The sequence below is a fragment of the Jaculus jaculus genome, chromosome 9, assembly GCF_020740685.1.
Source record: "Jaculus jaculus isolate mJacJac1 chromosome 9, mJacJac1.mat.Y.cur, whole genome shotgun sequence".
NCBI lineage: Eukaryota > Metazoa > Chordata > Mammalia > Rodentia > Dipodidae > Jaculus > Jaculus jaculus.
The window spans coordinates 1,765,178-1,908,306 of NC_059110.1; the positions used below are offsets into that span (position 1 = coordinate 1,765,178).

A 143,129-nucleotide genomic window follows, 5' to 3' on the forward strand; every position below is an offset into this window, starting at 1 on the left:
TCCTGGGGACATGGGCGATAGCTGATTTCGCCCAGGAACCATGCAAGGGCTTGGGTTTTAGTGATAACTGGATGAGCTCCTTGGGTTGCACTGAGTTTTTTTCCTGGACACTATCTTAAGAAAGGCACGTAGACAAGGAATTCTCCAGGCCATGCATCCTAGTCCTCAAAAACCTGGGGAGTTTGCCATACTGTTTGTTCTGGAGGGCAGATTCTTGTCTAGGCCACATGACCAGCTCTACAGAGCCCCGCTTGACAGGCCTAGCAGACAGTGCACAGTCAGGACACAGAGGACGCTGGAGAGGAAGGTGAAGTTTGTCTCATCAGAAAAGTGCTGTTCCCATCAGCACATATTAGGATCAAGGAAGCTTTTTTTGTAGGTAGTCAGCTAGGGACTGGCCCTTAAGACAGCTGTAAGTGGTGGCAGCTTCCTTATTCTTCCTCAAATTTTCTCACCCCATAGGTCAGCACACCTCCTGAGCCCACCAACCAACCAGGTCCTGATACACCTCAACCTAGTAATGAGGCTCATTCTAATTGGATACATAACTTATGCAAATGGACCTGAGATACTGTGTAAGCACATTTTTGCGCAGTCTTTCCCTCCATCGTGGCTGGGAAGGAGGAATTTCTCTTATTATTATTACTACTATTAACAATGTATTTTGTATGGATATAGCATGTGTTGGTATCCTCATTTCCCTCATCCCTGTCCCCATTCTACTGGGGACTCTGGAGGAATTCCTCTTGCCTTGGGAACATGCATGCTTTTCTTTTCCCCAGTGTCCACCCTCCTTTAATAGAGTCTACATGACATACTCTTTTTATATATTTTTATTAATTTATTGCAATCAGAGAGAAATAGAAAGAACTGGCATGCTCCACTTTGCACATCTGACTTTACATAGCACTAGGGACTTAAACCCAGGCTGTCCGTGTTAGGAAAAGTGGGAAATGAAAGGCGAGAGAAGAGCGTTCTGGTTCTAACTGTCAGGCTTTGTAAGCAAGCACCTTTAACCACTGAGCCACCTCCCCAGCCCCATAACTCACTCTTTCATTGTCCATGTTTTTCAATTCCTTGCTAAACTTGGATAGGAGCCAGAGGCTTCAGCATCACAAGTCTGGAGAGTTCAAATCCCTCCTGGAGCTCTGGTCCCTCAGTACCATGCACTGGAGGCACAGTGGTATTCATTTCTCCCTGTCCGTCTGAACACTTGGGGTCTGCGTTAGAAGGTTAAGAACACCTTCAGCTTGCCTTCACCATTCTCTCCTGTTTTGAGTATGTGAGAAGTTGCTGAAACCATCCACATGTCAGGTGCACACTGAATCTTAAACATGTTAGATAAGATTTAAAGTTCATCCTGTAAATTTAGTGGCTTACAAGACTCCTGACATACACGTGACAGAAACATAGAGACTGTCACAGATAACTGGGCAAGTGTTAGCTTTCAAATGGAAAGATATGTTTTTCTTCAACCACCATTCATTTCCAGCAGTGTTTCATGAGTATATTTTTATTGCTGAGGTCTTGAAGTTTAATTCAACCTAAGAACCCTATGAAAACAGTATTGCTTATATAACTCAGGCCCTTGAAAAGGCAAATGCGAACTCCTTGAGATTCCATAGTTCCATTGGGTGTCAAGCTGGGGGACTGGATAATGTTGCTGGTACTGAGCAAGCCAGTTGTTTACATTAACTGCAGGACATGAGGTTTTGATTTGTTTCAGTAAGTACAGCCAGCATTTCAAAGAGTCTCTATGATGAGTTTTAGTCAAATTAGCATGCCTGTCAAATGGATTGTTCTCACTGGAATGGCCAAACAGGCCTGACCCTGAGGTCAGGAGAAAACTAAGACAGAAGCTGAGATCTAACTGTTTGCTCCCAATGCAGATAATCGGTTACAGAAACTCACAGATTCTCTTGAATATTCTGAAACTTAGAAACAATACACGTTGAGGGAAATTAGAAAAAAATGTATAGATTCCATTTGTAAAATATCCAATTTCTAGAATCTTCCATAACTTCCTCCTTACCTATTACCTCAAAAGATAATGGCAAGCGCATAAGATCCTGGCATGGGAACATTGTCAGAACTCTCAGTGGGGCTCAGCAACTTCTCCTGAGAGTACAGTTGGAGCCAATTGTCCCCAGACACCCACACTGTGCATCCCACCAGGGCGCACCCTGCCCCCTACCCTCAGGTCTGGCACACTGGAGAATTCACTTCTAGGTCTAGAAAGACACCTGTCACTGGAGTACAGAGGGAAGGGAAGTGATTCCTCAGCTAAGCAGGTGTGGCTGTTTTCTTTCCTCTGTGTGAGACATCAAGGGTTGTTTTGTGAGGCCCAGAGGCTTGGTAGGTGTGAGACAGCAGCCTCCTGTTCAAACATCTTGAAAAGCAGTTGAATTAGCTAACAGCATCCCATGTTTCATAAAGAGCCATTGAAAATGTGGACTTCCACAGATGTGTGGTAGTCCAGTTGTATTCATTTCAGGCACGTGGCCATGAGGAAATTCCACGGGATAGTATTCATATGGGATGCCAGTGGTGACCTGTGAAGGTCAATCCAAGGTGCCCTCTGTCCAGCCTTTCAGGATGGGGAGGAGGGAGGTCAGCATCTGATGCTCTCAGCAGGCGAGTGAATGGCTGCTTTCTTGTCCAGCCCTCTGCTCCACCCCAGAGGAGTCCTTTAAAACAAAACGACAAAGGAGCTTGGCTGGCTCAGTTGGCGGGGCACAGGACTCTAGCAAACACCTGAGTGTAGCCGAGGCAGAGAGGAGACTGAGATGTGCATTCCCTGAGTGGTAGAAGTCAGCTGGACATGTCGGCCATGTGCCGAGACAGCCATGAAGGTAACCGAGAAGGTGGCCTCGGACAGCACTGAGAAGAGTCATTCAGAGACAGAGCTGATGGCCCTGCTGGGTCAGGCTGCTGCAAAGCAGTGCCCCCCACTGAGCTCCACTGGGCTGTGGTATCTGACAGTCCTGAGCTCAGGGTAAAACTCTGCTCAACAGTGACATCTACTCCCCCCAGCAATGGTGTGTCAGAAAGCCAGACAAGCTGGGTGGGGGGTGTTGATGTAAAATGTCCCACATAGCCTTATGCATTTGAGTGCTTGATTCCAAGCCAGTGACACTGCTTCAGAAGATTATGGAGACTTTGGGAGGGTGAGCCTTTCTGGAAGACTCGGTCACTTAGGCCGGGCCTTGGGGCATGCAAGCCCAGCCTCACTCGCCCCACTCAGCCCACGCTCTCCACTTCCTTCCTGCTGAGGTGCAGATGAGACACCTGCCTGTCCCTGCCATGCTTCCTCCTCTGTAATAACACTTTCCATCAAAGCCATGGGCCAGAAATGAGCCCTTTCCTTCCACAAGCTGCCTCTGCTTGGGCATTTTGTCCCAGCATTACAAGGTGACTGCTGCCCAAGCTGAGTCCTTTTGTTAACAGGAATGACTCATGTGGGCCCCCTGGAACAGTGCCCTCACAATGCCCTGGAAGCCCCCGCAGTTCAGAAATGCAGAGTGAATGCAGACTAACATGAGAACTCTTCTCTCAGCCTTACTGGATCCAAGTGACTAGGCCTTGAATTTGGGTTGCATAGGAAAGGACATGGGCAGGGAAAGTCCAGCTAGATCCAGAGTCCTAGAGGACACAGGCTATTCTTAACGCTGCTGTGGAAGTTGCTGGCTGATGCCCGGGGCTGCCAAGGACAGCACCAATCAGTGACCAAAGCTGTGAGGCAGCCTCCGCTATTGGCTCTGTCCTTGCTGCCACCCAGCTCTCACCTAGTGTTTTGTGTCAGTTTTAGCCTTTCTTGTCTTCTGTGACCCCTACAAAACAAACATCAAGATAGCATTCAAAGCTGGAAACCGCTCTAGGAGTCTAGGGTGCTTTCTTGGCATAAGCCACCAAGGAAAAGACTCAGACACTTGCTGGTCCTCCACGTCTTCTCTGCAGACTGCAGGGCCCCAAGACTTCTTCAGAGAGCCCACAGGGCAAAACTGCAGAAAAACCCTCAGCCTGAGTCTGTCTATTATGCAGACCATGCACTACAGGTATGAAACAGTGGTAGGAAAACCTCTGGCTCTCCACCCAAAGTATAAAGGAAACCACAGATGCAGAATCCTCTAAGGCTCACTTGCAGGAAAAATAAAAGCTAGTTCACTGAAGGACACCCAGAATGGGGTATGATGGCGTGTTAGTAATCACTCAACACCAGCACTTATGCACACATCTTTTTCATATTCCATGTGATGACTCAACATTGGTAGGGTTGGATCCTGGGCCCTGGCAGCGCTAACAAGCTAGGCTCAGCCACTCATCCGTAGTGTGCTCATAAACAAAACAAGTTCCACATTGGTCACACAAAGGGGTCCAGTGATCCCTGAGTCCATGGGTGCACTGACATGAGGTTTAGGTTTAAACTGGAGTCACAAGGAATGCACAGCTAAGCAGTTGTGGTCAGGGTGCCCACACTAGCCCATCCTTGTCTCAGCTCCAGATGCTCCTGCAAGGTGGTCTGAGGTGTCGTCAGCACTGTGTGAAATCTCTTCCTGGGAGACAAGCATCTCCTTTGAATGGCACCAAACTTCATCCTTTTCCTTCCCTCAGCATGAGATTCCTGAGGAAACTTTTATTCCTTGGGGGCTATTGTTTGAATAGTCGATGGGCCAAGGGAGAGGCGTCAGTGTGTGCCTTTGGAATGTGTTGGTTCCTGCCAGGACAGTTACACTCTTGGGAGTGACTTGATCCCCATTTTTCCATTTAGCAACTAGGTCTGAGAACACTAGGTAGATGCTGTGGAGCCAGGAAAACTGTCACGATGACACTTCTTCATTTATCCTGCCCCAGGCCACATCTGACCACCCTTGACTCCTGACCCGGACACACAGCTGACACGGTATGGGGCATTAATATCTCCTCTCTCCATCCTCAGATGTTTCAAACTGAGGCTTTCTCTACTGCTTTTCTGGCGTGCACTTGAAATTTTCCGGTGATTAAAGTAATAAGACTGTACATGTGGAAATAGGAAATAGGTGCCAAAAAAAAAAAAAAAAAGGAAAATGTGCATTGATGTTCTTATGGTTACAGAGAAGACTGGTGAATTCAGCATGACAACGATTTCTTAGAAATAACATGTTTGAGGGCTGGAGAGATGGCTTAGCAGTTAAGGTACTTGTCTGTGAAGCCTAAAGACCCATTTTTGACTCACCAGGCCCCATGTAAGCCAAATGCACAAGATCACACATGCACACAAGGTGGCACACACATCTGGAGTTCAATTATAGTGGCTGGAGGCCCTGGTGCACCAAGTCTCTCTCTGTCTCTATTTTGCTCTCTTATTTTAAAAAGGCCAGTATGTTGGGCTTGCCTCAAAAAAGAAAGGAAGAAAGAAAGAAAGAAAGAAAGAAAGAAAGAAAGAAAGAAAGAAAGAAAAAAAGAAAAAAAGAAAGAAAGAAAGAGAGAGAGAAAAAGAGAAGGAATAACATGTTGGCAATCGTCTGTCTTCCAGTAGGAAAGACATCCCAGGACTCCTGCAGAGCCCTTTCCCCGTGCAGACATTTTTATGGAGTCCCGTCACTTTCTCTTAGATGGAGACACAAGGGGCTTGAGCCATGAGGAGCACTGCACACGGAGGGTAGAGCGTGACTCTCAGGGGCTCGGGTGGGCTCTGCCCTCTGCTGTGCTCATCACAGGACTTCTGTATGCAGCCGTGGCCTCAGCTTCATGACATGATTTCTATCATATTAGCTATACAAAAAAAAAAAAATCACTAAATGAAAAAGCAACTTCTCACCAAAATGTCCAGCTCGCAGTCTTTGACTGATGCAGTATTTTAAAGAAATCACTGTGTTTCCTCATCATCTCCACTATCAGGAAGCACGTGGTCCCTGAGCCAAGCTCCAGTAGGCACGGCCAGTCCCAGGACAGCTTGTGTCCTTCTCAACGAGGTCAGGCTTAGGGTCATTACTACGGCTATGGTCACCACAATTAAAGTGCTCCTGCCACTCAGGGCACCCATGGTGCTTTGCGTGTGATGCCTTTGAGGTCACATCTGTATCCTATTGTATGCCTATCCTCTGACAATGGGATGAGGAACACATTATTTCTGGAACCAGGGCACATCTGACTTTGTCTGTGGCCAGGTGAAAGCTGGCCATTACCTTGTCTATTACATGCAGCCCTGATGATGCTGAGATTCAACTGTACCCAAGGGAAATCAAATAAAGTCAGAAGTTTACTTCCTCCATCTCACCGGTGCTGCATAGTCACAGGTGGACTGTGGGATCGAACCGTATGCTACCATGAAATCCCTGCTGGACATCACTGCTAGGGAGACACTCAGATTTGAATTTGATGAAGGGTTGCAATCATGTGACAATATAAACACCCTCAGGAAGGTGGAGTGCCAGGCCAGCCAGTCTTCTTCATAAGTGCAAGATAATGTGTATAAACATAATAATAAAAATAATAATAGTGAAAAGTACACTGTGACCAGTCGCCACACTATTATTGATCATTCTTTTTAATATGTGCACATTTGACTTGAACCTTTTCCTTTACAAACACCTTCTTTTTAGACTGAGATCAAATGCATATCCCTGTCCTTGTCCACATCACCATTCTGGATAACGTCTGTGCTCAGACATGGCTCTGGAAACCAAGACCTACACCTGTGTGCTCCAATAGGGCAGTGGTAAGCCCCAGGAGTTCCCCATGGACGTCGGGTTCTACAGAGCTGAGTGCAGATTGCTCTGCTGCCTACAGTGGGGCCCATCTCCAAGGCCTCATTCATGAATGGTAACAGCCAGCATTTAAGTGTCACACCTTAGACAAAGTGGCTAGTGCTTGGGCGCTCCCCAGCTAACATTGCTAGGCCCAGATGAACAACAACCCGAGTCTCTTTGGCTTGGAGAAGGATACAATGTTTGGCTACAGAAAGAAAAGTCTCTTTCCAAATGACATGGGCTTTGATGGGATCCTATGGCTTGTGCTCTGTGTTCTTTCATTTCTTTAGTTGAGGGCCAGGTTACCAGTTGAGTCAACATCTGTACCCAAGATCTCATCCTCAGCAAAGCTGCTGAATTAGTTGTCTGGGCCCAGAAGAAAGGATGCCACACAGAACCCACACTTGTAGGCACACGAACAAAAACACTAATGTGTGAAACCAGACAGGCGCATTTTGTGATGATGGTGGCAGCTGAGCTCCTGGAGACAGGAAGCCAGGGCTCCCAGAGACTTGCAAATTCCCTGCACTCCACACTGGGAAAGTAGCATCCAAACTGTTAAACTGACAGTAACGTAAGCCTCCCTGAGCCTTCTTCCCGCCCTCCTCAGTACAAGTTATGATAAAGCTAGCTTCTTTGGTTATTTGTTTGTTTTTTGTTTGTTTGTTTGTTTGTTTTTTGAGATGAATCTCACTCTGACCCGGGCTGACCTGGAATTCACTATGTACTGTCAGGATAGCCTCAAACTCACAGCGATCCTCCTACCTCTGCCTCCTGAGCACTGGGATTAAAGGCGTGCACCACCACGCCTGGCTGAAGCCTAGCTTCTTTTACTCACTTAGAGAGACAGAAACCCAAAGAAAGAACTGATGCCACCCTGCCTTAGCAGAATGGAATTCTGTGTGATCAAGACTTATCCACAATAGCTAACCACTGCTGCCCACAGCCTGGCATGCTCCCTAGATGGGCAGCCTTCACTACCCAGGTGGGCTAAAACTGGAGCCTACCCTTCAAATCAAAAATCATTCAGTTTTCCCCTTTCATAGCTGAATCTGGCAAAAGAATCCATTTTTGATCAATAATAGAGGACTGTCCACACTGGTTCCCCCTCTCTCTGCCTCTCCTAGATCTCATAAAGGGAACACATAAGTCTGACCTATCCCATCACCCAGCTGGGTGGGGAGTGGCAGAATACTGTTTCTTGGCCTGGGTAATTTTTCTGCTTGCCTCTGTTTTATGCTTTGGGGTAACTTCTCACTTTAACTACATGTATGATTTTCCTCTGGTTTCTGAATTTACCACGTGTGTATTGCCTTACACTCTAGATCTACCACATGGGTGTTTCCTCTAAAACTCTGAACCTACTACCCATGTGATTTCTCTAAACTAAGGGTAAACATGGGCATAATGTTCTTTACTATTCATTTCTCATCTGAACTTCTTAGCCTCTACGTTGATATTTTCTCTTTGCTATTGTTCCTTAAGTCAGCGCATTTGTTCTCTCAACTGTGCTCCACAGGGAGCCTAAGGGTGGAGGCAGTGTGTGTTTCCTGTAACGCTCCTGACATGTGCTGTGTTTCCCTCACAGGTGTGCATTTTTATCTTCCATGGGCTTGTGGCTCCACTCGTCTTTCCCTAGAAACCTCAGTTTCTCCTGAACGAATCTCACAGACTACACTGCACCTTCCACATGAGCACAAGTTTCTTCTAAATCTCTCTTCGCAGGTCTTGTCTCCCGCATGCTGTGGCTCTGCTCCAGCCTCTTTCCTGACAGGCCTCCATTTCTCTAGACAAGCTTCATGACTACGCTGTGCCCTCCACATGATTGGGTGTTTCCTACTTTGCATGGACTTATGACTCCCTCCAGCCTTCTTCCTAGATCCCAGTTTCCCTTAAATAACCTCCACAATGTATGATCTCTCCCTAAATAAACTCAATAATTCATAATTTATCCTTTTTGAGTCTTTTGTAAAACCAAGTCTTTGTTGAAAATAAGACAGGACCCAAAATTGAGGTTCATAAACTTGGGGTACCTCAATCCCAAAATCCTGCATCACAAGTACAAGGTCATATTTGACCTTCCTCTGGACAAGGTCACACTGGGACTCAGCAAAACAACCAGCAAGTGACATGTGCTGCCATCACACCACAGCTGGCCCTTCACTAGGGTCAGGCAAAATGACTGCAGGGCAGGAGAGCTCCCTCTGCCCTCACCTTGCCCCAGGCTGTCTGAGCTGCCCCATCACACACAGCAGCCCTGATTTCCTGGGAACCCAGTGCTTAGGAAAGGGTCCCAGGTTCCTCCACTGGAAATAGTTTGCTGTGCCCGGGACATGGAGGAAGAAGCGAGACCTTGGAGCCATCCTGCTCTGAAATCCAAGCCAAAGCCTGTCAGCCAGTGCTTGGAAGGCTATGGTAGGAGGGAGATTGTGAGCTGGGCTACAGAGTGAGTTCCAGGTCAGCCTGGGCTAGTGGGAGACTCTGCCTACCAAGAAGAGCGGGTTGGGAAGATAGACGGCACAATGGTAAAAGGCATTTGCTTGCAATGCCTGGTAGTCTAAGCATGATTCCCCACTACCCGCCTAAAGCCAGAGGCGCAGAGACACATAGGTCTGGGGTTTGTTTACAATGAAAAGAGGCTTTCTTGTGCCCATTCTTTCTCTCTCTCCTAATAATTTTTTTTCAAGGTAGGGTCTCATTCTAGCCCAAGCTGATCTGAAACTCACTCTGTAGTCCCAGGCTGGCCTCAAACTCACAGTGATCCTCCTACATCTGCCTTCCCAGTGTTGAGATTAAAGGAGTATGTCACCATTTCCAACAAATAAAAATATTTTTTAAAAAGAAAGAGAAGGAAGGAAGGAAGGGGACTGAATCCCACCAAAAGAAGTCAGCAGTGGAAATCACTTGGCACATTGCCAGGTTCCTTGGCCAAGTGAGTGGGAGCTCAGGTGATCTGAAGCCTGTGCTATGCACATGCACACGTGTGCGTGTGTGTATGCGTGTGCAACGCCTGGTATGACATGTTTAAAACTAATAGAACAGTGCATTATCATGCTTTCACATGTATAGAGTTGAAAACTTCAGAATTTATAATTAAACTATATACTAAATTATGATAGAATGCCTACACAGAAACTGGTTTTGGTGAGAAGAGGGAGGTGGAAGTGGAAGTAGGACGAGAAGGAGATGGACCTGGGCTGCCAGGCAGAGTTGATGGCCTCCTGCATGTGGACGCCCTGGAGGGAGGGCGGCGTGGCGTCCGTGCTGTGCTATTTGTTTGTCCAGCACTGTTCACAGAACAGACACCAGTGGCAGTCAGGAGCAGAACAACGTGTGCGGGGAAGGTGGTGATGGGATGGGTGGCCATTTCCTGAGCTCAGGTGAGGAGTGGGGACTGGCCTGCATGCTCGTCTACTGATGCAGAGGCAGGCTCTTGCTGGGGGCACATTCACTAGACATTGCCAGTCGGCACAGTAGTAAGGGGCACAAAGTTCATTTTTAAAGGGGGGGTCCACAGACTTCTCTGCATTCTGGGAAGAGCATTGCATTCAGTGGTGACCACACCCTCAGTTGAGCGACCCAAGTCACTGAGATGCTCCTGAGCTCGTAGGAAAGTATGTCTTCATTTGGACAAATATTGCAAACAGGGCATGCTGAGTGACTAAATGACTAAGGCATAGTGATATTGGGGTGACACCCTCGTGAGTTTACAGCAGCTTGTTTCCTGCCCAGGATCGATCTGTCAGTATTTCACCACGAATAAGGGAAGGGCCCACAAGACCTCACACCTTCCAGCATAGCTAATAGCAGCTAATCGTTTCTGGGAGAGGGGGAGTCATGTTCATCCTTGATATGGCCACTGGCAATTTGTCCATGCCATGGCAAATAAGCTCCCATCCTTGGTAATGCAAGCAACCCTAAATTTACTCAAGGGGTTAAAAAAAAAAGGCAAGTAAGATGAGGATTAATGGGGAAGAAGGATTAATAGGTGGAAAAGGGAGTAAGAGAGGACAATAAGATCAAAATATATTGTATACATGTAAGAAAGTGTTAAAAATTTTTTTAAAAGCAAACAAAAATTCAATAATAAAGACTTGACCTAAGGAATGATTTGCTAAAATAAAATCTTGGGGCTGGAAAAATTGTTCAGCAGTTAAAACCATTGCTTGTAAAACCTGATGGTTTGGCTTTAATTCCACAGCACCCACATAAAACCAGATGTCTTCGCATGCCCATTCATTATCTATCTATCTATCTATCTATCTATCTATCTATCTATCTATCTATCTATCTATCATCTAGATTTTCTTTCTCTGCTCAAAAATAAATAACTTTTTTAAAATAAAATCTTGTACACATGTCATTTTTTTGTTTTGTTTTGGTTTTCGAGGTAGGGTCTCACTCTAGCCCAGGCTGGCCTGGAATTCACTATGTTGTCTCAGGATGACCTCAAACTCACGACAATCCTTCTACCTCTGCCTCCTGAGTGCTGGGATTAAAGGCGTGCGCCACCACGCCCGGCACATGTCATTTTTATTTGGAAAAGTGCATAGAGCATGAATATGTATGGGTTATAATACTGCTGCAGGCCCTGAAATTCTGTGATCCTGAGCCCCAGTGCACTCACGCAGCTGTATACACACAAATGTACACACAGGCAGACATGCTGCTCAGATATGCAGACATATGTTCACCGCGCACACATACGCAGGCCATACTTCGCGGCTGTACAATAGCAAGGGCTCAACCAAAGGAGCTTTCACGCCTCCCACTACAGCCACTCAGAAACCCAGGGCCACAGCCTGCTTTAACGTGGCAATGGCCTTCCCCAGGTGGAGGCCCCTGGCTGGGTCACCGTGGTCAGCTCTTGGCTTCGGCCACATTGGGCCACAGCCTGCTCCTTCTTGCCATGGATTCCTAAGGGGAATTCTGGGAAGATCGCTGGCATGTGCTGAAGCAAGAACCATTTCAAAGGCTGGCCTGAGGCACAAGGTAAGAGCTGCTAGGGGAAGTGTCAAGTTGGAACACTGTTGGGGCCAGGGGCTGCCAGCCTCCTGAGCCAGGCTCAGGCACAAGACTAAACTTGGTAGGGGAAGGGAGAAGGGAATGGTTACAGAAGCCCAGTTACAGGTCTGTCTGTAGAATGACTAAGAAACAATGTTGACATTATGTTGAGTGACCTAAGTGTCTGCTGGGTCACCCTGGGCTTTTCACTCCAAATAATTTCAGGGAAACCGTGGTGTGACTCACTTTTAGAAACAGACCCTGTGTCCCTCCCGGGACCTCTGAGGAATTCTTGGGGTTCAGAGGGCTGCACATCCTCTTGTCTCTCAGTTCGTCCCCAAACTCTTACTCGACTATGATCACACCTCTTTAAATGCCCTCATCATCTTCCTACCACTCAGAGTCCACATGGGGCACGTCTGTCTTCCTGAGTCTTTACACAAAGCCGCTCCAGTCCACATAACCCTGGGAGCGCTGCCACTCCCTCAGCGACCAGACTGGCCACTCAGACCTCCTGTGCCCTGTGTGCACGTCCTAAGCTATGTCATCACTGGCTGGGACAGACACAGACATGAGGACAAACTGAGTGCTGAGGTTTCTGAGATCATGAATCACACATGTGGCATGTGACCTAGGAGCTATGGGTGGGACTTAACCTTCTTTCCCTGAGAGTGAAGCCAATTCAGACAGAAAACTAAGAGATAGAAGCAAACCGCAGCCCATCCACGGATCATCTCTTAGTGGAATTCTCAGTTACATAAGAAATGAGTTGTTTTTTTTTTTTGTTTTCTTAAGGTAATCTAAATTTGTTTCTGTCATGGGCTCAGGAAGAGGCCTGGCCATTTCCTTAATGCTCTCAGATACCACTTGCAGAAGGAACCAGCCAGCAGAGCATTCTGCCCCAGGTTCAAGGGCATCAACACAGCCTTCAGGAACACAGAGGTAGAAGCTTAGGAAAAGCAGCCTGCCAACTTCTGGCTGCTTCTGCTCTTCTGACCACTCCCCCCCACACACACCCTCGTCAGCCCCTCTCATCCTCCACAATGGCTACAGTGAGACAATGCCATTTTTAGTAATACTTCCTGTTTACCAGGGCTGGAAAGCTGACAACCACGTTTGCCCTCTGTCTCTATAGTACAGGGTTAGGGGAGGGCCGTGGCCCCTCCTCAGCACACGGCGCTATCTGCACGTGTCTAATGTCACCAGAGGCTACAACACAGGACTTGCATTTCTGGAAGCAGACAGAGGCTGCCTCAAGGAGCCTGTGCGGGGTGGCTGCAGGAGGCCGAGGTGGACACAGTGAGCTGTTTTGTTACCTTAGTGCAGACGGACAGGATGGGACCAGATTAAACTCTGACACCAGCAGCCCCACTGAAGGAGCCCAGGTATAAGTGTGGCTACGGGCCCTGGTATAAGCTTTGTTTCTTTAGTTTTTCTGGTGTACCTGCGGCCCAAGTGTCTTGTAATCAATTCCCCTTTCCTCAGAAGGGTGATTTCTGAGTCTCGATCCCAAACCTCTGGCTCCAGTAACTAAGTCTTGCCTTTCCCTTTTCCAGTACCCCTTGATCCTCCACTACCCCTCTCCTAACCTCTGCTTATTTCTTGCAAAGTGTGAATTGAATCTCTTATCGCACACCCATGAAGCCCTCCAGGTTGACCTTGACGCAGCCAAAGCAAGTGGCTTGTCCCATGCCTGTCTCTACCTATCTATCTATCTATCTCTCATCCCCCCTTTCTCTCTGTCTATCTTCCTCTCTCCTTCAACCCCTCTCTGGCACAAGTCACATCAGATAAAGTCTAACAGCTCAACTCCACTGCACATAGCAAACACATTTGAGAGGGAAGGCTCTTCCCTTCCCACCCAGTGAGTCAGTCTCATCTCGGGGTGTGGGTGGGACCTGCTCTCCCAAGCAGACTCTCAGCTCATATGGAGAGAGAAACATCTAGAAAGAGATGGATCTATGGGATATTCCATAACTCAGTTAATGTGGGCGAGTTACCTGAGTCAACATACTGAACAATGAGGGAGGCAAAGTTCTTACAGATGTGCCATAAATGCTGAGATCAAACTCAATATATCACAAAATGAGGATAAGACATCCCAGAGGAGGTGTGTGCTGCCTAGGCGTAGGGTGTCTGTGGTGGTCAGAGCTGGGGGAAAGCCCTGACATATTCATTAGGTCTTCCAAATTAAAAAGCAATCACACAGACGTCATGTCATCACAAGGGGGCCCCGAATATAACAGAATCTCCCTAAACCAGATCATTAAAATCAGTTTGAACATAACTTTCCCATTCTTCCTAAAGAAGCTTCTCTTCTGAGGAGAGCCAATCAGAGGACGTGCAGACGGGAACTGTGGAGGCAGCATCTTAGAGGTGTGCTGCAGTTAAAAATGAAACGGCTCTTTTATCTGGATGTTGTAACGTCAGGCCTTACACATTTATTATCATTTCTTTCCTTATGCTAAATATCTATTTTAATACTTGAATTTGCATTTGTGATTCTATACTCTTTTCTTAAAGAGGGTCTCTAACACCATACAAGCTTTCCGCCCTACAAACCCTTACCACCCCATCTGGGGGCAGTGCAGCTGGCTGTGCGAGGCTGGCTGAGCAGCACAGGAAGTGAAGGGAGCTCCAGGCTCCCACTCAGGTGAAGTAATAAATCTGGTGCTGAAACTCAGACTGCTGACATGGTGGCCTTTGAAGACAGGGCCTTTGGGAAGTGCTGGGGCACGCTGAGGTCATGGGGACAGTCCCTCGCTGGATGAGTGCCCTTCTAAGGAGGGGCCCTCGTGTGTTCTCTGTCTGACATGAGAGACTGTAGTGAGCAGGTGGTCATCCGTAGCTCAGCACAGGCCTTACAGTCCCCGCTACACCACTGGACCATCAGCTCCAACATCCACAGCTGGAGGAACACGATGCCCTTGTCTGAGAGTGATGACATTGTGTTGTGGCAGCACTGGGTGACAGTGTTCAGGGTGGGCCAATGTCTGAGCAGGAAACCTCATCCCCAACCCTTCAACCTCACAGCCAGATCAGGACCAGGGCGTCAGGAGGTGAGCAACCTTCTACTTGTTAGTGCAAGGTCACCCAGCCCACCCAGGCAAAGGTTGTTCTGTAGAAAACACGGTGTGGCATGACATGCCTCTGGTCCCTTGCTGGTACCCCATTCTGACCAGCTTGTCTAAGAGGTATCAAAGGCTCAAACATTCCCCTGGAATAGAGGTCAGAGGAGGTGGGGACAGTCTGAGAACAGGCTGCTACTGTGCCAAATGACACTTATCCAGGAAGTCTCAGACAAACGGAAAGAAATTTCTAGAATGTAGAGTTCCTGTTTCCTAAGGAACATAACTTTTAGGCTAGTCAACCATTAATATTTTTATTATAAAATGGCCCTTTAGAACTGCTTTCTTGGGTGTGGCATGGAGGTTTGCTGGCTCTCAGGGCCCTGGATATAAATGACCGGCATCACTCAGGGAGGAATAGCTATGCTGACCCTGATATCCCCAATCACAGGGCCCTCTGTGGCTGAGTAAGGGTCAGGCGCTTGAGTTGTCCTTGCATTCACACAATGACATGCCCAGCCAAGAGAAGCAGAGAGGATGTTAGTTAGCTGGCTTCCAAAGGCCCCACCAGGTCTGTGGCATAACGGCTGTTCCAGCATCAGTCCCCGTCCACAGGGGTGGGCCCACAGCTCACCCTGTGTTGACCACCACCCTGGCTACTCTTCCAAGGTGAATACATCCTCCCTCTTCACAAGTGAGTGGGGCAAGGCAGCAGGCAGGGCCACCAGGTCCCAGAAGGTGGCTTCGGTCTGCCCCCTGGATGTGTGTGCATGAGTGGCTTTTAGAGTCTTTGCACATTGAGATCCTTTTCAGCAGGCACCTTGTTCAAATCCACGTCCTCTGGGTTGGGACTTACCCTTCTGTCACGAGCATATTTCAACCAGATGAGATGAGGTACCCCTCTAAGGTCATCAGCCATGACCCAACAACACCTCAAAATAAAAGTGAGGATGTTGCATCTTCACAGGAGGGAGAAGGTGTGGGGTCGGTCCTGGGGGTGCAGGGAATGCAGAGGGCTCCTTTTCTCTCCCACATTGGGCAGCTCCTTTCAGAACATCCCTGTCCCCTCTAGGCAAGAAGCCTCAAGTCTTTGGGCCCTGGCTGATAAACTCCTAGAATGCCATGGAAACTGTTAAACAGCTCTGAGGCTTACTAAGTTTCTAAGCATTAGGTCATGAGACTGATTACAAGATAAATGTGCTGAAATTGCTTCCAGAAACTTTGTTTCTTTCTGCTCACAACACTTCATTCCCAGAGAGTGAAGCTCAAGTTGGAGCCAGCTCAAGAGGGAAGCGGCTGAGGCTGGTTTGGGGCTTTTGGTTCTCAGCCCTGACTGACAGCAAAGGTTCTGAGAGGTCGCTGCCGCCCAGACACTACACAAGCCACTCGGTGCCCTTCCCAGGAGCATGGCCCCCAGTGGACATGGTTCACCTCTATGGACAACAAAGGAAAGCTTCCCCAGCCAGAACCTGTGAGCAGCTCTGTGAGACCCACACAGATGACGTGACTCTGCACTCTGCCCTGTGACGCCTGCAAGCGAAGTGTTGGAATCGGGCTGGGACGATGCGTTGCCGTGCTACACTTGTGGTCCCCGGAGAACACCCTATCCTGTGCGCACTGGAATTTCCAGTTTCTGTAACAATATCATCTTGCATAGACTGCCAGGCCCATGCTTGTCTGCCAGAGAGACAAAGAAAGACAAAGCTTGCTTTCTTTTCCTTTGCACCAGTGACAACAGTGCAGAGATTCAACATAGGTGCTAAATACAATGGAGATCCGCAGCGTGCTAGCTCAGACCAGTTCCTGGAAAGAGTGTTCAGTAGGGACCCTAAGCTATTGTTACTCCTGCTACTATTTTGAGTACACATATTTTGTCAGCCTTTTGTCACTGTGGGGGGAAAAGAGCTGACACAAGCAATTTACAAAGAGGAAGTGGTTTTTTTTTTTTTTTGGCTCATGGTTTTGGAGGTTTCAATTCATGGTGTACTGCCTGGTTGCTTCTGGGTCTGAGAAAGGCAAAAACATCATGATGGGGAGAGCTACTCACCTGAAGGAGAGAAAGTAGGATAGGAGGAGAGGAGGGGAAGGAAAGAAGAGGAGAGGAGAGAGAGGAAAGAAGAGAGGAGAGGAAAGAAGAGAGGAGAGAAGGGAAGAGGAGAGGAGAGAGTAGAAAGAGGAGAGGAGAGGAAAGAAGAGAGGAGAAGAGGAAAGAGGAAAGAGGAGAGGAGAGGACAGGACAGGAGAGGAGAGGAAAGAGGAGAGATAAAGACACCAGGTACAAGATGTATCTTTTGACATCCCGTGATCAACTTCTAGAGAGGCTCCACCTTCTACATTTCTACCACCTCCCAATAGTCCATTCAGCCATAAACCTACCAAAGGATAAATCCATCAGTTAGGTCAGTCTCCATATGACACTTTATGAACATTGCATTGGGACCAAACTTTCCACATTTGATCCTTCAACAAACAAACCATAACAGTGCAATGGAAGAAAGATACAAGTCTTTCTTCATCCTCTCTCAAATGAGCCATTCCTATATTTCAGGTTCGCCCTTACCTGGAAGTTGCTGATGGTGTCCAAGCCCCAAAGAAGATGCCCACAATGCCCATGGACTAATCACAGTATGAAATTCTACTGCACAGTGTGGAGCTCCACTGTCACGGAGGATTTACAATCATGAAGGCCAGTCAGAACATTCATCTTATGGCTGGGCTTCCAACCTGTCTACAGTGCATTTTTTAAGTATTTAGAGAGAGAATGAAAGGAGCAGATAGAGAGAGAAAGAAAGAATGGGTATACCAGGGTCTCCAGCCACTGTAAACAAACTCCAGATGCATGTGCCACTTTGTGCATCTGGCTTTATGTGGGTACTGGGGAATCATACCTGGGTCTTTTGGCTTTGATGGCAAACACCTTAACCATTAAACAATCTCTTTAGCCTCTACAGTGCTTTATAACATCATAAAAAATTACTGCTGATCACTCACAATGGCAAAGATAGCTTAACATGAACCACAAATAAAAACCATAATAAGAGTGGGGTGTGGGGGCACAGGCCTTTAATCCCAGCACTTGGGAGGCTGAGGTAGGAGGATTGCTGTGAGTTTGAGGCCACCCTGAGACTACATAGTGAATTCCAGGTCAGTCTGGACTAGAGAGAGAACCTACCTTGAAAAAAATGAAAAAAATAACATAAAATATAGTATCAAGAATACTTTGAGGAGCTGAAGAGATGGCTTAGAGGTTAAGGCCCTTGCCTGCAAAGCCTAAAGACCAGGTTCAATTCCCCAGGACCCACGTAAGCCAGATGCACAAGGTGGCGCATGAGTCTGGAATTTGTTTGCAGTGGCAAAAGGCCCTGGTATGCCCATTCTCTCTCTCTCTCTCAAGCTTTCTCTCTCATAGATAAATATTTTTTTTTTTTTTGTTTGTTTTGTTTTTTGAGGTAGGATCTCACTCTGGTCCAGGCTGACCTGGAATTCACTCTGTAGTCTCAGGGTAGCCTTGAACTCACAGTGATCCTCCTACCTCTGCCTCCCCAGTGCTGGGATTAAAGGCATGTGCCACCACACTGTGCTAAATAAAATATATTTTAAAGATAATCCTAAACGAAGAGAATAGTTTGAAAATAAATGTGTACGTTATAAAACCCAGCATAGATACTGTTGCTAAAGGAAGTGTTTAAGATAGAAATAAGATTATTGGTTTCCACTAAGAGTGCTTATAAATACTTTTGAATTAGGTGGAATATTCATGGAGTAAAGTGATCCTCCTCCCCTCCAAATCATGGTGGACCAGATCTCCCTTTTAGGGCCTTTCCTTTTATGGTCGGGTGGGGAGAGCTGTCAACACCACCGTGTAAGTGCTGTGATAATGACATCAGGTCTTTTGAGGATGCACATGTGTGGGTAAGTGCCCTGACCCTTAGTTTCTGATATAGTGGGGACGAGTTAATTGCAGCTTCAAGGGTGCTTGAACACAGAGGGCATTCTGAGGACAGGGAGAGAGCCATCAAATGCAGTTGTGGTTTCCTTGTCAACTTCATACACAACTCTATCTCCAGGCCCATCAAGGAAAAGCTTTGTGACAGGGATGTTCAGATCAGGAAGGGACGATGTCAGGACACTCGCCTATCACTAAAGAGCCAAGGTTATGTCTGATATGTCTGTCTGTCTGTCTATCATCTATCATCTATTTATGTCCCAGAATCAGTAACTATGTGATAAGCTTGCCCCTTGCAAAAGAAGCATTTTAACACAACACTGAACACTTCAACTGAATTGCATCAAACTGTAAAGTGAGTCTAATGGTGCCCAGGCTCGCATAGAAATGACAGCTCTGGAGCATGTCCACCATGGACCTTCTTTTGACAGTGCTCAAGCGAAATAATAACTATTTTTTAATGAGCACACCAAGGGAATTTAATTGGAAAATTTATGGACTTTAACTGTGACCACTGCCCTGGGTGTTCTTAAGAGTTCATGTTGGCTGGAGAAATGGCTAACCAGTTAGGGCACTTGCCTGCAAAACCTAAGGACCCAGGTTCAATTCTCCAGTACCTAGTAAAAAAGAGTTCATGTCTTTTAGTTATAGACACTGATATAGTTTCGGTGAAAAGATGTGCGTTCTGGAGCAGGCTTGGCTGTCCAAGTCAATGGAGGTAGAGTCAATGACAGGGAGAGAGCACAGGGTCTAGGAGAATCTCATCGCAATGGAGAGGCTGAGGCAGGGCGAGGAGCACACAGGGCTCACAACTATCGGGTCTACCATGCTCAGTTTAGAAAAACTTAGCCATTATTTGCATATCAAAAATCCACCATTTATGAATATACAACCTCGTACTTTTATTACAGTCATTGTAGGAAAATTGTTGCTTCTTTTCTCCAGACATCTCCATCACCCAAGACCCACAACTGTTAGCAGTCATTCCACCTGACTCCTGACAACCACTCGTCTACTTTCTGTCCCATGGATTTACATCTTCCCAATAGTCTTTCTTTTCTATTTTAATTTATTTGTGTGTATATGAGAGAGAAAGAGGCAGAAAGGGAGAGAAAGAGAGAGCGAGAGACAACAAGAATGGGTCCGCTAGGGCCTTCAGCCACTGTGAACGAACTCCAGGTATGTGCACCCCTTGTGCGCATGCGCAACACCGTGTGCTTTGCATCACTGTGCATCCAGCTACATGGGACCTGGAGATGCGAACATGAGTTCTTAAGCTTTGCAGGCTAGCACTTTAATGGTTAAGCCATCCCTCTAGCCCCCCTCTTTCTTTTTAAAATATTTTTCTTTATTTATTTATGACAGAGAGAGACTGTGGTAGTTTGCATGTATGTCCCCCAAAAGACTCAGGCATTAACTTGGATTTCCAAATACCTGGCTGGAGGAAGTTTCACTGGAGTTTGATCCTGGAGTCCAGCCCTAAGTCGTCACTGAGGACATATCTGATTTCTAGTCCACAGGCTCACAGAGCAGTCTGAGCTCTGCCTAGGCCCCACTGTTTGCTGCCCATTGGTGCTTACTTTGGGTGTGTGCTGGCTGGTGGTGGTTTCCCTCCCCTTGGATCAGTCTCTTCTGCCCTTATGGAACTTCCCTTGGATCTGTAAGCCTGAAATAAATCCCATTCCTCCCATAAACTATTTCTGTTTGGAAGGTCATCTCAGCAATGTGGAGCTGTGCACAACAGAGACAGAGAGGAAAGGGCAGACAGAGAAAGAATGAGTATGGGTGTGTCCGGGCCTCCTGCCACTGCAAATGAACTCCAGACACATGCACCACTTTGTGCATCTGGCTTTATGTGGATACTGGGGAATCAAACTCAGGCCATAAATCTTTGCAAGCAAGTGCCTTAAACGGCTGAGCCATCTCTCCAGCCTGCAACAGCCTCTTTTATACAACATGTTTTCAATAGTCAATTATGCCACATTAGGTCTTAGAACACTCTGCCTTTTAGAGCTGAATTGTATTCTACTGTGAACACCTGTCATATATTGCTTGCCCATTCATCCATTGATAACCCATCTCCTGGGTTAGTCTCCTTTTGGCTGCCCTGAATAATGGCACAAGTTTTTATGTGAACTTGTTTTCAGTTTTCTGGAGCACGTATGTGCCAAGGACCAGCATAGTTGGGTCACAGGTTAATATCATACATTATTTGCCCAAGAAAGGTATTGTGTTTACTTATCTATACTCTTGACATATTGAGAAAATCGTGACTCAGTGACAAGAAGTCATTTATTTGGTTACTTTCTTAGCTTGGCAAAGAAATTAAATGGGAGCTTGGAAGACAGCTCAGTGGTTAAAGATGCTTGCTTGTAAAGCCTTCCAGCCAAGGTTTAATTTACTAGCAGCCACATAAAACCAGATGCAAAGTGGCAGATGCCTCCATAACCCCAACCCCAATGTGCCTATGACAGTGAGCTAGAGAAGGAGCTGGGAGAGCCCAGAGCTCCATGGGACCAGCTACCCTACATTCCTGTGCACACATGCCCCACACAATAAATAAATATATTTTTAAAAATCAAATAAAGTAAATGAAGGGAGACTTGAAGAACCCTAAACAAAACCAGGCAGTGTGTCCTGCCCTAACACTGCTTGATTTGCAAATGCCCATGAGATCTCAGATGTTTCTTGCAAACATTTGAAGGTCAAGCTTGGGAAGCTGGGCTGGAGAGATGGCTAAGCAGTTAAGGTACTTTCCTGCAAAGCCTGATGACCTGGGTTCAATTCCCCAGTGCCCACATAAAGCATAAAGCCAGATGCCCAAAGTAGAACGTGCATCTGAAATTTGTTTGCAGTGGCTAGAAGCCCTGGGTGCATATTCTCTCTCTCTCTCTCTCCCCTTGCAAATTAATTAAAATAAAAAGATGTGGAGGCTGCCTTAGTTTGTCCTGTGTTGAGGGCCATACATGGGAATCTCATGGTGAGAGGACCAATCAAGGTAAGCAGCCATACCTTGAGTAGGTTCCTATAGTCCCCTTCCAGAGCACTTCCACAGAGGCCTGAGGACCCCCCATTAAGACCCCCTCCTTAAAGACCCCAAACATCTCCTAATGGCACCACTCTGGGGACCAGGAGGTCAACACATAGACCTATGGAGAAGCATTCAGCATCCAAGCCTCAGCATCACAGCTCTGTGGCTGTGTTGTGGGGATGTAGAAGGACTGAGAACATGCCAACTGAGCCACAGTGAGGTGCCACTGCACCCCCTTGGGCTGAAATTCAAAGAACTGCATCAAGTGCCCTGACCATGCAGAGTGGCTGAGCTCTGTGTGCTGAGCAGCTCTGAAGTCCACAGGGATCCATGTGCCAGAACTGGACACTCACCCACCCTATCAGCCCGCTGCTGGGCAGATCCCTCACAGACAATGTACCAGTGTTCAATGTAGCTTGTGGCTCTGCTATTAAGAACAGCTTCAGGCTGGAAACAGCCCAGTGCTCGGCCATAGAGCCCTGTGCAAGTAAACTATGATGTGGTCACATCACCAGCCCCAGGGCAACCACAGAGACAAAGTACAACAGCGCAAGGTCACAGAGGCAAATGTGCTTTAAACATACAAACGTGGGCCTGAGAAGATGGCTCAGAGATCAAGAGTTCTTGCTGAAAAGCGTGAGAGCTCAAGGGCAGCTGAACCCACCCAGGTTTGATCCCCCAGCACCCATGTTACCAGCTGGGCATGGCCATGAAGTAATATCGGTGGCTTCAGGGCAGTGGTGGGCAGAGACTGGAGAGGCACTGGGGCCCTGATGGAAAACAAAGCGGAGCAGGAAAAGCAAGCGGCGTGGTCTCAAGGAGACAGGTAGACAGGCAAAGAGAGGAGGGTGCCTGACATTTTCCCCCAGCCTCCGCATGGGGGTGCACAGGGTGCACCCCTCTACACACACGTGTGCACTATGCACACACCACATCACACAGTACATGACAGCCAAAACAGATACACAAATTTTAATGTGCAAACAAAACCTGAATGTCCTCTTGTGAACAATGCCTTTCATATGGCTATGCAGAACACTTTGTGAACACTTACATTGTGTCCAAAATTAAGAGCAATGAGGTGGAAGGAAAGAGTATGGAAGTTTATAGACTGGCATAGGATTTAAATTTAATGATTGCCAGTGAAGCCAGAGATTGTGAAAGTCTGGCCAGAAGCCAGTGTCGTTTAAACCAAAGCTCCTCCACCTGGACAGGTGCAGACCTGCTGCCCTGCGGACCTCAGGCAGGAAGGAGAAGGGCGTGTGAGCGGGAAGGCGTGCCTAAACACTGCTCTTGTACTATGTCATTTTGTATCTTCTTGTTCTCGATTCTCTAATTTCTGTGCTTTAAACTCTGAAGGAAACGTGGAGAAGTGCGCTCCAGCTGCAGCATTACAGAGTGAGACACAGCGATGCACTTGGGACTCCTCCAAGGGGCAATCCCAATCAGATGGCCTGCTCCTTTGATGTGCACGTGTGTGTGTGTGTGTGTGTCTGTGTGTGTGTATGTGTGAGGAAATCCAGACACTATGGTGCTTGTGAGATGGTGTTCTAGCATGACAGGAGCAAGTCTCCCTGATGGCTTTGTCTCATCTTCACCAAGGCAGGCAACACCCCTACTTGCCCATCCACCCACCGACACAAGGAGCTGTTGTCCAAGGACCTCCCATCTCCCTGTTGTCTGAGAATCTGCAAGGCACAGATTGCCAGGAAATACCACTACCAGTCACTGAGACAGCCAAGCCCACCTGCTAGAGCTGGCATTGTGGGAAAGACAGCTGGTTTACCGTGTGGAGTGTTCCTGTGAAATAACAAAGGACTCACAGGCGCTCCGGTCAGATCCACGGTGGTGCCGGACAGCCGCCTGTGCTCTGTCCCTGTTCAAACACCTTCAGAGGCTGTCACGTCTCTAAATCACATACCGGAAGCTGTGGAACGTCTCTGGATTTTGTGCCCCTGGCAGCTCTGTCCAGTCCATTCCTGCAGGAAGCTGTTGGCCCGGGAGCCCAGCAGTTCTGGTAGCATCCCACCTCTGCACATCCCGACACTGAGAGCTAACACCCCGTGCCAGGCACCGTGCCATGGATGCTTTCATGGTCTTGACCACGTTGGGAGAAGGAAGCGCCATTGTTTCCCCCACTTTATAGATTAGCAAACCAAGGTGTGAGGGACGGCAGCTGTCCATGCTACATATTTTCACGTGGCGGATCCTCTGTTCAGACAGGGAAGACAATTCCCGTCCACAGTGACCTGGACCTATTATAGAGGGACACCGAGCCCAGCACTGGGAAAAGGAACGCACACTCCTTTTGTGCACGTTGACCCTTGGTTACTCCCAGCAGTTCCATGAGGAAGGGCTCCTTCCTCCCTGTGTGGACACTAAGGAATGGGATGCTCTGAGGTCATACACTGTTCCTGAGTTACATAGCAGCTACATTCAAACCCACCTCACCAGACCCCAGACCCCATTCCTGGATCACACACAGGCTGTATGTGTATGCATACAGAGTTTAGGATGTGTGTGCACATGGATGCATATGTTGTCCTGTGTGTGCCTGTGTATATAAATTTAGATACTAAGTGAGCTTTCCATCTCTCTAACAAATACCTAAAGGGTAGCTACTTAAAAGGAAGCTGGGGAGATGGCCTAACAGTTAAGGCACTTGGTTACAAATCCAAAGGACCCAGGTTTGATTCTCCAGGACCCATATAAGTCAGATGCACAAAGTGAGGCATGTGTCTGGAGTTTGTTTGTAGTGGCTAGAGACCCTGACATGGTCATTCTCTCACACTCTCTCTCTCATGAATAAGAAAAAAGAAACTCAACGGGGCTCAGGCATGGTTGGTTGGCTACTTTTTGTGGGGTCTCGGGGTAATAAGAGGATCCTGTGGGAGCATGTTGTGGAGGAGGTAACTCACCTCACAGTGACCCCCCATCATAAAGAGATAGAGAGAGATAAAGGAAAATTTAGTCCCCAAAGGTGTGTCTCCAAGGATGCACTCTGTTGTACTTAATTTCCTGTTGCTGGGACAAAGCACCTGAGCAAAACAGGTGATGGGGGCTTTTTTTTATTTTTATTTTTATTTTGGCTTACAGTCTTGAGGGGAAGCTTCACAATGGCTGGGAACAATTCAGAGCACTAAGCATATGCATGTTGTCATAAGTGACATATCTACTCAGAGCTTTATCTCCCCAACTCTGCCCCACTGGACACCCATTCCCCACCCTCTCCCCATGTCAGTCCCTATCACTCCTGGGTATGGTATCACACAGCCCTCTTTCTTGGGAATTTCCCTTCTTTTTAAAGATATGCATCACATTTATGCTTTTTGAGGCAAGCCCAACAGACAGGTCACTTTTTTAAATGAGAGGGGCGGTGAGAGAAGGAGGGAGAGACATAGTTGGTGCACCAGGGCCTCCAGCCACTGCAATCAAACTACAGACGTGTGCGCCACCTTGTGCACATATGTGACCTTGCATATGCAATACCTGTGTGTCTGGCTTATGTGAGACCTGGGGAGTGGAACATGGGTGCTTAGGCTTCACAGGCAAGTGCCTTAACTACTAAGCCATCTCTCCAGCCCCTCATTCATTCATTCATTCATTCATTCATTCATTCATCCATCCATAGGTTCTCAGTCTGATTACATCTATTGGCTGGTGGAAAGATGCTGCTATGGACTTGAGTAGATCAGATAATTCCAGAATATTCCTTCACTAACTTTGGAGCTATACCCAGAAATAGCTTGCTGGGCAGTAGCAAGTTTACTTGGTTTGGGGGGACTGTGATAACTGTTTCCTCAGCTTAACCTCTACACGGCTTCCCCTGTGCTCAGAGCAGATAGGAGCATGCAATTCTCCACTTCAGGGATGTTTGTTCTTTAAAGATAAGATCTCAAGCAGTAGCTCAGGATAGAACTCACTATGTCGTACCAGGCTGGCCTCTAGATAACGACAATCCTCCTGCCTCAGCCTTCTCCTGGCCTTAGGTTTTTTTTTTAAATTATTTATTTATTTATTTGAGAGCGACAGACACAGAGAGAAAGACAGATAGAGGGAGAGAGAGAGAATGGGCGTGCCAGGGCTTCCAGCCTCTGCAAACGAACTCCAGATGCGTGCGCCCCCTTGTGCATCTGGCTAATGTGGGACCTGGGGAACCAAGCCTCGAACTGGGGTCCTTAGGCTTCACAGGCAAGCGCTTAACTGCTAAGCCATCTCTCCAGCCCCCGGCCTTAGGTTTTAACTTGTTGCAGCTGAGCAAGGATGGAGTGAACTCTATCTGTGCTCTGGCTGTACAGTAAGAGCCTCTGGGATGCAGCCTCTGAAGCAAGTATCTGTAGCTCTGAGAGGCCATGACCCCTGCCCCCTCGTGTGGAAGCCAGGGGGCTGCCATCCTGGTAGCTGCAGGCCCAGCCAGAATGCTGCCAGCATCGCAGGCCAGTACCAGAGCCCTGTGAGTGTCCACACCCACCTCTGAGAGTTACCAGGCTAAGCAAACACCCACCTGCCCCTCACACAGAGCCTAAGAAACCCCTGTGCTGAGCTGCTCCCTCCTCCAGTAGGGTCACGTCAGTCCTCTCTGTCCATGTGGGAGACAGCCCTCAAGTGTCTGGCATGGGTAGCAAGACAGCACTGGCCATGTTTGTTGGTGGACAGCAGAGAAAAGGGACATGAAGACACCAGGAGGGCATGCCGGGTGCAGCTCTAGAGGAAAGGAAGGAGGCAGGCCGCATGTCTGTCTCCTCCCCCAGGACCCTCTGAAGAGTACCTTCTGAAGGCCATGATAGTCCCTGGCAGGTGAGACTGAGGCAGGGACATGTAGGCAGAAGTGAGGGAGGCCACTGGACTGAGCAGCCCATGTCCAGCAGCTGCCATGAACCCAGGGTCTCTTGCCTTGCCATCAGCACTGAGCGTCCCAGTGGGAGATGGCTAGAGAGGTTAGGGGAGGGGCAGCTTGGTGGCAGGGGGGCACAGTGGGCACACTGCTCATGGAGTGGGCTTCTGATTCCGTGAGCAGCCCAGTCCTCCTGAGCTTCCAGCCAGGCATGGAAAGTGACAAGTGTCCTTGGTCTAATCACTCAACTCAGCTCAGTGGGGTCATGTCGCCTGCTCAGTAAACACAGGGGAAATCAGGCCACCATGCAGGCTTGCTGGGTCCCACACTCCATGCACTGGCCCCACTGGATCAGACACATGGAGGAGCAGCGTGGGCAAGTGGGGGTCTCTTCCTCCCCAATACCCTCCTACACACTCACCTGGCCAGGTGAACAGGATAGGTCACACAGCTCATCCTCCCTCCCAGCCTTTCCCTGGGCACCTGCTCTACTCTGTCCCTCCCCCCATTCCCACCTTTCCCATGCTGTGACCTTTCTCCTGACAATAACTGTTTGCCAGCAGAGCACCCCACATTGCGTCATCACAGCCAGAGGCACCCACATCCATGGAGAAGCTCCAAGCCCACGTATCCCCCATGTTCTAGTCTCGCTCTAACTCAACCAACAGAGCCCACGGGCTTGAAAGCCTGCGTTTTCCCAACCCGGCACTCCCCAGTGACAGTGCAGTCCAGGGCAGTGCAGACAGGCCATGTGGCTAACCTGAGGCAGGACAGCTTTCTTTTCAGTCCGGGAGTTTCCTGAGGAAAGTTGGTGTGGGTACTCTTCTATGAATGAGGACACAATAGAGAGAAGTTTTCAACCACCTGAAGCCTCACCTTGTGGTGCTGTAAAAGGCTCTCCCATCCAACGCCTGGCAGGCTCCTCAGGAAGTGGCGGTCAGCCTCTGGTTCTTCCTGCTGGGGTATTTATGTTGGCACCTGCAGAGTCCGCACCTGTCATACCTCCAGGTGTGTAAAACCCCCGTCTCTGCCCCAGGGTCTTCTGGGCAGAATGAACCATTGACTATAATCTCCCTGATAACACATCTTGCCCAAGTACAAAGACAATCTCTGCGATGCAAAGTTCATAAGCCATTGTGTAAATTTGAGATCTTTACCTATCCTATAAGTCAAAGGAAGGTTGAGTAACATCAAATCCATTTAAAAATCAGGCTTGAAGCATTTCAACAAATGAATTGCTTTTTAACTAGAGTCAGCAACCACGTGCTTCTAAGAATGTTTGGCCAGTACCCCTCTTTCATTTCTACCAGTGATCCCACACCTGCGGTTGATGGGAACACCATCACCATGGAAACAGTAGACATGCTGCTCGGTAGTGCCTCTGACCCAGGTCAGCTCGGCCTCCAGGCTTCTGTTAAATGGGGTGACGAGGCCCCGCCTCCGGGCGGCTGTGAAGTCTCAGGAGGCAGAAGCCTGCTGTGGACCCCATCGCAGTCCTACGTTGGCCTTCGTATATGCTCGCTGGTGCCTGCTTGCTTTGTCTGCCTCCGTACCTGCCCTTCTTCCACCAGAGTTAACCTGTCCCATGGGGAAAGCCACATGAGCCCCATGGGCTTAAATCATCTGATCTGTTTTATGTAGGAGCATGCTTATTGACTTGAAACTTAAATAGGTAAGTAGTGTGTGGTGGTTTGAATTGGGTGTCTCCTATAAACTCATTTGTTCTGAATACTAGGTCCCCAGCTGGTGGCAATTTGGGAATTGGAGCCTTGCTGGACAAGGTGTGTTGTTGGGACAGGCTTATGGGTGTTGGAGTCACCATCTTCTTACCAGGACTTGGCTCATTCTCCTGCTGCTGTTGTTCACCTGATGTTGGCAAGGAGGCCAGGCCCAGCCTCTGTTCTCCCGTTTTCCCCTGCCATCATAGCGCTTCCCTCAAGACTGGAAGCCAGAATAAACAGCCTTTCTCCCAGCAGCTGCTTTGGGTCGGGTGTTTCGTCCCAGCAACGTGAAGGTAACTGCAAGATAGTGTGAGAGTGAAATTTCTTCTTATTGTTGTTTCCCAAGGTAGGGTCTTGCTATAGCCCAGGCTAACCTGGAAGGCACTCTGTTGTCCAAAGCCAGCCTCAGCTCCCAACAGTCCTCCTACCTCTGCCTCCTGAGTGCTGGGGTTAAAGGCGTGAGCCACCACACCTGTCTTGAAACTTTTAAAATTAACACCAGACTGTTAAATAAATCATCTCTGGTCTGATTCTGCTGAGACCAAGGCGGGGGGGGGAGGGGGAAGGGCGGGGCCTTCCTACATGTCCAGAATAGCAAAGATGGCAGCCAGCCCACAGCTGCACATCTGGGAAGGGCTCACCTCATACCAGCCCCAAGCACCAATTGCAGACAATGGCTCCTCGCAGAATTTCTTTAATATTTTTATTTATTTCTGGAGAGAAAGAAGCAAAGAAAGAGAGACAGATAGAGAATGGGTGTGCCAGGGCTTCCAGCCACTGCAAACAAACTCCAGATGCATGCACCACCTTGTGCATCTGGTTTATGTGGGTCCTGGGGAATCAAACCGAGATCCTCTGGCTTTGAAGGCAGGCACTTTAACAGTGAAGCCATCTCCCTAGCCCTTCCTGCAGCCGCTTTAAGTGTTGATCTGCCACTGTGGCTCAGCATGAGGTAATTAAGCATCTTGTTAAGGGTTGAAATAGCCATTGAGTGTGGGTGTGTTCCGTGCTGTCTGTAATTAAAGATGTTTTAGGATCAGGTAGCACTCTCGGACCCAGGAAAGCCCTGTTTACAGGCATTAAGCACTTAAAATCAAATTTCCGGTGGGGCGATCTTCTGAGCACAGCTAACAAAGGTCTCATTCTTCAGGAACTCAAGGGACAAAAAACTATCAAGAGTGCACAGCTCCTGAGGCTGAGGCCGAGGCTGAGGGAGACCCAACTTTCTCAGCCCTTACCGTGGGCGCAATGAAGCCAGGCCAGGACTGCTGCCAACCATTTCCAAGAGAATCAGAGGAAAGCAGAAACCAAGTCACCAGGTGTATTCACGTGTGAGCATTCCAGTACTCGTGTCCCTGCATGCATGAGCCACAGCGCGCAGGCAGAAGTCAGAGACGACCCTCAAGTGTTGGGCCCTGTACCTTGTCTTAGGCGGGGTCTCTCAGTCACCACCACGTGCTCCGCAATAGTTGGCCCAGCGAACTTCTGGGTGATCACTTGTGTCCATCTTTCCTCTGGCCGTAGGTGATGCCTTCCATGGCTCAAGCAAGCCCTTCACCCACTCAGCTGTCTCTCCAGAATCAAGTGGAATTCTTAGTCTCCATGTGGGTGGCTCACAGTACACATTGAGGCTGGAATGGGAAGCAGGTGAGGTTTGCATTTTGCTTCAAATGGAAAAGCTAGAATGTGTTGATGGGACAATGCCCTGCTGAAGCCAATAGCAGGCACTTCCTGGGGCTTCTAGGGCACATTCTTGCCATGCCAATGACAGCATATGGGGCACCACCATGGAGCACTCAGAGCTGACGGCCGTCTTGAGGAGGTCCAGCTCACAGAGTGCGTATGGAGCGGAGCACATAAGGGTGGCTGGCCTTCCTTTGTGGTGCCTAATGCTTCATGGTCACTTGGAATGTTTTAAAACTTCCATCCTCCCTCCCTCCCTCTCCCTCCTCCTCCTCCTCCTCCTCCTCCTCCTTCTCTCTCTCTCTCTCTCTCTCTCTCTCTCTCTAGATCAAGGAAAACAACCTAACACATGGTTTTGCTTTCTTGCCATGACAATTCCTGGCTACACTCCAGCAGGTGATGGGGTTGAACCGCGTGCTTTTCAGCATCTTACAGATAGAGCTGAAGACCTGCTTCACCGCCTCAGCAGGCCACTCTGGGAGCCGTAGTCTTTTCATCTGCCACACAGGTGAAGTGAGGGAGCCCAGCTCACAGCCACAGGAGCGCCCTGCTAGCATCCCATCAGAAACATATTAGACAGTGTCGGGCAAATTCCAAGGATGCGATAAATACCAAAAGCATTGTTCGCAGTCCACTGCTGAACATGAATGTCTGCTGCCCGATAACTAACTTCCAGGTGCCTCACAGGGCACCTCAGTTCTCCCTCCTCAGTGACAGGCTCAGAGATGGTCAGGAGTCTCCACAGCCCCCCAGGCATTCCTCATGTGGAATTATTGCTGACCTTTGTGTCCCCTTCAGGTCCCCAACTGCTAAGAAGCCCACAGGCTGCGTGCTGTGTGCAAAGAGCCCAGAGAAGTCCAGCCCTGCCCCTAAGGGCTTTGGGAAAAATGGGCATGTGAGCACAGGAAATGGGACAGCAGGAAGGTCAAGGTGCCACTTGGGAGTGCAAGGTTCAGAGAGGGGACAATGTGGGAAAAAGGGAGCTGAACACTGGCTAGTTGGCAGGTGCCCGGGGAGACGTGCTGGGGAGTCCTCAGTGCCCTGAACCTTAAGGTCAGTCTGAGCTTCAGGCAGCTGTGAGCCAGCCCCCAACCCTCCCAGGAACAGATGGGCTTAGGGTGGGCTTCTGCCTGGCTTCCCGGGAAGGCCCTTGCCAACATCTCCACACTGCTGGGCCTTCGCCGTGAGAGACAGTCCCAAATCAGGCTTTGGGACAAGAGCAGCTTTCTGGCAGCGTGCAGAGCTCTCCTTCTCCAGAACTAGGATTAGAGGGCACAGACACAGCACCCCAGAGAAGCGAGCACTTGGAGTGGACAGGAGGGATGCACAGATAACCTTCAAGACTATTGAACTAATGCTGATAGGAAAAGTTTTGTTTAACACGTCTGAGTGAGAATTAAACCTTCAAGAATATTGAACTAATGCTGATAGGAAAAGTTTTGTTTAACACGTCTGAGCAAAAGAACTCTCTCCCTCTCACTGAAGGTCTTCTGGAATATTCTTACCTATAGCATGTCTGAACCAGAGAGGTCTGTTTCTCTGAAGGTCTTCTGGAATATTCCACCAGTAACCTGTCTGAGCCTAAGAACAGTCTTTTATTGAAGGACTTTCTGGAATGTTCTGTCTGATATACCACTTGGGATTTCTCAGTGTTGCTACCACTACACCATTGCTCCTCCACTGCCTTATCTTCCCACTGGGGAAACTTTCTGATATTTTTCCTGAGCAAATTAAATCTCTCACTGGTGATTTATCACCTGTGGCTGAAACACAGCAGCTTGGGGAGACCATGTTATGCTTCAGACTTTGCAGTTGGTTCTGAGCCTGTAAAGACTCCAGTGCCAGATAGGAACAGCTCCGATATTTTCTAGTACTTTCTAGGACTTAACACCACTAATGTCAACTACACTCTCCCAGGTGGCTTTGCTGACCCATCCCCTCCCCTAGGCTCTAGTGGGAACGGGAGGTCCATGTCTCAGGGACTCTTCCATTCAACACAGCATGACATGCAGCAGGCGGTCATAGGAGTCACGGGTTAGATTTTCTGACTTTGTGAATATAACTTTCCATAAGGCGTGAAAGTCAATAGTGTAAAGCCTTCATCTTCTCACCCAGCTAACAGTAACTACTGAGGACATTTCAGGTTGCTGAGAGCCACGGCCCTCATGTATGTGTGTGTGTGTGTATGTGTGCGCGCGCACATACACACACACACACACACACACACACACACACGACTTTTAGATAGTCATTACCCTCCTATACATAAGACCCAGTGATACATAGATTTTTTTTTACAGGAAATGAAAACAGATTTATTTCAAAGATTTCAAGTGAGTGAAGAAAAACAAGGGCTGAAATGATAAAATAGCAAAAAAAAAAAAAAAAGCCAAAAAATAAAGATATTATGTGAAGGAACTTAATCCAATTCATTGTTTTCACAGAACAAAATGAAAATATCATTCCCCTTTTACAATTTCATATGGAAACTGTTTTGTGCTGATAGAAACACGAGGTGACATCATACACACTGCACAGGTGACATCAGACACTCAGCACAGGAGACAGCCTAGCAGCAGGTCCTGTCCCAGCTGCCCCATGGGAACCCTGACTGACTAATTCACTGTGAACTGGCCGCATGGAGCCAGATGCTATGCCACCAGCTAATTAGGGAAATGTTCAGTTTAATTACACATTAATATTAATAAAAGATGCAAAAACAATGCTCCCCAGAGGACTGAATTCCTCCCTGGCAGGGGAGAGGGAGTGGAAGCAGCTGTTATCCCTGTGGTGAGGGCAGCTCCCTGGAGCTGGCTGACTGGAGCGTTGCATCTCGTCCACGTGGAGGCTCACAGGAGAGCAGAGGCCACATCTCCAGCTTCAGGGAAGGGAGTGGGACAGAACACACCACCTGTTGCCATAGAGACTGGATGGAACTGTCACAGGATGCAGCCAGTCATCTGGGTACCCTGATAGGTGAGCTTCCTTGGTCATCCAGGTGTTTCTCCCAGATCGATCACTGGGAGAGCAAGGTGTGGGTTTGCCTGTGCTCAGGAGATACTGACCTTCTCACCTACCCCTCAACCAGTGAGGACGGAATTCCACGTGCTCCTCTACAAACAAGGAATAACCAGCCAGTCACTCTTCAGTGAAGGGGCTGTGGGAGCCACGGGACGAGAGCAATCAGACAGCTCTGTGACTGGCATAGTTATATACAGAAAACACTCTCAAACCAGAAGGACAGTGGGCAGAGAGCTCTGTAAGGATGGGCTTGAATCATGTCCAGTTTCCTGATGGCCCTCTGTTTGCCATTCCTCTGCTGGATGGAGGGAAGAATGATAGGCAGGCGGGCCCTTGGCCAGGGCTGGCCGCTGCTCAAAGGTCTCTCTGTCCCATGTGCCCTGTTCCAGAGATGACCTTAACACTGCCTCATTTTATTTTTATTCCTCTGCAGCCACCATCTGCCACATAATGTCACATCTCCCTACCCAGAAATAAAATTCCACAGGGACAAAAACTGTTTCCTTCAGGACTGTGTCTCAGCACACAGGGCTGCTCCAAGCAGCGAACCACCATGTGCAGTTATTTCCAGACCTGCGGCACAGTTTGGAGCTCAGGAATTCTTCCCAGATATGCCCACGTACTGTTACGTCTGCTCTCTGGACCTGAGCAGATGCGTCTGTTCTCTACCTACCTGCCAGCAGCTAATTCAGCCTTGCCCCAGGTTCCAAAAGTTCCAGGCCGGTAAGTGAAAACTTGAGCAGGCAGCTGACTTCTGACTTATCCCTCCAGCAGCCCCAACAGCCCTCTTAGCTGCCCACGTGGACGCTGCAGAACATCATGATCACTAGGAGAACAGCAGTGGTCGGTGCCTACGCACATAGTAGCCCTGGGTGTGGTGGACAGACCCTCTCTTCCCCCACAGGACAGGCTGGGAGGGAAAACTGCAGCCAGCTACCAGGTCTGACTTCCAGTGGACAGCAAGGTCAAGGGTCACTCCAAACAGTGGGCTCAGGCTTCTTGTCAGAAGGGAGTGCATAGTGCTGACTGCAAGGCGCCTCTCAACCACCACCCTGCTCTGGCCCCAGGCATCAGAGAAATGCCCCTCAGCCTCCACCAGAACTTTCTGAGGGAGACTCAAGAATTCATTCCCAATGGCCCAAGACCACTGGCATCCAGAACTCTCCAGGGGCTCCATCGTGAGCCCCTTCCTCTCCCCTCACCAGGGTGCTTCCCAGTTCCCAGAGCCACCTTGTAGTCTGCTGGGAGTCAAGTAGAGAATTTCTGGACACAGTACTAACACAAACTGCTGTGAAGGGCAGAGATAACTAGGGGACAACCTAGTCAACCCCATAGCGGAGGACCCCTGAGTCACATTCTCAGTGTGTCACAAATTCTATGACTCTGGGTGAGGGGACCCTGCCACTGTGCACTGGCTAGGCCATGGCTGGAGGACTCTGGCCTCTGACCTTTGAGAGGCCTCGCTCTCATTTTGAGTATTTCCGGAGCCCACAGCTTTGAACACATCCCCTCCTGCACCACAGATAGCAGGTGCTGGGGGTAGCATGTCTGTTTCTGCTGCGCGTGGCTTTATCCTCACCCCCACTGCCACTGTAGGCAACCACATCACGATAGCATGTGATGAGTTATTCCATGATATTTGTGCATAAACAAGGAAGAACGGGAAGAAATAAGACTAAAAGAAGAGATGCAGCTATGAGCACTGCTAGTCCCCTGCACTGCGCACAATACTCCCATATGTGGGTGCTGGCAAACCTTTCCTGTGATGCCTCTCCTGCCTGCCCAGTGCCCTAACTGGTACTGTCATGGTAGAATTACTCCTCTCACCCAAAGATGCTCCAATAGACCCAAATAAATATCCCCATTTTCGGTGCCCAGGGGCAGGTACCTTATGCTGGAATATTATAGAAGAGTCTAGACTATGCCTTTTATTTGTATGTGATAACCCAAACCCAAGTTCTGTGGACAGCTATGTGGTTCCAGGAGGTGAGAGAACAGAAAAGTGAAATCACTCACTTGCAAGACAAGTCACAAATGAAGCAAATGGCTGTGGAACAATTTAGCATTCTTAAGAAGTGCTGAGGGCTGGAGAGATGGCTCTGTGGTTAATAGCACTTTCTACACAAGCGTGAGGGCCTGAGGAGGCCTGAGGCACTGATGGCCCATTGGACACTCAGGACCCTCATTAAACCAGTGGGCGTGGACGTGTATTATTTGTAATCCCATGTCCTGTGAGGAGCAGAGCAACAATCACAAGGACTTGTGCAAAAGCAGCAAGCTCTGGGATCAGTAACACACTCTGGCTCAAGTGGCAACACCTGATATGTGTGCCCCACAGTCAGTGCAACCCTCTGCAGGTGAGCATGCCTCATGGGCATGCACACACACACACACACATGCAAAAGAAGTTCTGAGACACTGAGCTAGGCAGTGGGAAGGGTGAGCAGACGCCCACGTCCCAGATGCTCCTCCACCTTCACAGGTCTGCACCCCCTCTCCCCTCTTCCCCTCCCCACTCCCAATGAGGCTGATTCATTGTGTGCAGCACAGTGCTTATTCACACCCATGCTGCTGAGGAAAAGTGAGCATAGGCAATAGTGATCATTTACCAAGGGCCAGGCGGAGGTCTCTGTGGTGGGGCGTGGTGGTTACAGAATGATCAGGGTATGGCCAACCCTTCAGGTCATCATATTCTCTCTCTATCTCATCTAAAAACATGAGGAACTTTCCATGGCTTTGGCACCAGAACCTCTATGCAAGTCACTGGAATAGAATCCAGTGCTTTCCATTCTCAGCATGAATATCAGTGGACATCCTACACACTTTCCATGATGTGGGTGATAGGGAAAGAGCTCTCTCTAGTGTATTATGCCTGGAGATGTGAGCCTGGTGTCTGACCTGCTAGATTTCCATACACAGGGGCACAAAGGGAGTCAGTTGTGAAGCCTGGTCTGCCCTGACCTGCTGTGACACTGTCCCAGGCCCTACATCCTTGCTGGAAGAAGTCTGAGGCCACCCTTCATGTGGCATTCCCTGCTACAGTTGGAAAGTTGGCCTACTATGCACTGGAGACATGGCTCAGCCGGTAAGAGCACTTGCTTGCAAAGCCTGATGGCCTGGGTTCGATTCTTCACCCACGTAAAGCCAGATGCACAAAGTGGTCCATGCATCTAGAGTTGGTTTGCAGTAGCAGGAGGTCCTGGAATGCCCATTCTTCTCTCTCTCTCTCTCTCTCTCTCTCTCTCTCTCTCTCTGTCTCTCCCTCTTTCTCTCTCTCCCAAATAAATAAATAAAACTATTTTTCAAAAGCAAGTTGGCCTTCTAGCCCTGCCTGGCTACAGGCTCGTGGTGGGCAACACCATGGAGGAAGACTCACTTCTTTCTACCCCCACAAAGGAGCCCTCCGTTCTCCCGAGTACCGAGGACAGGAGGAAATCTAGGCGGTCTGGGGTGGAAAAGCCTGCATGATACAATTTCTCCCCCTCACTAACCCCTTCTGGAGGAGACAGGCCCAGAAAGATAAGGACAGATAAGTGAGACCCCAATACCAGCCTCCTCTCCCATATGCTGCCCCTGCCTGAGGTGGAAGCCCAGGAAATGCATGCACCCAGCAAGCAGCAGGATGCATGAGAGAAACACAATTCACTTGGGTTCTGTTACCTAACTGCTCACTGTGGCTGAAGGCACCACAGGACCTCCGAAGCCTGCTCCAGGGACAGAAAAGAAGATGGACCTCCCAGCAGAGCATGCCCTGAGAGCTGACTCCAGCTTCTCCTTCCAAGCTCTGCGTGGTGGTGGAAGAATGCCCCCCACCCTGCCCAGGGAGGGCCAAGGACACATGAGGTCAAATTTGGGCCCAGCCCTTCTCCCAAGGGTGGCAAGAGACATTGAATTCTATGCTGCTAGAGACAAAATGCAAGGGTCATAATGGTGGCTAGAGGACGTTACAGTCTTTCTAACCACACTTCAGACATCTGGTTCTGATCCACACTGCATCAGGGAGCCGTGGGCCACAGCCCTCCTCGATCCCAGCCCACCTCTCCGTGAAGTGCTGTGGAGCTGACAACTGCCTCGCTGCTCAGTGGGAGGAAACTCGGCTCAGACTCAGCCTTGGAGCTTGAGATCAGTTGATCACTTTTCTCCTACCTTGGGATTAACCAAGAGCATCTGGAGAATCTCCACAAACCGACAGTAGCTGCTGCCTGTCAACCTGCAGGTCATGGACAGAGGGGAGCTTGTAAATTCCCTCCTCCTCACCCAAGCCCCATTTCTCACGCCAGCCCTGCCCTGAGTTTGTTGTTTGCTCTTTGAGAACTTGTCTACGCACCCCACGTACAGGCCTTTCCTGGGGCTCTCCAGCTGTCAGAGGCCCTGCCCAGCATGGGATCAGCAGCCTCCACAGCACTAGTCTTAGGGTCTGGTGCTGTGAGCCAGAAAATCCCCTGTCCTGTAGCTCACCCTCTCCGTTCCATACACACCTGCGGAAACTCTTCTTGCTCCAAGTTCCCACAGCAGTGACCCCCTCTCCTGAGGCCCTGAGAGTCTGCTCTGTGGGGAGGGTCCTCTCTGCCACTAGTTCCCAGCACAATTCATCCACTCACCCTTTCCTGTGCTAAGTGCAAGACCTCGAGTCCATTAATACGGGCTGACTAAAGAAGTCCCTTAAAAGCCCTGTTCACTCCTCTGCCTTCAGGCATCCCCTTGGCATTCCCCAGACTCAGTTCTCCTGGTAGCAGATGACTTCATGAGCAGCCAGACCTGCAGCTGAGCGACCAAGGAGGAAGACCTACTGTCTCCCTGCATGATGGGGAGAAGCCAAAGCACACACTGTCCTCTCCCATCAGACAACACAGTGAGCAGCACCCATCAAACCTAGGCCGTGTCCAGCCTGCATCAGTCTAGAAAGTGTCCTAGGAAGGTGTTTTGCTTGTGTTTGTTTTAGGCAGATGCAGCAGGCAAGTCTTGTCCATAAAGCAGTGGGCAGTGTTCCAGTGAAGGGTGAGTACTTCAGGACAACATGTCATGGTCGCATTCTCCATGACTGAATGCCCTTGCATTGGGACGCTGCAGGGGAAGCTGGGAAGGTGCTCATTCCTCGTGCTTTGGGGCAGCGCCCTGGACCCATCCAGAGTTCATGCTTAGGGAGAAGGGGCAAAGTAGTTAGGGTTTCCGTTTCCAGAGCCCTGGTGTACACTGCGACAAGGTGAGGAGATGAATAGTTTCCAGTGTGGCCTGGGGCACTTCTGAGAGTGTCTCCCTCTCTATGTATGAGGCTTGGGGTTCTCCGTGGAGACACCATGTGACTGAGACCCTAGTTCAGTCTACAGGCCATCACCCACACTGTAGAATGTTCAACAACAATGGTGACCATCAAGTAATTCCCACAGTCACCAAACAAAGCAATGACCAAACAACCCTGTGCACCCCCAAACAACCTCTCTATCCCCGGGGGGACAGGGTGCCACCTTGACCAAGAGGACTGAGGATGTAATGGTGGATGAACTCAGAGCCGTGATGTGGACAGTGGAGAGTGGCGCAGACAGTCGGACCCAGCTCCACCCCAGAACCTCATCCACTCCACCCTCAGGGACTCACTCCCCATACCTCATGTGCAGAGCCTCACCCCACACCGCTCCTAGGACCCCACCCCAGCACCTCATCCCACCACACCTCCAGGATCTAGTGCTCAGGACATCACACTCTATACCCGGGATCCACTCCCAGGACACCATGACCAGGCTCTCATCCCACTCCACCCTCAGGACTTAATCGTACTCTGTTTCTAAGACATCGCTCCCAGTGCCTCACGCCTGTGGCCCCACCCCTCACAGCTGGAAGCAGTTCTTTCCAAGCCACACGGAGTCCCTGGGCTGCTGAGCCCATACGCTGATGATCCAAACCAAAGCTGAGCCAGTGCTCGGCCAGCACCACCAAAGGGAGGCGACAGACGCACTGAAGGATCTGTTGTGGCCTAAAGATGACTTCACCCCCACCTGGAGGGTGTGGGTCCCTGGCTCACAAGCAGAGGCTCGGAATTGTAAGCTCACCTGATTTCAGAAGAGATGAGTGGCAGGGTTTGTCCATCACTTCCGGGCCAAGCTCGTCAGGCACCTGGGCTGCTCACAGAGTCCTAACACACAGCACTTAGGCAAAGAGCTGAAAGACTCTGTGTGTGTGGTCACTGGTAATTTCTTAAAGTACTTATTATAAAGATAAAACTTCTCTTTAATTGCTAAAAGGCATTTCAGACTTTGATCTTTTGCCTATTTGTATGTGTGTGTGCTCCAGTGCATGTATTGTGTGTGTGCATGTGCGTGTATGTGCACATGCGTGTGAAATCCATCAGACAATCTCAGGCACCTTCCCTCGGGAGCTGTCCGCCTATTATGAGGTAGAGTCTTCCCTAGCTTGTAAATTGTCAAGTAGACCAGAGTAGCTGGCAGTGAGCCCCAGGGACCCTCCCGTCTCTACCTGCACAGCTCTAAGGCTACAGGCATGTGCCGCCACATCTGACTCTGCTTGAATGTGGGTCGCCTGTGTACGTTTTCCCCAGGGAGAAAGCGTCAATATGAAGAGGCCAGGTGGAAAGGGCAGGCAGCTCCAATTCTCCTTCCACCTAGTGGTGGGAGCCACACTTCCTGTTGCTGCAGGATGCTCCAATCCTTGCTGAGGTTCTGTCTCAGCTTGGGCTTCTCAGCTGGGACCAGACCTTCTCCCTCCCTGACCAAGGTTGATGGCTAAGTAGATGGACTGAATTAGGCTCGGCTGCTTGCACAGAAAACTCAACTCAGACAATAGTGTGGCATGAGTCTGCAAGCTTCTTTGCTTCGCCTGGAAGTCAGAGGGGCCAACCTAGAGGAAGGGTGTTATAGGATAACCTGGGAAATTGTCATTCAACAGGGTGTCGCTGCGGTCAGGTTCGCCTTGCTGGCAGAAATCACTCAACTAAAAGCATCTTGTGGAGGGGTTTTGAAAAGGGTTTATTTTGGTTTACAGACTCGAGGGGCAGCTCCATGATGGCACGTGAAAACAATGGCATGAGAAGAGGGTGAACATCACCTCCTGGTCAACATCAGGTGGCCAACAGCAATGGGAAAGTGTACCCAACACTGGCAAAGGGACACTGGCTATAACACCCATAAGTTTGCCCTCAACAATGCACTGCCTTCAGGAGGCGTTAATTCTCAAATCTTTATCAGCTGGGGACCTAGCATTCAGAACACCTGAGTTTATGGGAGACACCTGGATCAAAACCCCACAGGTGTCCTGGTGGAGCTGCCTCCTAATCTAGAAGGAGAACTTGTCTCGGGGTCTCAGGGCTCCTGGGAGGGTGAGTGACGAGGTCTGCAGACGGTGTTCCCTGCTTCCTTCAGTGCATCTGCATTGGAGCCCCTTACTCTAGCGTGGTGTGCGACACAACCAGGAGCGTGCGTAACTTGCTCCCATCACAGGGCGAGCCAGCACGCCTAAAGTGTAACAGAAGCAGAGGAGGTGGGGCTGCCCGGGAGGAGTTTGCCAGGTGGCAGAGAGCGGGCACGGAAGGGCAGGTGGGAACACCCCTGTGGCCAGGATCCCTCCCAGGCACAGCAGCGCTGCGGGGCAGTCAGAGCACCTCATCCAGCAGCATGAGCGTCTCCAGAGAAGTGGACCCCGGCAAGCGCCCGGCTCAGGTGGACAGCACGGGTGGGCAGCGCGAAGCAGAAGCCCCCGCCAGTCTGGCTCGTAGACACTAAAGCAGGACTGGCAGTGAGGGTCAGCACGCAGTCCTGTCGGGCCAGCCTCCAGACAGGCTGCCGTTGGGTTTCCTCTGCAGTGTCCAGAAAGAGCTGCAACAGACATGAGGAGGCACTGTGGTCCACCCATGCCCCGCAGACTTGCTGTCCTCTGCCTGGAACACCCTTCCTGCTACTCTGTATTTGAGAAGGCCCCAGCACCACCCAGCCTGAGCACCTCACCCCCATGCAGCCCCGTGCTTTCCCTCCTGGCTGCCCGCTGATCACATACTGTGTCCTTCGAGACATGCTCCCGCATCTTCCTCCTCCCATGACCCCAACTCCACACCAGGTCTCTTAAATAACATGGTCTGTGTTTGTAGCATTCCATTCACTGGCAGAGCCACCATGATTACCAAGCTGTGGAACTTGTCAGCTGATGTCCTGTCACTTAACTTTTATAAAAAGAATCAGAAAGTGTTTGTTCGTCTGGCAAAGGCAGGCATCCTGGTGTGCAGCACGTGCCAACAATGGTGGATCAGAGCCTTGTCAAGAGCCCTCAGTCTGCCACTGTCCTGGGAAAGCCATGCTGGAAAGACAGAACCCACACACCTCCTTCCACCCTCCATGCCCCTCGAGGGAGCCCAGAACTGTGGAGCCCTGCATGATGGAGGGGTGATCTTACCTGAGGGATCCTATAGGAACAGACCACGTAGAACCCATGGGGAATCCATTAGCCAGGCTAGTTCCTCACCAAGCTGCCCACCATGCTCAGGACCTCATCCTCCTACGATCTGGGATTGAATTCTGATGACTGACGTTGCTTCACAATCTCATGTTTGTTTCTGAAAATGACATCTAAAAAAAAAAAAAATACAATCAGGGCTGGAGAGATTGCTTAGTGGTTAAGGCATTTACCTGCAAAGCCAAAGGACCCAGGTTCAATTCCTCAGGACCCATGTAAGCCAGATTCACAAGGTGGCAGATGCATCTGAAGTTCGTTTGCAATGGCTAGAGGCCGTGGTGCACTATTCTCCCCCACCCTCTCTCTCATAAAGAAATAAAAATAAAATTTTAAAGTAAAAATGAAGTACAACCAAAGGAGATCATTCAAAAGAGGAAATCCTTCCTGTTGAATGTCACCAGATAAGCACAGTTGGCCCATCTTTTTAAAAATATTATGGATATTTTTATTAAAAAGTCACACAGGGGGCTGGAGAGATTGCATAGTGGTCAAGGTGCTTGTCTGCGAAACCTAAGGACCGAGGTCCGATTCTCCAGGTCCCACGTAAGCCAGATGCACAAGGTGGTGCATATGTCTGGAGTTCATTTGCAGTGGCTAGAGGCCCTGGTGTGCCCATTCCCTCCCTCTCTCTCTCTCTCTCCCCCCCCCCCTCTCTCTCTGTCTCTCTCTCTGATAAATAAAAATAAAATCTTTTTTTAAAGTCACACACATAGACCCTAATTCTGCTGAGGCTGGGCGGGGCTATGGGTATTCACTGTGGGAGTCCAAGAGGCCTCAGTCAGTCTCTGCAGAGGTGGGAAACATGGTGTCTCAGACTTTTCCCACCACCCCGAGGCTCTCACAGTCTTTCCACTCCCTCTTCCACCATGCTCCCTGAGCTTTGGTGGGCAAGAAAGGGATCTGATTTAGTGTTGCTTTCTCTATAGACTCTGGATCTCTGTTTTGGTGAGTTTTGAGTGACCACAGTTGCTGTCACCATTTCCCCGAAACTGGTTCTCAGGCTAGCCATGAGAGCAGTATTCGTGTCACCGCTTCCCCTGTAACGACTTCTGAGGGCCTGGGCAGATGAAGTGGAGGTGACCCATCTCCTAGCAGACAGTCAGCTCTCTCTCTCTCTCTTTGTTAAAATTTTTTTTTTATTTGAGAGAAAAAGAGGCAGCTAGAGAGAGAGAATGGGCACATCAGGGCCTCTAGCTACTGTAAATGAACTCCAGATACATGTACCACGTTGTGCACCTGGCTTATGTGGGTCCTGGGGAATTGAGGCTGGGTTCCTGGTCTTCGCAGGCAAGTGCCCTAACTGCTAAGCCGTCCCTCCAGCCCAGTCGGCACTCCCTCTTGGTGTACAGATATATCCTTCTTCTCCCCGTATTCTCCTCCATCTGTAAAATAGATTCTCCAACCAAACGTGAGAACACTGAGTCAAAGGGGAGAAGTCTAGTCATTAGAAAGATATACGGATATGGATGTGTGTTCTTGGCTAGAGAACAATGTTCTCTCTGGAGCCTATTGGCATCTTTTTTTTTTAAAGGAAACAATTATAGGGCCCACTCAGCAGCAAGCATTTCTTTTTAATTTTTGTACCTATTTATTTGAGAGATAGCATCAGAGAGAGAAATAGAGATAATGGGAATGTCAGGGCCTCCAACCACTGTAACTGAAGTCAAGATACATGTACCACCTTGTGCATCTGGCTTACGTGGGTCCAGGGGAATTGAACCTGGGTCCTTTGGCTTTGCAGGCAAGCACCCTAACAGCTAAGCCATCCCTCCAGCCCCCTATTGGTATCTTTTAAGAGACGGGGAAGCACTAGGGAATTGATAATCATGCCTTGTTGCAGAACTCTTGAAGAGCGAATGTGATGTGAAATACCTTGTATGGACACCAAGGCTGCCTGGGCTCCAGGTGAAACATAGTGTTTAGTTAACTGCAAGTGAAGACAGTTATTCACAATGTGTGACAAGACATATTTAAAGTTCCCATCAATATGGCATCACAGAGCAGTGGATGGGCAGCTTCTAATGATGCCCTGGGGCGGGGTGAGGGCAAGGATGGGTCATAATAGGGCAGGGCGGTAGAGAGCAGGGAGGGGCTGGACGTGTGTGTCTGGAGCCCCGGACCCATACTCCCTGCCTGCCATCTGCTTCCAGCGAGGTCAGCCTCTATGCCCCACCCACGCCCCCTCCACAGAGGAAAGGTACAGCCAGCCCAGGGCTCACTGAGGTCCCGGTGCCCATGCTCATCCTCGGGGCCTGGGAAAGAAAGCTGTCATAAGGAAGGGGCTCACTCAGAACCTGATTCTCAGGGTACAGATGTTAAAGGGAAAGCCAGGAGCTAGCCTGTGAGAAAGAGAATGCCACACACAGGTCCTTTCCCCACTTCCCACAGAGGTCTTCTCACGTGTCCACAGTGCCCATCAGTGGAAGCTAACATGCTACTCTGATACCTAGTTCCTGGGTTGAATCACTACAAGATCCGTATCAAATATCCTTTAAGTTGTAGCACACAGAAAGTCTTCTAATAGTGGTACTCTGATTTTCACAATGTATTTTTGATAAATTATTAACTGAAGAAGTTCACAGCATGACAGATAGAAATGCCTACTTTGGGCTGGAGAGATGGCTTAGCGGTTGAGCGCTTGCCTGTGAAGCCTAAGGACCCCGGTTCGAGGCTCGGTTCCCCAGGTCCCACGTTAGCCAGATGCACAAGGGGGCGCACGCGTCTGGAGTTCGTTTGCAGAGGCTGGAAGCCCTGGCGCGCCCATTCTCTCTCTCCCTCTATCTGTCTTTCTCTCTGTGTCTGTTGCCCTCAAATAAATAAATAAAAAATTTAAAAAAAAAAAAAAGAAATGCCTACTTTTGGAATAACATTTCCATTCTAAGCAGCTGGCCTAACACCTGACAGCCAGCCCAATTCTCACGTGTGAGGCAGAGGGACGCAGCTAGCGTATTTATGGGCTTTGACTGCCCTCTGCTGGACATGCACAAAACCAAATGAACAGAACCAAGCCACGTTCTGATGAGGAAAATGTGTTGACAGAAGTAATTAACACCTTTGGGCTTTGGTTTGTTTTTCTCTAAATTCTTTACTGTGATAAGAACACAATATGAGTCCCCAGTTTACATCATCCAAAAGGGTGCAGGAAGGTGTCATTACCTGTGCAGACACAACACTGTGCCTAGGTCTCTGGAACCCCTCTCATAACTGAGACTTCCCCATCCCCTTCTGATCCCTGACTTTCTATGAGGGCCTCCTGTCTCTCTCTCTCTCTCTCTCTCTCTCTCTCTCTCTCTCTCTCTCTCTCTCTCTCACACACACACACACACACACACACACACACACACACACACACGTCCTCAAGGTACCAGCTTCTGTAACTTAGTGTAGCATCTTCTAGATGTGCCTATGATGCAGCACTTGTCAGAACATCATGCCTTTTCAAGTGTTCAATAATACTCCATTCTGTGTGTTCACATTGTCTCTATTCTGTCATCACACCTAGGCTAACCTAGGAATATTGCTGCAATAAACATGGAGTGTGCATGTATCTTTAATTTCAATTATTTTGGACAAACTGGAACTCTTGTGCTCTCTGGATACAAACGTAAAGTGGTAATGCTGCTGTGGAAGCAATATGGCGGCTTCTAGAATGTTGAAGACCAGCCTGCATCCAGAAGCTCAGCCACTGACTTCTGAGTATGTGCTGCTGCACAGCATGAGGCAGGTCTTAGAAGTCTTGGGTGGGGTTATGTGAGCCAGTATAAAAGAACTCAGTGGTCTCTTACAGATCTACATTTTTTTGTTGTTTTTATTTATTTATTTGCAAGCAGAGAGAGGAAGTAGAGAGAGACATGACAGGGCCTCCTACTACTGCAAAGAAACTCCAGATGGATTGGCCACTTTGTGCATCTGGTTTACATAGGTAATGGATGAACCTGGGCCATCGGGCTTTGCAAGTGAGAGCCATCTCTTCAGCTTCTATCCCAACTTTTTAACACTTCACACCATATCAGAGGCCCAGAAACCAACTTTAGAACAAAGACGCTGAGGAAATCCCATCACATCAGGGAGGATCAGCACGCATCACTCCCGCTGTGGCTGTGCAGTGTCCTGGTAGAGCCCACGGGCGCTCGTGCTCCCCAAAGCTCCCCAGACTGAGTCCTCGCGTCAGCCTCAGGTAAGACGCAGCATATGCTGTTTTCTGACATGGGTACTAGGAAGCAGCTCTCAAGAGAAGACTTGAGGCCCTGGTTTGGCACCTCTCTCTAAAGTCCAGCTCCTGTCTTTATAAACTCAACCCCTAGATCATCTCCATAAGCTTTGTGACCTAATTGCCCCATCTTCCTTGCACTGAGTAACTGCATCACACTTTGGGGTCTTTCCCAGAGGGTAGGTGAGCTTAAATGGGTTGAAGTTTGTACAGCCCATGCACACAGTGCCCGCAGCCGCAGCACAGTAGCCAGCTCAGGAGGTGCCCATGACCCGCTATTGCCCTGCTACTCTGAGCTCCCACAGCCTTGCTGATGAGACACACATGTCCCTGAACACTGAGCGCCATCCCTGCCCAGACTCTCAGCTTCTCCAACACACAGACACTTGGCACGTGGCAGATGCTCACCTGAGAGGAAGGAGGGGAAGAGGAAGAAAGTGGGACAGCATCCCTTGATGGAAGGTTGGCTGTCATCCCAACCCTGCAAGGAAGGGTCTCCTACTCCTCCAGAGGCTGTCCTGTTCCTGGCTTGAGTGTAACTTGAAGCCAGAGCTGGTTTTGTCCAGACAAAGGTTCATCTCAGGGAGCTGGACAACCCCCAGGGCAGGGGTGGCCCTATCTCCCTTGTAGGAGGTGAAGGCACTTTGAAGCTGCTGTCCCCAGGAGCTCTGAGACCAGCCAGGAGCTGTCACCTTCCAGTCTATCAGTCTGGGGCCCCTGGGCATCTCCTACCTAAAATGGAAAAGTAGATGAGCCCCCACCAAAGCAGCAACAAACAAATGGAAAAGCTGGGGAGATAACTGAGTTGGTAAAGCCTTTGCCTGGCAGGCAGGAGGTCCTGAGTTCCATCCTCAGAACCCATGTAAAAATAGCTGGACATGTTGGCACAGCTTGTAATCCAAGATCCAGAAAGGCAAGGACAGGTGAAGTCCTGAGGGTTGCTGACCAGTCAGTCTAATCAAATTAGTGAGATCCAGGGCAATGAGAGACCCTGTCTCAAAAAAAAAAAAAAGATGGGTGCTATTCCTGAGGAACCAAACCTCAGTTTGTACAAATGCAGCAGGCCAAAGGAGACGGCTCGGTGGTGAAAAGCACTTGCTGCGCAAGCCTGATGACCGAAGTGTCGATCCCCAGAGTCCAGGTAAGGATGCCTGTAGTACACACGTCTGTGCTCCCAATGCAGCTACAGCAGGGGAGGCAGACCCAGGAGAACCCTGAGCCTCAAGGGCCAGCTAGATGTGCACTCACAGGAGCACACACAAGAGAGCTCCTGTCTCAGACAAGGCGGAAGGCAAGGACCCCGAGGTTGTCCTTTGACCTCCACACACTCACCACAACACGTGCACACGAACATATCCACCACAGCACCTGTGTGGACAGAGGGATGTTAACACTGAAACCAGAGAACATGTGCCTGCTGGGCTGATGGTTTCTCTTTCAGGCTCTGAAGGAGAGCCAAAGCACGAGGGGGTGGGGAGGTGGGGAGAAGTCTAAGAGCATAGACATGTGGAGGGACGTGGGCCTCTCCAGGCACCGAGAAATCTTCATGTCTTCCTTTGTGACCATTTCTTTGTCTTGGTTTGGAGATCCTCCACAGAAGAATGCTGTTTTCCGACGTGAGATGACATAAATTCTGAACACAGGGGCTGCCTATGTGGACTGGTAGCCCATGCCATCACCCAGCAGCAGCTCCATAGGATGCCAGTAGATGGCACTGTGATGTCCCCCGCTTGGCTTTTCTCAGGAATCTGCGAAAATTATAAAATGCTTTCGTCTAACAATGTTCATAAGTCAGTTGCGCACAGGTCAATACTATACAACCTTGTATCGAAAAATACAATAATTCCATAAATCAATACATATTTTTGGAAACATATTCATGATGCACGTTTTCCTTGTGAATATGATATTTTCATCATGTTTAGACTTTCTTCAGTCTCTGATTCTCAATATGTCTTCATTTCACTTCTTTTTTTTTTTTAATTTAATTTATTAGTTTTCTTTTCAGTAAATACAGGCAGTTTGGTACCATTATTTAGACTCATCTGTGATCTACCCCCTCCCATTAGACCCTCCTTGTTATTGAAAATGGGTCGTGCATTGTGGAGTTAGCCCCCAGTTATTAGTATGATAAATGTCTCTGAAAATCATGACCCAACATGTAACTCTGACATTCTTTCCGCCCCCTCTTCCGCAAGATTTCCCTGAGCCATGTTGGGTTCATTTTTGGTCTGCTTCAGTGCTGAGGTGTTGGGGGCCTCTGAGGCTCTGGCTCTCTGACTTGGTAGGAGTTGATTTTTCTCTGCATTGATCTCCTTCCCCTTTGTGCTGGTATCCAGTTCACAGGAAAACATCACCCTTGCTTATTTCGCCAGTTGTCCTTAGTTTCATTTCACTTCTTGATACACCTACTCAACACCGACAAGAACGTGTGCTTCCACCTGCTGTGCCCTGGGCAAACCCCAATCTGCTGTGGTGAGTTTCTATCTTTTCGGTGGGGTTCGGGTCCTGAGGACCCCATGTGCTTGCTGGTGATGATCGTGTGACTCTAAGTGTCCTGTTTACCATGGAAGCTTCTGTCCTTGGCTGACAGTGCCAGCGACAGAAAAGCCCAGGCAAGATGCCTGTACGATGGGAATCTGGGGCAGGCAGACGTTCACGTTCCCTGACCTCTCCACGCCTGTCCAGAAAGCCCTCTCAAGGAATTGAGGTTAGCTGGCTTTGAAGGACCTGCCAGTGTCGATGGCGGCAGTGACCTGTGCCAGGTGCCAGTGTCCCATCTAGCATGCACTTCACCTATGAGGTCATGGAGTTAAACTTCCAACAGTGGGATTGACAGAGAATCCCCTCTCACAGGTTCATGGGAGGTGTTTATGTTAAATGGTAGGCTTTTAAGGCAGCATTGAAAACTTTATGTGTGAGGATTAGAAGAAAGCTGGAGACAGTTCTTCTCGGTGGGAGGGAAGAAAGCAGTCACACACAGAACACATCCATATGAGACTTTCATCTCATCATGTGCCCCAGCCCCATGTCCACCCTTTGATAGTCTCCTCAGCGGGAAGCAAAGCCCAAGAGAATGACAAAGTGGTGTCTTTACAGTTCTTGCTCCTCGGGGACAGCATAGTCTACTGCCTTTATTTAACAGATTGTCTTCCCTTTCACTGACAAAACCAACTGGAGAAGCACGCTCCTGTGTCTCAGGTGGGCTTCCCATGGAGCCCTACAAGTGGCGGGTAGCTTTGCCATCTTCTGCTGTCCTTACAGTCATCTTTGACCTAAACGTGGAACAGCATGGGACCACCACTCTGGGAAAAGCCATGGCCATTACAGGAGCCATCACTGCGCATTTCAGAGCTGTGAACTGTCCTGGGTGTGAGCAGAGAAACCGTGATGAAGCTGTAAGAAAGTGAGTGTGCAAATCCTCCTCTGCACCAGCTAAAACTCTGAGACATAACGTCTCCAGAGCAAGTCGGCCACAGCCTCGCAGCCCTGCCTCCCAGGGTGGCTCTGGCCAGCCCTGCAGCCTGTGCTCCTCACGCTATCTCCCATGCTTCAGGGTGCATTGCTCTGGGAGATCAGCAGACAGGTCAGGGATCTTTTCTCAAAGCAGAGGAAAAGTACATCTTGAGAGCGTTCAGATATTCAAATTTTAAAAGTACCAGAGGCAATTTTGAGATGTTTAACAGGAAAATATTTGTCATAAACAACAGAACTTACTGAATCACCTTTGATAGGCCAGATAACATCCAAATGAAGCCAAGTTTTATCCAAACAAAATGTGAAAATGAGCGGGGCACTTCTGTAGAACCTCAGGGTGGTTTGGCCTCAGATAAACCCAGCCTGTGTGGTGGGTGAGAAAAAAGTAGCTTTTCACCTGGCAAACTGAAGCCTCAGCAAGTGAATAACTGGGAGAGAGCACATGGTGTGGGCGCCCACCAGCTCTCAGCTTCTCGCCCTCCTCCACGGAGCCAGCGCTACTTTTTCTGAGTGGCCATTGGGGCAGGAACTGTACAGAGGAGAAGGGCTCTGCTAGGCACTCGGGCCTGACGCTCTGCAAGGTCAAGTAGCAGCCAGTAAGAATCCAGGCAGACCCAGCGTCGCAGCATCAGGGACATCCAAGCTGACTTTGTGCCTCGGTTCTCGCTGTGCAGCCCAAGGTCCTCTCTTTTGAAGTCTTGAGGTCATAGAGTAGATCCCAGGTAGTCCCTGCATGGACCAGAGCCAAGGGTGTCAGGAGCCATCAGGTGTAGGAGTTTCTGAGGTCAGAGCTGGGGGACTCAGCTGCCCCCTCCTGCCTCAGATGTTGAACGCTTTGCGGGATGAGTGGGTGACGCCCGGGTTGGAGAGGGCTGGGCTCGCAGGTGAGGCTGCCGGCAATGTTGCAGACATGCACTGTGGCTTGCTGGGCATCGCAGCTACGGGCCCCTGGCAGGTATGCCCCAGGACTCCAGCCAGGCCACTGGTCAGGAAGCACAGCGCAAAGAGTGGCAGTGCCGTGGCAACCAGTGCCAGGTCCTCCAGGGCCTGGGCCACCCGTCAGGCGCACGGAGCCTCTGTCAGCTGCCATTGCAGAAGACGAGGCCTAAGCAAGAGCTGAAGGAAGAAAAGCACCTCCTGCCAGGGCGTGCTGGCACAGGCTTCCTCCACGAGGCAGAGGTTGGGGCAGCAGGTGGAGTTCTGGTAAGCCTCAAGGATGAGCAGGCTGTGAGGCATGAGAGCAAGCATCATAAGCCAGATAAGGCACAAGGTGACCCTGGCTGCCTTCGGGGACAAAAGGTGGACCCTGAGTCGGGGGTGCACCTCATGCAGGTACTGGTTTAGGGCCACTCATGCCCCACAGTTGAACACTAAACATGAGCCAGGCTGCGCTTGGCTCCCTCTAGGGAGCACCTGAACCCAGTCCTGCAGGAGGAGGGGTGGACTGCAGCAAGGACCAAGCGGTTCTTCTCTCAGGTCGTCACTGCTTAGGGCTGTTCACTTACAGACTGTCGGACTGACCAATGTCCTCAGCAGTTTCCAGGTGACCCATACCAGAGCAGGCACCTCAAGGGGCTCCCCCAGCCCAAACATTGCCCTAACCCTCTCCACAGCAGGGCACTCTGCCTCCTCTCCCCTAGGGGCAGCTGCGGTGGCGTGGAGCTGATGGAGGGGCTCTCTGCAGTCTCCACAGTGCGGAGCTCTGAGCGGGCGGAGGATCCTGCAGCCACGCTTGGCTCGGCCCACACTGGGGGCTCTTTACCCCGGCAGGAGCACCTCACACCAGGGCCATCCAGTGAATGTCTGGCCTTTCCTGACCCACCTGAGACCGGGACACTTGAACTCCCCTGGCTAACAAGGACTGGTTCAAGTAGAACTTGAACTTGGGGTGATGGAATTACAGCAGTTCAAGGCCTCTTGGGAGTAGCACTGTCTAATCCTAACATAGCTAGACCTTTGCATGTCCCCATGATCAGTGTGGCCAAGAATCCCAAAATGTAGAATAACACTGTGCGGAACAGTTTCCTTGTGTTTACTCTAATATTTGATTACACTGTCGATAAATAGTGATGAGGTTCAGTGCTGAGCCCTGACTCACGGGTTCCTTATTCTTGCCATCATTATAAAAACCATGCAAACAAGGTTGGAGGTGCATTTTGTGAAATGATGTAACTCCATATCATGCCTCTGTAGAGATTATTCCTCAAGAGCATTTTTCTTGTAATTTTTTGTTTTAACTTTATAAGAAAATGTAAATTTTGTCAATGTGTGCTGAAAAACTGATCTTTTATTCTATGTTGTATATTAAATATATTTTGTAGAGAAATATGTTTTCTTCTCTCTATCTGCCTCTTTCCCTCAAATAAATAAATAAAATATTTTTTTCAATATGGTACCTCCAGTTCTCATGTGGATGTTTTCCACACTTATGAGTCTACTGTATGTGATCAACAGATTTGCAAATATTTAACTATCATTTACTCTTATAAAACCATAAAGTTAGGCCTGGGGTGATGGCTCAGCAGTTAAAGCACTTGCTTGCAAGGCCTACAAGCCTCGGTTCAATTCCCCCACAACCATGTAAAGTGTCTGATGCTTGCTTGCAGAAGCAAGACACCAGAGTGTACATGCATGAATACACACACACACACACACACACACACACACACACACACAAATGAAAAAATAGAAAGTTTTTTAAGAAGTTGTGTACAAAAGGGGGTGGCCCTTTAAGACAGGGAGGCAGTTTAGAATGGATGGGGTATGTGGCTTCTGGGCGAATGAAGGGCCTCAGGATAGCTGTCAGGATAAGGCCTAAATGACTAATGTCCTGGCAGAAGACATCGTCTTGGGCTAGGTGAGGTGACCCAGGGTGGATGGGATGGCTGAAGGAGGGTACCCCTTGGTGGATAGGCTTGGGAGCTGGTTTGAGCATATGTGAGTTCTGCTGCTGAGGAGCCATGGATGGCAGGTCACCTATGTAACAGACTGTGGGGTCAACTGAGGCTGGCATGGACTGTGGGATCCCTGATGTGGCTCCCTTTGCCTTCCTCTCACCAGGAAACACTCCTTGTACCCAGCCTGATTTCCTGTCTGTATGTCTAAACTTTCTTGTTTACATGCATTCTGAGTTTATGAGAATGAGCGTCGTTGTCCAAGCACTGTCTCTCTGGGAAGCTATTCCTCTTGTCCTCCATGTTCTGTCTGAGTTCAGAGGTCTGTTCCAGCTCTCCAGCCCTCAGATTCTGCCACAAGCCCTTGCGTTTATGTAGATCTTTTTAGGCAGGGCGGGCTAACTAAAGAGCTGAGAGCTTGTCCGTGTCCCTTTTAGACACTGCTCCCCTCTAAGGCAGTGCTGGCAATGGGAATGCAGTGGTGTCACACTGATTCTCTGTAAACTAAGCATTCTCTATCTACTGTGGAGGGCAGCCCACTTGTGAGTGACTTCCATTCTGTGACTTGCAAACATGGACTGCCTGGCCTTGGTCAGCGCTGAGCTAGAGGCTGAGACCATGCATTGGGTTGGAACAGTACAGTGAAAGGGTGCTGGGCATGCTCAGCTCTAAGTGGGACAGCAAGAAGCCATTAGACAACAGGGAAGAGCAGAGGTAAAGTGCACAAAGAGTCGCCTTCTTCCTACCCAGGATTCTAGCAATTCTCCTCGAGACCAAGGAGCCCGAGGAGTCGAGTCACACAGAGCACCCATGCCAGGGAGCTGCAGCCAACCCTAAGGAGATGGACGTTCCTGCCCAGGTGCCCAAGGAGGATGGCAGGGAGGAAGAGATGCTGGTAAGATGGGATATGGAGCAGCGTGTCGCGTGGGGGAAGGACCCTTGCTGGGTAGGATGCTGTTTCCTGGCCCTCAGAGTTGTCATTTGTTTCCCCAGATCTGGGCATCCCCAGGGTAACATCTCAGTGAATGACAGGCTCCCATGGGATATCAGCATTCTACTTCCTGTTGGAAACTGTTTCTCTGTGACTCCTGATGGATAAGAGGCAGGGTAGGGATTTGACAAACCTGAGTATGGTGCCTCCTCCAGGAGAGAGCTCAAAGTTTCTAGACCTTGCTTAAGAAATTCAGATGCCAAGCGAGGTGGTGCATGCCTTTAATCCCAGCACTCGGGAGGCAGAGGTAGGAGGAAAACTGTGAGTTAGAGGCCACCCTGAGACTACATAGTGAATTCCAGGTCAGCCTGGATTAGAGTGAGACCCTACCCTGAAAAACCAAAAAATAAATAAATAAACGGAATGTTTCTTCAGAGATAGGAAGATCCCTTTGAGTTCAAGGTCACCTTGAGATTCCATAGAGAATTTCAGGTCAGCCTGAGCTAGACTGAGACTCTACCTCAGAAAGAAAAGAAAGAAAGAGAGAAAGAAGGAATGGAAATAAGAGAGAAAGAAAGAGGAAGGAAGGAAGGAAGGAAGGAAGGAAGGAAGGAAGGAAGGAAGGAAGGAAGGGAGGAAGGAAGGAAGGGAAAAAAGAGATTCAGAACATTTGCACACCTCAATTCATGCCAGCAAGCTTACTGATTGTTACCAGCGTCCCCCTCCCCAATCTGGCAGGGAAGAGGCCATTTCCATGAAAGCCCCTGGACCTTGGCCTGCCCCACTCCTTGTCCCCGGCTGGTGAGGCAGGAGTGCAGCTTCTATCATGGCCCTATTTATCCTCAGAACAAGGTCACAGCTTCCCACTGGCGGAATGAAGAGGTCCGTGAGAAACCTGGTGTATCAATTTTAAAACACCTTGGCTTCCAGGAAGCCGCTCAGTCAAGGCTTTTGCTGTGAAGGTGCTGGGAAGTCACGACTTGGCCCCCATGACCTTGATGTTGACAATGTTTGTTGCACATCAGGCCCTCCCCAAGGCCACCCAGCGAGATACGGCTGAAGCCAAGACTGGAGACGAGGTCTGAATCATGTTTTAAACCCATGGTCATAACTACCTTTACTGCCCCATGAGCATCAGTTTAAGGAGAAATGAGAGAGCTTGTTGGATAAAGCATTTGCCATCCAAGTTTGGGGGCTAGAGTTCGGATGGCCAGACCCAGGTGAAGCCAGGTGTGGCCGCACACATCCCAGCCCCCGCTCCAGCAGCAGGCAGAGAGAGAGGACCCCCAGGGGTCAGCAGAAGACCCGGCCTCAAACAAGGTGGAAGGTGGAATGTGGGGACAGACCCGAGGTTATCTTTTGATCTCCATGTGCATGCACTCACACACACATGCACACACATGCACACACACAACACACTCATTATTCACACATACACATAAAGGTTTTTGTTTTTTTTTATTTTAGGCATTATCTCACTCTAGCTCAGACTCACTGGGAACTCATTTTGTGCCCTCAGTTTACCTCAAACTCATGGCAATCCTCCTACCTCAGCCTCCCTGGGATTAAGCTGGGATTAAGGGTGTACACTGCCCTGCCCATCCACCTAAAGATTTTTGAACAGAAGAAATTAATTGCTTTGCAATAGGTTTTAATACAGATAACAATGCCTTTCAGGCACTGGTGGTATGTGGAGAATCCCAGTTACCACACTAGGTAGCGACGGAGGGCGATGGAGTCTTGTTTTCTCCCCAGAGGCCAGCTACAGCCCAGAAGGCCTGGGCTGTGGGGACTATGCTTCTGTGGGGTGCCTGAGGGTGTCTGCTCTTCTTGTCCTACCACAGAATCTCCAGCAGAAGATCTGTGAGCTTGGAGCAGAGCTCAGGAGGCAGGTGTCCCGATGGTGGGAGGCTCACAGCGACCTCCAGAGTAAGATAGACGTTTTGACAAAGCAGAACCAGGAGCTCCGTGAGGACCTGAGGGCTCTGGAGCAGCAGAGCCTGGAAGCCACGAAGAAACCTGAAGCCTCGTCACCCACAGCAGGAGCACCCAGAACTCTGGTACGGTGGGTTTTCTGTTCCTGACAAAGTGCCGCATAAGGGCGCGTGCCCTTTCATGGATGGCATGCTGTCCTCACTTGACACATGGTAAGGGCTTTCTGTCTTTACCTCCCCAGTGAGTAACACAGCAGAGACAGTGAGTCCTAGCTTGTCTCTTAGAAACCACTGAGGGAGAGTGCATCACTTGAGGACACCTAATGAGCTCTGATGGAACCATTTACTTATACACCTGACTGGGGATCTACCAGGCCACTGTGGGGCTCTATGCTCCCACTTACTCTGCCAGAATGGACCCGGTCACTAACCCCACTGTGGTGATGAGGAGACAGTGGGGCTTGGGTGGAATCCTGGCTGACTCCAGAGCCAGCTCAGAGTGCTTCTGGCCATCATTTTCTGGGACAGCAGCAGGGACACCTGCCACTTAACATTGTATGTAATGAAGCAGGAATGTCAGACTCAAGAGGTTGGTTTTCTGGAGACTTGACTGCATGGCACATTGCCTGACCTCCAGTCTGGGGTGTGTGATGTGTGCCGTGGTTTGTGAGTATGGCTGGTGATATACGCCTTTGCCTCGGGCTATTCCTATGGGTCTAAGCAGCTTGCATTACTGAAATCACATGTGCTGATGAACTCTGCAAGCACAGCTTCTTCTTCCTGTGTGTGGAATTATCTACAAAAAGCACTAGCAGTTCTTCAGCCTGCACTTACTATTATTTATGGTGGTATGAGTGTAAAGTGTTCCCCTCCTGTGTTTGTTAGTAAGCCTCATACTTAACCCCTGGCCTTCTCCTCACTGGAGAAGACCTGACTCTGAGGGCAGGCCTTGGGGTGACAGTCCAGCTCATTCTACTTCCTCCCTGCTGACTCGGTGATGGCTGTCTGCTCCTGCCACACTGTCCCCATCAGGAAACCCAGACACTGTGAGCCAGAAATCAGCCCTTTCCTTCCATGAGCTGCCTCTGGTCAAGTGTTTGTCCCAGCACTGGAAAAGTACTAGTGAACTTCTCAGCCGATAGTTTAAGAGATATTTCTGATGTGGCACCACACACACACAAACACAAACTCACACACACATACACTCACACACATTCACAGACACACTAACACACATTCACTCATGTGCACACACACACTCTCACACACACTTACACACATTCACACTCACAGAGCTCATATAGGGCATTGAAAGACACTGCCTGAGGTCTGTTCCCAGCACTCAGGAAAAGTCCAGAGCATCTGCACCTGAAACAAAGGAGACCCTTGGGTGCCACCCTCTCTTTAGACATACTATGGCAGCTTCTTGTCAGTATTGGAACCTATAATTCAGTGGCTCAGAGCTGGCTGCTGTCACTATGAGAGGCCGGCAGGAGGCCTTATGATAGATTTCATGGTGTTTTCTAGCATTCCACCCCAACTACCAGCTGGCTTGCAGGTGAGATGTGCCCCAGGAGATGGTGGGGTCTCACTCGGCAGTTCTGGGAACCCATCCTCTCACAGTGAGGTCATCACTGCCTCTCAGCTTAGTTCTTTTCCTCATGCAGCTGTGTGTAAGAGCAGTGTCTGCTCCCACATAGACCTCCCTGATTTGAACAAGGACTGAATGCCTAAGCCCGTACACGGCTGTGGGCAGATGTGACCTTAGGGACAGTATAAAATGACCACATTATGGAAGCGCCCATGTGAAGTGCACAGCTGGGTCAGCGCTGAAGATTCCCCCATGAAAACTTCCCCTGAATTTATGGGCTGTGTGTAAAAACACCACACAGAGGGGCACATACTCCAGGTCTGGCGGTGAGAAGGGTGCTCTGGGCATTTCTAATAGCGCTGAAGGGAGGTTCTTTTCCTCCCACTGCCGGGGCTCCCAGCTCCTCCTGCTGGGTCTTTAGAGAAATTTCTCCTTCACAAGCTTGTGAAGACAAAATACCAAAGTATATGGGCTGCAAGAACCATGGTACCACTTCCCCAGGGCAAAGACTGCTGTCTAGACATGCAGACCCCTCGGAGGTGGCTTGCCACATTTGTATGATGTACGGGGGGTGGGGCAGAGTTTCTGCAACCAAATCCCGACAGCCCCCCAGTTCCTCACTGCAAAATTCTACATGTCAGATGAGCCTACGCTGCAGGAGCCGCACAACCTGTGAGGGTGTGGCCAGGCGTCCACCCCAGCACCCATGTGGAAGGTGGGCCAATGTCAAGGCTGCTTTCCTCAGTGCTCTCTGCTCTGAGGGTCACTGGCTGACTGGACTCAGAGGATTGGCCCAGGCTTTGTCCTTATAGTGCAGCTTAAGGTGGTGTTTTCATGTCACGCCTGTCGTGCTCCAAGACCCCCAGGGTCCCTGCCTCGCCACTGTGGCTTTGAACTTGCTGTTTTTCTGCCTGGTACTCCTTGGTGCCATGGTTGTTCCATTTGTCTGAGGGCCACAGTGGAGCATAGGCTGTAATCCATTCGATCTATTCAATAAAACCACCACACAGGCATGTGACCGGGCAAGTATACAACTATAATAGATGGCTAAGCCACAACCGAAAGCCATTGATTTCCAAATAGCACAAAGAATAAAAACCTGTTTCTTTCTGCTCTGTCAAATTCACTTTTAAGTGCTTTATTTTACTGTGGTGTTGAGCTTTGCCACAATGATCCTGAATTCCAGGGAAACAAAAGCCAGAAAACAGGGCTGGAGGGATGACTTAGTGATTAAGGCACTTGCCTGCAAAACCAAAGGACCCAGGTTCAAATTCCCAGTACCCACGTAAGCCACATGTACGAGGGGGCACATGTATCTGGAGTTTGTTTGCAGTGGCTAGAGACCCTGGCACACCCATTCTCTCTCTGTCTCCTCTCTCTCCATCTGTCTCTCTGCTTGCAAATAAATTAATTTATTTTAATTTTTTAAAAGCCTGAAAACAAGGAATAGGATATGCCAGGAGCAGGTGCCCTTACTGTTCCCTATGTCAGACTGTGGAATAGATGGCAGGACATCTTAACTAATATTTTTGGACAATTTGATTGGCACTGACATAAAATACCACTGCACTTACTTTTAGCTGGCAAACAAAAGGATGGAGGAAATTAGCTCAGAGGAAACAACCCAGGGAGAAGAAAGCGGAACTCCTTCTGGAAGTCTTCAGGACCACAGTGCACTGCCTGCTGGGAGGCTGTGTCCCTTAGAAGAAAGACTGTCTGGTGATGGAAAGGTGACCTTGGAGACTTGCACTGCTTAATAATAAGAGCACTTAATATGACTCAAAGTAGCTAGGGGAAATTTTTGAAAATAATTGTGTTTATAGCCTGACATGGTGACACACACTTCAATCCCAGCACTCGGGAGGCAAAGGTAGGAGGATCACCATGAGTTTGAGGCCAACCTGGGACTACAGAGTGAATGCCAGGTCACCTTGGGCCAGGATGAGACCTTATCTCAAAAAAAAAACATGTTTTTGTAAATTAAAAGCTAAGTATCCTCAGACATGTTTGAATACTAAAACAGAAACTCAGTAGAATGTGACAGATTGCTTTAACATACTCCATAGGTGGGGTTTCTACATTAAGCAGATTTCCTTAGCTCATGATACTAAGTGAGAGCTCCTGGTGGAGTCGGAGGAGCTACTGAAGGATGCAGAGGCCAACATAGCTGGGCATAGCACCCAGTCTCTGGCCTGGGGTTGTCACTGGCAGAAATCACACGTAGGCCAGGCACACGCCTTTAATCCCAGCACTTGGGAGGCAGAGGTAGGAGGGTCACCTGAGTCTGAGGCCAGCCTGGGACTATAGAGTGAATCCCAGGTCAGCATGGGCTGGAGCATGATCCTGTCTTGAACAAAAAAAATCCAAAAGAAAAAGAAAACAAGTGACATGTGAGTTTTGTGACTGTCTTTATACTCAGGTTATGCACCAATCTTCCCATGTTCTACGAAACCTCAGTGACAGAAAATTTTCAGGGCCAGCTTCTGCCACCACGCTCTGGGAGCTGGACGCCACGGCCAGGGAGAAGGGTGAGGCGACAGGGGAGCCCGTGACTGCGGGCCCTTCACCGTGGGGGTGGACTTTAGAACCTGAGGGTGCTCTCTGTGAGTGCAGTTCCAGGAGCTCCCTAGTTTCCAGCCACTTTCTCTCTGATTCTCATGTGAGCTCCTGTCTGTTGTCTGGCTTGCAAACCCCTTCCTACCACCCGTGCAGGGGGAGCCCAGGCTGGCTCTCCAGGGCCCTCCTCAGCCCTTCCCTTTCTGCTTGCTGGCCCGAGGCCTTACCCGACACCTGGCCCCACCCACCCCCAACATACACCCAGCACCTGCCCCGTCTCTCTCTGAACTCCAGCTGCCCATCCAGATGTGCAGCCCTTTCTGCCTCTGGGGATGCCACCTGGAAGTGCTGGGGTTCCTAAACTGGAGGAGCTGGGAGCCCCAGCAGTGGGAGGAAAAGAACCTCCCTTCAGCAGCTATTAGAAATGCCCAGAGCACCCTTCTCACCGCCAGAGCTGGAGTACGCGCCCCTCTGTGTGGTGTTTTTACACCCGGCCCAACCTGTGAGGCCAGCTGCACCCTCATGGCCCCTCATCTGGAGGAGCCGGGAGCTCTCATCGCCTCTGCCCTGGCTCCTGCTCAGGCCACGAGTGTTCCCTTTGGACGCTCCTGCATGGGCGAGCACTACACCATCCTGTCTGCCGGACACCTCCATACGTCTTTGAGGGTGAACTGTCACAAATCAAAGCTGGGCCTCTGTTGCCCCGGGAACTCATGTAACACCCTTGACAGACCTGGCAACCCCTGACCCTGGGCGGACTGCAGCAGCCCAGCCATCTGGCCCTCCTGCTGAAACTTTGCCTCCCACGCAGGCCTGCAGCAAGGCCTCGGCTTACCTACTTGTGCCTCTGTGGATTTTGCTAGAGTTCCAAGTCCAGCTGAAGCTACGGGCACCATCTGTTTTCCCGGCGGCCCCTTCCCGCCTTACCAGGCCTTTCCTGATTCTGCCGCCTCTAGGCTCAGCTCTGTAGTTCTCCTGTCAGCTGCCACCTCTCCCCAGGAGCCCAGCGCTCCTCCTCGTCCACCTTTGTCTCCTCCAGCACATCCCATGAGCCAGTTTGTCTCCAGGGTTGTATTTTTCTCTTCCTGTGTCTGTCTCCCCTCCTTCAGAACAGATGTCTCCTCATGGGTGAATCTGAGCCCCCGCCATATTTGATCAGTAGGTACAGATTAACTCATCCACTAAACCATTCATGCATCTCCCACCATCACTGACATGTGTACAGTAATCTTTTGAGAAAAGAGGCTGTGTGGTCACATGTAAATCAGATTTGGAAGGTGTGCTGGGGTAATGATATTTTACCGTGTGTGCACATGGCCCCCTAAACCGCGCTTCTCCCCTCTCTCAGATCTGTGCACCTCCTGTACAGACACGTCCGAAGGTGAGCTGCTGCCTCAGACTCAAGTCTCGGGCTCTTCCTCCGATGCCTCGGAACTGCTCGTAAGTGGGGCTTCACTCAGTTCGGGCAGCATGCCAGGCCCTTGGGGAGGAAGGGAAGGCCCGACCCAAGTGGAGATGGTGGCAGAGTGCTGCTTCTTGGGCCCAGCTGTTTAAAATATTTATTTATTTATTTATTATTTGAGAGAGAGAAAGAGACAGAGAGATAGAGCACCATGGCCTCTAGTCACTGCAAGGAATGAACTCCAGACTCACGCACCACTTATGCATCTGGCTTTATGTGGGTACTGGAGAATTGAGCCAGGATCCTTAGGCTTTGCAGGCAAGTGCCTTAACTGCTGAGCCATCTCTCCAGCCATATCCCATCTTTTTTTTAAAAAAAAAATTATTTATTTGCAAGGAGAGAGAAAAAAATGGGCAAGCCAGGGCCAATTGCTGCTGCAAACAAACTCCAGACACATGTGCAACTTCGTGCATCTCACTTTATGTGGGTACTGGGGAACTGAACCCAGGCAGGCAGACTTGGCATGCAAGTGCTTGTGACCACCAAGTCTTCTCCGCAGCCGCCGGGCCCCTGTTGTGACCGCGCAGACAGCTGTGGGAGCAGGGATGCCCTTCAGCCTCTGAGCCACGCAGCCTTCCAACCAACAGAAATGGTGTTTTCCATAGATGTAAGAGAAGTGAACTTGGCCCACAGCCAAAGGCAGAATAATTATTTTTCATGACTTCAGAGGTCTACAAGTCAAAGTTTTACTGTGTGGTCTATTTACAATTCTCAATGAAAATGACAGGGACCAAAGACAACCACAGAAGAAACAGCCCAGCCTGTAGCTAGTGGTCCACTCCGCTGCTCCCGCGGTATTTAACGGGAAATGGCAACCAGATGAAATGGCTTTCTCCATAGAAGGAGACTGGTAAAGTGACTTATGAAGGAAAGATTGGTGGCTGTGAGGGAACACCAAGTGCTTGCCTGGGGCTGGGGTGATGGTGCAGTCTAACTGCGCTTGCGTACTAATGATTTGCCCTGAGCACCCACAAAAGAAGCTGGACACGGACCAGCACATCCTTAACCCCAGTCCTGAGAGGGGCGGACCCCTGACGATTGCGGAGGCTCGCTGGTCAGCTGATCTGACCAAAAATAGCAGCTCCAGGCTCAGCAGAGGACTGCGTGAGGAAAGGCACACATGAGTGGTGGGGGAGGACACGGGTGTGCTCCTCTGGTTCCCACATGTGTGCTCACGGGGCATATACATCAACACACATGTGCATACATCACACCATATGCATCACTTCAAACCACACACGACGTGGGGAAAAAAAATGTATCTCCTCGCCCACAGTCTGTTCTCGACAGCGGGCAGCAGCCCTTCCCCACATCATTAGCAAGGTGAGGCGGCGGGAAGGCTTTCCTCTGGGCTCCCTTTGGCCCGAAGCACTGAGGTCACCTCCAGGCATGGACGCTGCGCCTTTTAGCGCCACGAGGCAGTGGCTATCCACAGAGGGGGAAATCGCCAGGTCCAGCCCTGACAGCTCTCTTGCAGTTCTGATAGCGGCCACAGGGGGCAGTGGCGACCCTCTTTCTATAGACTCTTCCAGAACCTTCGCAAGAAGATGCAGACTCCGGGGATACTAGGACAGAGGAGGAAACATGGGAAAAGCGACACCCCAGTGGCAAGGTAGGTTTCCACAGGGTTCAGCCTTCTCCTGCGGCATTCCCTGACAACTAGAAGCCAAGAAACCAAGTCACTTGCAGTAAACGAGCACCCTCTTCGAGAGGAGTGATTGATTGCCTGTGTCGTGTGGGTATCCCAGCCTCCACTCCTCTCCCGGAGAGGCCCTCCTCCCCAGGGATCTGTTCCCGGAGGGGCTGCTGTCACTCAGCGGGGGTGGGAATGGCAGAGTTAGTTGCTCTAGCTCCTCCCGCCTTTGTGCCCAGCACTTTCATTCTAAGGCCAAGGGTCTCCAGGTTTTGAAGCACGAGCTCTGAGATGGGCGGAGGAGCATCTGTGTCCAGACAAACAGAAAAAAAATAAAATAAAATAAAATAAATAACACTAGAACAGATGAACAGGGGATGTCTCTTCACCTCGCTCAAAAGCCCTCTTTAGAGTAGCTGCCCATGGAGTGATCAGAGAAAGGAAACTGAGCCTAAGTACTACTAAGTACTATATTTCTATGTCAGAACATCTTGGGGGGGGGTGCTGCTGGGGGGATGGCTCAGCAGTTAAGGAGTTTGCCTGCAAAACCAAAAGACCCAGGTTCCATTCCTCAGGACCCACATTAGCCAGAGGCACAAGGGGGTGTTTGCGTCTGGAGTTCATTTGCAGTGACTGGAGGCCCTAGTGAATCCATATTCTTTCTTTCTCCCTCCCTCTCCCCCCCTCAAATAAATAAATGAGTAAAAATAAAATATTTTTTTTTAAAAAAACATCTCAGTGGGAAGGTCTGTGAGAAATAGAGGCATGGCTGATTTGTCCAACAATTTCCTGGACAAGTCAGTCTCTCAACCTTTAGAACCTCAAGGATGTGGATGCTAAAAGCCCTGACCAAGAGCTTCCCATTCTAACTGAGTCTTCCATGGCCTTGCGGGCATCTACCTGTCTTGCCCAGGTCCCTAGCTCCCCATCTCCCTCTCGGGGCCCATTACTTTACCTCATCATCTTCTCTGACACCTTCTGTCCACCTGCACAGTGAATCTTCTATATTTATTTATTCATTTGAAGGGGAGATGGAGAGAACAGTGGGCCAGGGCCTCCAGCCACTGCACATGAACTCCAGATATTCATGCACCATCCTGTGCATCTGGCTTACATGGCTACTGGGGAATCAAACATGGGTATATAGGCTTTTGCAGGCAAGTGCCTTGACCACTAAGCTCTCTCTCCAGCCCTGAACCTTCTGTACAGTCAGAAGGAGGACGCTAAAATGATGACAGGAGGCCTAGGATAGTAAACACTCAAGCCAGTGGCATAGTTGTCTGTATCACTATCAGTGTAGAGTTGAAGGGGTGCAGTTAGGGTGACTGTATCCCTGAAAGTGGGGGGGGGGGGTAAAAAGACTGCAAAGTCTGCACTTCCTAGAAATCAAAGATGATCTGACTTCTTATGTCTTGCCTGGTTCCCTAGACCTGTTTTTCCACAAACAACCAGGACCCCTCCTGGGAAGGAGGTCTTTCATAGGATTTAAACATTGTGGTTGGTCACGTTCTGGCCCCAGAACTTGGTTTCAGGGCTAGCCTCTTCCTGAGACAGTCCCTAGCCCTTGCCAACCAGCTGTCCCTCTGGTTCGCCTGAGCCAGAAGGTAGGGCCCATCACCATAAAGTTATAAATAATCACTTGGGAGCTTCCATTTGTGGGTGAGTTTTCCCTTGGCTGGGCTGGGCCACGGGGAGGGCCCCTAGCCCTTACTCTCTGCATGGTCTCTCTTAGCCCCCCTAGCTCCCCACATGGCAGGAGCTCTTTGAACCTTCTTTTCTCTCTTTTGTTCCACGGTTTTCCCAGGCCCTCCATGTGGGAACCCTATGTGGTATCTTTCCTTGGCTCTGTACTTCCCTCAATAAATATAATAATTTAATAATTGTCCTCAGTCTTTTTCTATTCAGTTTTTTGATTAAAATTAGAAACTAACCTTGGGTTTGGGGGTCTCAGGATTTTCCTGGACCCCAAGGGCCCCATTACGTGTTGATAGATCAGCTGTGACGGCATGAGCACTTGTAGCACAACTGGTGTGTTTATACCAGTCACCACAGACGTGCAAGGGCCACTGCGCCACGTTCAGTGGCTGCATGTTACTAGATAAAGGGAATTTCTTAGCTCCACTGCAGTCTTCTGTGACCTCTGTCATACATGCAACTTGTTATTGACTGAAGTATTGCTACTGATTTTATGATTTCCCTGTGTGGAACTTGTAACATTTTTTATTTATTGATTTTATTTTTTTATAATGTTTTATTTTTATTTATTTGAGAGAGGGAGAGAGGGAGGGGGAGGGAGAGAAAGAGAGAATGAATGGGCGTACCAGGGCTTCCAGCCACTGCAAACGAACTCTAGATGCATGCGCCACCTTGTGCATCTGGCTTACTTGGGTACTGGGGAATCAAATTGAAGTCCTTTGGCTTTGCAGGCACACGCCTTAAGCGCTAAGCCATCTCTCCAGCCCTGGTTTTATTTTTTTATAAAAAAGGTTGTACTCTTAGACTCCCTTTCTCTCCTCAGCCCCAATGGTGCCAAGGGTCTTTGTTGGGGTTATTGGTATTCATTGTGTGGACCAAGAAAAAGTGCATGCTTTTTTATTTCTGAAAGGGAATTGGCCATTCAAACCTTGTATGGGCTCTTGCACTTGGCTAAGAATTCATCTTTTCATCTGCACACAGTCTAAGCCTCAGATGAGACAGCTGTCCACTTGGCCAGCAGGTGGCGCACAGTGTCGAGTTTTGTGTGGTAACTAGCTGGAGATTTCTTAAGTGACATTATAAAAGAAATACAGCCTACAGCAAAGTCAACATTAACTGAGAACACACCCGCTAACGCTCAGGGACTGTTGTGGATCAGGGGTAGGGAGATGTTAAGAGCCACTAGGCCAGTAGAAACACCCTGAGGCGCAGCTTCCCCCAGAGACTGAGGCCCTGATTACCCCACAGTGAACACCGATAATCCTACTGAGGAGAGCCCCACAGAGAGATGGGGACTGGAGGAGGGGACATACTACAACTTACATTTAAACATTAATAAATAAAAAAGGAAACCATTAGCTTTTATCTCAATTGACTGAACTAAATGTCCAAGGTTTAGAGGAACCATTAATTAATAAGAATGCTTTTTGTCACATAAATGTTTCACAGGTACCATGACTCCTAAGTTGAGATTGCTTCTGCCAGTATCTTTTCTTGTGCTAGTCTTTACAGGATGGGTATTTTCTTTTTTCAAAATTGTTTATGTTTTCATTTTTATTGACAACTTCCATAATTGTAAACAATATCCCATGGTAATTCCTTCCCTTCCCCCACTTTCCCCTTTGAAACTTCACTTTCCATCATATCCCTGCCCCCTCTCAAAGTCTCTTTTATTTTGATGTCATCATCTTCTCCTCCTCCTATGATGGTTTTGTGTAGGTAGTGTCAGGCACTGTGAGGTCATGGATATCCAGGCCATTTTATGTCTGGAGGAGCACATTGTAAGGAGTTCTACCCCTCTCATGGCTCTTGCATTCTTTCTGCCTCCTCTCTCGCAATGGACCCTGAGCCTTGAAAGGTGTGATAGAGATACATCAGTGCTGAGCAGTATTTTCTATTTGAAGACAAGTTGTTAAACTTATAGCCTAGCTGTATGCATATGAAGTTACCTATTTGCTAATTGTTAATTGAAATCAATAGAGTTATGGGTGGGAAAAGAAAAATGTACAAATGACAATCATGAAGTTTCATGGCCAAGGAATCCAGCTTCTCTGATCCAATAACCAAGAATCTTCCAGACTCGTTTATTGACTAGATCAGTAGCCTTGCTGTTGATGGTACAGAACACCCAAGCAGAAACAGCTTCGGAAGAAAGTTTACTTCAGCTTATAGTCCCAAGGGTAGTCCATCATGTCAGGAAGGGTGTGGCAGGAGCACAAAGCTAGAGTCACACCTTCACATCAGCATGGAGGAAGTAAGAGGGGAAACAGCAAGCAGGGCCAAGTTATACCTCCTTAAGGCCTGCCCCCAGTGACACCTTTCTCTAGGCAGGAAGTACCTTCCAAAGATCATACAGCCTTCCCAAACAGCCCCACCAGCTGGGGGGTGAAGTGTTCAAACACACAAGTCTATGGACACATTTTATATTCAAACCACCACACTGACTGAAGACTAACACTAAGGTACAACCATACCACTTACCATTCATTTTTTTAAAAATATTTTATGTATTTGTTTATTTGAGTGAATTGGAGAGAGAGAGAGAGAGAAGGAGGGAGAGAGTGGGCATGCCAGGGCCTCTAGCCACTGAAAACAAATTCCAGATGCATTTGCTACCTTGTGCATCTGACTTTACATGGGTACTAGGGAATTAAACCCAGATCTTTAGGCTTTGCAGGCAAACACCTTAATGACAAGGCCATCTCTCCAGCCCGCCCCCCTTACTATTCTTAACCAAATGCAGGGATGGGGACTGGAAGAATATTAGTGTGTGGGTGTATGTGCGTGTGCAGGCAGTGGACAGATAGTGACTTTGAATGGAAGGAGAAAGAATGGGACCATGACAGCTGTGCCTTACCCCAAACTTTATCTTTACCCAAAACTTTCCTGTTTCCATAAGGTGGAGCGAGTGCTTGTTGATGGCCGAACAATCATTACCTTCCCCAACGGCACCTGGAAAGAGATCAGCGCTGACAAGAAGACAACCCTCATCAGGTTCTTTAACGGGGACGTGAAGAAGATCAAACCAGACCAAAGAGTGGTGCGTACAGTCAACACACTTGTTTTCTCTTACAATTAAAACTAACCCAGCTATCCACAAATACAGGGGATGGGATGTGTAGCAGACAGCTTCAGGTTTGATGAGATGAACTTCCAGACCAGGCACAGTTACGGAAGAAAGGATATTTATTGAAGCTTACAGATCCAGGGAAAGTTCCGTAAAGGCAGAAGAAGCTGGCTTGCTGTCACAGGACCAAACACACACAGAGAGAAGCATAAGCCTAAAGCCACACAGCACAGCACACTTCAGGAACTCCAGCTAGGCACACTTTTCATATCTTTAGATTGAAATCTCAAACCCACCACCACACCTTAATGATCTGCCCAGTGACCTTGCTTCCAGCCAGGTGGCTGCAGATACAAACTACAAACAAAACACAAAATATATTGGGGACCATCTACCTACCACAGGGTGTGAAGGAAGAGGAAAGGGCAGAACCTTCACCCTTCTGTTAATGGGATATTCTACCTCCATGGTGCACTGGAGCAAGTGAGATTCTTCATGATCTCAAACCATAGATTGCCACCCCAATGCATGGTATGAAATTGTGAATTTCATTTAGCAATTATTTTAATCCTTTATGGTCCATTATTGAGACCTAATTTGAAAGATGGTTACAAAAAATAAATGACATAGTATCTTAAATAACATCCTGACTACAATACTTTTCAGAAACATAGTAGTGAATGCCAACTAAAAAATCAGTCCCTGTACAAGCCAGAGGGCAGGTATACCAGATGTTGTTACTGTTCTTCAGCCCCAGTTTTCCCACAACTGAGGAAGGAGGTGCTCACACCCTGAAGCCGCATGGCTAAGTGCGGCAGAAAGCTTGGGCTGGGAACCGCGCCGTGGAAGCCATCACCACTCTGTCAGCTGTGCTAAGAGCAAATGAGTTCAGTTCATCTTTGTGAGACTTGGTTTCTTTTCTTTTTTTCTTTTTCTTTCTTTTTTTTTTTGGTGGGGGGGGTTGAGGTAGGGTCTCACTCTTGCTCCAGCTGACCTGGAATTCACTTTGTCATCTCAGGGTGCCCTCAAACTCACAACAATCCTCCTATCTCTGCCTCCCTAGTGCTGGGATTAAAGGTGTGCACCACCACACCCGGCTGAGCTTTGGTTTCTGCACCTAAGAAGATAGGGAAATATTAAAAGGTTATTGTTCAACTCGAGACAATTTTGCTCCCTCCCTCCACTGGGCAATTGCAATATCTGGGAACATTTTGGTTGTCATTGCTGGTGGGGGGTTGCTGCTGGCATGTAGCAGGTGGGGAGGAAGAGAGGCTGCTAATCACCCCAGTGCATGGCTGAACCCCTCCCTGCCACACACACAGAATCATCCAGTTGTGTTGATGGCAGAGCAGAGGGTGGAAAGACCCACTGAAGGTAGTTTCATCAACTATGCCATGCCTATAATTTTGACTCTCCTAAGTACTAAGGAGCCTACAGCTATTCATCCTGATTTCTAAGTGTAATGACACAGAAATCAGCTTTCCCACTTGCATCTGACTTTTGGACGAGTTGTTACAATGTCTTCAAAATCACAGAGCAGGGCTGAGAACTAGGCCATGCCCAGAGCCTCCTCCACACTTACAGTCCACTGTGCTCATGTCTGGATGTCAGCTCCAAACATGCTCCTCTCTCTGTGTCCCATGGCTGCAAAGCTTCCCATGGATTCGTTCAGGCCTCTCCCACCTACTGAGCCTATTACCTTCACCACCCATGGGACTAACATACCAGATTAAATCTAGACTCACAAAGTGAAAGCCATCACACACCAACGCAGCTCTTCCTGGTACTTACAGATTTACTATTATGCTGACGCTCGGACGACTCACACGATCTACCCTAATGGTATGGAAATGGTGGAGTTTCCTAACAAGTGGACAGGTGAGTGACATCACCCTACACCTTCTGCATGCATGTGTTGTGGAAAGTGTATGTGGGTCTATCAGATGCAGCCAGTATCCACCCATTAGGCAAGTTCCATGATAAGGAGTGCCAGATAATTAAGAGGCTTAAACTGCTTGATAGAAAAAAAAAGAAAAGAAAAATAGTGAGCATTTTGCTTGAATCATTTCAAAGCACAAAGGGTTGGTGCTTTGGTTTGGGTCTGTGAGCCCACTAAGGCCCACAGCGCCTCCCCCAGCATAACCACATTCCTATGAGTGGGTTAGTGTTGTCATTTTCCTGCCCTGGATTAGCCTATTCCAGGGACAAGGGCTCCAGATAAACAGCATGTTATTGTCTCTGCAGTGTGGCCAACTTTGTTGTCTTCTTGTGAAGTTCTAGCTGAATTTTGAGATATCAAACTCCCCTGGATAGACTGGGGAGTCTCCAGGCTTGGTGACACAGCTTCAGTTCATGGTTTCATTTTATGTCACTGTTACCATTGTTTTGTACAGGTGACCTCTGCACAGAGGTCAAGGATGCTGTGTCATTATGCTCCTTGGGCAAACACACAGGGGATCCATAGCTCAGAAGCTCTCTGGTTGATTTGTAATGGGAGGGTCTTTGAACCCACCCAACAGGTTACCTTGACTGTCCCCCAGTACAACATCAGTGGGCCTGTAGGAAAGTTTACTGCAGGCTTGTGTTTGGTGTGAGAACCTGGGGTTTCCTATGTAAAGACCAGGGGCAGTGCTTGCTCCAAGCCAGGCCTATGAACCAGGCTGAGAAAAACCCAGTAGATAGATCTCCACACAAGACATGGGCAAACAGGTCACAATCTTTACAAAAACATCAAATATTTATGCCATGAGTTGTAGGATACTGATAATCTTTTTCCTTCTATTTGGATTTTGTTGATTTAATTTATCACATCTATAATAAGTATATACATTGTATTCTGAATACATGGTCCTCATGGGTCCTGTTGCTTTTAAATTACATTGGGGGGGGGGGGGTTAGAGGTATGGTTCAGTGGCTAAAGGCACTTGCCTGAAAGCTAGATGGCCCAGATTTGATTCCCCAGTACCCACATAAAGCAGAGGGCACAAAGTGGTGCATGCCTGTGGCATTTGTTCGCTGTGACAGAAGGCCCTGGCACATCCATACTTCACTCTCTCTGTCAGCTTTGCTCTCTCTCTCTCTCTCTCTCTCTCATGAATAAATTGAATAAAAAATGTTTAGAAAATATAAATTCCAGGGCTGGGGAGATTGCCTAGCAGTTAACGTACTTGTCTGTAAAGCCTAAAGATCCAGGTTCAATTCCCCAGAACCCACATAAGCCAGCTGCAGAAGGTGGTATTTGTGTCTGGAGTTTGTTTGCAGTGGCTAGAAACCCTGGCATGCCCATTTTTTCTCTGTCTCATAAATAAAATATTTAAAATATATATAAATTCCATTATTTTGAACACTCTGGCTCTGTGTATGCTTGAGAAGAACATATGCCCTTTGATTCCTAGGCCTTCTGCAATGCTTAGCTTAAACTTTTTAATAAAAATTATTAATTATTAAGTATATTTACCAGCTTTAAGCTTTTGCCACATTTCCTTGATCTCTCTTAATCTCCCTCTCCCTGTGTACATGTGAAATGACACTGATTTTCTAATCCCCTGGGAGACAAGCCACATACAACAATGTCTTTTTAGTCCTTCTTCTCCCTCTGAGTGTCTCAGCATGCTGGATCAGAGTCTGCCTGTCCCAGCGTGAACTCACCTTAGCTGACAAGTCGGCAAGCCCTCATCTCCCAGTAGGTTACATTCCCAGGTCCCAGTGGTCAAGACCAAACTCTGAATTTGAAGAGGGATTCCATTCAGTCTATCCCACGTGCCTGGCACTTCCTTTATTCTGTTCTGAATGAGCTGTGCTTAGGTGTATGGAAAATCCATAGCCCTTAGATTGGTAATGCGCCATCCCTGGCGGTTTCTCCCTCTGGTTTGCTGGGTGCTAATGCAGTGGCACATGCCTATAACCCCACTGCTGAGGAGGCAGAGACAGGAAGACCCATGGGGCTTGCTTCCCAGCTAGTCTAGCCAAATAAGTGAGCTCCAGATTCAGTGAGAGACCCTGACTTAAAAAACGAAGGTGGAGGGCTGGAGAGATGGCTTAGCAGTTAAGTGCTTGCCTGTGAAGCCTGAGGACCCCGGTTCGAGGCTCAACTCCCCAGGACCCACGTTAGCCAGATGCACAAGGGGGCGCACGCATCTGGAATTCGTTTGCAGTGGCTGGAGGCCCTGGCGCGCCCATTCTCTCTCCTTCTCTCTATCTGCCTCTTTCTCTGTCTGTCGCTCTCAAATAAATAAATAAAAATATTTAAAAAAAGAAGGTGGAGCAATGAGGAAGACACCTGACATCAACCTGTGGCCCCCACAAACACAAACACACTCACACACACACACACACACACTCTCACACACACACACACACACACAGACATGCACACACACGAAATTTGGCAATTTCAAAACTAATACAAAAGGAAAGAAAGAGCTATAGTAAAGCTAAAAAATATTTAGAACTGAGTTGTAGTAATAATAAATGGCGACAAATCCTAAGGGGTATAATCAAATAGTTACCCAGAGATCTTCTAGCCTGACATGTTCATATTATCAAATAAATCAATTAATACATCATCATAAATCACATGAAGCCTGAGAAGTAATTAGCACTTACCTCAGTCCTAAGACTTTAAAAGAAACTATTTCATAGAAAACAACAACTAGAAATCCTTAAACGTAAATGAGAAAAACTGAAACTACACTGGAACTCCGACTGGGTACTGTAGCACATGTCAGGTACAGTAATGCAGGCCCATAATCCCAGAATTCAGGAGGTATGGACAGGAGGACCAGAATTTCAATGTCATCGTCTACATAGGATGTTGAGGCCAGCCTGAGCTACATGAGACCCTGTCTCAAAACAAACAAACAAAAGAAGAAAATATCAATAAAGTAAAGAAATGGTTATTGAAGAAAAATAATAGAATGCAAAGACAGAGGGGCTGGGAGGATGGCTCAGTGGTTAAAGGCAGTTGCTTGCAAAGCCTGCAGGCCTGGGTCCAGTTCCCCACTACCCCTGTAAAGCCACATGTACAACGTGGTGCATGCATTGTGAGTTCATTTGCAGTGGCAATGGGCCCTGGTATGCTCATATTCTCAATTTCTCCCTGCCCCCTTTCTCTCTTACACACATACGCGCGTGCATGCACATGTGCACATACACACAAAACTATTTGAAAATTACAAAGACATTGGTAACCCAGTCTAGAGATACTATTAGGAAGTAAAGGTAAGCATTACTGTGCAAAAAAGGCAAAGATAAACCACATTTGGAAATGATAACAGGGACTTAACTGGGCAGGATGACCTTCAGGACAGCAGAGGACAAACAGAAATCTGTCAATCAAGATCCAGGCATGAGGGCTGGAGATATGGTTCAATAGTTAAAGGCACTTGCTTGCAAAGCCTACTGGTTTGGGCTCAATTCCCTAGTACCCATGTAAACACAGTGCTACGTATATATCTGGCATTTGTTTACAGTGGCAAGAGGCCCTGGGATGCCAATACTAACTAGTTTACTCTCTAAAAAATAATTTTTAAAAAAATCCAGGCATGATGACTCACACCTGTAATCCCAGCACTTGGGAAGCTGAGGTAGGAGGATCACAGAGTGAGTTCCAAGTCAGCCTGGGCTATAGAATGAGTTCCAGGTCAACCTGGGCTAGAGTGAGAGATCCTGCTTCAAAAAAAAATGTGTAGATTGTTCTTAATATTCCATTCATTTTTCTCTTATAGTTCTGGAGAATGGATATGCATGAGCTAAGACCATGTCTGGTAAAGTCTGCTTCCTGGTTCACATAGAACTTCCTGGTTCACATAAGTGCTTCCTGGTTCACATAGTGCTTCCTGGTTCATGTAGTATTTCCTGATTCGTGTAGTGCTTCCTGGTTCACATAAGTGTTTCCTGGTTCACATAAGTGCCTTCCCATATGGTGGAGAGGCCAGGGTGATCTGCAGGCCCCACCTTATAAGGGCAGCAGTCTCTGTCTGAGAGTCCTCCTTCAAGATTTAATCACCAACCCATGGTTCCACCTCCTAATACTAGCACCTTGGGGTGTAAGTTTCAACACATGAATTTTAGGGGGAAACATGCACATTATGGTAAAGTTAATCACCATGAAATATATTTGACAGTTAGGCGACATAGAAATGTCATAGTTTAGAAATATGTATTTACTGATGTGAAATGATGGGTATGTGTGCTGTGGTGTTCTGGTTGAGTGGTGGAACATGGCAGGTGTACCCATGATGACCCCTCTCAGTGGTTTCCATGTGATATTAAAGTCTTTGAACTTTTGTTATGAATACAGTTGCCATATTTCACACACAAATGTTCAAATTTTTCATTTAAATCTACATATCACACAGCAAATAGTTGTTAAAAGTATGTTCCATGCAATACTTGAAACATACCTGTATTCCTGAACTTACCAGGGTAACCCATGCTCTTAAAAAATTATTCTGCAGAAAAATTCTACCCCAACGGCTCCAAAGAAACCATATTTCCAGATGGAACAGTAAAGCGGCTCAAGGATGGGTGTGAGGAGACCACTTTTCCTGACGGGACAACTGTAACTGTGAAAAGGTCAGGCCATGTCAGATGATGATCTGAGACATCCCCGGGGTTTTGTTTTATCCTCAGTAATTTAGTTAAAGTCATTTGCATTTAAGTACTTATTGAAATATAAAAATAGAAAATAATGTTATTGGGCCTAGGACTTTTGTCCTGTGATCTTAATTTGAATCCCTTTATAGAGAACATGAACTTAAACACTGTCTTTCAAGGGCAGTGCCCCAGAAGGACACTGTGTGATAGGCTTCAGGGACGGTGACGGCCCATAGGTTAGGTTACATCATCAGGCAGGTCAGGTTAGTTGGTGTCAAAATCAACAAATGACAGTTCTTGGATTGTGTCACCACTGTTAGGTTACACTTCTTTCTCTGGTCTAGCACTGTTCCAGCTCCCTGTTGTTTATCAACAAAGTCCACACTACCCAAGGGACACTGTCCACTGAGCTCATGGTACTCAACGAGAAACCCTGTTGAATCCGCGTACCCCACCTCTGGTTGTGAGCTCAGGCCTGGTGCTCCCAGGCCATCCCCCTTATTCCCAGGAACCCATGCTTGGCCATCCTGTGCCTTCTTGGGTGTGCTGAGTCCTGGGTACATTTCCTGCACTCTCTGCATGAACCAGGAAGCACTATGTGAGCCAGGAAGAAGTTCTGTGTATCCTCTTTCCCCAGGTCGGAATGGGGAATCTGATTACATCCTAGTGTCACCTGTCCACACTTGCTCCATAGTCACAAAGTTGGCTTTAGCATGGAGACTCTTACCAAAGCATTTCTCCTCTACCAGGAATGGTGACAAAACCATCATATTCAGCAACGGGCAGAAAGAAATCCACACGGCTCAATTCAAGAGAAGGGAATTCCCCGATGGCACCTCCAAGACTGTGTACTGCAATGGCTGCCAGGAAACCAAGTATGCCTCGGGGAGGGTCAGGGTCAAAGATGAGACTGGAAACATCATTCTGGACTGGAAGTAGAGCCTCCCTCAGTCTAAACACTGGCCGCTACCCTCCATCTCCAACTTTTGCTAAAACATAGACAAAAATTAAGAATCTATGTGCTGCCTCAGATGATCTTGGAGGTCCCCCAAAACAGTAGGCAAAACAAATCATCTAGAAATTGTCCTCCAAGTCCCCATTTGGGGAGAGTGGTCAGACCAGACATCAGGCTTACAAAATCATGACTTCCTCTGTGTCATGGAAGTCAGCTCTGCTTTTATGTCACATTCTGGGCCTGAAGACTGGGAGTAAAGCTGGAATTAACCAGGTAGGGAATCAAATGTAAGAGGCCATGACCTCACCTTGGGTCAGACATTAACAAAAGTTCTGCTTAGACAGAGCCAACCTTACTCACATCTCCAGAACCACCTGAGTCCAGCTTGACAGCTCCCCTCCATGATCCTCCAGCTAGCCACACCATGTCCCCCATAGGCTCATGTATTGGAACATGTGACCCCAAGACTGTGGCACTGTTTGAGGAGGCTGTGACAACTGACTGGTAGAGATGGGTTGCTGGGAGCAGGCCTTTGAAGCTATCACCCAGCCCTGGCTCTGGTCTGGCTCTGTCTGCTTCCTGGTCTGCCCAGTTATGAGGAGCCTGGGCTGTGCACTCCCATTGCCAGGGATTCTGACACACATCTATCCTGTGATAGACTGATGTCTCCTAAAACTGTGAGCCAGAATAAATCCTGCCTCTCCTGTACTGCTTCTGTCAGGTATTATTAGATAATAATGGGGAAAGTAGCCATCTAATAACTTTCCCAAGATTTAGAAAATTTCAGAACTCTTTGTTTTAATAATATTTGTCTCTTTTTATGGTACAACTATAATTTGTACATTCATACTTGAACATAGCCCATAGATATTTTATGCTTTATTCACTGTTTTTCAATCTTTTTAAAATTTTGTTCAAACTGGATCATTTCAGTAGATACATTTCAGGACTTACTTTTTTTCACTTGTACCATTGCTTCTTAAGCTTCAGGAGATTTTTGTATTGTTTTTCTCAAGGTAATGTCTCACTCTATCCAAGGCTGACCTGGAACTTAGTCTGCAGTCCCAGGCTGGCCTTGAACTCACAGAAATCCTCCTACCTGTGCCTCCCCAGTGCTAGGATTAAAGGCATGTACTACCACGCATGGCTAGCTTCCAGATTTTTGTCTGGTTCTTTTTAATGGCTTCTATTATTTATTATTTTTATTTTTTATCTTTGTGTATAATATAGTGTAGTGTGTGTGTGTGTGTGTGTGTGTATGAGTGTGTGTGTGTGTGTGCCAATATATGTGTCATCCCATGCATCCGTGTGTCTTACTCTGTTGCTCTTCTACTAAACCTGGAGTTGCTGTTTTTAGTCAGACTGGCTGATCAGTGAGCCCATGACCTGAACCCACGTCCTTATTTGAATGGCAAGCACTTTACCTCCAGCCTCTCACTGAGCTTTAAAGTGAGTGTTTTCCATTTTTCAGGTAATCTCCATATCTGTTTCTGTTGGAGCTTTACTATTCTCCTTTGGAAGCATCGGGCTTCCCCATCCCTTTGTCATATGTGTATGTTGGTGTTTAAAGGGATAGACCAGTCTTTTCACTCCTCGTAGACTGGCTTTGGCTGGTTAGAAGCCTCCTCATGCTATGTCTCTGGGCTGATAAAGCACTTTTGGGACCATAGCTGAGGGGCTGGATCTGGGTCAAACAGCTGCCATTGGGCTTGCTGTGAAGTTGCAGTTACAGCTCTGCTGCCAGGGGCTCAGGGGAGCATGAGTTCTATTTGGTCTCTAGGTGGATGTGACTCTCGTAAGGACCTTGGTCCATGGGACTGGCTCTGATGTGAGGGTCACCCTCTGACCAAGATGTGTTCATAGGCTTTGGTCAGATATGTCTCCCAGTAGATTTCTGGGTTGACAAGCCTGGTTTCAGACTATAGTTGAGAAGTTTAGAAACAAATTATGAGGTCATTTCGAGACCTCCAAGGGGATAAAAGTGGCCAGTGAGCCTGTGAGGACACTGCTGGATGTGTCTCCTTCAGGTGCACAGCCAGCTGAAATGTAAAGGTCAGCACAGAGATCCTAAGCCACTAGCAGATTGAGGCATTGAAGGGACTCAGATATATCGACTCTTAGCAAGCCTTTGCCTGGGCAGAACTATCAACCATAGCCAGCAGGGACTGGAGCCAAGCCCCAGGGTCTGATGTGCAGTCAAGTTCAGCACGCCCAGCCTTGTACAGCTGGGCGGCAAGACTCTTCAGTTTCCCGGGTGAGGATTGTTCTTGGGTCATAGCACGAGAGGCTGCTGCCCACCTGCAGGGCCCTTCCAGGGGTATGGATGGAGGCCCACAATCTCTCCAGAGCACAGAGACCATTCTAGACATCGCACTGTCAGGATTGTTCCTACAATGAGCTGCACCCAAGACAAGCCGGCTGGAACCATGAAAGGACCCATTCAGCATCTGCTGTGAGATGGAGCCCCACGTGCCTGCCAAGGATCCTCTGGGTCCTTGTATAAGCACATGTAATCTAACCCTGCGTGTGAGCGGTCCTGGTGTTGGGCTGCAGGGCCATCATCAAGTCTACTACTAGCACTTCTGTCACTGCCAGGACAGAGCATCTGACCAGAAGCAGCAGATGGGAAGAGCGTTTTTATTTTGACTCACAGTCCCAAGGGAAAGCTGCGTGATGGCAGGGAAAAGTATGGAATGAGCTGAGGCTGAACATCACTTCTGCCACATGGTGGGTAACAGTAGCTGGCGAGTGAGCTGAGCTCTGGCAAGGGGAAGCTGGCTATAACACCCCTAAGCCTGTCCCCATCAATATACCTCCTCCAGCAAGGCTCCACCTCCTAATTTGCCGCCAGCTGGGGACCAAGCATTCTGAACACATGAGTTTATGGGGGACATCTGATTCAAACAACCACAGTGAGCCAGCCTCCTGAGGTCCAGTGTGCATCATTCTGCCTGACTTCTTGGCAATGGTGATGACAGAAGCCTCACGGACAGATGGAATTGTAGCCAAACCCTTTGGGGCACAGGCTAGTTTGGGGTCTGGAGCAGAAAACTCAGGCAATGTGTCTGCCAGATCAGGGAATCTGTCCTCATGCAATGCTCCCCATGGTCTTGGGCACCTCCAGTGCCTCACTTACTACTTTGTGAGTCCCCAGGCTCTTGCAAAGGTGCTTTTGCCCATGGATGGCCGAAAAACTGTTGGGATCATATGAGCAGAGAGCTTCTAACCCATCATCCTGCTGACCTTTCTGTTACATGTGTGTGCGTGTGTATATATATGTTCATATGTGTGCTGACTCATGCATGTGGGCAGGTGTGCATGCACGTGGTTGTGCATGCGTGTGGAGGTTAGAAGTCAAGGTCACGTGTCTTCCTCAGGTGCTCTTCACCTTACTTTTGGAGACACAGTCTTTCATGAACCTTGAGTTCATACATTTGGCTGGACTAGCTATAGCCAGCAAGCTGTAAGGATTCTGCCTTTCGTTCCCCAGTACCGGTATTACAGATGTGTGCTGCCACACCCAGCTTGTATGTAGGTGCTGGGGCCACTTTATTCACTGAGCCATCTCCTCTGTCCTCCCTGGCTGACCTTAAAAAATGCTTTTATTGTGGCAAAATACAGAATTTGCCTTCAGCAACCCTTACTGTGTTCACAGGGCTGTGCAGCTGTTACCACTTATGGCTGACAGATTCACAGCGCTGTGATGAACGTCCAAACCAGGCACGGTTATGGAGGAAGGGATATTTATTGAAGCTTACAGATCCAGGGGAAGTTCCATAATGGCAGAAAAAGCTGGCCCACTTTCACAGGTCCAAGCAGACAGAGAAAAAGCCACCGCCAGAAAAGCAAGCAAACACACTTCAAGACCTCCAGGCAGAACTCAGGCACTCTGTGTATCTTTAGACTGGATTCCAAATCCATCCCGTACCTGAGGGTGGGGCCCTGTGATCCACCCACAGTGACACCTCCTCCAGCCAGGCGGCTGCAGGTCTAAGAAGCTTTAATAAAACTCCCAAATCTATTGGGGGACAATTTATTCAAAATATCCCCCAAAGGGGAACCTCTACCCATCACCAGCCCACCACACACCCCCTGAGCCCCAGATGCCACCACAGTCACTACCTGTGGGTCTGCGAACTGGGGGCACTTCATTCCGACGGGACCCTGATCATGTGGTCCACGTGGCTACTTTCACTCAGCACAGGGCCTTCGAGCCTTGGGACTCCTCTTCATCCATCAGGTGCTTACCTCTCTGGGTCTGGGAGGTTCTGACCCCACATGCCAACAGGAGACACTTCCACATGATTGATGGATGTGTCCACAGAGAGCTATTTGGTTTAAGATTTGAGGTAGTGCTCAAGTTATATAAACAAGTCATTTGGATTTTCAATAACTAGTCACACTCTAAATGATTTTCCATTGATGAAATAATTTTGTCAAACCATGGGTGATTAAAAACAAATAGGTAGCCCAGTGTGGTGGCACACACCTTTAATCCCAGCACTCAGGAGGCACCCGGCTCACCATGAGTTCAAGGCCACCCTGAGACTACATAGTGAATTCTAGGTCATCCTGGGCTAAATTGAGACCCTACCTCGCAAAAACAAACAAACAACAACTAGGTGCCACTACTGCCTTGACTGCAGTATCTTTATCACCCCTCCAAAGTTTGTGCAACATCACAGAGGAGGAGCCAGCCCAAAAGAATGGAGGATGGGGAGGAGAGCCGCTCCGTGCTGTTTCTAGACACAGTGTGCCCGTTGCACCCACAAACTCACAGCAGCTGTGGGGACCTGCACAAGACCTGCCCAGCCCTGGGCCCATCAGCATTCCATTGCCGCCTGGGGAGGGCTTGTGAGGCCCTCCTCCTCCCTGAGTAATCTTTGGCAGTTAATGGTGGCTAGGGGTGGAAGAGACTTTCTTCAGTGTGTAGCCACTGCTAAGTATGTCCATGCTGATGCAAGCAACTCTAAGCTTATTGGGTCACAAAAAAAAGTCAAAAACCCAAAAACTAGGAAAGTAGATAGGGGGACTAGTTGGGAAGAGGAAAGAGTTCAGTGGGATAGGGACAGAAGAGGGCAGTGGGGTGAATATGATCAAAATATATATGTGTGAAATTGTCAGAAAAGAAAAATAATTAAAATTTGAAAAAAATAGAACAAAAATATACTTTCTGGCCCTTTTGTTCTATTTGCACCTAAGAATCTCTTAAGACTGTTTCAAGAATCTTTCTTGAGCTGAAATGAATCCTCAGTAGACTGTTGTAAAGTTGGTCTGGGTACTGAGAGCTGCTGCTAATGTGAGTGAATTGAATCAGCACTCGGACCACACACTGGTAGGGCTGAGGGACACATGAGTACCCACACACCTCTGCTCCCTATGGCTTTCTGTAGGAAACCTTGGTTTTCACAAATTCACCTCATCCCTGGGCTTTACTTTTCACTACTTGAGAGCAGTTTATTCACTAGTTTCTGGAGCTCATGGATTATTCTTTTGACATTTCATCCATTTCTGGAAGCCCCAAAAGTTGCCTCATTGATAGGGACAAAGTTGCCTTCCGGGCATCTGCTGCCTAGCCCGTGTCTGCAAGGACAGCCCAGCGCCCCTGGTCTTCCAGGGCCGCGCGGAGCCGGGGTGAGAACAGCGAAAGCATCGCGCGAGGCACCGCAGGCCCTGATCCCGGCTTGGCTCCAGCTGCAGTCAGTGCTTGTGCGCGGCATCCTTTCTCTCAGCTGGGAGGTCCGCACGTGTCTCGGGAGGTCCTCTGGTGCTGTCCCTGGCAAGGCCGTTCTTATATTCCCGAACCTCAACGGGGACACGTAGGGAAGAGAACAAGGAGAGGATGGGCGCTCACGCTGACTGCTCTTGGTACAGGAGTTCCTGGAATTTCTAGAGACAACCGTGCTGTACTTTTTCTCTTCATTTTGTTTTGTTTTGTTTTGTTTTGTTTTGTTTTGTTTTGTTTTGTGTGTTTGTTTGTTTGTTTTTCAAGGTAGGTTCTCACTCTAGCCCAAGCTGACCTGGACTTCACTATGGAGTCTCAGGCTGGCCTCAAACTCATGGCGATCCTCCTACCTCTGCCTCCCGAGTGCTGGGATTAAAGGCATGCGCCACCATGCCCGGCCTTCTCTTCATTTTTTAAGCCAGTTAAGAAAATGAGTTCAGTAACATCATGGATGAGACTCCTCTGAGGACAGGGCAGGGCTGTAGTTGACTTCTAAGAGCCATGGCTTCAAGTTGTCAATGAGTGTGTCAAACCCAAAGAGCTAGAAGCAGTCGGTGGCAAAGGGGACTGACGGAGCGCAGCGAGGGCCGTGAGGGTGACCGTGCAGTTGATCTTCTGCCACAGCAGCAGATGGTCCACATCCCCATTCTGCAGGTAGGAGAAGAGCCTACCGAGGGTCCACTTGTAGCCTTGACCTACCGCCTCTTTGATCTTCTCAGAGGACGCCCCAGTCTTGCTGATACTGCTGTTGGTCAAATGGGAGTGATAGTCTTGCAGATTACTGAGGCCGAACTTTCCAGCAGCAAATCACACCAGCCCCTCCCAATAACATGCTAATGGTCAAAGGCCTGAAGCCGGTGGCACAGACGTAGATGCGGAGGTGGCATTAGTGTCCCCCCACTAGAAAGGGGTTGCAGATGTGCTTCTGCACCACACGGGTGGCATTGAAGATGAGATCCCCAATGTCACTGAGTATTATGATACCCCTCCCATCGGGCGGGACGGTCCTGCCCACTTGCAGATCCACTGGCTGGGCTGGGCACCTAGCACCTGTAGTCATTGGCAAGACAAATGTCAGGGGCGTGAATTCGTAGAGGGTCGTACCATGCATCCTCCTCGTGCGTGCCAGGTTCTTGGCCGGGTGGTCCTTCCTGGTGAGTATGGTTGCCCCTGGTGGTGGCTGAGATTCTGCCAGAGCTTCCCATTGTCACACCCGGCCATCGTGAGATCATGAGGGGGAAGTCCTCCAGGACACTGCCCAGCCCTCCCCACCCTGCTGCTGTACGCCGACTTTGCCCGGCCCTGCTCCAAGGTCAGAGGGACGCTGTGCATGCCCCTCGGGGTGTTGGCCACCCAGAGCCCCAGCGGCCTCGAGGCAGCCCCAGGGACTTCATCTCCTCTCCTCGAAGACTTTCTTTTTCTCTAACTGTTGATCATCAAGACAGGTTAGAGGGGTGAGCCGGCAGAGCTTTCTGTTAAGAGAGCAGTTTCCTATACCACCACCCACCTCCCAAAACCCATCTCCACTCACTGCTTACAGGGTCAGGGCCTGCCATTGCCCACTTACCCTCACGTTGTGTCCCGTGGGTGACAGGCTAAGAGCATTTATAGTCACAGCACTCGAATGGTGCAGGACAGATGGTCATCGTAGGCCGTCCCCTGTGGCCAACCCTCTTAGAGTAAAAAGTGAGTGTATTAGGAACGAAAAATGCAAGTCAGAGTTTTCATAGGGCAGTGAATTCTAGCATGTTAGAAGAAGCTTGAAACAATGTTATATATTTCATAAGAATTTTCTCAGGCTGAAAAGATCAAGGAAACAGGCCAGATGACTGATGGTTCTCCCATTCCTGACCACTGCAGAAGTTTGATAAGGAAAATACATGCATGATTGCAGTGATTAATAGTCAATGGGGACACTTGGGCTGTGGCCTAAGCAGAGTAGGGACTTGGTCCACAGAGGTATGATGTTGGCCTAGTGTGAGCCACGGCGTGAAGATGATATAGGCTACAATGTGTTACGTAGCATATTAGGTTAACTAGTGTATATTATTGTATGAGCCACGGTGTAAGCCACAGTGTGGGCCATGATGTGAACCATGGGATGGGTTTGGTGTGGGTATGTTGTGGGCTGTGACATGAGTCGTGGCATGAGCTGTAGTGTGGGCCATGGCATGCATTGTAGTGTTGGAGTTTGTGTGGGTGACGCTATGTTGTGATATGGGTAGTAATGTAGGCCAGGCTGTGAACCACGGTGTTTGCCATGATGCTGGGCTGAGGGAGAAGTTTTAGTGTAGGCCGAGAGGTATAACCCTGATGGGAGAGCCATGAGGTGAGATGTGGAGTGAGCTGTGGTGTAGTCCATCATGTGACCCATGGTTTAGTCTGTGCTGTAAGCTGTAATGTTGGTAGCAGTGTGAGCCAGGACACATGTGTCATAGTATTAGTCGTGGCGTGGGCTCTGGTGTGGGCCTTGATGCTGGGCTGAGGTGTGAGCTGTGGTGCAGGCTGTGGTGTGAACCATGGCATGCAAGCTATGGTGTGCAATGTGGTGTGAGCCATGATGTAGGCTATCCTGTGAGCTGTGGTGTGGAGAGTAGTGTGGACCAGTGTAAGCCATGGTGAGAAGTGTGGTGTGGGTACCAATGTGAGCTGTGGTGGGCTCTCTGGTGTGAACTGTGACACTGGGCCACATATGAGCTATGATATAGGCTGTGTGGGCCTTTGTGCAAGCACCATGAATAACATGGAGATTTTCATGATAATTTGCTTTCTTCCCTGCTAAAAGCTGAGGGAAGGACTTCTCCATGCCTGAGAGGGAAGATGGTGACAATGTGACACTGCTCATGGCCCATGGCAGGCATTGTTCAATTATCTACATAATTAATTTACGTTCTAAATAAGATACCAGTTGGTACTTAAATTGCTATACAATCGTATTCCCTTATGACTATATAGTAAGTATAGAATACAGAAACTGATGGTAAGGATGACAGTGGAGTACTCATGCTGTGTAGGCACAGGAATGGTGCCTGTGAGGGTTGACCTCACCTTCAGTGAGCCCATCTGAAAAGGTCACCTCTGAAGACTGGTATACGTTACACACAGGCCACAGGAGCCCGGAAGGTGCTGGATTTCTGTCACCTGAGCAAATGCTCTGTCTCATTCGTGTCCTGCGTGAGACGGTTCAGATATAAGGCAGAAGGCCTGGCCCATGGTGCCCTTGGTCTGCAGGTTCTCCCCAGTGGGAGCAGCCTGGCCGAGACAGGAAGCCAGGGCTGGTAGGCAAGGCTTCTGCGGAGGCCGCCAGCTTTCATGAAGCCTCTCCGTAAACGACTGCTGCTTCCTGGAGAAAAGCTGGGTTTGGCTGAGGACAGGGGTTTGTGACACTTCTTCTCTGTGGGTTTCTCTTCTCCCTCCCCTCCTCCATCTCCCTGCAATTTCACAAAAGCTCAATGGTCAGAGCATCAGGTGCAAAGGGCAGAAAAGCCTGGCAAGGAGCCCAGAATGTCCAGCAGGGCGATGCCCTTACCTGGAACCTGTGTCATAGGCTATGTAGGTGCCATGTGGCCAGGGAAGCTGGTAGAGCTGGGCTGGGAAGGCTGCTGGGTACCTGTGGAAGCAGCGCAGAGTGCTACAGGGCCTGCGTGTTGGTGCTGGTTCAGTGCGGTGGGCCTATCCGCAGGAAGGCTTATCTGCAGGAGTGATGGGGACAGGACTGCAGAGCAGCCCTCCAGAGGTCACTGTGATCTCCCTTGCCACCCTCTTCACTCTGGAGGCCCGTGGTGGCTGGAGGTGGAGCCATGGCTCTACTTTGTGCACTGCAACAAGAGGCCAGGCTGCTCTCGCCCCGCATGCCAGCACCAGGCACCCTGCACGTGGTAGGTAGAGTAAATGAGGAGCCAGCAAGCAGAAAGGTGTGGAAGTGGAACATCTTTCCCAGGAGTTACTGGAGTCAAACATTTTGTGCATCTTTCCCATATCAGTCATGGGTTGTAGTCCTGAGCACAAGTCATGCGTATGAGGCTCACCACTGTGTTCCCTCTCTTTACACAGCACCCCACACATCTATGTCAGAAGTCATATGTATGAGTCTCACCTAAGAGTCCCTGAAGGTACCAGTTTATATCAACTGATGCCAATCATAGTGTACTGATAAGAGATTAATGACTCACATTACTCAGAGTAGAAATGCATTCAAAGGGGTGGAGAGATGGCTTAGCAGTTTTAAGGTGTTTGCCTGTGAAGCCTAATGACCCAGGTTAGATTCCCCAGGACCCACACTAGCCAGATGCACAAGGTGTCTCACGTATCTGGAGTTCATTTGCACTGGCTGGAGATCCTGGAGTGCCCATCCCTCCACCCCTTCACCCCTCCTCTCTCTCTCTTTCTCAAATAAATAAAATATTTTTAAAGATTTTGCTTTTATTTATTTATTAATTAGAAGGGGGTATATATAGAGAGAATGGGCACACTAGGGCCTCTAGCTACTGCAAATGAACTCCAGACGCATGCACCCCTTGTGCATCTGGCTAACGTGGGACCTGGAAAATTGAACCAGGGTCCTTAGGTTTCGCAGGCATGTACCTTAACTGCTAAGTCATCTCTCCAGCCCAAATAAATATTTTTCAAGAGGCATACTGAGCATATTATGATATATAGGTAACTTTCAAACACACCGCTGCCTCCACAATACCTGCCCACTTACTCAAGGCAGAAACTGAAACACCTGCCGCCTAACCCACTTCTTAGACCAGAGCTCAGATGCAATGTCCCAGTTACTAAACTACCAGTCACTCGTCTTATTCTGAACAGAGACTTACGGTTTGAATCTGAAATGTGCCTCCGGTGGGCTCACACTTTGAAACTTTTAGGTGGTATCTGGCTGGCAAAAGGCCACTAGAGGTGGACCTTTGTGGTAAACTACCAAAGCTCAGTGCAGAAGAAGGTATTGAGGCCTTAGCTGCGTTAAGAGCTCCTACCTGCACTTCCAGGACCTTCCTCTGGGGGAGCCTGAGCTCTTCAGGAGAGTTGTGTCGGGGAGGCCTTTGAGCACAAGCCCAGTGCAGGGCTGCACAAAGAAGTTGGCCTCTTGTCCAGCACACACTATTGAGCGCTCACTTGGTGCGAAGCCCCAATACCTTAACAGTCCTTGTCTGGCCATTCCCAGAGGCCCAAGCCAGACTACCACATCGAAATAGCCCAAAGAAAAACTAGCTGTCCTCCAAAGGCAGTAGCCAAGAAGAGAGATGGAATGGGGATAGGCCTCTCTCCCCCAGGAACTAGTCCTGGAAAAGACTCGGGTTAGGACAGGATGGTGTCAACCTGGATTCTGAAAACTAAGCAGAGCAGTTGCCTGCATGGGCTATAGGGCAAGCCCTCTTGTACAGCTGGAATGTCACCCATGAGAAACAGGTAAGGTGGAGGCTCTCATCTCAAAAAAAAAAAAAAAAAAAAAAAACCTACCCCTGTTTAAGTAGACTATGTGAAGCCAGAGCAAGTGAGAACATGCGGGACCCTTGAGCGTGCCGCCAGCAGACACATGAGGTAAGTAAGAAAATTTCTCCTGTCATTGGCTTTGACCAAGGTGATGTCATCAGAGCTGAAATGAATAATTGAGCTGCAGCCCTGATTCCTTAGATTCAAGCGTGTTATTAGATCATTATTATAATTACTGGCTTTTAGGAGCTCTTAGAATACAGTATAACCCCAGCTGCAAGTTCTCTTGGCTCAAGAAGGGGGAAGGATCCCTGTTTACCACACCTTCAGCATTCCTGATCAGATGAGAACCTGTGGGAAAAAAAAAAAAAAAAAGACAAGGCATTTTCCTCTAGGGGAACCTTGCTGGCCTGCAGGATTTCCTGGAAAACTGGTGGCCAGACGAGGGTGGAAGAGGAGCTTGGCATCCAGAGTCTGGAGGTGGTATAGCAGTGTCCAGCCCTTAATCCTCTTTCCTCCCAGAGCTTTCGAAGGAGAGCCCAGAGTCAGTTCCTACTGTTTACATAGTGTCTCTAGCAATGCGCTGCTTAAAAGACAGCCAACTCCAGTAGACATTCCACCTGACCAAGGCCAAGTTTAAGTATTAAACATGTAATTAAACATCATAAACTTATCATCACTGAACTGAGAGGGTACAATTAGGGCGTTAGGTAGAGGGACCTTTCTAAGTGACCGTGGTCCTGGATGCTCTATGAAAACTATTTCCACCACTACAAAGAGCGAGCTTTCTGCATCAGCCAGTGAATGGGAGCAGCATCCGTGCATGTGTCCAGCATGTGCAAAGATGAGAGAAATAAAAAACACGGCTCCTGTTAAGACCCTTGCGAAAGGCTCTGCGACACAGCCAGAGCAGAGCCGTACTCACCGTCCAGGCGGTGCTGGCCCCGTGCTCTCCAGGGCATCACTTCCGAAGGCCTCGCTCTGGGTCTGGCCTGATGTAGAGGAACAGGCCCTCATTGGGCATGGTGCCAAGGAGGGTTGTTGTGGTCCCTCCCTATAAGCTGAGTGGCCGTGAGTGGAAAGCTTAGTAATGCAGAGCCTGCTGTCCTCACTAAGAGAGGGCCTTTCCCCACCTCAGGAAGGGCTGGCATGCACGACTAGGCCTAGAGGGTCTCTGTCTTCACTCTGTGTGCTCTGGAAACTTCTCTCACAAGGACTCAGAGGCTGACTTGTAGTGAGGAAGGCTCCTTTGGAGGCACGACCCCTTTTACCTAGAGCCTCCCGGTGCTATGTCCCATCAAAACCTTAGAGTAGTTACGCCCTCATGAAAACAGTTGAGTTTCTAGAAGAAACCTTTAATGTTTTGCTTATCCCAAGGATACCAACTGGCTTCACCCTCAGCTAAGGCTATGGCTGTTTTTCTTAGGGTCAGTTACTCAGGCCTGACTGACCACATGGAGAACTGGGACGAAGCCAGAATATGTATACTGCTCCTCTGAACTTCAAGTTCTTCCCACTCATCTCCTTAGGCATCACTGTTGCCATCTCTGTCGACTGACTATTAATGTATGACAGTCTCTGGACAATGTCACCTCATGGAACTATGTGAAAATGGTAGCTCACCACATCCAAAGATGCTGCTAAGCTCTACCAAGAGGGGTTTTGAAACTACCCATTTTCTAATTAACGAGGCAAGACTAAAATCAATTTATATGTAACCCAGAAGGCATCTTCTCTCTTAGTTGGACATGTGTTCACTTGTCATGAATTGTTTATTGTTATCATGTAGCCCTAGGTGCTGGTAAATTTTATAAAATGAAGTGTAATTAGTTTCTTCCTCTATGACTGTCTTTATGAGCATAAAAAAGGATGTTCAGCTTGACAGTTATTCTATTTGTGTGATGTGACACAGCCAAGCAGTATCAGGTGCCTGAATTATCTAGCAATTTATAAATCCAGAATTTATTCAACAATTTAAAATTTTCCTCTCCATGTGAAAGGTTCACATGAGAACTTCATACTGCCTGGGCTAAGGGAGGGCGGCACACCACCCAGGCTAGAAGCCATTTTCAAGGACACTTAACCAGTGTCCGCACACTTCACTTCTCTCAGTGCCTATGAGGATTAGACACTTCCCAGACTGTCCTAACAGCATTCACTCTTTTCTCTCTCCCTCCCTTTCTCTCTCTCACTCTCTTTCTTCTCTCACTCTCCTCTCTCTCTCCTCTCCCTCTTCTCTCTCCTCTCTCTTTCCTCTTCCTCCTCTCTCTCCACTCCCTCTTGCCTCTCTCTCTTCTCTCTTTCTCCTCTCTTCCCTCTCTCCCATCTCTCTCCTCTCTTCCCTCTCTCCCATATCTCTCTCCTCTCTCTCTTCCTTTTCCCATCTCTCTCCTCTTGCTCTCTCCCATCTCTCTCTTCTCTCTCCTCTCTTCCCTCTCTCCCATCTCTCTCTCTCCCCTTCTTCTCTCTCTCCCATCTCTCTCTCCTATCTCTCTCTCTCTCTTCCTCCTCTCTGTCCCTCCCTCCCTAGGTTTCACTTGGGCTCAGCCTGCTTCTGAGCTGAGTTCCTACTCTCTTTTTCTCTCTTCTTTCCACTCTTCTCCTCTCACCTCCACACTGACAAGGTCTTCTCCACCCAGGGGCACAAATACTTCTTTTAGAAACCTGTCACATCTTCTCACCTATGGCTCTGTCCTGGATGGAAAGATCAGAGTGGCCTGCTGTGGGATCGGGGTGTTGGTCACTATGAGTGGCCGGAATGAACTCACTCTGGAGTAGGTGGAGCCCTCCGGCTAGTGTGTGCTTATTGGAAGAGAAGTGATGAAGGCAGGGAGGGTGCAGGTTGAAGATGTGCCCACACCAAGGACCTCCATGCATGGCTGGCTGCAGCAGAAGCTGGAAACCCAGCCCAGAACATCCAGAGAGAGCGAGGCCTGCACACATCCTTCCTGCAGACTTCTGGCCTCCAGAAGAATAAATTCCTGCACACTGTTTGTACTTTTGTTTCAATGTATTTTATTTACTTATATGTGTGCATGCACACGTGTGTGTGTGTGTGTGTGTGTGTGTGTGCACGTGCATGTGTCCCCGCAGCAGGATACTTCTCCTATGCTGAGGCTGTAAGGCTGCAGTGATGGATCCTGGCCACCAGGGTGTCATTTAAACAACCATTGCTCTACCTGAAGGGACACTTGGCTCGGGCCAAGTGGTATGGCTGGTCCTTCGGACACCAGCCTTGTCAGGCTCACGTCCCAGGGCAAACTTGCTTTTCTCTGGTGCTGGCTGCGGTGGGAAGGAAAAGGGAAAGTGCCTGCTCCAAATTCAGACTCTCCTGGGTGTGTGGATGGCACTAGAGCCTGGGAGGACCTGGGATAGGATAGTGTGAACATTCTGGAGGGTGCTGGAGATGAGGCTCAGCAGACTGTTGTGTGGCAGAATTCCTCCACATCGAAAGCAGTGAGTGAGAACTACTGACAGCTCTTCTCAAGAGCAGCTGAGACAACTCACAAGAGAAGGCGTGGGAGGGTCATCAGCCCCCCTCCTGAGACCTCAGGAGCCCCCATGCCAGCTGCATGCAATAACGCACGAAGTGGTGGGTGCTCCTGACCACAGCTCACAGCTGATGTGATGTTGTAAAGACAAACAGAAAGATCTGTAGCAGCTGGTGCCAGCTCCGCTTGCTCTGTTCCTGTGATGGGGAAACATATGAAACACTGACACATTTCCTTCAGCTGAGTAATGACTATCTATCATCATCTATCTATCTGGTCTTGTGGCAAGGTCACCTCAGGGTTGACCTAGTGACTACAGCAGTCATCTGTGGCTCACCTCTGTCTCAGGACTCCTTAGCAGGACAGCCCTTCCCAGCCTCGCCAGCCTCTTCAGCTGAAGCGGGTCTGGGCTCCCTGTGACTGGAGTCTGAGAGGAGCTGTCCTTCCCTCCTTCCTCCTCACTTCTCTGGGCTGCCAGGGACCTTGCAAAAGACACCTGTGCACCAGTGTGCTCCCACTGCAGCCCAGCTCAGAGAGGCGTGCGGACCATCTCTTTAAGCCAGGCCAGCTCCTTGATAGCTCAGCTGTCTGCCAGCAAGCCATCCAATGCACCTGATGATGTCTGTCCTTGCTCCTCCTAACCTCCAACAGGGTAACAGCATGGGCATGTGACGTGTGTGGCACATGTGTATGTCTGACTCCAGCGTGGTGATAGTCTCATGTCAAGTATACTATTTCAACTCTTTCCAGACATCTTCCAAGGCCTACAACCAACATGCCCAACCCCTCACTGGACGATCTGTGCATTTGTGATCCATGTGGTTTTTTAAAAATATTTTTTTTTATTTATTAGAGATAGGGAAGGGAAGAGAGAGAGAGGAGAGAGAGGGAGAGAATGGGCATGCCAGGGCCTCTAGCCACTACACGAGCCACCATGTGCATCTGGCTTACATGGGTACTGTGGAATCCAACCTGGGTCCTTAGGCTTCACAGGCAAGTACCTTAACCACTAAGTCATCTCTCCAGCCCCCATGTGGGTTTTTAGAAAGGTACTTGGGCAGGAAGTACATCCATGAGATAATTAACTTTATTTAGAAACAGATTTCAAGAGGCATGAAGTCCAGTGTGACTTTGTCACTGTGTGAGGTATGCTCAGTCAGCTTATCTGGACTCATTTGTATAATGTATGGTGTTTAAAAGCTTAAATGTTTACCCATTTTTGAAGTAAGAGTGTTGGTAAGACTACACTCCTTTCAATTCTTGAACACAACAGAAACAAAGATAATGATTCTAGGCAAATTGCATTGTATTTCATTTACATCTGCAATTAGGTTAATTTATACCTTTGTGCATACTACTGATGGTGGTGGGCAAGAAAACAGGCTGGAACTTTGTTGGAAAAATGCATAAAAAGTTACCGCACAGGCCCTCTTCAGAAGGCCCATGCGCTGGGCAAGTCTGGAAGACCATGGTTCTCCACTGAGGCATCCCCAAATCCAACTCCTCCCCGACCATCAGAGTTCTTGGCCATGACCAGAGGCACTCACATTTCTGTTTGCATTTCTTCTTCCTCCACCTGGCCTGTCCCTCCCGCAGCAAGGTCCTTGCAGGAGGCCCTAGATTCCATATACTCAACAATCCCATAAGCCAGCATGGCCAGACTCAAGACAGCCATGAGAATGTAGAGCTTGATGCGGACACACAGAAGCGTGCTATACCCAAAGGCGATGACAAATCCCAGGGCTTCCCCAAGGCGGTAGTTGGCAAAAGCGGCTTCCTTCTTCTTCTCAAACAGAATGCCATAAAGAGCTGTGACAGGAAGGCAGGAATGAAAATGGGGCACGGCACCCCAACCTTGGGCCACCAAATTGTCGCTGAACCTAGTGGGGCTTACATCTTGTAAACATCTAGACATTTTTCTTTTTAAAAAAGTATAGAATTGCATCTGGGAAGATAGCTCAATGGCAAAAGACACTTGCTTACAAAATCTGCCAACTCAAGTTCAGTTCCTAGCATCCAAGTAAAGCGATGTGCAAAGTGGCAGCCCATCTGTTAGTGATCACAACATGTCCAGGACAAGGGGAGGCAGAGCCAGGTAGACTGACATCAGTGGAAGGAAAGCTTGTGCCATAGGAGGTGGAAGGTTGTTTTCTGCCCCTCCCTCCACATAGAAATGGCTCTCTCCTTCCCTCTCTGCCAACAGAGCTCTTTCGGAAGAACCTGGATCCCAGTCAGTGGAAGTCAAGGTCTGGGATGCCATGGCCAGAATTTTTTATTCAGAAAACAACAGGGACCTGGGTAAGGAGCCACTTGTCCCTTCAGGAGCCACCTGTGAATGTGATCACCCAGGGGGAGAGGAGGCTCCATGCCAGCAACAATGAGACAGGTGAGGGGATGTGACAACCTAATGACCACACCAGTGATATCTGGACCGATAGGAGATGTGGAAGTCAAGTGCCACAAGACGCAGTGGGGCAGGGGAAGGATGCCAGTGTAAGCTGGGGAAACTGGCCAACCAGCTTCTGTGAGCAGTAGAATACTGATGCCCTGTGTGCTGGCTTGAATAGCTCCCCCAGTAAATCTAGGAGTTTTATTAGAACTCGTTAAGATTTCCAGCCAAGATGTCATTGTGAGTGAGTCCTAGGGTCCAACCCTAGAGTGTGTTTGGGGGAAGATCTAAATTCCAGCTTAAGTAGGCAGAGTGCTTGAACTCTTCTGGGGCTTCTGGAGTGGGCTGGCTTATGGTGCTGATGGTGGTATTTTCTCTCTGCGTGGACCTGTGGAAGGAGGTCCATTGTGAAACTTCCCCTGGATCTGTAAGCTTCAAATAAATTACCTTCCTCCCATAACTGTCTCGGGCCTGGAGGTTCACCCCAGCAATGTTTAGCTGACTACAACACCCTGGCATCTTCCAGTGTTCCCCAAATATGTAAGCTGATTAGTGATGGGGGCTAGGCACAGGTTCTGTAGAATGTTGTAGCTCTTCTCTAAATACAAGATGATTCCAAGCTGAAAGATGTATTTAAAGAGAAATCTTCCATGTGCCGTGCTGTGCTGTGCTGTGCTGTGCTGACCTGTCTGCCTCATCTACTCAGGGGAGGCAGAGCTCAAGTGACTGAGACAGACTCCAGTCCTTGGACTAGAGGATTTGGCTAGGCCGACAGGCAATCTCAGCTGGTTGGAAAAGACAGACTAAGTGAATGGGGCATGAAAGAGAAGTCAGACTCTATACGCTTGTGAACTTGAAAACAGCTCCTTCGGGAGCTAACAGGGCAAAGCATATTTTTAGATGAGACAGTCTGTATCTTAAATGCCATGCAGTGGCATGTGAGGGTTACCATGACAACTGCACCCATCTTCCCTTGGCTGTCAGGGTGAATGAGCCTGACAGGCCCCAATCAGCTGCTGAGAGGCAGAAGGAATTCCTAGGGCCCTGTGGGGAATCTAGCAGTAACTTCACAACCCTGCGACACACTGCTAATTGGAGGAGGCAACATGAGCACACACAGACTGAAAAGGGGGGCGGCATGGCCAAGCTTATTCATGTCTACTCATTAGGGAAGTGTGTGGCCACATATGTTCCTTTTGGTTCAGTATGTACTAAAACTGGCTGCATTATTGAGGTAGCCAAAAAGATATGTGCATACATACTTATATAGATAGATAGATACTTTCCTCAAAACAGGCAACACATTGGAATTTCCAGCAAGGACATGTTCTGAAGAACATAGTCCATGACCTGCAAGGTGAAATGGTCCATGTCTACACACAGGTGTGGGGAGTGGCCAGACCTCCTGCCTCCTGGAACACCAGCCTCAAGCTCATCTGTGTATCTTCTTTGTCCAATTTGTTTTGGCCTTTAAATTTTTTTTTTTTTTTTTTTTTTTTTTTTTTGGTAACCAAAGGTCACCCTCTAAGTTTAAACAGAAAATTTTGTGTATGTGGGTGTCATGTATGTGCATGCGGATGTGTACTTCCCACAGAGCACTGTGGAGGGAGGTCAAAGGACAATCTTGCGTTTCGTTCCTCTCCTCCAGCCTTGTTTTGAGGCAGGGAATCTCCGTGTTCAGTGCTGTGTACACCAGGATAACTAGACTGCAAGCTTTAGCGACTCCTGAGTCTGCCTGCCATTCCAGCGCAGGTGCAGTGGGGTCATAGGTGTGCTGCTGAGCCTGCCTGGGCACGGGTTCTGCCGATCTGAACTCAGGTTATCAGGCTTCCCAACCCTCACTTCTACCCGCAAAACCACCTCCCTATCCCCTTCTTTATCTGACGTCTAAGCCCAAGTGTGCCCTGAGTGAGGATGGCATGGTGCTGCCCAAGGGAAGGGGGGTGTACGCTCTTTTGGAGGGCACCCTCAATTGCCAGCTCACCAAGATCAGACAGGCACATAGCATTTGTCTGCCTGGACCTTGGGCACCCCTTGGACCTCAGCGGATTTTGTGGGAGGTTCAGATCTGCGGGTCCCCACCCTGGTCTCTTTGTCATTTATGACCACCAGCTAAGTGCATAATTCCCGGCCACATCCTGCACCAGAGTTGCCCACACGTACCTACTCTCTTTCCCCCTTGTCTTCCCTGGAAGCCTTCGCTGCTCTTACTGTGGAAACCACAGCCCCTCCGCTATCACAAAGACACCTGGCACTTTTTGGCCTCATGACTGCCATCTGGTCACATGTCTGCCTCTATGCTGGTTGCCATGGAGCCTCCCTGGTGTAGTCATCTGGGCCTGGCAGCCACATCCCACAGCCAGGATGGATGGTGGCATCCCACAGCTGGGTGCACCACCTTCCTGTTTCCAACCACACCCCTCCCTGCTGTTCTTTCTTGACCTCCCGATCACTCCTCCTTACTGGGAAATATCTTCAGCATTGGGCATTGCCACAGTCACAGGCACCCCAACTAGCCAGTCCTCCAAGCTCACCGTGAGGGGTCACAGTCCTTGTCCACACCTCATCAAGGGCCATCTGGACCACTTCAGACTCAGACTCTGGAGCACGGCCTCTGTGCACAACTGTCTTCCTCTTCCTCCACCTCAACATCTCTCATGGCCTCGTGTCCACCAGACACTGGGTGACCACAGTCTGACGCTCTATGACCTCCCCCTCCACTCTGTAAATCCTCTCTGCCTTTACCCATAGCCACTCCAGGCACAGCAGCTGAGCACCTCAGGGCCATCCGTGTTGCACAAATAGCTGGGCTCTCCTGACCGCCGCCTTCTATGCCACGGGCCAACAGGCATGCAGAGAGCGTACTTCACACCCAGAGAGTGCGCCCGAAGCGCTCGTTACGCCTCCACTCCCCTTCCCCTGGCTCGTACCTCTGCTTCGAATGGGGACTCCATTGCCCCCAGGCAGGAATTCATGCTAGAGCCTTCTCTCCGCCATCGTGACCCCACAGAGGCACCTTGACCTGCGCTGGGCACTCACCATTGTTCTGCGTCTGCCAGACGGCGTCCGCCACACCCCACAGACCAGAGAGGAGGAAAAAGATGGCCATCTGGGCCAGGTGCGGGCGCCACAGCAGGAAGGCAGTGATGCAGGAAAGGTGGGTGGCTGCGCCTGGGCAGAGCGAGAAAGAGGAGTGTGAGCAGCGAGAAGGGGGAGTGTGAACAGCTCGGGTCTCACTGCTCAAGATGGCCAGGGACCCTGATCACCCATGTTAAGTGTCTTCTCTCATCGGCTTCCTGGTGAGCTAACATTTCCTTAGGGTGAGCTGAAAGACAGTGACTCAGGGTGATCCCTGGAGTTTATCCTAAAGCTAGTATATGATATGTAGCCAACTCAGGATGGACTCCGCACGTGCAAACCAGCAGCCCCTAACTGGTCTCCAGTCACCATTAGCTTCAGTGACATGTGGCATCTTACCTGGGTCCATGATTTCTCTGAGCTACTAGGACCCACAGTGAAGGGGCCCTCCCCATTAGAGACCAGCCACTACTACGTGACTGGGGGACATGGTCGCTTGCAGCTCCAGTTTAAGCCAGGCCTCTAAACAAGGCGGGGACCAGGAGAGAGGACCAAAAGATAGCTGGGCTTGTGCCTTGCAGCTCTGCCTCAGTTTGGCCCATGGCTTCAGTGACATGCAGTGCTGGATGTGGCAATGACTGCCTGTGACCCCCGAGGCTGCAGAACAGAATATACTCCCACTGAATTCTTCAAGACTCGGGCACGGACAAGTCCGTCCTCCAGTTTGCACTCAGCGCCCTCACCTGTGAGTCTCCGCCCCGCGCACAGGTGACTGGAAGTAAACAGCAGGCGGCGGACACAGCCTGCGCCGCCCGCCGGGCTCTGGTAAGCGCCTGCTACCCCCTCTTGCTACATTTCCTCATACCCTTTAGGCCTGGCACTGGCTCTGCTCCCATCAGATTCTCACTTCTCACCATCACCTTACCTGTCTCTATTTCTATCCCGCCCCACCCCAAATGGGAGGGGATACAAATCCAGAGTGATGAAGACCCCAGCTTTAAAAGGTCTGTCTGAACCTACCATGTTAACAGACAGTAGGGAACTGTGACCCTTGGAAAGGCCTCACTAAACCTGCACAGGCCCCGACCTTCACTTCTGTCACACTCAGTGCCCAGTACATCTGGATCCCTGTGTGTCCACATTACCCAGCAGGATGCCTGCCTGTTTCCCGGTGTAGAGGAGCCATGTAGTTTCTCATACTGAATGAAGGCAGGGAGAGAGAAAACAGGAGAATGGAGAGAGGAATAGGAAGGGAGGGAGGAAGGCAGGGAGGGAAGAAGAGAAGAAAGCAGGAAGGGAAAGAGGGGTCTGGGAGGCTGGAAAGTACTCCAAAGAGACTTCTTTCTCAGGGGTCTTCTGCAGCCGGACCCCACCGCATGCATGCCTCCTGAGCACTTGCTGACTCTGGAGCTGGCAACATGGCTACCTACCCAGTGTGTAGAGCACAGCCCTGCCCGTGTACCGGGAGATCTTCCCATACAGCAGGGAGCACAAGGAGGCGGCACCTGAGAAGCAGATCATTGCATAGCCGACAAACTGGATGCCCAGAGCACAGGTGACATAGGACTGCAGGGAAGCAGACAGTGGTATTAGTGGTACTCACAAAACTTGCCAGGGCTCCAGTCTGAAGCTGCCAGACAGGAACTCCTGTGTAACCCACGGTACCCTGTAGTCTCCAGAGAGTACTGCCTGTGTAACCCACTGTACCCTCCTGTAGTCTCCAGAGGGGAACCCCTGTGTAACCCACTGTACCCTCCTGTAGTCTCCAGAGGGGAACCCCTGTGTAACCCACTGTACCCTCCTGTAGTCTCCAGAGGGGAACCCCTGTGTAACCCACTGTACCCTCCTGTAGTCTCCAGAGGGGAACCCCTGTGTAACCCACTGTACCCTCGTGTAGTCTGCAGAGGGGAACCCCTGTGTAACCCACTGTACCCTCGTGTAGTCTGCAGAGGGGAACCCCTGTGTAACCCACTGTACCCTCGTGTAGTCTGCAGAGGGGAACCCCTGTGTAACCCACTGTACCCTCCTGTAGTCTGCAGAGGAGAACCCCTGTGTAACCCACTGTACCCTCCTGTAGTCTGCAGAGGGGAACCCCTGTGTAACCCACTGTACCCTCCTGTAGTCTGCAGAGGGGAACCCCCCTGTGTAACCCACTGTACCCTCCTGTAGTCTGCAGAGGAGAACCCCTGTGTAACCCACTGTACCCTCCTGTAGTCTCCAGAGGGGAACCCCTGTGTAACCCACTGTACCCTCCTGTAGTCTCCAGAGGGGAACCCCTGTGTAACCCACTGTACCCTCGTGTAGTCTGCAGAGGGGAACCCCTGTGTAACCCACTGTACCCTCGTGTAGTCTGCAGAGGGGAACCCCTGTGTAACCCACTGTACCCTCGTGTAGTCTGCAGAGGAGAACCCCTGTGTAACCCACTGTACCCTCCTGTAGTCTGCAGAGGAGAACCCCTGTGTAACCCACTGTACCCTCGTTTGTCTGCAGAGGGGAACCCCTGTGTAACCCACTGTACCCTCCTGTAGTCTGCAGAGGGGAACCCCTGTGTAACCCACTGTACCCTCGTGTAGTCTGCAGAGGGGAACCCCTGTGTAACCCACTGTACCCTCGTGTAGTCTGCAGAGGGGAACCCCTGTGTAACCCACTGTACCCTCGTGTAGTCTGCAGAGGGGAACCCCTGTGTAACCCACTGTACCCTCCTGTAGTCTGCAGAGGGGAACCCCTGTGTAACCCACTGTACCCTCCTGTAGTCTGCAGAGGGGAACCCCTGTGTAACCCACGGTACCCTCCTGTAGTGTCCAGAGGGGAACCCCTGTGTAACCCACTGTACCCTCGTGTAGTCTGCAGAGGGGAACCCCTGTGTAACCCACTGAACCCTCGTGTAGTCTGCAGAGGGGAACCCCTGTGTAACCCACTGTACCCTCGTGTAGTCTGCAGAGGGGAACCCCTGTGTAACCCACGGTACCCTCGTGTAGTCTCCAGAGGGGAACCCCTGTGTAACCCACGGTACCCTCCTGTAGTGTCCAGAGGGGAACCCCTGTGTAACCCACTGTACCCTCGTGTAGTCTGCAGAGGGGAACCCCTGTGTAACCCACTGAACCCTCGTGTAGTCTGCAGAGGGGTACCCCTGTGTAACCCACTGTACCCTCGTGTAGTCTGCAGAGGGGAACCCCTGTGTAACCCACTGTACCCTCGTGTAGTCTGCAGAGGGGAACCCCTGTGTAACCCACTGTACCCTCGTGTAGTCTGCAGAGGGGAACCCCTGTGTAACCCACTGTACCCTCGTGTAGTCTGCAGAGGGGAACCCCTGTGTAACCCACGGTACCCTCCTGTAGTCTGCAGAGGGGAACCCCTGTGTAACCCACTGAACCCTCGTGTAGTCTGCAGAGGGGAACCCCTGTGTAACCCACTGTACCCTCGTGTAGTCTGCAGAGGAGAACCCCTGTGTAACCCACTGTACCCTCCTGTAGTCTGCAGAGGAGAACCCCTGTGTAACCCACTGTACCCTCGTTTGTCTGCAGAGGGGAACCCCTGTGTAACCCACTGTACCCTCCTGTAGTCTGCAGAGGGGAACCCCTGTGTAACCCACTGTACCCTCGTGTAGTCTCCAGAGGGGAACCCCTGTGTAACCCACTGTACCCTCCTGTAGTGTCCAGAGGGGAACCCCTGTGTAGTCCACTGTACCTTCGTGTAGTCTTTAGAGAGAAACCCCTGGGTAATCCACTGTACCTTCATGTAGTCTTTAGAGAGGAACCCCTGTGTAATCCACTGTACCCTCCTGTAGTCTCCAGAGAGAAACCCCTGTGTAACCTACTGTACCCTCGTGTACTCTCCAGAGAGAAACCCCTGTGTAACCCACTGTACCCTCGTGTACTCTCCAGAGAGGAACCCCTGCTGTAACCCACTGTACAGCGGCAGCAGGATCAAGAGGCACAGGCGCTTATCTTTGAACAGTCTGAAGGTTGACAGTAAAGTGGACGAAAAGGACTCTGATATGGACTCCGGCTCTCCATCACTCTTCTGCTTACTGTCTTCTATGGGCTCAAGAAACAGGGCCACCAGTAAGATGGCCAAGATTCCACTGCCTGGTCAGCACACAGAGAGAAAGTGTCAGCGTTACCAGGATCTGATGTGTTCCTGCCTCCTTTTCCTTGACCATACTGTGTTAGATCTATGATTAACATGGACTGCCAGCTTTCATGTGAATTTTGACACAGTAGGCCTTTACTGGCACGGGAGACCCAGACCTGCTTGGCATCGGCAGCCAAGGTCTGCTTATTTGAATCCTTGGAGCACTTCCAATTAACAGGTAGCTTCAAAATAATGGCATAACGAGGCCCTTTATATGTGCTTATTCCAAATCTTTGTGTCCACAGTCCTTGTGTAAGGAATAGTGAAACATGTCAGCGTGGCTCTCTACCCCAGGCTTCATGACAACATATTCCAGAATTGATCTCTTGATGGCATCGGTAACCAAGGGCATGCTATCTAACATCCTCCTAAGCCTTTGGGCCTCTGTCACTCTCAACCCTCTCACATAGCCTCCAGAGTCTCCCAGGCTGATTTCTGTCTCCTAAAGAACTCTCTCTGCCCATTTACACAGGTGCATTCAGAGGTCAGGCAGTACGTACATCTCCCTGCTGATCCTATCTACTTACTGTCCATCAGAACCCATCCTCTCTGTGATGTCCACCTTCAGCTCAGAAGGCCCCCACCTCCACCCCCATGTCCCCCTTTCTTCCACGACCACATATGCTTAGTGTCTGCTGCTACTCCAGAGCCTGTCTCACCTGCTTCCTCTGCCTCGGAAGCTTCCAGGCCCACATGGGGGCAGGCCCTCTCAGCAGCATCCCAAAGGCCAGATTCCCAGGTGAGTATGACTATGATCAACTGGGCATTCGTTGCCGAACATGTGTGGGACCACATTCTGGTGAGATGGGTGCCTGCCTCCCGTGCTCGACCCTAAGCTACTGAAGGTGCTGTGCTCGCAGCTGCAGGAGACATAGCACACTGCTCAGTGACACACTCAGATGCTCTATATGTTCCGTCAGCCTCAAGTGATTGCTCATGAGTATGCTCAGTACCTCTGACCTCAGGTGATTTGCTCAGTAACTTTAACTTGCAGGTGACTGACAAGGGACTTAGTGCTGAGGCAACCCATGGGATTGGCATGAAGCTGAAATTCTGCAGGGCAAGGAGCCCTTCTTCTTGCCTCTCGTTCCCATGGCATGCGGGGCTGTACTCACTCAGTCTGACATGCCTGACCCTTCATCTCTGGAGATACATTCTGAGGCCCTCTTGAATCCCAAAACACAATGATGACAGAATACACTTAGACACCTTTCAAAATACTTTCTGAAAATGCACTCCCTCAGAAATAGTAATAAAGCTGTGAACACAAATAAAGGCAGGTATGATACTTCCACTATCAGTTTTCCATCAGAAAGAGCCTCCAAAACATCACAGCAACAGTTAACGTCCCCTGGGCCACCACTTTGGTTTTGCATGGTTCATGCACACTCGGCTCTTTGGTGGCAGTGGTTGCCAGCCACACACCCCATCCAGTCTTCAAAGCATCAGGAGCCACCCTCGTATTTCCTCAGAAAACAGTAGTCTTCAGACACTATGGGTACATTCTGTCCACTAGTGCCCTGGTCCTCCATGATGCTTACTATGGAGGTGGCCACTCGTTAGGCCGCTGAGCATGTGAAGTGTGTAGCTGAACCCCAAGTAAGAGCAAGGCCCATGGCTTCTGTGCTAGACTCTGCAGAGGGAGCGCGATTGCAGGCACAGGTGACCACAGCGGTTTCGAGGTGAGGAGCGCCCGCTCAGAGCCTGGGAGAGACTGACCTTTCACCATGGGAAGAGGCTGGGCTATTGTACATACCCGTGTAGATGCCCAGCAGTGTGTAGATCAGCTGCTCGGAGGGACGCTGGGTGCTGTTGGTGACCACTGTGGCCATCAGGCAGTCATTGGCTCCACAAGACATGAGCTGCTCCTCTGGGACGGCCTCTGTGAAATCAGAGTACACAGACAAGGTCAGAAACAGCAGGATCTTGGTCTGCTGACCAAGTGTCACCAGGCATGTCCACCCTTGGGCCCAGGCCTACTGAGTTGATTTAAAACCCTTTGTGTAGGAGGTAGGGAGTGAGTGCCATGAAAGCTGTGGGGAAGAAAGACACGTGTTTACTGATGTGTCTAAAGCGTTTCAACTTTTCAGAACACACTGAGAAGGGAAAGCACGTCCTGCTGGGTGCCAAGAGCACTGGGTTTCCTTCCGGAGTCTCCTGGAACCAGTTCTGTGACTTTGGACAGGTGACCTCATTCCTTTTCTGAAAATGAATGCTAGTTACCTTACCTGTTTGAGAGAATCCATGTGGGGCTGGGGATGTGGCTCAGGAGCGGAGCACCTGACTTCCATGTAGGGCCCCGGGCTCTGCCGCCAGCACCACGTGCATGAAAGTTTGAGCTACTAGTGCCTATGAGCCAACTTCTTGTCCGCACCTCTGAGGAGGAGGGTGCCGGGGACACCAGGACAGAAAGACTGTTCAGTGCAGATGGTTTTCAGATTTACAAATTTCATGACATAAGACTTCACAGAACTGTCTGGACCTGTGAGAAGTCCAGTCCAAGACGTAAAAGGCTGCAACCTGAAGGCCAGAGACATGAGACAATGACGTCCTGTCACCTGCAGCTGGTTGGAAGCTGGCGACTGCCACCTCAGGGACCCTCGACCTTAAGAACTGACATGGTGACTTCCTTGTAGTGCTTAATGACCCTGGCCAGCCAGGATTGGGAGAAGACAGACATAGACTGCTCCCTCAGTCACGGGATGACAGGCCTGAGAGAATGGTTAAAATACTGCTAGGCGGGTCAATTCCACGGGGAATAAAACCCAAGCAAGCACTTTTTAGTCTCAGAATGATAGCAGCAACTCCATGAACCCGGATTTCACCAGTGGGGTGCCCTCAATCTCCCCATGGCACCCCTTTCCAAGGGTCTCCAGGCCCTCATGGTGTACCAGTGGAAAAGATGGTTCCTCAACCCCAACCACCCCTGAGGAACAGAACTGCCTACGAATGTGATGCACATGTGTGGTAAGGAAGGCGCATCTGTTGAACTAGAGACACTCACTGAGCCACCACAGAGACCCCAGGGCCCTTAAGGCCTCTTAGCCCTCATCCTTTACCTTGACGGGGAGTCTGGCCAAACACCAGCGAGGAAATCAGGTTGCCCCACACCCCGGAAGACTGGACTATGAGAAAGAAGATGCCAAAGTACTGGTTCACCACATCCGGGCTGGGCCGGCCTGCTCTCCGCGCGTGCGCCTGCCCCACCATGGTGAGGTAGGTGCACTGAGCCGACCACAGTGGGGCTGCACCCAGGCCCAGCAGAATGGAGGTAGGGATCAGGGTGTACCTGCAAAAAGACCCGGTGGGGTGGAGGTTGGGGCAGGGACACTGGCAGGCGAACAGATGTGGGGCCCTCGGTCCTGCCCTCAACAGCCGAGGGTACAAAGGGACAGGTCCTTGGCCCCATCCTGACCACACCTCCCGGAGACCCAGCTGTGTGAGACCCTCCCTGTCACCACTGGGATCCTGGTGTGTGCAGGAGGCTGAGGGCCCAGGAGAGATCCCAGGACAAAGTCACACCAGACATGGGAGGCAAAGAGAGACAACCAGGGGGCAGGCAGAGAGGCCAGGGTGGAGAGATCAAGAGGTGATGTGCTGCTGCCCCACTATAGAAGCCGGAGGGGACATTGCATGCTAGAAGCAGCACTGGACAGTGGTCAGCACATGAGTGTGAAGCACTCACTAAGGAAGGCCTGCTAGAGTGGCCATACCAGCTGGCATGGAAGTTGCCCAGTGAGAAGGCCACATAGCAGCACATGGATCCCACGATGGTCCACTTGCAGCCCCCACTCTTGATGAGGATGGGCGGGAGAAACATGGAGGAGAGCACCACCGCGCCGTACAACGAGCTGAGTGTCGCCACCCCCAGGCCGTGCTCGCTGTAGAGACTGCTCTGTGGAAGGAAGAGAAGCAGTCAGGGCAGGGGCCAGGGAAGGTGGTGGACAAGGGGTGGGCCATGGGTGGGTCCTCCTTAGGCCCTGAGCCCTGACCACACTTCAGGACAGGCGAACGAAGCTGATGTCTGCTTTTGACTACCAGGGAGGAGGCAGTCAGTGTTCTGAAAGCGTTCAGTCTCGGCAGGCACCAAGACCTTCAGGTGGTCTTTGGGGAGGGGGCACATCTGCCTGCCCTGGCGCTGAATGGGAAGAAACCTTTGAGGGTGAGATTAATTCTGCATATGGGCAGAGCCTACCCCCCCCCCACCAGAGCCCTGTGCTCAGCAGGGATCCATGTTCTTCTAATTGCTTCTGTCTACCTGCATGACTCAGGTGGGAAGTCATCCAAGGGCCAAATACTAGACCTGAGCCAGACTGGCGAAGGCAGAAACAGGGCATGCCTGGCTTTCGTAGTCAAAGAAACAGCAGGGTTGTTAATTCCCCTTATTCCACTTGTAAGAGAAAGGGAATGAGGAGAAGAAGGAGGTAGAGGAGGAAGACAAGAAAGGGGAAGAGGAGAAGGAGAGGAGAGGCAGGAAGATGGCAGGGAGAAGGAAAGGAAGCATTTAGGAGGGAAATGGCAGAGTCCGCCCCTTTCCCTCCATCACCCTCCCACACAGACTCTGGAGGGGTGTCTGGTCTGCTTCAGGTAACTGGCCAGACAATAGAGGAGAAAATGCAGCTATCACAGGGCCAGGGTCCTTTTTAAAGCTGGAAGCCCATCTCAGCTGAACCATCCTGCTCCGAGTCAGTATTGGGCCTGAACTGGGTCTTACTGTCCCATGGGAAGATGAGGGATGAGACCGCAAGTAAATTGCCCAGTCAGTGGGACGGCGGGACTCAACTCAAGCCCAGGGATCCCAAGGCCACAGATTCCAGCAACTGATGCATGCTGGTCTGCTGGGGCTGTCCTAGAAAGCCACTGTGTGTGTGTGAGAGAGAGAGAGACAGAGAGAGAGAAAGAGAGGGAGAGAGAGATTTTCCCAGGTTCCAGGAGTCCATGTCTGGGGCAAAGTTTCCTCAGGAGAGCTGGTTGAACCTGGGTCTCTTTGGCATGTAGACCCTGTTTCCTTGTGACCTCTGCTTACAGAGACAACCATTTACCTGTGGTTGGAGCTCACCCTCAGGACATTGTTTTTACTTAGTCACCTCTATTAGGTCCTGGCACCAAATGCCATCATGTACTATGGTCCTGGGTCTCTAGGGAGGAGACACAAAGTGTCTAGCCAGAACACCAGAGTACTCTTCGATTCCTTGCTGCCTGACTCCTCAACTGGAAAAATGTCTTCTGAAAAAAGAGTGCCCTGTTTTATGGCTCCCTTTCTAGCACACTTTCCCCACACTGAGCTGTCTGTACTTGTCAGAATGTGGGCTCCGCCGACGGACACAGGCTCTCGACTCTTCCCCACTCCAGGGTCTTCAAGACTATCCCTGAACACCCACATCTAGGGACAGCTCTTCAACCTCGTCCAAGGATTTTGTCAGTCACCTGCCAGCCTTACCCAGCTCCTGGCTCTCCTCAAGGCTGCCTCAGTCAAATTGCAATTTCTTCAAAAGCAGGCAAAGTGTTCTACCTTAAAATACTCTCTTCCTATGCCTTGACCAAAGCATATTTCTCCATGACTTAAAAGTGAAAGAAGAGCAGCCAGTTGCTAAGAACTCTGCAATTTGACCATAATTGAGCTCCATCCTCTGAGTGAGGGTTATCTGAAAACTTCTTAGAGCTTAAGTTGCTGGGAACATGGTGTGAGAGAATGGGTTCAGCCTGACCCTTTTAGAAAACACTTTGTTACTGTTCACTGCACTCAGGTACCAAGGAGCTGGCCTGCCCCTGGGTCTAATGGACAGCTCATGGCGGCAGGTTCCATCACCCACTGTGCTGCTTTGAGCTGGTGAGGCCCACGTGCCACTTACAATCCCTTCTGACTGCAGACTGCTGAAAAGGAAAACCGAAGTCAGTATCCAAAGTAGAAATGGGACTTTATAAGCACATGTCTTCTTCCATGTGAATGGTCATGCTCTAGTGCCTGGGCTTGCATGTGCTAGGCACGATCCCCTGCAGAATGTGTGCATAAAGATAAGCACATGCATGTGTTGCATGCCATAGGCTGGTTGCATAAATAATCATGACATCCCTTCTACAGGCCAAGAAAAAGGCCACAGAGCACTTACTACTGGAGGCTCACACAAGGTTCTAGGGACACAAAAAGAAATCAAAGTAGCCACTACGTCCCGCACAGAGCTGATAGACACCCAGGAGCTGACAGTCATAGCAGCAAGCAGGCACTGTGCTGGGCTGAGGCCCCAGGGTGAACACAGAACGTGTAAGGGCACCAGGCCAGCCCACAGGTAAGGAAGGGTTTCCAGAAGGAAGGAAGCCCTGCAAGCTGAGGGGCAAGAAGGGACTCATCTGCCTGGGTCTGCTGTGGGCTAAGACAGCATTGATCACATGCTGGATGCTTGATTCCTACTTGGAGGCTTCCTGAAAGAGACCACACTGTTTGCCCACTCTTCTCTGCAGACCCACCCCTGCCCTTACAGCCTAGGGGGCTGCTGAGAGCTCCTAAGTCTGTTCTGGCCACCCTCCTCTCTAGTTTCCTCGAAGTCAAGGGCCAGTTTGCAGTCCAGTGAGCCACACCTGCACCCTCACGTTCTAACCCATGCCCAGGTTCCAGACCCCGGGGAGCCTGCCACTGGCAGTGCCCCAGGGCACCCTCTGTGCAGGAGCCTGCTGAAGGAGGATGTTGGTAACTATCCACACCCTTACTAAGTTCTCCTTCCAGAAAAAACCTACTGACCAATCTAAGGCTAGCTCAGCACAGCGCCACACAAAGCAGGCTTTCCCACACACGAGCGCTGCGTGATGGCGTCACAAGGCTCTACTACAAAGAAGACTGCCAACCTCATGACCTAGGGTGGTGACAAGAAGACCATGTCTTCCTTGTTCTTGGTTTGTTGCTTTCCACTGCTGTGCTTTTATCCCCTGTGAGCTAAGTCAGACTCAGGATTCAGTAGAAATTCCATGGAAAAACACACTTGAGAACGTCTGAGTCAGAGCCTCTTTGCCAGCCTGTGGGTCCACCACGAGTCCAGAACCTTTGACTCTGAACCCTGTGTGGCCTCTGTGGTTAGGCACTGTCCACATTCGAGGTGCCATGCAAGTCTGTGTTCACTTATCTCCATAAGCTCTGAGAGTGTTCCACTGTGTGACAGCCCAGGCCACAAGCTGTGACACTCAGCAAGAGAATGCACCCAGAGGACACTGGTGGCCCTGCTTCTTAGCAGAGCCTGAATTCCCTGGAGGTTCTTTGCTCAGTTAAAGAACAGACTTGAAATGCAACCATCGTGGAAAGTTGAGTCTACCCCATGACCCAAGCCCCAGCTTCTTGGAGATCTCTGTTAAGTTCAGTCTTCATACAAGCTCACAGATACAAGAGGAAGAATTCCATCAATAGTTCAAAGCCTTGCTAAGGCTAGCTTGGTATCTATGAGCTGAAGGGAGGTTTGGTAAGCTCATACGTCTGCCCGCACCACAAGGGCACTGAAGCACAGAGCCCGCAATGACGGCCGGCATCTGCTAACCGTCCAAAGGCTGAATGTCTTATCCCAGCACTCCCCGCAGGCCTTTGCACTCCTCATCCAAAGGTCAAGCTCACCCTGGGCTCTTGTGCAGTTCTACCGGGATGCAAGCAGGAAGCAAAGGTTGTGTAAAAACTCTGCTCGCTTCAGGGAGCCATGGGGAGGGATGTCGATGGAGAAGTCCTAGTGTGAGTTGCGAGAAAGGTACCATCATCTGTAGTCCTAAGAGCTGAGGAGTGGGGATGGCCTGCGAGGGCACGCTCACCTGCAGATTCTGCAGGCCTGTGTAGGCCGTGAAGAGGAGGAGGAACCCGCAGGAAACCACCAGCACGTTCCTCAGGCTCCTTTCCATTGTGTCAGCTATCAGTGGATGTCAGTGCCTCGTAAATTTGCAGCTCCCTAAAAGAAAGCGATTGTGGGAGGTCAGGGAATGGAACCTCAACCAAACAGCCCCATTCTCTCAGCCCCTCTGCCTCTCTCTCCCCCTCAGTTAGGAGTGGACTGAGACTAATTAATAAACTTGGTTATCACTGGCACAAAGGAGCCCAGGGCTATGTGTTACTCATTCATTTCTTGCTGTCCACCTTAATCTCTCTCTCTTCTCTCTCTTTCTCTCTCTCTCTCTCTCTCTTTCTCTCTCTCTCTCATTGTGACTTGTATCACCCTGCATGATATTGACTTTTTCCCTACTGATGTCAGCTAGGTATAAGCCTTATGGCAGAGTGATCAATCTCTTCTATATGTGGATAAAGCAGTACCTTCTATGTCCAGAGACGTTGTCAGTGGTGGGGGGCGTGGAGTGCTCCTCAGTCCTAAAGGACAAAGCAAAACAGTTCATCTCAAGGCACTCAGTTGAACTCCCAAGCACCTGTTAATATGATGATAAGCCTAGGGCCGAAGTCCCAGGATTAAAAAGGCTATATGGTTTTACAACATTGCAGCAATTTTTTAATTGATATGTATACTATCCCATGTGCAGGGCACATGCCATGCAGTATTTCCTGTTGCCTCAACAGTGCAGTGCTTAGAAATCTTAGACCTGGTTGGACATGGTGACACACACCTTTAATCCCAGCACTCAAGAGGCAGAGGTAAGATTATCACTGTTCCAGGCTGAGTGAGTTCCAGGTCCGCCTGGACTAGAGACCCTACCTCTGAAAAAAGAAAAGAAAAGAAAAGAAAGAAATCTTAGAATCCTCATAAGAGAGGACACTGAGCTTCCACAGAACTTAGGGATTCTGTGTCCAAGCCCCAGAAGTGCTGGCTGACTTAGCAGTCACCAGCTACATGTGGCCACAGAGCTCTTAAGACATGGCTAGTGGGATGGCGAGATGAATCAGGGGTTAAGGTGCTTGCCTGCAACGACTAATGACCAGAGTTTGAATCCCCAGTATCCAGGTAAAGCCAGATGTATAAGATGGTGCATGCATTTGGAGTTCATTTACAGCAGCTAGAGGCCCTGGCATGCCCATTCTTTCTCTCCCTGCTGGGCATAGTGATGCACACCTTTAATCCCAGCACTGGGGAGGCAGAGGTAGGAGGATCATTGTGACTTGGAGGCCAGCCTGAGACTACACAGTGAATTCCAGGTCAGCCTGAGTTAGAGCAAGACCCAAACAAACAAGATTTGGCTGGTGCAGCTGGGGAACTGAATGCAAAATTAAATGAGCACATGAGGCAGCTGGAGGCTGTATTGAGCAGGGCATGACCAGACCCTCAAGCAGCTTATCCCACACTGCATAGCCAACAAGCAAGCAAGAAACATCCCTTTCTTCCCAGCTTTTAAAGCTCTGTATTTGAAGACTGGTAGATTTCGGGTTCTTGGTCATTTCTACCTACCATGAAGAAGAGAGTGAATCTTACAGCATTGGTAATTAATTGGTGGAAGGAAGCAGGCTGTACTATTTGAAGAGCATGACCACCAATAAAATAAAAAGGATGTGGCTCTCATGGCTTATGCCTATGAAAGTTAAGGCTTTTGAAAACAAAGGAGTTTTAAAATTATTTACTTATGAGCACAGAGAGAATGAATGAATGGGTGCACCGGGGACTTTTGCTGTTGCAGACCAACCCCAGCTCCATGGGTCACTTTGTACATCTGGCTTTACGTGGGTGCTGGGGAATCGGACTGGACCTGTAGGCTTTCCAAGCAGATGCCTTCAATGGCTGAGCTATTTCTTCAGCCCTAGAAAGATAAGGTTTTATATATTGACTAAACATGGATTATAGACAGAACAACAGTCCAGTAACCATGGAAACAGGCTTGCACCTTCATCCCAACTTTGGGTCATCTCGGGCAGATCATGATAATCCCAGTTTCCTCTTAAAAAGGGAGATGGCAAAAGTCCAAGAAGCTAACCGTGTGGAAAGCCCCCAGAACCGCCCTGACACAGTGGTTACCAGCACATGCCAGCTCGGGTGATGTCCTGACCTTCAGAGACAAGAATTGCAGCATCATTTCAAGGAATCGGGTGCTTAGTGAGCACAGACATACCTGCTCACCTGCTGTCGATCCATGAGTAGACTTCTAGCAAGGTTTAGTAGACTGCAGCTGTCCAATTCTGTCTACAGTTACTGCCAGATGATTTGGTTTGTTGGCTGATGGCAGAAGAGCTTGAATTTTCTTCTGCTATTGAGCGTTCTTTCTCCCCTGGTCTCTTCGGCTTACCACCACTATCTTCCAGGCTTGGCAACTGGCCCAAGGAGGGTTTCCAGTAGCTGTTGTCCCAGCTCCCCACAGCCCGCCTGATCCTCTGAGGAGCTCTGTGGCTGTGCAAGTCCTACCCAGAGGCCTGGTTTCCCTTGGCAAACCATTTCCCACCCCACTAGCTGTCCTAGTTGGGATTGGTGTCTGGCATCACTTCTTTGATCATGTCTCACCAACCCCCTCTCTCTCAATAAGAAGGACTTTGAAAAGCGAGAAGCGTTGTTCCAAGTCTGCCTTGCAGGAGAAGATGTTTCTTTTTGTGCTGATTTATTTGTCTGAGACAAGATCTCACTCTGTAGCCCAGACTAGCCTGAAGTTTACTATGTACCCAGGATAAGCATAAACTCATGGCAATCCTCTTGCCTCTGTCTCCAAAACACTGGGACTAGGATTACAGGCATGAGCTGACACAGCAAGAGACATGCTCTTTACTTACTGTAGGAATGCTGAGTATATATATTTTATTTTCCTGTGTTGGGGGGGGCTTTGAGACAAAGTCCTGCTCTGTATTCCAGGCTGACCTGGAGCATGTCATCCTCCTCCCTAATGCAGGAATTGCAGGCACTGACGCCATGCCCTCGAGAGATGGTTCCTGTACGAGATGCTTGTGAGCACTGCCCCAAACCTCGTAATGTGAGGACATGTGATCACCTAACAGTTTTCTCAGGACTAAGATAGGGAATGCACCTAGCTTCCCAGGTCCTGACAGCTGCCATGCTTAGTTGGCACACTCGTGCAGATCTACACTGGGGTGAGGGCAGAAACCCCAAATTTCACACTCCCAGAAGCCTCGCTTCACTATGAACATGAACCTGGGCCAAGGCTAACCTCTGCAAGATCAGAGATTTAGATACAAATGGTTCAAGCATACCAATAATCAGTCCATCTTTACAGTTAGCATCCACACTGGGTCTTAAGCAAGGTAATGGCTTTTCAGATGTTCTTGGGATCTGGTAATCACTGGATATGGAATGAAGGACCCAGTGCAGAGCCCAAGGAAGGTATGTCCTCTAATCTCAGGACACTGGATGACGTATGTCACCTAGCCAGCCACTAGATGCCACTGTTCTGCCATCACCAAGCCCACCAAACGCTGGGAGTGTTGTGAGTCTACAGAATCTTGAATCAGTGCACTTCCTGCTCAGAAGGTCAAGATCACTCCTAAGGAATTTAATCAATAGTTTGCTCTTCTAAACAAGGCACTCATGTAAGCAAATTAATATCAATTTTCTTGGCTTTATTAAAAGCAGCACCAAATGAATTCACATGGATTTTAGTCATTAGTTATATATTTTTAAAATATTTTATTTGTTTATTTTTGAGGGAGGGAGACAGAGAGAGAGAGAGAGAATATGAATAGGTAATGCCAGGGTGTCTTGCCACTGCAAATGAACTTCTGAAAAGGAATTGAACCTGGGTTGGCAGGCTTTGTAAGCAAGTGCTTTAACTGCTGAGCTATCTTCCTAGCCCATCATGGTTTATATTTTTATCAACAGGTAGACAAAAAATGTGTATACATGGAGTGGGAGTGGAATGAGTTACTATCTCATTTTTTGTTGAGGTAGAGTTTCACTCTAGCCCAAGCTGACCTGGAATTCACTATGTAGTCTCAGGGTGGCCTCGAGCTCACGGTGATCCTCCTACCTCTGCCTCCCGAGTGCTGGGATTAAAGGCGTGCGCCACCACACCTGGCAGAACTCACTTTGGAATTATATGCATAAATGCAGTCAGTGTTGTTTTTTTTTTTTTCTGGAAGAGTGGTTTCTATCAGTGCAGTTGACGGTTGGAAAGAGATTAGCACTTAGCCAATATTCCAGAACATGTGGTGCAGTCTTAGAGAAGACTGTAACCCTGAGTGGTGCGTGGCAGTGAAGCCTGGCTGGGACCTCCTGAGAGAGTGAGGGCGTCCAGCACACAGTGCTCTTCCCCAGTGAGGCGTAGCCAAAGATGGTGAGGACAGGCTCTGAGCTGAGCAGGGGGCTGTCGCTGAGGGCCTCCAGCTCCTGGCTGCCGCTCACCAGAGCGCAGGCCCGAGTGCACGGGACACCTGAACCCACTCTCATTCTCCAACTCCTGATGGACTCCACGGACCCCACTTGCTCAAAGCTTCAGATAATCTAAGCTTCTGGGTCATTCTGTCTTTCTTCCAGGGGGTCCTAGCACACATCCACTGTTAGCATTAGACTGGTCTGACCATCTATCAGGCCTGCAGTTCTCCTGGCCGTGGTGTCCCATCCATGCAGGGCACCCCCACACCATACAGAGGATAGAAGCCAGCAGAGAGTTGGGGGATCATTGTGGCCTTCCTCTCTTCCTGCTGTTGTGGCAGTACCAGGCCAGCCAAAGCTTGGAAAGTCTTCCGCACCCTACTCACATGCCAAGGGACAGCCAAGGCCCTGGTTCAGGACACACTCAACGTGTGTACACACCTGCCCTGCGTGCATCACAAACACCTTTTTCTTTCTAGGTGTTTTCTTCCTTTTCCCTCCACTAGCTCAGACACAGCCTGTCCTCCTGCACTCACTCACAGGCATGGCCTGGGTCCCTGTACCAGGTACCACCGTCGATATTGATACTGGTCACAACAGGATAGCCAGAGACCTGTGCCCCTGGGTGCTGAGAAGAAGCAGCACAAACAAGCAAACACGGCCATCAAAGCAGCTCAGAGGGCAGTGAGGGCTGACCCGAAGGCAGAAAGTCTACAGGAGAATACCCACCCAAACCCGTCTCCACGAAGGCAGCCCAGTTACACTGTGCCACGGAGAACAGTGCCGCTCCGCACCACCCACCTAGGCAGGTTTTGTGCCAGCAGGAAGGAAGAGCCCAGCTCTGCAGCCAACACAACACATCAGCAAACCTGGGCAGGCAACTCTTTAGACTGTGTCAGAAGATTCTGCCCGTGCTGTGCGGAGCTGAGAGCTGAGCGGCTGAGGAGCCCCCACCTGTTTGTCCACAGTGCCTGCGTGAAGGCCAAAAAGTGATGATTGTGCTGGCTCTGTGATCAAATGTTCTGTCTGCGCAGGGAAAGCCATGGTAATGTTATACCAAAGACCCAGTTGGTGCCTTTACACCCATAACCTCCCTCCCAATAAAACTGGAACTTTACTCCTATACTGGATAATGCCAGCCCATGGTGATTTACCTAGCTCTGCGGCCTCCTTCGATCCAACCTGGCACCCAGCTTCTTAAATCCTGGTGAGCGTTGGACGGTCGACACAATTCCCAGGTTTGTTTGCAACGTAGTATGCAAAATGATCAAGTCTTTCCAGAGTCCATTGGGAAATCATTATTGGGCAACACTTGCTTTTGAGTCAGCGGGTGGCAAAGCTCACTATAAAGTCGGGCTCTGAAGGGGGCATGGTGGTGCATGCCTTTAATCTCAGCACTAGGGAGGCCGAGATAGGAGGATCACTGTAAGTTCAAGGCCAGTCTGGGACTACATAGTGAATTCCAGGTCAACCAGGATGTCAATTGAGACCCTACCCCTAAAAAAGAAAAGGAAAAAAGAATAAAAAAGCAAAGAAAAACGGCTCTGGCGACAGTACACATGCAAGACTATGAACTGTGAATGGAAAAGGTTTGGGGCAGGCTGCAGAGCAGGCTGGAAAAGTGCCCAGTCCAACGGAGCCTGCTTACAGCAAGTCCTACTGAAAATGGGTGCTGGGTTTGAAATACATAAGATCAACTCATTGAGACAAATCTGGTGTTGTGGTGTATGCCTTTAATTCTAGCATTCTGGAGGTTGAGGCTGGAGTTCAAGGCCAGCCTCAGCTAGAGTGAGACTCTGTTTCAAAACAAAAAAGAACATTCATGTGTGTGCATGTATACCCAAATGTATTGTAAATATAATGCATATACAATCTACATCACATTATGGATTCAGTGTGTGTGTGTGTGTGTGTGTGTGTGTGAACATCCTACATACAGAGAACCCAATGGCTTACAACAGTCCACGCACCTTCTTTTTAAGCTGATATACCTGTAGACCGTTTCAATACTCCTGGGAAGCATATCTAATTCTAAAAAGCATATATTTTGATGAAACAATATTTTTGATTTTATTTTATTTTTCTTCAAGGCAGGGTCTCACTCTAGCCTAGGCTAACCAAGAGCTCATTCGACCTCCAAGCTGGCCTGGAACTCGAAGCAAACCTCTTAACTCAGCCTCCTGAGTACTGGCAGCAATGCTTTTTAAAAGAAGCTAATCTGGATTTTGCATGTTTTTTCAAGATAGTGTCTCACTCCCGCTCAGGCTGACCTGGAACTCACTCTCTAACCCTAGGCTAGCCTTGAACTCATGATCCTCCTATTTCTGCTCCCTACAGCAACACCCCACCCCACCAAAAGAAACTTTCTTATTTATAACTGTAAATAGTAAACTAAATACCTACTTATTGACAGCATTTCCCATCTGTACAGTGGTCTGCCACTCAGCCAGGGTTGGGCTGCGCATCTGGCTTCTTTCCAGCTTATGAGGTCACAGGAATTGCCTTAGTTTCATGGGTTGCTTTTGTTTGTGGACAGCCTGATTCCCACATGGTGTCTTCCAGAAAACCCACCCAGAGATTAATGCAGCCAATAGGAAGTCAAGCAGAAACAAAGGTGCAGAGACACTGCACTTCAAGGGGTCCAGCCTGCATGGCCTTTGCCTGGCTTAGCTCACTGGCTCATGATTGCCTTCCTGAAGGCAACCTGGGTCATCCTCTTGGGCACGTGGGTCATGCCACTTTGGATTTTCAGGCTCACTTCCCCTTTAGATGGGAGGCTCCTATTGGCCTGGGCTGCTCATCATGATCTAGAAGGAAGCCACAAGTGCGGGTGACCCCTGGAACATACTGTGCAGATGAGGACTCAGCCAATCCATCCGGAACTCCATGCCCTAGGCATGGGGGGCTGTGACTGAGGAGCCCAAGCCGGGCCCTTCCCCATAGCCTGGGCCTGTGGCTTGGGGGACACTCTTGGACTGGGCCATCAGCTTGCACTCCTATCCATACCTGTCCATGCTGTGTGGTCCACCCAGCAGGATACAAAGAGGGGGCTGGCCAGGCAGAGCATGGAGGCTGAGACGCACTTGCTCAGCTGAAGAGGAAGGCCAGGTGGGGATGCGCTTTGACTCACAAGGGAGGGCAAGAGTCTGTGTCACACAGCATGAGTCCAGGAACGGGTTGGCCTCCGCATCTGGACCCATCGGCTGTGGAGGGTGGGTGTCCAGCCTCCCGTGGCAATGGCCCCAGAGTTTCTGTAGTGAGAACCACATGCTTTCACGTAGCCGAGGTGTGGCAGCTCGCTCTCTGGGTCTGTCATCCTACCCAGTGCTGGACGGTGGCTGTGCCTGAGCCCAAGGCCATAGTCCTGGGGAAGACAGACTGTGTGCCCTGCCACATGTTCCCAAGTAACACTGACGCCGTGTTTATCTCACCCCAGGCACTCGGGTACGTCTGGCATTGCCTTGGCCATCAGGTGAGCAAGCTCACTGTGTAAAACAGTGTGAAAGCAAAGGCTCAGGACACACAGTGGGCACCCTGGCCTTCACACACCAGCCACTTCTGTGCATGCACCATCATGCCACCCCAGCTGCGTGTCTATAAGTCGCTCCCAAACGACTTTCCTTACCACCTTCATGCTAGTGGTCTTCTAGGGGGTGGGAGCTGAGGGCCTCGATGAAGTTCTCATCCTCTTACTGTATGCCATTCTCTCTCCTTCTCTCTCTCTCTCTCTGCCATTCTCTTGCTCCACTGGGGCCAGTATGAAAGAAAGTTCACATTAAGGGCTGGAGAAATGACTCAGCAGGTAAGGTGCTTGCCTGCAAAGCCTAAGAACCCTGGTTTGATTCCCCCAGTGCCCTTGTAAAAGCAGATGTACAAGATGGTGCATGTATCCGATTCTGTCATTACAGTGCCTAGAAGCCTTGGCACACCATTGTCTCCCCCACCAACTCAAATAAATTAATTAATTAAATTAAAAAAATAGTTTACATCAAGTACACAGAATGCTTCCCAGGCTCCAGCAGAGCATCCATAAGGAGGCAAACATAAGTGTCTGCTCACTTCTCTTGTAACTTTCCTTCACCTCCAGTGTCCCATTGGGCCTGAAGGCTTATTCTTCAGGATGGCCCAGGCTAGGCAGCTTAGAGAGTCAAAGACCACAGGTCAGCCGCAAGGTAGCCTGGGTCTGACAGACACATGTCCCGTCTGCACTAGGCTATCTCACAGCAGACCCTGCCGGGTTTGGTAGATGAAAAGAACTCCACTGAGTAGAGATGGTCTGACTAGAAAGGGTTACAGTTCCCAGCAGGGGCTTAACGTCCTCTGAGATTCTGACTCTGAAGTTACTTACTGAAACCAAGAGCCAGTTTGCCTTGAAGCAGCTTTTGTCCAGTGCTGACTCCTGTGACTGCCCATGCTGCTCTTGAAGAGCCTGTCCCTGTCGCCCAGCTACCAACAGCGGAGCAGTCACCATTCTCACCAAACCTCCAGAAAGGCTTTTAGGCAACCTCTGACTCCTCAGACCCATCAGTACAGAATGAAACCTGCGCTCTGAGTGTGGGTGTGTGTGTATACACGTAACAGTCCTTTCTCACCTGAGGTATATAGAGAGAGGGCTGAGCAGAGTGCAGGTCCTAGGTTTGTCGCACAGAGAGTCACAGATGTCCTTTTGACTGGCGTCTTCCTTTCCATAAGTGGAATCTACACTCTTACTGATATTTGGAGATAAGAAGACCCACAGTTGAGCTGGCTGTCCTTGAACATAACACTATGAGGGGTCCTTTGTTCGCTGGTGGTGTTGACCACTCTGTACCCCAGGATTGAAGAGAACAGTGCTGCATGTGAGGTTCCCCAACTTCTTTCTGCAAAGTCCTATTGGCAGGGAAGGGCTCACCACAAAGCACCCCATTTCTACTCAGATAAGCCTCTCTGTCCTCGAGTATTCCTGCCATTGCCAGAGCCTGGGTGACCCTTTGTTCCACAGGGTCAAGAGCACACACACACCTAGAGCCCTTTTCTTGTCTGGTGGTCAGAGTGCTGAGCTTAGAACCATTTGCACACACCCACACACACATACCCCAAACACACACACAAACTGAAACTGTCGGAACACAGAGCAAAGCACTTCCCAGTAAGGTGATGGACTGAGACATCCCCAGCTCTAAGTCACCCCACTGCAGCCCATCAAGGGCAGGTACCCTCTGATGCCTTTCCAGTAGGGACTCTCTGAAAAAGTGGGTTTTCCCTGCGACCTTACACACGCATTCACACGGGGCTCTAAGGACGGACGCTGACATCTCCAAGTCCTCTCTGGAGTCAAGAACAGAGCTCTCTTCTGCACATCAGCACATGGAAATGGAGCTCTTTCTGAAGCCTCATCTCTACACAAGGAACAAATTTCCTGTGTCTGAGGACTGCAGAGTGCGTGCCCCGCAGCCCAGGGCACAAGCCCAGTCCCTCATGGGAGAGGTGGGACACAGTGTCAGGCTGTGTAGCACAGTGGCTTCTCTGGGATTATTATCCAGCCACGCCTACTGGACTCCAGCCCTGGACAGGGGAAAAGTTCCTTATCCAAAGGCCAGCAATGCGACCTATCGCCAAGCACCCTGGGTACGCTCCAGGTACCAGGGTCAAGTTCTGGCTCCACAGTGTCCCCTGCTATGGACAGAACCAGGCTGTGGCTGACAACACTTGGCAGTGTTCCATGGCACCCAGCCCTGGCCCCGCTTTCCCCCTCACCCTGGAGCCTACCTGGGAGGTCCTCTCAGAGACTGTAGGCAGGATGCCGTTGGGTGGTCAGGCTCTGGCGACTGATGTCCAAAGAGAAGCTGACTTGCCTCTTCTCTGATCCCAGCCCGGCAGTGAAGACAGCCTGCAGCCCTCTATGGCGGCGGCTCCAGTGGAGAACTGTGACCCGGGGCCTCTCGCGCAGCACAGTCCCAAGGCCCGATCAGAGCAGAACTTCAGGTGTGACAGGCACAGCTCCTCCCAGAGAAGTGACCTGAAGCTCCTTTTGAGGACAGCCTTAGGCTACCTGGAGGTGGGACAGCCTGCATCTTCAGTGGAACCTCTTGGAGTTGCTTGTTTCTTTGTCAAGAGGAACAGTGTGTTCTTCATGGTTAAAAATGACCCATGCACGCCTTTAATCCCAGCACTCAGCACTCGGGAGGCAGAGGTAGGAGGACCGCTGTGAGCTCGAGGTCAGCCTGAGACTGCGTCATGAATTGCAGGTGAGCCTGGGCTACGGCGAGACCTTACCTCGAACAACAAACAAACCGAAAAGATGACTCCATATGCTGACGCAGTGCGGCCTCTCCGCAGACAGGTGCGGGGCTCCACACGAAGCTCCATTAGGCTCCTGCCGCCCGTTGCTCCCTGCCTGCCTGTAGCTCCCTAACTGGAAAGCGCGTTTCCTTCAGTTCTACAGTCCCAAACTGAAATTCCCAGAAGACACGGACTCTGGGCTTCCGGCAGGATGATAGGCGTGAGTGACTTCCTCTTCTCCCCTGGGTTGCTCTGGCTTCTGACAGTGCCTCTCGCCCCCTTCCCGGAACCTGGGCTTATTGGTTTACGCAGTGCATCGGTGGGACGACAGTGCTGTGAGGGGACTGCGCGAAGGTGCCACAGACAAAGCGGGGAACAGTCTCGGTCCGTGGCTTCACGGAGCTCACGTCTGACAGGGAGGCGCCGTGAAGGGTTCGTGTGGTGGCGTGCAACACCTCCACACAGGTCCTACAAGTGTGTGTCAGCCCAAGGACTTGGAGTCTGCACGGAGGGGCTTGGGCTAAAGAATGGCCCATGGGGTGAATGAGCCAAGCAGTGAGAGCAGAGATCTGAGCCAGAGGAGAGTCACCCCAGAACTCTCGTGAGAGTGCCCAGGACATGGCGTCAGTTGAGCTCCTGTCTCCAAGCCCACTGTTGGAGTCCTCCGTCCTGCCGCCAAGTGGCTCTGCAGAGAGGATGAAGTGGGGGGCAGCTAGTCTGGAAAGGAGCTGGGAAGTTCCTCAGGGGGCGCTGCAGCAAGCCCAGGGCTGGGGAGCAGGTCCTTGTGACCTGAGCCGGGTCCTGTCAGGCACCCACACCGAGACTGCACAATTACTCTCCTGAAGACTGGTGAGCAGCAGCGAGAGATCTAGCTTACCAAGGAGGTTAAAACACCACAGTGTTCATTATTTGTGTTTTAATTTTATGTAAATTGTCCTGCTAGTATTTTTCATTGGGATTGTATGAATTTATATGTGAATTTAATAAAAACACTGGGAAAACTTGCGGGGAGCCAGCATGCATGTCACAGCTCATTTGATGGACAAAGTTTTCCTTCTAGCTATGGAACACAGCTTTTAAATGTATTTTATTTCATTATTATTTGCGAAGAAAGAGAGGGGAAAAGAGAGAGTGGGCATGCCAGGGTCTCCAGCCACTGCAAACAAACTCCAGATACATGTATCACTTTGTACATCTGGTTTTATGTGGGTCCTGGGGAATCAAACAGGGTTGTCAGGCTTTGCAAGCAAGGATCTTAACTGCTGAGCCATCTCTGCATCCCCAAAGACAATTTTTTATGGCTTTAGTTGTTAAATCAAATATAGTGTATTGTGGCAATAGTTTTTTACAGGTGAGGTGATATTCTCTATGCCTAGACAGAATCTCTCATCACTGAGCACCATGGGTAAGGTGTAGGGGCGGAAGGAATTGTCTTATGTCTTCTTTTAAAATATTTATTTATTTAACAGAGAGAGAAAAAAAAGAATGTTAGTATGGGCATGCTGGGGCCTCTTGCTGCTACAAAGGAACTCTAGAAACACAGGCCATTCTGTGTGTCTTGCTTTATGTAGGTAGGTACTGGGGAAGCCTGGGCAAGCAAGATTTACAAACAAGCACCTTTAACCACTAAGCCATCTCCCTAGCCTGTGTTTTCTGTCCTCTAAGGTAATAAAGAGACAAAGATCAGGTAGAAGAAAGAGCACGCGTACACAAACACACACACACACACACACACACACACACACACACACACTGATGTGCAAGAGAGTAGATCACAGGGTGATTATCCACTAGCCCCAAGTTGTTCAAATACCTACCCCTAGGGCTCGTATGTGCGAGCTGGGGATGAGTGGTCCCGCCGACAGAATGGAGCTTGCAGCATCATTCTCTTAGGACTTTACCAAGTCAAAATACAAATGCCTTCATGGAGGAGATCTATACAGTTGTGGCTACTGTCCTCAGAGAAGGGACTCTTGGGACAGGGCTGGGGCACTCCCTTTCATAGCTGGGTCCTTCCTAGTGCAGAAGGGGGGATTCCAGAGGCAGCCTCTCTGCACTTGGGGGAAGGGCAGGAGGCTCAGAAGTATCTGGTCATGTGTATGCTTAGAGGGCCACTAACTGGGCAGGGAATGCTGGGTCTAGCCGTGGAGCATGCCCGGGACGCACTATGTAGGGTGCTGTTCTCAGAGTCCAGCATCTACAGGATGGGATTCAGGTTTGATTCTCCTTCACTACTCTACCCCACTGGCTTTCAGACAGAGTACCAGACACTACTAGGCAGGCTGCTGGGGAGGGAAGATTAACAAATTTACCCAGGTGGCCAGCAACAGGCTCAACCAGCCCAACAGGAATCCAGAGACTAAGCATTCCAGGCTCCTACCTCTAAGGGCATAATAGGCAGCTGGCACCTTGGCATGGGAACAGCTGAGAAGTGACAAATGCTGCCCCCGGCCCCCGCCCCATCAAGCTCCCAAGCCCCTACACAGACTCGCTGCAGTGTGGCTGGCTGTAACTATTCTGTGTGGTCCTGCAACAGGAACCAGGGCTTGGCTGTCCTAAACACCTCTTTCTGGGGTTGTGCTGCAGGCGGTAGCATGGGTCCTCGGGGGAGAGACTTGACCATCTCTCTGGGGCAAGGGGTTCTCCTGACCAGGGAGGCTTGCGTGAGCCTTTGTTCTGGTGGCATGGTGTTGGTGTGTGTTCACACCATCTCTGTTGCCTGCACGCTACATGCAGATGCTATAGCCCTGATGGGGAGGCTTCCCACTGCCACTGCAAGAGTAGAAGCTTGCTGAGTGAGGCCGAGCATGGGGCCCAGAGTGCCAGATCTGGCTGGCCACGAGCCAGACATGAGCCTGTCCTCAGAGGCTGCAGACCTCAGTTAAGGTGGAAAACAAACAGGACGGGTCTGTGGGAGCAGCAGGGGCTGGGTGACGGGGGGTGGGGGAGGAGGAAGGCAGGAGAGGAACAGGGATGTCTCACCTTTTGCTGCACCCCACCCTTCTTCCTCACTGAGGGCTTGCACTAGGACACAGGAGCTCTGGGCCACACTCCCCCCTCCACTCCTTCCCACCCCCACTCTTTTCTTTGCAGCACAATTACCATGGAGGTTCCAGGCAACTGGAGCCAGGGGTCGCAGGCCCTTACTGAGTGCCCTTCCGCAGTGCCCTCCTTGTTTGTCCTGAAGGTTCCAGATCAGGGGGTTGTGGCTCTCTCAGGACACCATACCCTGTTCCCAGCCATTGCTAGAGCATGCCTGTGCAAGGAAGGCCTTGTTTTGTTCACCTCTTCTAACTTCATTGAAACTTCCTTGACTGGGCTGGGAACTCAGGAGAACCAGAGGAACTAGCAAGGCCCCTGGCAGGTGTGCTGCGCACTCACTCTGGAGTACCCATAATGCGGGACACCGAGAGCCAGAGCTCGGGCTTGTGTGGTGTCTTCATACCGAGCAATTCACCTCAGAGTGCAGGACGAAGGGAAACTGCTGTGGGCCCCTGGGTGGGAAGTGTGGGAAGGTGGGCATGAAAACGTGGGATCCCTCCAGGTGGAAAGTGGGGAACTGGGTAATTGGAAACCACTAGAAGACAGCCACTGGTGGTGGCTTTTCTGGGCGGATTCTGCTGGCACTGTCAGGCTGAAGGGCTCAGGGCCAGCTCTGCTGGGTGACTCCTTTTGAAACAGGATAGAAAGGCAGGGAAAATAAATGGGACACAGGGAGGGAAAGGAACTCCCATTCTGAGTCTGATTGAAGCTTCTCTCCAGCTGAGAATCAAGAATTCCAGCACAGTTAATAACATTGGCTATGAAAATTGCCAAGATCTATCCATCTATCTTTCTTTCTTTTTATCTATCTTTCTTTCTTCTTTTTGTTTTGTTTTGTTTTGGTTTGGCTTGGCTTGGTTTTTCAAGGTAGGGTCTCACTTTAGCTCAGGCTGACCTGGAATTCACTATGTAGTCTCAGGGTGGCCTCAAGTTCAGGGAGATCCTCCTACCTCTGCCTCCTCCTAAGTGCTGGAATTAAAGACGTGTGTCACCACACTTGGCTAAGATATTTCTTTTATGTAGAAACATTTTCAACTGAGAATGTTAAAAGAGCCATAAACTGGGTAGGGCCCAATCCCTTCAGATATTTTCTGGGAATCTCTAACATAATGAATATTGACTTCTGTTTTCAGTGAAGATATTCTGTCTTCCTTTGTCCCTTATCAATTATCAGTGGTAATTGTACCCCTTGTCAACTGTGATTTTGTTGGGTGCCACTCAAGACCCACATCTGTGAACTCATTTAAATAACTTCAAAACTCACCAGACTCCTATATGTGACCAATGCAAAGGCACTGAGGCTTGACTGGTCCTCGTGAAGCCTACCCAAGCTCTTAGGTGTCCTACTTTTTACCTAAAACCTCTCTTTCTTTCTCTTAACCTCTGAGCTTAAAATCTACACAAGAATCTCTTTCAATGACTCTGCTTCATGCTGGCTGGTCCTGAAATTGCTTTTTGTGGGGAAGTCAAGGAATCTGGCTTTACCCGAGTGAAGGTATCCAAAAGAACAACTCAGGCTGCTGGCTGCAGTTCTGGGCTCGCTCTGGCTGCATCCGCACTAACACTCTCCTTCCAGGGAGGCAGAAGGAGGACCACTTTACCCTTTACATCCTGCTGTGGCCTGGGTTGATTGTCCAGTACTCACAAAGTGGCACATCCATCTGGAGTTTGTTTGCCGTGGCAGAGGCCCTGGTACCCCCTTACTCTTTCTCTCTCTAATCAATACATAAATTTTGTTTAAAAACCATTTCTGTGGTGTTTGATTCCTGCCATATTTTCCAAGCTTGCTCACCCCTCAACTTCCAAATCTACTTCCATTCATTGCTTCTTTACAGTGTGGGACAGGGTCTCACCATGTTTCCCAAGATCCAGTTTGTGAGCTCAGGGGATCCGCCCACCTCAGCTCCTGGGAAGCCGAGACTACAGTGTGTGCCACCACACTTTGCCAGCCACTCATCCATCTCTCAGGACAAATGGGGGCAGGGGTCCTCAGCTGCCTTGTCCCTGCTGCTTAAAGGGTCAACTGGTAAAAGTGCCTTGTTTGCTGTAGTGCTAACAAATTCATTAATCTTTACATTCAATGTTTGTTTATTTTATCCCAGCACAGAAGGTTGCATTGAAATTGGTAAAAATACACATTGATTCTAGAAAAGTGGACTTTTGCCCGAGCTTGGCCACTCTGGTCACCACCATGCTGAGTAGGGCAGATATCAAACAGTACCTGCAGCCGGCTGGGGGCAGTTCTGGTTGTGCTAAGTGAGGAGAGCGGTGATTGAGCCCAGCTGCCTGGTGTTTCCTTGTTGTGAAGCATAAGTTGATAATTTTACCAGAGCTGGACACAGCCCTTTAGATGTGCGGCACAGTGGCTGCGCTGACCTGCAGGAACCTTACCAGAGCTGGACACGCCCTTTAGATGCATGCTGCACGGTGGCTGCGCTGACCTGCAGGAACCTTACCAGAGCTGGACACAGCCCTTTAGATGTGTGCTGCACGGTAGATGTGCTGACCTGCAGGAATTTTACCAGAGCTGGACACAGCCCTTTAGATGCGTGCTGCACGGTGGCTGCTCTGACCTGCAGGAATTTTACCAGAGCTGGACACAGCCCTTTAGATGTGTGCTGCACGGTGGATGTGCTGACCTGCAGGAATTTTACCAGAGCTGGACACAGCCCTTTAGATGTGTGCTGCACGGTGGCTGCGCTGACCTGCAGGAATTTTACCAGAGCTGGACACAGCCCTTTAGATGCGTGCTGCACGGTGGATGTGCTGACCTGCAGGGACTTTACCAGAGCTGGACACAGCCCTTTAGATGCGTGCTGCACGGTGGCTGCGCTGACCTGCAGGAATTTTACCAGAGCTGGACACAGCCCTTTAGATGCGTGTTGCATGGTGGATGTGCTGACCTGCAGGAACTTTACCAGAGCTGGACACAGCCCTTTAGATGCATGCGGCACAGTAAATGCACTGACGTGCAGAGTGGACAAGGATTCAGTCTTTTTCTCCACCCATTTCCAGCCACATGACCTTGGACTAGACATGGAAGCTCTTAAGGTTTTTACCTGCCCATAGACTGTAATTGCTTGTGGCAGTGAGACCACACACATTGCATGTAAGTGCATAGTATGTAGTGAGTGACTAGTAAGAGGAGTGTGTGTGTGTGTGTTTGTATGTGATAGCAACACCCCCACCTGCCTACAACATAGGCTGCACACCGCCACCTCACGCATCAGGGCTGTCTCTCTGTAGCAGACCCCCTTGCCTGGCTGGCTCGCTGTGACAGAACTGTGTAATTAGGAGCTAACAGAGCACAGATTCATTCTGGCTCCAGCTGAGAGAGACCTTGTCACCCACATAATTACAGGACTCAAGATCTCTGTTGCTAGGCAGGGGTTTGATGTGTGGATCTGACCAGTAGGGAAAGATCACTGAAGGGGGAATTATAAGAAGGAACAGTATGGTGGCTTGATTCAGGTGTCCCCCATAAACTTATGTATCCTGAATGCTAGGTCCCTAGCTGGTGGCAATTTGGGAATTGGAGCCTCCTAGAGACAGTGTATTGTTTGGGGCAGACTTATGGGTTGGTATAACCAGCTTCCTCTTGCCAGTGTTTGGCACAATCTCCTGTTACTGTTATCCATCTGATGTTGGTGACAAGGTGATGTCCACCCTCTGCTTATACCATTGTCCCCCCCCCCCCCCGCCATCATGGAGTTCCCCCTCGAGTACGTAAGAAAAAAAAAGAAAAAAAGAAAGCCGGGCATGGTGGTGCACACCTTTAATCCCAGCACTCGGGAGGCAGAGGTAGGAGGATCGCCACGAGTTTAAGGCCACCCTGAGACTACAGAGTTAATTACAGGTCAGCCTGGACCGGAGTGAGACCCTACCTCGAAAAACCAAAAAAAAAAAAAAAAAAAAAGAAGAAGAAAATCGTTTCCTCCTCCCACCAGCTGCTGATGGTCAGGTGTTTTCTGCCAGCACCGCAAAGCCAACGGCAGCCAACAGTGTGGCCGAATGCTCGGTCCCAGGTCTCCATTGTGGAAGCGCCATGACAGCTGCGACAGAGACTGTGATGTAAGCTCACTCTCAGAGGGGCTTCCGTGTGCTCAAGGCCTTGGAAGGTTCTGATGAGAGAAGAGATGAATATGGACATGACACCCTTCAGGGTGTCTGCCCCTCCCCGCCAGCCCCCGAAGCCCTTAGCCCATTTTATCCTGGCTGATTTGGGCAGGCTGGCTCCTTCCTGTGTCTTTGCCTTTCTTTGGGTTCTCCTTGCTCTCCTGGTGAGAGAAGAAGGAGAAAATGGCCCTCTTTCCCTTGAAAGGTTCTAGAGACACCTGCATGAAGCCCAGGGCTCTTCTGGTCACAGGGTTATACCTGATAGGAGAGGCTGAGAACAGAGCTTCGCCTGGAACCTAGGAGGAAAGAAAGTGGGTTGGGTGGTCACTTAACCATCTTGGCCATATTCCAAAGCCACACATGTACTTCCAAGGGAGCTTCGACCCAGTAAAGTACAGCTAGAATCCATCCTGTGCCTCCTCTGGAACTTTGTTTTCTGGATCCCATGGGCTTCTTGGTATCGAACAAGGACCTGCTGCAATATATGCATGGGAAATGCCAGAAGAAAAGGCTTTGTGGTGAGGCTGCCTGGCAAGGAGGGCAGGCGCTGGGACAGGAAGCTCACACTCACTTCAGGCTCAGGTGGCACTGGAAACTTGTGGGAGTGATGCGGGAGTAAATGGCAGAGAGGAGAGTTTTAGGGGGCTTGTGTGGGTGTCCTCGGGCTACTCATTCTTTCTGGGGTGAAGCTCACACTCTTTCTGTTCAGGAATTTGGAGCTTTGGTGTCAAAATGGCATTGGCTGGACTGGCTAGCTCCCTCTCCGTGTCTGTTCTTTGGGTCTTTCATTGCACCTGGATCTCACCAATTCAGCTAGGCTAGCAGGCCAGCGAGCCCAGGGATTCTCCTGCCTGCCCGCCACGGTGCCGCAACGACCGATGCCCGGCACATCACTACAGCACCACCGGCTTTCCTGTGGGGCTGGAAAGCTAAACTCAGGCTCTCACGACCACATGTGCTTTGCCAGCCGAGCCATCGCCCCAGCCCTGAAGCTGTGTGGCTGAAAAACTGGTCCCAAGCCATGCTTAAGTGGACTTGGGAGCTGTTGCAGTCAGGTTCTTATTGCTGGCAGAAATCATCCCACCAAGAGCAGCTTGTGGGAAAAAAGGTTTATTTTGGCTTACAGACTCGAGGGGAAGCTCCATGATGGCAGGGAAAATGCTAACATGAGCAGAGGATGGCCAACATCAGATGGCCAACAGCAACAGGAGAGTGTACCAAACACTGGCAAGTGGACACTGGCTATAACCACCATTATCCCACCCCCACCAATACACTGCCTCCAGGAGGCATTAATTCCCAAATTACCATCAGCTGGGGCGCTAGCATTCAGAACACCTAAGATTATGGGGGACACCTGAGCCAAGCCACCACGGGCGCTTTACTGAGAGACGACACACTGTTGTGTGCCAGAGCCCAGCCAGACCAAGGCTGGCTTCACTCTTCTGCAGAATGGCGACATGGCCTCCTTAGCAGCCTATGGTGAGAACGTGCCTGAGCAAGGGAACCTCGGCCCGAGGGTGAAGCAGGTGCTAGAGAGTTGGTGGCAACTCACCTCTTTCCCCAGCTGTTGGAGCTGGCTGCAGGTCGGGGCCTCCTGCCCCGCGGGCAGCGTGTGACCAGACCCAAGTGGACCGAGCATGCTGCCACCTGGCCTTGACTCACCCCCCCAGTGCTGGACGTCGCCTGATCTCCCCATGATGCTCAGTGGCAGGGCAGAATGGGAGCTGGGAGTGAATCCAAGCCAGCCTTGCACGAGAACATGAAGGGCTTGGTTTGGAGCAAACAACAAGGAGTGACTACCTCAGAGCTCCTGAGGACTCAGGAGGAGGGCTGTCTGCGAGCAAACATGGGGACCCAAGTCTACCTGAGGTTAATTTCACAGCACCCACAGAAACAGCTGTGCATGCCCACACATAACGCCAGTCACGTGGGGAGCAGAGATCAGATCATGGCTGAGGCTCATAGATTAGTCAGTTTGACAAACAAACAAACAAAAATCAGCTCTAGGTCCAGTAAACAACTTAACTCCAAAGAAACTCCATCTCAAAGAAACCACGTAGACAAGCAGTAGAACATGTTAGAGACGTGTGCCTCTGGTCTCCACATGTGTGTGCAGGGGAGCATGCCTGTGTACATAGGTGCATACGTCATACCATACATGCTACACGTGCACATGCAAGCCAAAACTAGAGACCCTCGTGAAAATGCCACACCCAAGAATAGTGACAGGGAGGACTTTTATGATGACACAACTGAGCTTCATCAGACGCATCACTCTACACGGCAGACATGCTGTCTCATTCCTCTGCAGTGTGCAGAGGAACCCACTGGTGGGGTCAGCACTATGTGATGCCCTCCTCCCTGTGATCCAGAAGTAAAGGGATATAATGTAACCAGTGTGTCTGCGCGGATGCCTGAATACAGTAACCTTGAGGTTTCTCTTTTTGTTTGGTTTTGGTTTTTCAACATAGTGTCTCATTCAGGCTGACCTGGGACTCACTCCATAGGCCCAGGCTGACCTAAAACTCACAGGGATCCTCCTACCTCTGCCTCCTGAGTGCGGGGATTAAAGGCCACCACGCCCAGTTCAACCTTGAAGTCGTAACAGCACAGTGGGCAGGTGGCTAGCCATCCGTCCACAAGATGTAGCATCTCCATGGCAACAGTTAAAGACAGACTGACCCAGCGCATGCAAATCAAATAATGCAAACCAGAGGCGTGTGGGTCAGAGCCAAGTGCAAGCCCACCCAGCCTTCATGGCCACTCACTGCAGGGAAAGTCAGGCACATGAGCGCCGCACGGGGGTGGTGAAGACAGCCGGAAGCTACACTGTGCTCACGTCACTGCAACCCGGTCTGTCACCTGCAGGCAGGCTGTGGAGGAATGCTGCACTCCGCTCAAGTTCCTTCACAGCCCAGCTTCTAACCTCTTTGTGACAGCTGACAGGACAGAGATCGTGATGAGGATGTCCCCTGGGGGTGATGCCGCTCCTCTGGAGATGAGAGGAAAGGATGAGAGAGCAAGCACTAAGTTCTGCAGGGTGCTGGAGAGGACAGAACAGGGCTGTCAAAGAAGTTGGGTGATGATCTTAGCAGGAGGCAGCTTTGAGGGGGCCCAGTAAACATTTCATGGACAATGTGGCATATTTAAGATCCCCTGGACTAAAAAAAAGTCACTTTGTAGCTATTCCCCACTCCACGTGCCTCCAGACCATGTGTGGACCTCTAAGGATTCCCTCCTTCCACCATCAGCCCACACAACTCAGTGTCCTCACTATGTGGTGTACACACCTCGATAAGGCCCGAAAAGAGAAGGAACACGTGTGTGTCCGTGTGAAAGGCATCTATCTGTAGGGACTAAATGGAAGGGCAGGCAGGTCTGTCTTCCAAGCCTACCAACCCATCACGTGGGCCTCCAGGATGAGATAGGCCCCCAAACGCCCTCAGTGTTCCCCAACTCCATTCCTCCCAGAAAGCTGTGTAAAACTTCCAGCAAGAAAGGGCTTTATCTCTGCTTCCAAATTATAGCTTAGGAAGAGGTCTGGGGATATAGAAAATGCATGTGGGATTACCAGTTTCAGGACAAATCTGCTAAACTCAGAAGCCTCCCTGCCCTGCTTTGTTTAGTTCTTACCATCTCTCTTCTGTCATGCAGGTGGGACAAAGAGTCAAGTAACTCACCCCAGACTCACAGCAAGGAGAGCCCAGTGTCTGTGGTGACCAGATTGTCCTCTGGGGCCACAGCAAGTCAAAGAGCCTGTGGCTTCTTCCCAGGACTTCCAATTTCCTGCACCTACAAGAGATGACTAAGGGCTGGAGAGATGGCTCAGCAGCTCAAGACGCTTGCATGTGACACTCAGTGGCCCAGATTTGATTCCCCAGCACCCACATAAAGCTAGATCCACAAAGTGTCACGTGTGTCTGGAGTTCATTTGCGGCGGCAGCAGGCCCTAGCGTGTCCATACTATCTCTCTCTGCATCTGCCTTTCTCAAAGAAATACATGCTTAAAAATATTTATTTATTTATAAGTGGAGAGAAGGACAGAAGGGAGAAACAGACACAGAAAATGGGTGCATCAGGGCCTCCAGCTGCTGAAAATGAACTCCAGATGCACGTACCACCTTGTATATCTGGCTTTATGTGGTTGCTGGGGAATGAAACATGGGTTGTTAGGTTTTGCAGGCAAGCACCTTAACCACAGAACCATCTCTCCAGCTCAGTTTTTATTTTTATTTATTTATTTATTTTGGTTATTCAAGGTAAGGTCTCACTGTAGTCCAGGCTGACTTGGAATTCTCTATGTAGTCTCAGGGTAGCCTCAAACTCACAGCCATCCTCCTACCTTGGCCTCCCGAATGCTGGGATTAAAGGCATGCATCACCATGCCAAGCCCATCAAATATTTTTTTAAAAATAAATATTAAATAGAAAAGTCAGTTTTGAGGCAGACCCTTACTTATTTTCACTATGGGTGTGTGGCAAGAGTGGCAGTGAAGCTTGACAGTCAGTGGTCTTCAAGCAAGTTGGATAGAAATGTAAATTCTCTTTGTACAGCTATGAGGAAGAGCTGCATGGATTATCACACCTCCTGGAGAGCTGTGTCACAATTGCAGGCAGAGTGTTCAGGTGCAGACGTAATCATCCCTTGAAGGATAAATTTAAGGTTTTCTTGTTTTACTAGAAAAAGTGAAGGCTGTGGTCTAAATGTTTGTGTTCCTGCAAAGTCTGTATATTGAAAACTAACCTTGAAAGGTGAGACCTTCATAAGGCAACTTAGGCATTAGGGCAGACGTCTGCTCTCCCATCCAGCACAGCACTCCATGGCTTCCCTGGGGTGGTCAGAGGACCCAGACGGTATGGGCATGGTAGTCACCACTGGAAGACACATGAAGCAACTGGGCAGTGTCCACAAGATGTCATCACTGCTGGCTCAGAGTATGTGAGACATGGAAATGTGGCTGTCTCTACCCAGATGGTTTTGTGGGATTTTTTGCATATGTCTGTGTGGTGTATATATATATATATATATATATATATATATATATATATATATATATATGTGTGTGTGTGTGTGTGTGTGTGTGTGTGTGTGTGTGTGTGTGTGTATGTGTGTGTGTGTGTGTATGCATGTTTGTATGTGTGAGAGCATGTGTAGGTACAAGTGTGTATGTAACGTAGAGGCCAGAGGTCAACATTGGGTGTCTTCCTCAGCCCCTCTTCACCTTACTACTGAAGACATGATCTCTCACTGAATGCTCACAGATTGAACTAAAATATTTAACCAGGAAGCCCTAGGGATCCTCCTAGGTCAGGAATTACAGGTGTGTGCCACACCTAGCATCTTATGTAGGTGTTGGGGATCCAAACTCAGAAGGCCCGCCAAGCCATAGCCATGTCCCTAGTCCTTCTAGAAAAATTTTAGGTAACTAAAATGTCAAAAACTTAGACTAGTGGACACTGAGGAGACTCAAAACTCATCAAGGAAGAAAAATCAGAGGCTACTGAGAGCTCAACACCAAAAGAGACATATAGCACACCCTTCAAGGCTCAAAGAACATTGTGGAAGAAAGGGCAGAGAGGATGTAGGAGCCACAGGGTAGGAAGGTGTGTACTGAGACACTGTTCTGTCTCTCCACCCACAGAGACTGACTGGTGCGTTCATGTCCCCATCATGAATAATGAAAACCCCACTTATTTATCTGGTTACTTTGAATGGAGATCATGATTGGTTCTAGGAATAGAAACAGTTGAGTTGGGGGAACGGTTACAGGGTACCCAGCTATTTTAGAGGGTCTATCCTGAGTCAACTTGGTCTGAATTTATTATGCCTGTAGGTGAGCCAAACATCCAATAAAGCAATGTTTGCCAAAGTGAGTACATTCACCAAATACCTCGACTCTGCCCACACTCAGCACCATCCTGTTCACCTGGATCACACGTGTCGCCCAACAAAAAGCACAGTGTGCCGAGATGTCTGTGAACCCGCACTGGACAGCATGGAGCTCAAGTGTGAGCCACACCCAAGGTCTACGTGGGTCACATGAGATTTGGGTGATTAAATCTCTTCTATTTTTCATTTAAAACATAAAATGCACTAATTATTTCAAGTAATGAATACATCCTCGGAAATGATTATAAGGGTGGTGTGCAAAGAGACAAAAAGAAAGTGCGGCCTCCAGTCACCAAGAAATGTCATTCTGCTCCAGGAGGGATGGGGGAGGAGAGATTAAGGAAGAGGGATAGTGGAGGAGGGCTGATGGAGGATGGACAGTGGAGGAGGGATGACGAAGGAGGGATGCTGGAGGAGGAATGGTGGAGGAAGGGTGCTGGGGAACTGATGGTGGGGAAGATGACGGAGGAGTGATGATGAACAAGGGACACTGGGGAGGAGCGCTAGGTGAGGGGATGGAGGAGGGATGCTAGGGAGCGATGGTGGAGGAGGAATGGTGGGGAAGGGTGCTGGGGAACTGATGGTGGGGAAGATGATGGAGGAGTGATGATGAACAAGGGACACTGGGGAGGAGCGCTAGGTGAGGGGATGGAGGAGGGATGCTGGGGAGCGATGGTAGAGGAGGAATGGTGGGGAAGGGTGCTGGGGAACTGATGGTGGGGAAGATGACAGAGGAGTGATGATGAACAAGGGACACTGGGGAGGAGCGCTAGGTGAGGGGATGGAGGAGGGATGCTAGGGAGCGATGGTGGAGGAGGAATGGTGGGGAAGGGTGCTGGGGAACTGATGGTGGGGAAGATGACGGAGGAGTGATGATGAACAAGGGACACTGGGGAGGAGCGCTAGGTGAGGGGATGGAGGAGGGATGCTAGGGAGTGATGGTGGAGGAGGAATGGTGGGGAAGGGTGCTGGGGAACTGATGGTGGGGAAGATGACGGAGGAGTGATGACGAATGAGGTACACTGGGGAGGAGCGCTAGGTGAGGGGATGGAGGAGGGATGCTAGGGAGCGATGTTGGAGGAGGAATGGTGGGGAAGGGTGCTGGGGAACTGATGGTGGGGAAGATGATGGAGGAGTGATGATGAACAAGGGACACTGGGGAGGAGCGCTAGGTGAGGGGATGGAGGAGGGATGCTAGGTAGCGATGGTGGAGGAGGAATGGTGGGGAAGGGTGCTGGGGAACTGATGGTGGGGAAGATGACAGAGGAGTGATGATGAACAAGGGACACTGGGGAGGAGCGCTAGGTGAGGGGATGGAGGAGGGATGCTAGGTAGCGATGGTGGAGGAGGAATGGTGGAGAAGGGTGCTGGGGAACTGATGGTGGGGAAGATGACAGAGGAGTGATGATGAAGAAGGGACACTGGGGAGGAGCGCTAGGTGAGGGGATGGAGGAGGGATGCTAGGGAGCGATGGTGGAGGAGGAATAGTGGGGAAGGGTGCTGGGGAACTGATGGTGGGGAAGATGACAGAGGAGTGATGACTAATGAGGGACACTGGGGAGGAGCGCTAGGTGAGGGGATGGAGGAGGGATGCTAGGGAGCGATGTTGGAGGAGGAATGGTGGGGAAGGGTGCTGGGGAACTGATGGTGGGGAAGATGATGGAGGAGTGATGATGAACAAGGGACACTGGGGAGGAGCGCTAGGTGAGGGGATGGAGGAGGGATGCTAGGTAGCGATGGTGGAGGAGGAATGGTGGGGAAGGGTGCTGGGGAACTGATGGTGGGGAAGATGACAGAGGAGTGATGATGAACAAGGGACACTGGGGAGGAGCGCTAGGTGAGGGGATGGAGGAGGGATGCTAGGGAGTGATGGTGGAGGAGGAATGGTGGGGAAGGGTGCTGGGGAACTGATGGTGGGGAAGATGATGGAGGAGTGATGATGAACAAGGGACACTGGGGAGGAGCGCTAGGTGAGGGGATGGAGGAGGGATGCTAGGGAGCGATGGTGGAGGAGGAATGGTGGGGAAGGGTGCTGGGGAACTGATGGTGGGGAAGATGACGGAGGAGTGATGACGAATGAGGGACACTGGGGAGGAGCGCTAGGTGAGGGGATGGAGGAGGGATGCTAGGGAGCGATGGTGGAGGAGGAATAGTGGGGAAGGGTGCTGGGGAACTGATGGTGGGGAAGATGACAGAGGAGTGATGACGAATGAGGGACACTGGGGAGGAGCGCTAGGTGAGGGGATGGAGGAGGGATGCTAGGGAGCGATGGTGGAGGAGGAATGGTGGGGAAGGGTGCTGGGGAACTGATGGTGGGGAAGATGATAGAGGAGTGATGATGAACAGGGATACTGGGGATGAGCACTAGGTGAGGGGATGGAGGAGGGATGCTAGGGAGCAATGGTGGAGGAGGAATGGTGGGGAAGGGTGCTGGGGAACTGATGGTGGGGAAGATGACGGAGGAGTGATGATGAACAAGGGACACTGGGGAGGAGCGCTAGGTGAGGGGGATGGAGGAGGGATGCTAGGGAGCGATGGTGGAGGAGGAATGGTGTAGAAGGGTGCTGGGGAACTGATGGTGGGGAAGATGATGGAGGAGTGATGATGAGCAAGGGACACTGGGGAGGAGCACTAGGTGAGGGGATGGAGGAGGGATGCTAGGGAGCGATGGTGGAGGAGGAATGGTGGGGAAGGGTGCTGGGGAACTGATGGTGGGGAAGATGACAGAGGAGTGATGATGAACAAGGGACACTGGGGAGGAGCGCTAGGTGAGGGGATGGAGGAGGGATGCTAGGTAGCGATGGTGGAGGAGGAATGGTGGGGAAGGGTGCTGGGGAACTGATGGTGGGGAAGATGACAGAGGAGTGATGATGAAGAAGGGACACTGGGGAGGAGCGCTAGGTGAGGGGATGGAGTAGGGATGCTAGGGAGCGATGGTGGAGGAGGAATGGTGGGGAAGGGTGCTGGGGAACTGATGGTGGGGAAGATGACAGAGGAGTGATGACGAATGAGGGACACTGGGGAGGAGCGCTAGGTGAGGGGATGGAGGAGGGATGCTAGGGAGCGATGGTGGAGGAGGAATGGTGGGGAAGGGTGCTGGGGAACTGATGGTGGGGAAGATGACAGAGGAGTGATGACTAATGAGGGACACTGGGGAGGAGCGCTAGGTGAGGGGATGGAGGAGGGATGCTAGGGAGCGATGTTGGAGGAGGAATGGTGGGGAAGGGTGCTGGGGAACTGATGGTGGGGAAGATGATGGAGGAGTGATGATGAACAAGGGACACTGGGGAGGAGCGCTAGGTGAGGGGATGGAGGAGGGATGCTAGGTAGCGATGGTGGAGGAGGAATGGTGGGGAAGGGTGCTGGGGAACTGATGGTGGGGAAGATGACAGAGGACTGATGATGAAGAAGGGACACTGGGGAGGAGCGCTAGGTGAGGGGATGGAGTAGGGATGCTAGGGAGTGATGGTGGAGGAGGAATGGTGGGGAAGGGTGCTGGGGAACTGATGGTGGGGAAGATGACAGAGGAGTGATGATGAAGAAGGGACACTGGGGAGGAGCTCTAGGTGAGGGGATGGAGGAGGGATGCTAGGGAGCGATGGTGGAGGAGGAATGGTGGGGAAGGGTGCTGGGGAACTGATGGTGGGGAAGATGATGGAGGAGTGATGACGAATGAGGGACACTGGGGAGGAGCGCTAGGTGAGGGGATCGAGGAGGGATGCTAGGGAGCGATGGTGGAGGAGGAATAGTGGGGAAGGGTGCTGGGGAACTGATGGTGGGGAAGATGACAGAGGAGTGATGACGAATGAGGGACACTGGGGAGGAGCGCTAGGTGAGGGGATGGAGGAGGGATGCTAGGGAGCGATGGTGGAGGAGGAATGGTGGGGAAGGGTGCTGGGGAACTGATGGTGGGGAAGATGACAGAGGAGTGATGATGAACAGGGACACTGGGGAGGAGCACTAGGTGAGGGGATGGAGGAGGGATGCTAGGGAGCAATGGTGGAGGAGGAATGGTGGAGAAAGGGTGCTGGGGAACTGATGGTGGGGAAGATGATGGAGGAGTGATGACGAATGAGGGACACTGGGGAGGAGCACTAGGTGAGGGGATGGAGGAGGGATGCTAGGGAGCAATGGTGGAGGAGGAATGGTGGGGAAGGGTGCTGGGGAACTGATGGTGGGGAAGATGATGGAGGAGTGATGATGAACAAGGGACACTGGGGAGGAGCGCTAGGTGAGGGGATGGAGGAGGGATGCTAGGGAGCGATGGTGGAGGAGGAATGGTGGGGAAGGGTGCTGGGGAACTGATGGTGGGGAAGATGACGGAGGAGTGATGACGAATGAGGGACACTGGGGAGGAGCGCTAGGTGAGGGGATGGAGGAGGGATGCTAGGGAGCGATGGTGGAGGAGGAATAGTGGGGAAGGGTGCTGGGGAACTGATGGTGGGGAAGATGACGGAGGAGTGATGATGAACAGGGATACTGGGGAGGAGCGCTAGGTGAAGGGATGGAGGAGGGATGCTAGGGAGCGATGGTGGAGGAGGAATGGTGGGGAAGGGTGCTGGGGAACTGATGGTGGGGAAGATGACGGAGGAGTGATGACGAATGAGGGACACTGGGGCGGAGCGCTAGGTGAGGGGATGGAGGAGGGGAGGTGGCAGGGATGCTGTGAGATGGATGGTGGGTGGTGGATGGTGGCACAGGACTGGTGGAGGAAGGATGGCGGTGGCAGGTAGCGTTGCTGTGGTGTCTTCTCCATGAGCTCTGGTGCTGGTGGCTCACTACTTCCAAAGCAGCCTGGCCAAACACTTCGGTTTTCTTCAGTTTGAGGTCAGATTTTTGGCTTTCTTCCTGGTGCTGAAATTCCCTAGAGCATGATGGTCGGATCTTCCTCATTAGCAGAATGGACTCATGTTTAAAGTCATTTATCATCAGTAATGCAAAGAGAAGACCCTCGCAAGGGCAGGGCATTCTGCACAAGAGACACATTAATAAGGCAGAGGGCAGCGAGTGGGGAAGGATTAGAAGTGCACAGGACGCAATCAGTTATGCATGGATTCTTTCGTAAGGCTTCAGGTGATAGCATTCGTGTAATTAGAGCCCTCTGTTCCTGCCTCTCAGCCAAGAGCAAGCAGGAGCAAATGAGGGATTCCAGGGCTGGAAAATGTGTTAGCCAGCATCTTTCACCACAGCTAGTTTGCCAACATGGCCAGCAAGAGATGCACACTGGAATGAAATAATGACGTAGCCATCACTGCCTCTCAGCTGCTCCATTTCGGCGACACCTCTCCTAGCAGATGTCCTTCACCTTTTGCTGGAGATTGTAGCAGAGGAAAAGCCGCACTGGCAGTCTGGCTTTTGTGTTAGTCAGCTATTCATGACTGTGGCAAAATACCCCAGGAGGCCACTTGTGAAGAGCAGAAGTTTATTTAGTTCATAGCTGTGAAGGTTAAAGTCCAAACAGTATGGTGTCATCGCTTGCAGCCAGTGCTTTTCCGCAGCCCTAGGTGGATAGTCTGTGCTGGGTGAGATGGAGACACACGTGAACCTCTGCGCTTCCTTCTTAGCAGTGCTGCCTTTGAGCCCCAAACAGGGAAAGCCGAATGGACCCCAAAGCTATGCTCCAGCTGAGCTAGGCCTCCACATAGCAGGGGGCAGGATATAGGAAGGAGACTAAAGAGCACTGAGTTTATAAGGACAAACTGTCCCAAGAAGGAGTCACCACACACTGTCAAGGACAGCATCTGAGTTGCCTGAGCCATGTGCCTCCCTTGCATGGTTGCACATGCTGCAGCCCTGGGCCTGACACCTGCATGCACTCAGGACCCTGCCTTTTTTTGTCCTCTGTGAAACTGGTCCCCTCTGAGGCTGCCTTCTGCAATGGCAAAGTGACTTTGGATGTACATCTGCATCACAATTAAGAGGAGTCATCTCACTGTCTCTCAGGGGACATCTGGAAGGTGTGTTAAGAAACAAGAGGTTTCTGCCTATAATTCCAGCTCCTCTGGAGGCTTAAGGAAGGATTATCACGGGTTCAAGCCCCCCTGGGCAACAGAGTGAGACCCTGTAACAACAAGTAAACCAACAAAAACAGGCCCAAGCAGGTCTTGTTCCAATGAGTATGCGGTGATATGGGTAGGAAATGAAACTGGGGAGGCCACGCCCCACAGATTCTGTCCTTGTCCCATTTGCTGCCCATGTAGAGCTTGGTCACTCCCTGCCCTCTGAAGGCTCAGCAGTTTGGGCCCTACAGGTGGTCCTGACAGTAATTTCTCTTTGGAGGCCTGAAGTTGGGGAGGAGACCATGGGACACTAGGCATGTGTCCCATCATGTCTGCTTCTGCACAGTGATTTTTATCATGCAGTAGCTTAATGCTGATACAGTTCTTGGAGAATGGTCCAGATTCCTGCCTTACCCCATGTCTCCTGTTGGCCACCCTCTCTTTGGGGCAGCTGAAATGACTCCATGGTCCTTCCCACTGGCCTACATCTGTGTGGGCTGGGTACCCATGCTGTGGTGACCCCCTCCTACTTAGAAAACAATCCCAGAGCTCATAGCTGCCAACTGTGAGCCATCAACTACAGCCTCCCTTGAAATCTTCTGAGATCACCTCTGCACCCCAGTGCAGGCTTAAACCTGTGTTCTCTCCAGTGCCCTCTCCCCACTGGCCTGCAGGCATGCCACCTCTACCACCACATCTGCAGTGAGCACTCCCCAGCTCCCTCTCCCCACTGGTCTGAGGGCATGCCACCTCTACCACCGCATCTGTACCAAGCACTGTTGCTCTGGCTTTACCTATGCTGTTGTTCCACATCTTCTGCCTCTCTCCTGACCACACCCTGAACTTCACTTCCCTCATCTCAGGCTAGAAATGACAAGAGCAAGGAAGGAAAGATTTATTTTGGCTCACGGTTTGAGCAGATGGAGTCCATCATGGTGGGAAAAGCCTGGCCACCATCAGTTCCAAGGTGGTGGGATTCTGTGGCTGGGACCCCTCCCCTGCTCGTATCCCAACAGCTCAAGAAGCAGAGGTCAGGCTGTAAAGCTCAAGCGCACCCCTAGTGAGTCACTTCCTCCATCCTGTCCTACCTCTCAAAGCTGCCACCACTCACAAACAATACCACCAGCTGGGGATCAAGTATTCAAATATATGAGCCTGGGTGGAGGGCATTTCACATCCAAACTCTGACATCCTCTGTCCTTTTTCTGTCGCAGGGTCACACCCACATTCCTATGAGACATAGTGTGTATTGGGTGATGCACTACCCTTAGTGCCAAGCATCCACTGGGAGACTGGGAAGTTATTCCTTCAGATAATGGGGAAAACTGTAGCCTGGAATGTAGATCCAAGCAGGAAGGGGAGTTTTAACGACATAGAACATAGTTCTTTCACATGTGATGTGAATAGTGCTGGAAGAGTCCATGAGTCAGTTCCCTTTCCTTCCCTCCACTACCACAGAGGATGAGTTCATATTTGCTTTGAAATTGTGAAATTGGGCTGGAGAGATAGCTCAGTGGGTGAAATGCCAGCCACTAAGCATAAGGACTTGAAATCAAATCCCCAGCACCCATGTCAAAGCCAATTGTAGTGGCGCATGCCTGTAATCCCAGTGCTGGAGAGGCACAGACAGGAGGATCCTTGGGGCTTGCTAGTCTAGTCAAACTGGTGAGCTCCAGATTCAATGAGAGATCCTGTCTCAGAACAATGAATTGTGGTCCCTGGATACTCAGGGCCACGGTTCCCTGAAGGTGTCCAGGCAACCGTGAAGAGCAGGGTCTTGAGCGGCCATGAGCATGACAGGGGGACACCCAGAACAGAGGACTTCTGAGAGTAGTTCTCGTTTATTCACTAAAGAAATGGGTTTATAAGCAGTTGAGAGCAGGAAAAGATTCAATGAGGGATCCTGTCTCAGAACAATAAATAAATAAGGTACTTGCCTGCAAAGCCTAAAGACCCAGGTTCAATTCCCCAGGGCCCAAGTGAGCCAGATGCACATGGCACATGCATCTGGAGTTCGTTTGCAGTGGCTAGATGCACTGATGTGCCCATTCTCTCTCTCTCTCAATCTCCCTCCCTCCCTCCCTCTCTGTTTCTCTCTGCCATAAATAAATAAATATTTTTTTTAAAAAAAAAAGCAAAAGAAATGAAGAGGGGCTGGGAAGATTGCTCAGTGGTTAAAGGCACTTGTTTGCAAACCCTGCTGGCCCAGGTTCAATTCCCAAGCCACCCATGCCGGCCAAACACAAAAAGTGGCACAAGTATCTGGCATTGGTTTAGTGGCAAGAGACCCTGGCACACCCTTACATACACACTTATACACACACGAGCAAAAATATAAAATCAAAACTTTTTTCATGGCTCTCTTCAATGGGTTGGCCCAGTTAGCTCTCTCCTCTTCTTCCCCAAGAGCCATCTACGTTAATTTACTATGAAGAGTATATTCTTCCTCTTTCAAAGCACCCGTAGCTTCCTTCTTGTAGGAAATGTGTCCTGATCTAATGTAGTAAAACAGGCTTTGCCTGTACTGATGTCTGGGTTGCACCCCAGCTCCCACTCCCCTGAAGTGCCCCTCCCTTTCCCCGTGCCATGGCTGCTGGGTGGCAGGGAGTGGAGAGCAGGTGTTTTCTGCTTCCTGACCGGGGCGGGGCGCTCAGTGGTGAGCGCTGCATGGGCAGAAAGTGGGTGAGATGGAAGCGCGGGGAAGGCTGTATCCTGGTTGGCTTTTTTCAAAGAGCCACATCATAAAGCACCTCCAAGCCCACCTTGACCTACATTTTAAGGAAACTGGTCACATGTGAGTGGAACTTTTTTTAATGAGGAAAAAAAGTGTTTCTAATTTCCTCCTTTGAGATCCTAACATTTTCTAATGAACTGAAAATAGTTCTTCAAATAATTTCTTGCAGGAAAATAATGTTCTCAGTGAGCTCTCTGCGTCTGCACCACTCAAACAATCCTAACAGCGAGCAGAGCTGTGCAACTTAGAAGCGTTAACACACAACCCAGCACAATGTTGCAAAATATTTTTCAAGATGTTTTCCCATCAGACACCTTGCCCATTCCCAGCCCTGCCCTGCCATCAGCCCGCCCCCAGTGCCCTGCTCAGTTATCATGCCCACGCTAGAGCATGTGTCTGTGCTCAGCAGTAGGGTCAGAAGCACACTGGCTTCCTGTTTCACATAAGAGTCAGCACCTAGGCCAGGTGCCTGAGGCCTCAGGCTGCCGAGAACTGACTGAGTGAGAGCTGTGCCCCATGCCCTCAGTGCCCCTCCGCAGCTCGACCTCGCCCCCTTCACAGGATGTCTCAGCTGGCCTCTCTTCCTGAAGGCTTGCCTCGTCCTCCTCCACTTCCCTCAGCAAGACGGCCTCCAGTGTCGCATGGAACCTATAAACGTGGTGTTTACAGTAACGTCTCTTCTGTGTATCATGTGGAACATGAGAAAATTTTCTTATAGTTGTGGAAAGTAGAAGGAATTTCTTTTTACTTTTGGTGTTTTCAACGTAGGGTCTCACTCTAGCCCAGGCTGACCTGGAATTCACTAAGTAGTCTCAGGGTGGCCTCAAACTCACGGTGATCCTCCTACCCCGGTCTCCCTCCCAAGGGCTGGGATTAAAAGTGTGTGCCACCATACCCTGTTGAATGTGGAAGGATTTTAAAAGCATTTATCAAAATTCAAAAGATATTAAGAAGGGGTGGGAAGATGGTTCAGCCATTAAAAGCACCTGCTTGCAAAGCCTGTCAGCCCAGGGTTCCATTCCTCAGTCCCCACGTAAAGCTAAATGCACAAAGTGGCTCGTGCATCTGCAGTCCATTTGCGGTAGCAGAAGGCCCTGGCCCTGGAGTACCCATGTTCCCTCTCTTCCTCTGTTTGTCTGCCCTTCTCTTTCTCTCTCTCTCTCAAATAAATACAATTGAAAATATTTTTATAAAGAAGATTAATCTTAATATCTAAGGCCAAAATGGATCAAAAGAAAAACCTCAGTGATGCAATAGAAAATGGACCATAAACGTGAATACACATTTAGCAGAGACTACATGAAGAGATGCTCAGGCTTGCTCATGGTACCCACAGTATAAATTAAACCAGACTCATGAGTTGGTCCACCAGTGGGTGCCCTGCTGTGGGGTGTGGACCAGCATCCAGCTGCTGCTGGAGACCTGAAGGTGGGTTCCCATGCCACGCAGCACAGCACTTACATTGTGTGTGTGTCCCTTCTTTGAACTAGGAACCTGCTTTTAAAGATGTGCTTGTTTGTCCACATTGCAGTGAGATATTTACAATCATTTTTTCTGTATGTTAAGATTTTTGATCAAAAGATTGCAAGCTATCTACATGCCCATCAATTGGGAACCAATTAATAAGGTCTTGTCGCATTCCTAATGCAACGGATTTCTATCCTGACACTATTTCTCACTGTCTCTCAATAGCAAGCCTTGTACTTTTACTAATCTGTCCCAAATGGTGTGTTTATGTAGGGGTTTAGTAATCAACACTTATTAACATGAAAAACAGCTCCTTTCTGCCTCTTTGAGCTTTAAATTTTAATTTATTTATGTGTATGTGCATGCATTTGTGTGTGTGTGTGTGTGTGTGTGCATGTGCACACACATATGTGTGAGTCATAAAGAACAGCGAACAACTTTGAGGTGTCTGTGCTCCACTGTCTTTATTTATTTATTTTTGTTATTGATAATATCAATAATTATAGAAAATAAACCATGATAATTCCCTTCCACCTACTTTCCCCTTCACAACTCTGCTCTCCATTGCACCCTTTTCCCCTCTCAATTATTCTTTTATTCTGATGTAATCTTCCTTTCCTCCTATTATAATGGTCTTGTGTAGGTAGTGTCAGGCACTGTGAGGTCATGGATATCCAGGCCATTTTGTATATGGAAGAGAGTGTTGTAAGGAGTGCTATCATTCCTTTGGCTCTTACATTCTTTCTGCCACCTCTACAGCAACGGACCCTGAGCCACTGTTTTTAACATAGGGGCTCTTCTGTGACCTTCAGATTCTCATGGCCCCATCTCCTAATTGATGTAGGCATGTTGTGATCACAGATGAATGCACCACTGTTTGTCTGGCTTTATGTGAGTGCTAGAGAATTGGACCTCAGGCCAGCAGGCTTGGCAAACAAGCACCTACAGAGGTGACACTGACCTCAGCAAGGTTCTCAAGGCTACCATGGCTTGAGCTGCCAGCAGAAGCTTTTCCCAGGTCCTGTTCAAATTGATGACAACAGACCATCAGTCTCTGTTCCATCTGGGAATAAAGATTGTTGCCCTCTTCTTCATCCTCCTCCTCCTCTTCTTCCTCCTCCATTTTCAAGACATCAAGCACTATGGACATTACATGCAAGTTTCTCTTTAAGATGGGAATCAAGAACAAGGTCATAAGGACCCCTCTCTTGGCATCCCAGAACAGACATCTCAGGTTCCTCAGGTTTCATCAGAAGCAAAACACACGTCAGGCCAGGTGTGGTGGAGCACGCCTTTAATCCCAGCATTTGGGAGGCAGAGGTAGGAGGACCGTCGTGAATTTGAGGCCACCCTGTGACTGCATAGTGAATTCCGGGTCAGCCTGAGTTAGACTCTACCTCGAAAAACCAAAATAAAATAAAATGAAACACTTCAGGACTGCCTTGCTCATGAAGATGAACCACTTTCGTGTTGAGTAGACCCCGTGTTGTTACCTGCTCTTCTGCTCATGGACACTTGTGGCTGCTGGGAATAGAGTCACTGTGACCCCAGGCACAGAGCTGCCTGCTTCTACTTAATGCATGTATAGAATTCTGACTTCTATGTCCAGTTTTTTTAAATGTTTGTTTGTGTATGAGCGAGAGAATGGGCACACCAGGTCCCCCAGCCACTGCAAACAAACTCCAGACGCATGTCCTATCAGGCTTATGTGGGTTCTGGGGAATCGAGCATGGGTTTTTGGGGTTTGCAGGCAAGCTCCTTACTGCTAAGCCATCTCTCCAGCCCCTTTTACAAACATAGTATTGAAGGGTGACAGAATATACTGCTCCCAAAATATTCCTCTCCTTTGGTTTCTTGTCCCTAAATGTACCTCTCGGTCTGGGGTTGGGCAATGAACAACCTGAGTGCCAGGAAGACCATGAAGCCCACAGAAGATTACCATGCAGAATTCCTTTGCCCACAGTCTCACATCCTGCCATGCAGGGGGGTAACAGCCCCTGCTCACTGCATCCCGCTGGGAGGAAGCCGTGAAGACAACGGACCTTGGCCACAGAAGGTCAGGGTTACTGGGGAGCAACTGCTGCCCTGTGAGATGTGGAACATGAGCCCACAGGACAGGACAGGCAGGTCCAGATCGCCAGTTATCCCGAATCAGCTTGGATTGCTGGAAGACATGCATACTGCTCCAGCTGCTTTCGTTCTGTGTACTACCGCCATCCTGGTGGCTAAAGCAGCCATGTCAAGTCAGAAGGGGCCCGTCTCATCTTCAAGTGGTGAGTTCCGTCTAGGGCCTTTTTTTTTTTAAATCTATTTGCATTTCAGACGAGAGAGAGAGAGAGAGAGAGAGAGAGAATGAGCACACCAAGGCCCTTTGCCACTACATGCAAACTCCAGATGCATGCATCACTTTGTGTGCCTGGCTTTATGTGTTACTGGGCAATTGAACTCAGGCTGACAGACTTGGCAGCAAGCACTTTTAACCACTGGGCCCTCTCCCAGCCCAGGACCTTGCTGAGCACTGGGCACACCAGGGTGAATGTACTTAGAGGAACCCGTGGAAGGATCTGTAGCTCACTAAGGGTTGTGGAGTGTCAGGTGGACATGTGAGTCAATTAGGGCCAGAGTCTCCGATGTGCGACTCATTAAAGACCATGAAGT

General features: G+C 49.8%; 4 protein-coding genes across 5 annotated transcripts; 1 reads left to right on the forward strand and 3 right to left on the reverse strand.

Annotated features, from left to right (window-relative positions):
* Window positions 1–49,943: 49,943 nt before the first annotated feature.
* On the reverse strand, window positions 49,944–52,912 carry Gpr31 (G protein-coupled receptor 31; the record flags this gene model as incomplete). The annotated part of the gene is made up of 3 exons (XM_045158408.1): window positions 49,944–50,162; window positions 50,315–50,529; window positions 52,849–52,912. Coding segments are annotated over 3 exons (498 nt in total), but the record flags the coding sequence as incomplete, so codon positions are not given.
* A 3-nt stretch (window positions 52,913–52,915) lies between these two features.
* On the forward strand, window positions 52,916–74,479 carry LOC101601486 (centromere protein J; the record flags this gene model as incomplete). Its single annotated transcript, XM_045158409.1, has 10 exons — window positions 52,916–52,969; window positions 54,850–55,065; window positions 58,950–59,098; window positions 59,599–59,801; window positions 60,435–60,526; window positions 62,071–62,160; window positions 66,776–66,916; window positions 68,737–68,821; window positions 73,402–73,519; window positions 74,290–74,479. Coding segments are annotated over 10 exons (1,338 nt in total), but the record flags the coding sequence as incomplete, so codon positions are not given.
* A 5,448-nt stretch (window positions 74,480–79,927) lies between these two features.
* Ttll2 (tubulin tyrosine ligase like 2) lies at window positions 79,928–86,673 on the reverse strand. Its single transcript, XM_045158410.1, is given in 11 exon segments — window positions 79,928–80,078; window positions 80,615–80,686; window positions 80,688–80,799; window positions 80,802–81,048; window positions 81,050–81,211; window positions 81,214–81,274; window positions 81,276–81,519; window positions 81,522–81,642; window positions 81,788–81,839; window positions 83,750–83,830; window positions 86,582–86,673. Coding segments are annotated over 11 exon segments (1,395 nt in total).
* Window positions 86,674–90,690: 4,017 nt separating this feature from the next.
* Window positions 90,691–106,617, reverse strand: Unc93a (unc-93 homolog A). 2 transcript variants are annotated; one of them, XM_004651077.2, is made up of 8 exons: window positions 106,531–106,617; window positions 102,462–102,643; window positions 101,808–102,037; window positions 100,505–100,630; window positions 98,482–98,702; window positions 96,045–96,180; window positions 94,576–94,707; window positions 90,691–90,956 (listed from the first exon to the last, which is right to left on the reverse strand). In XM_004651077.2, the coding sequence occupies exons 1-8, from the start codon at window positions 106,615–106,617 to the stop codon at window positions 90,691–90,693; spliced, it is 1,380 nt and encodes a 459-aa protein (XP_004651134.2). The 2 variants fall into 2 exon arrangements, with proteins under 2 accessions (XP_004651134.2, XP_004651135.2); XM_004651078.2 differs by lacking the exon at window positions 100,505–100,630.
* Between the last annotated feature and the right edge of the window lie 36,512 nt (window positions 106,618–143,129).

What these genes read in the sequence shown, in the direction of transcription:
- Unc93a (XM_004651077.2), bottom strand. Translation starts at nt 106,617, where the DNA reads ATGGAAAGGAGCCTGAGGAACGTGCTGGTGGTTTCCTGCGGGTTCCTC. An exon ending in GGCAACTTCCATGCCAGCTG is followed by an intron (nt 102,038 to 102,461) that starts GTATGGCCACTC and finishes GTCTTTTTGCAG; the next exon opens with GTACACCCTGATCCCTACCT. An exon ending in TCTCTGGAGAGTACACGAGG is followed by an intron (nt 96,181 to 98,481) that starts GTACAGTGGGTT and finishes GCTTCCCTGCAG; the next exon opens with TCCTATGTCACCTGTGCTCT.